We start from the raw sequence: 103,793 nt of genomic DNA, 5'->3' as shown, positions 1-103,793 counted from the left end.
TGTGGTAGTTTATCACGGGAGGTGCAGTTTCATATATGTAGTGTATATATCAACATATAGAATCTGCTGTGTCTGCGCTGTCTTTGAAAGCTGGAGGAAGGTGATAAAAGAGCAAGAAAATATTTATAGCTGCATGAAAAAAACTATTTTTCTGGCATTTTTTTGTTTAAATGTCACCTCTCCCTGTCTCTCTCTCTCTCTCTCTCTCTCTCTCAATTTCCCTTTTACCTTCAAACTATTAACTCATTCATTCCCCTGCCTTTTTCTCTTTCCCTATATCAATCCCTCAGTTTTTTCATTCACTCTATTTTTTTTATTTGCTGATTTGGGTCACTGGCTGACTAAGAGACAACTCACAGCTGGCCTATAAACAACCTTCCCCCTTTCAGCAGCATTAACTCATACTCACACACACACACACACACACACACCTCTCACTCCAGCACTCAGAGGCACAAATCTCTCTCATCATTTGCCACCGTTTGTTTACTAGGCCTTTTGAAACAAGCTTTATGAACCACGCTCTTATCCTCTGTTAATGTCAAGAAAATTGTATTATTTCCATGCTGTTTTGCCTTAAGTGTGCTGTGGTGAAGTCCCACTACATCAAGATTTTAGCTGGCTGAGGCGGCCAGACATGGATCAGATTTCTGACACTCGCAGTATAAGGATTGTAGGTGGTTTAAAAAAGTTTCTAAATGTTTTCTTTTGTGATTTCTTCTTCTGTTTTAGGTTTGCAATACTTTTATTATTATTTTTTTATTATTATTACTTGAATATTTTATAAAATGTGATTTTATACAATTTTGCATACAGTATTTAATAATTTAAATATTTTATTCAGAATTATACCATTTTAGACAATTTTATAAATATAAAATACATTTTTTATTGCATATTTTCCTTTTATTCCATTATAACCTTCCATTTTTACCTTTCCAAAAATATAGAAACATGTTTTAATTGATCATTATACAATAATTCAATTCATCACATTACACTTATCATTACTGTGATAACTAGTCTTTATCATCCAGCTGTGTTTGTGTGCTATTTTTTCAGCCCTTTGCACGTATTTCTTTGATTCATCATTTTGTCGGAATAGACTGCGAAGAGCAGTCTGCTATGTTTGTTTATGAAATGGGAGTGATGCGTCAGTAATGCGATGATAACACGTTTTGAAGGGTACATATGCGCATATGCGTGCCCGTGGGGACGCGGATCCGGGCTAATTTAAACTTTTCGCATATTCCATGTGAACGAGCTAGAGAGAGAGCGGTCTGCTCTAAGAGTCATTCAGAAGTTGAATTACGAGAGCTCCATGTCGAAATCCAATAATGCGGCAGATAACGAACATACAGTGTTCATAATCCCATAATCCTCTAAAATTGCTAATGACATCACTATGCTCATGGGCAACAGCGGCGAGACGGCTGGGACGGGTCCGAGCCGAGGGTAGGGGCGTGTCCTAAACTTGCTACCCTGGGTGTGGAAGCCACATTGAATATTCAGTTTCAGTTTATGTGCACATCATTTTAATTAGTTCGCGCTCACCAGGCACAGATTTGGTGTGGTAACAATCTCAGCTCACTCAACCCAATTGACACCATATGCCTTCAGTCGTATCTCAAGGGCTCTGTTTGAGTCTTGAGGAGGCGGTATTATTTTGAGAAACAGATTAAAGTGTGTGTAGGTGTCAGAGAAAGAGAATGCTTGAGGTTTGTCTCTGGTGGTTTGTACAAAGTGATTGTGCATAATTTAAACCTCACTTCCTGCATTGTCGGTACAAGCAGCATGCTTTAAAAAGGCATATATAGGTGATAGTGAATATAAATGACCATCACAGTATGAGTGCACTTATCTGCCAGTCCCTTTCTCTTGTGAATATGTATTATTATTGCCGCCTGCCCGTTCAAGCCCAGCCGCGACAGATGCTCACCGGGCCGAGGCCACCTGCTGCTGTGGCCACAGGGGAGGGGTTAGTGGGTGAGCAGAGAGGACAGCAGGGTTGTGTGTGAGGGAGGGAAGGGGTCCGCCGGATGTGAGCAATTACAGATCAACAGCAGTGGTGAGACACAATTACAAACCCCTCTTCTTGATGGAACGTACCCCCTACTCTTGCTGTTCCCATGGTAACTCATGGAATAGCTATGGCCTTGTAGCTTACAGCTTACCTGAATGTGTAAGTGTGTGCATGTGTGCTAAGGGCCCCCAGGTGTGCTCTGTGAAGTGTGCACCCCTGTAATCCGCAGGCTGGATTTTTGGGGATTACAAATCAGACCATTAGAGCTCTCACTCTTTCACTTCTCTCTTTTCATCTTACAACCTACATCCATAAAGACCGTATAGAATAGACCGTCTTTTTAGTCTTGTGCAGACAGGCGTCTTATTAATAATTTTGTGCAAAGCTATATTTAGTGTCAACGTTGATGCAGGCATAAATAAAACAAGACTGCGCTTGATATTAAAGTCCTTCAAAACTGAACATGGTTCTTGTGGTTTTGGACCACAGAAATGCATGCAACTCTTCCCCCCCCCCCCCCCTCACACTTTAAATTCCAATTTCGAAATCCACAGAAACCAGCACCTGTGAGACTGAAGTGATGGATCTCAGCAGTAAGCAGCACACCAACTGAGCCTAGGACATAGAGCGCTGTCTGCGGTTCTTAACAGATCAGGTGTTGCACTCATTTTTTTAATGGTTCAGGGATTTTTTTCAGGTAATTTTTTGGGTTCTACACTGTTGCATTCACATTTTATTCAGATTGCAAATTTGTTAGTGATGTAGAGATTTTTTCAATTGTTTTTATAGTTATATTTAATCCAATTAGATATTCATCAGATCACTGCATTTAAGCTTTTTGGCTGCAGTTTAGATTAGGGAACACTTTTCACTATCAACTTGCTTATGCATTTCATATTGGCTGTTTATTAGTACTTATAAAGAACATATTAATTCATTATTCTGCATGATCATACTCTAGATCCCTTAACCCATATCCAATACCTAAACAATGCTACAAATAACTACTGTACCTTACTTATTATCAATAAGCATCAAGTTAGAAGTTTATTGAGGGAAACGTTTGTTCCCTATTCTAAAGTGTTACCAGTTTTTTTTAAAGGATAATTTCTTTGTCTTTATTGCATTAACATTAGATTTACATACACATCAGATCAGTACTCTAATTTGTAAATGCTTTTAGTACTTTTAATGTTTGTTGCATTCACTTTTTTCCCCAAAACAGATCCCAATATAGATCATGCCTAATAATAATTAATTTGTAACTGGTTTAGATATTTTTTTAAATGTGCATGATTTCATATAGGTCTTGACTTAGTTGCATTCACATTTGATCTAGCATATTTCTGCTGTAGACACTGGTGTTAAATGTTTTAATTTTAAGTGTTTTGATTTTGTTGCACTCCCATTAGATCCATTTATGCATTTGGCAGATGCTCAAAAGTGACTTACAATGCAAACATTTAATGGTAATCGGACCTTGCTGTTGCTGGAGTCATGCTCTACTGTTTAAATATAAATCCTTATAAAAATTGTGAAAAAAAGTCTTATCATCATTCACCAGTGTAGGCATTGGGAAATGAGCAGAAATGTAGGCCATATATGTTTTCATGACATGCAAGAATTTGAATTATGGTCTCTACTTTATTTGAGGGAATGATGAGTAAATGTGATAGCTCTTCCCAGAGGCTGTTTGGCGAACTGGTAAATCGCAGGCGGTCTGATCGGAGTTACCCGGCAGTCTATCAGTCAGGTTTCACAGAAGAAGCTCTCAGTTATGGGAATTCCTCTCCTCCTTACTTAATGTGATTTAGGGCTGCCGTGACTGTGTGCTATAATACCATCAAGCGTCTAGACACGCACAAGTAAACCCGCAGCACTAAAGACTAGACATGAATCTCATCCTCCACAGTCAACGAGGAAAAATCGCAAATCATTTTTTTTTTTTTTGCTTAGACATCCCTGGTAGCTCCACACAGAAAGCACAAGCCCTTTACCACAGTCAGCTCTGCTCAGCTGACTAGAGCACGAGAACAGTGGGGCGCAAGGGGCAGCTTATCGAGAGAGAGAGAGAGAGAGAGAGCGAGAGCGCACAGTATAATTGAGCTGTATGAATTTTTCAACATCCGTGGATTCGTTCCAACCGTGTCAGTGGCAGGCAGACTGCGAGACAAAGATTGGATTTTGTAACGCGCAAGTCTATTTCTGACTAAGCGTGGATTTCACATCCGCCATGCGGGGCTGTGACACGCGCCTCCGAAATTCACCCTCAAGCAGGGTGATTTAAAACAGGAGAAAAATCATAGTTAAAAATGTCTCCGTGTCAAACAGTGATTTCAAAATTAGACCATGTCTACTGAGTGGGAAATAAAGCTGGCAGAAGAAAGAAAAGGTGATATGAATTCAATGCAATGAATAATAACAATAATAATAATATTAAAAACACCTCAGAAAACCGTTCAGTGAATAAGACATGACGTCACAGGTGGACACCGACTGATTGTTGCAGCTACACACAAAACCACCACCCTCCCCCAAACCCTCACTGACGTTAATATGTTGGGTTTTTTTTCGCACAACAAAAATAAAGAATATGCTGTACTTCACGTTTGTTGATTAAATGTTTTATCATGTGGTTAATCATATATCTAAAACAGAATAAAATAAATGGTATGGAAATGCTTAAATTTACCTTACCATGTGCTGGAGGAGATTATAATATATTTAACTGCACATTACATGACATTTTGCTATAAAATAGGCTTACTAAAAATGTAAATAAAAATATGAGTGGTTGTATTCATGTTTTGTTCATTTTTTATTGCATTACATTAGTTCAATATATGTGTTACACAGAAGCTGTTTTTATCAAGTTATCTTAGCCACTGTTCATGTAAAAGTCAATAATGATAAACTTTGATAACGTGGCCTTCTGTTACAGGTGTTTATGGAAGATATTAGTAAGATACAACGCAATGCAAGAATGTATTAACATTATTTGAATGAAATGTATGGATTTATTGATTATTAAATATAAATTATTTTCCATTTCCATGTTTCACATTTAATAAATTTAATGCTATTGTTTTCACTTTGATATTTATAGGTTGTAGGCTAGTAGCTCCTCAGCGGTGGACATGAGGAAACAGCCTTGCGCACACTGGTACGAACCATTCCCGTCTCAGAGAGAGAGATAGAGAGTGAGCGAGAGAGAGGAGAGAAAGAAAGAAGCGAGAGGGGGAGGAGTGAGGGTAGCACCGGGTTCGCTGTGAGCCATGTTGGATGTGAATGAGAGATGCTGCGCTCGTGCCGCTGCTAGCCGTAGCTCTACCAAACACCGAGAGTAGATGCGAGCTTCCCGGGATCACCGAGCGACCGGGGAGCACGGTGGAAGGAGTCGGGCGGTGGGGGTTGAGCTGGCCACTTAGCCGGCGTTTGGAGAGAGAAAGAGAGACACCTGGGTTCAGAGAGAGGGGAGAAAGGAGAGAGGAGGAGAAAGGATTTCACCAGACTAATGGCTGCACTGCTACTGGACTTGGGCTCGCTTTCGCCGCTGTTGTTTTTCCTTCTCCTCAGCTCTTTGTTCACTGTTATCCCGGGGAGTGCAGCGGGGCCGTTCTGCCGCTCCCTGTGCACCCACCCAGCCCCCGGAGACGCTAAAATCACCAGACTACCCGACGGAACGGTAACGGGGGATTTGGCTGGGGGCGATTGGAAGATCCACCCTGAACGGTCGCGCGGACGGGAATCGCTGTGCTCACGGTCCTGTGCAGTTGGAACCCTTTTGAGTCCGGATTACCGGAATTCTAGTGCATGGATATCAGAACACACCGGACGCTGTCATCACCAGCCTGTTTGGAGTAAGGGTGGCAGTGGAGAGAAGGGCGTTGTTTCTCGTGTTCTTTCCTGTCCGGTTCAGTATGGCAAAAAGAGGACTATACAAAGGACTAGAACGCACTCGTGGCCACAGACGCGCCTCGACACGGACAGAGTCATTGCACAAAGCGTGCTGGATTGCTATAGAGCCGTGGATAGCCAACTGAGGCCCAACCTCTGCCCATGTTACCCAAAACGGGAGTTTGCCGCCAAGACACCAACTCGGCCGTTATTAAAAGCCTATTCTTATTTTAATGTGGTCTCGGACGCCAACAAATTGTGCAAAGCAACAGCGGACCGTCCCCTCTCAGGCGCCCTGAATGTTATCGATCTCACCAGAGAGGGCTGGAACGGGTCAGGCATTAGGAATACCCGCGGGTACTTAGAACCGTGTGCGTGGCAGCCCTCTCTAGGGCTTGGAAGCGAAGCAAGCAGCTGTCTCGAGTCACACCGGATCACAGGTTGTTCTGAAAGGCATCCAGACTGGCACAGCAGTAACTGGCACCGGTTCAACATCTCTCTGAGGCGCTACTCTGTTTGTGGAAGAAAGACAAGAGAAAATACAAACAGCACATCTTCAAATAAAAACTCAGAAGTAGAATTTGTGCGTGCAAAGTGTGATCGGAATAGTTCACAAAAGTTTTCTAGTGTGCTCAAACGGACTGATGCTCTGGATTTAATGCCACAGGCTGCCTGGGTCAGGACTGAGACTCGCTTTGATGACAGAAAGGCTCATTATAATGGATCAACTGGAATCGGAGCTACTCAGTTGTATATCAGCGATGTACACAACTCTGACTCATCTGCTACTGGCTCTCCCAGGGGTCATAATGCATCACACGCCTACCTCGTAGTCGAGCTTAACTTTCCTAAACGTTTCCGTGACTCTCACATTCACACGCGAGTAAATTCAGCACCTGCTCAGTGGACAGCGCCAGTCTCCGTGCGTGAGCTCGCTCACTCGAAAGACTTTACTGAAAGTTTGTTCCTGAGGAATTGGAACAGTAACAATAACAACAACTGCGCCAAGAATCGTAATGATAACCACAACAACAGCAGTCCTGATGATCAAAATGCAAATGAAACTCAAAATGCTCCTGACAATGAAGAGCGCGACTTTGTTAGAGGGGAAAGCGCACGTTATCCTTGCTCCAGTACGCGTGCAGAGTGTGGCGACTACGACAGCTTAACCGCCGATGGGGGAGCCACGCGGCCGCAATTAAAATCCGGTAAACGGGTGTCATTACAAGCTGAGGGTGTCAGTCAGCAAGAGGAGCAGCTGGAAGCCGCGACTGAGTGCGGTAGGAGGGAGGGACAGATAGAGGGCGGGGTGAAAGGGGAGGGAACGGGGGAGGGTGACAGACAGCCTGTAGAGGGAGAAAGGGAGGAAAGCATGGAGTGGGTGATTGCAGAAGACACAAAGGAAGAGGTAGTGTTAGAAGAGACAAATTTACTGAGAGAAAAAGAAAAAGGTCAAGGCAATGGCAACTCTCAGTCAGACAGAAAAAGTGTTGAAAACAAAGAGGGAATGTGGACCGAACAGAATGAGCTTGAACAGAGTCTAGATGGGGTGAAAAACACACAAAAAGCTCTGTACGCTGAGAAACAAAAAGCAAGAGAGAGCAATGAAGTTCAGAGAGGAGAAGAGAAAGATTACAGCAAAGAGCAGACAGGTGTCCCTCCTGTTGGGCGGTCCCGTAGAGCTGCTAATAGGCACCCCCATTTCCCCCAGTATAACTACCAGGTTCAGGTTGCTGAGAACCAGCCTCCTGGTACCTCAGTCATAACTATGACAGCTGAGGACCCTGATGCTGGCGAGGCAGGCAGACTCATTTACAGCGTGGCCCCTTTAATGAACAGCAGGTCCATGGATTACTTCCAAATTGACCCAATTACTGGCCTTCTCACCACCACACACATTCTGGATCGAGAACACATGGATCTGCACTACTTCCGAGTTACAGCCACAGACCATGGCTCACCACGCCTTTCTGGAACAACTATGGTGACCATCACTGTGGCTGATCGTAACGATCACTCTCCTGTGTTTGAGCAAACAGAATACCGTGAGACCATTCGAGAGAATGTGGAAGAGGGATATCCTATCCTGCAGCTGCGAGCAACAGATCTCGACTCACCAGCAAATGCTAACATACGCTACAGATTTATTGGAGAAAGTGCGGCCGTTGCACGCGCTGCATTTGAGATCGAACCTCGATCAGGCTTGATCACAACACGAGGTACTGTTGACAGAGAAGCCAATGAACGTTATACATTGTTGGTGGAAGCAAGCGACCAGGGAAGAGAGCCGGGCCCACGGTCGGTTACCGTTAGCGTCCATATCACTGTGTTGGATGAGAATGACAATGTTCCACAGTTCAGTCAAAAGCGGTATGTGGTTGCAGTTAGAGAGGATGTTCGACCATATTCTGAAATCCTCAGAGTCAGTGCTTCGGACCAGGATAAAGATGGGAATGCTGCTGTGCACTACAACATAATCAGTGGGAACAGCCGAGGACAGTTTGCGATTGACAGTGTTACTGGAGAAATCCAGGTGGTAGCGCCACTGGACTATGAGACAGAACGGGAGTACACGCTACGGTTGAGGGCTCAGGACAACGGCCGTCCACCTCTCTCCAACAACACTGGAATTGTGAGTGTGCAGGTCACTGATGTCAATGATAATCCACCAATCTTTGTATCCACACCTTTCCAGGCTACAGTGCTGGAGAGCGCTCCTATCGGTCACTCCATTCTTCACATACAAGCTATTGATACCGATAATGGGGACAATGCACGCCTGGAATACCGTTTAACAGGAACCGGCACCGATACACCATTTGTTATCAATGCTGCCACTGGTTGGGTCACAGTGAGCTCAGAACTTGACCGTGAATCAGTAGAGCATTACTTCTTTGGTGTTGAAGCTCGAGATTATGGTGCCCCACCTCTTTCTGCCACAGCTAGTGTTACAATCACAGTTATGGATGTTAATGATAACCGACCAGAGTTTCTACAAAAAGAGTATTACGCCAGACTAAATGAAGATGCAGCTGTTGGAACAAGTGTGGTCAGCGTAACCGCTGTTGACCGTGATGTAAATAGTGCTGTCACATATCAGATCACAGGTGGAAACACACGTAATCGCTTTGCCATTAGCACAGCTGGTGGAGCAGGACTTGTCTCTCTAGCACTGCCTTTGGACTACAAACAGGAGCGTCGTTATGTGTTAACAGTCACTGCCTCTGACAGAACTCTCCACGATACCTGTCAGGTGCACATCAACATCACAGATGCCAACACACACCGTCCTGTGTTCCAGAGTGCTCATTATTCAGTAAATGTGAATGAGGACCGGCCTCCTGGTAGCACAGTGGTGGTCATAAGTGCAACAGATGATGATGTTGGAGAAAACGCTCGCATCACTTACTACCTGGAAGACAATATTCCACAGTTTCGCATCGATCCTGCAAGCGGAGCGATCACACTTCAAGCAGAACTAGACTACGAAGACCAAATGACTTACACGCTTGCCATCACTGCTCGTGACAATGGAATACCTCAGAAATCTGACACCACTTATGTGGAGGTCAATGTTAATGATGTAAATGACAACGCACCTCAGTTCCTAAGCCCCAGGTATCAGGGTGGAGTTAGTGAGGATGCTCCACCTTTCACTAGTGTGCTACAAATCTCCGCTACTGACCGTGATGCTCATGCCAATGGCCGTGTTCAGTATACGTTCCAGAATGGAGAAGACGGTGATGGTGATTTCACCATAGAACCAACCTCGGGAATAGTCCGGACCGTCAGGAGACTTGATCGTGAAAGTGTTCCCTTCTACGAGCTGACTGCATTTGCTGTGGATCGCGGTGTTCCACCTCAGCGTACACCTGTACACATTCAAGTCAGTGTCATGGATGTCAATGACAATGCTCCAGTGTTTCCTGCTGATGATTTTGAGGTTCTAGTGAAGGAGAACAGTGCTGTTGGGTCCGTCGTAGCTCAAATTACAGCGACTGATCCAGATGAGGGCCCAAATGCTCAGATAATGTATCAGATTGTGGAAGGAAATATTCCAGAAATCTTCCAAATGGACATTTTTTCAGGAGAACTCACTTCTTTAATTGACCTTGACTACGAAACACGGAATGAGTATGTAATTGTTGTCCAGGCCACATCGGCTCCACTTGTCAGTCGTGCCACGGTGCGCATGCGACTGGTTGACCAGAATGATAATGGGCCCCAAATGCAAGACTTTCAAATCATCTTTAACAACTTTGTATCCAATCGTTCCAACACCTTCCCAAGTGGGGTTATTGGACGAGTTCCAGCCCATGACCCAGATGTTTCGGATCATCTCTACTACACCATAGACCGCGGGAATGAGCTCCACCTGCTGCTGTTGAACCACACGAGCGGGGAAATCCGCCTCAGCCGGAAACTGGACAACAACCGACCACTGTTGGCCCCGATGCTTGTCACCGTGACTGGTAAGACCAAGAGGGGGAGGGTTAGGGGAAGGGAGAGAGGGAGGACGAAATGGGTAAATGAGGTAAGTGCTGTTAAGGTCATAAGGTTGAAATCAAATCAGGCCAAATTGGTTTTGCTAACTCTTTTCTGCCGTGCTCTATTATGAAATATTGCTGAAGGCAATGTGTCAGTACAGAGAGTGCATTTTAGAGGATAAATAGAAAGAATAGAAAATATCTTCAGAGAAAGACTCTTGACTTGCATTTTTCTCTGTAGCAGACATTTAACGATCAATGTAAATTACTTTATGGTGGAATGATTTCTACTGGCATTAGCAGGTACTGTAACAGGAGTCTTGGTGGTAACTTGAGAGAGCGTAAGTGGTGAGGAGAGCAGTGCTTGGCCGCATTGCTTGATGTTGTTCATTGCATTGCTTGAAAGTGTAGATAATTGTGGCTTTTGAAAGATTATAAATGGTGATTTGTTATTTACAGAAAAGATGATTAAAAGGGTCAATTTAACATGATGTTTGGGGTTTTGTGACTTCTTTGTGTTTATCACTTAGAAAAAAAAATCCTGCTCGACTTGAACAATACTGCTGATTTTGTTCTGTGTTTTTACCTTAATTGGCAGTTTGTGTGTGTATGTGTGTGTAAGGAATATAGGTTGGGGAGTTTGTGAGACTGCAGTTAGACAGCTCAGTTGCCCTCTGGTAAAATTCTCTCTCTCTCCTCTGAGGAAAGCACACTTCCGTTTCCATCCCCCCTTTTATCTTTATTTCTCATTCATTTTGCCTTCTTGCTTTTCTGTCTATCTTTTTCTCTCGCTATTTTCCTTTTACAAAAATTTTTTCTGTTGGGTTAAATTGTCTAAATATATTTCTAAATAAGCTGAGCTGCTTTCATCAACACTGTACAATTTAATCATTAAGTTTTGATGTCCCGAGGGAAATTGAAGGTTAAGTTGAAGGAATTAATAAATAAATAATTCCTTTGTATTTCGCTTCACCCAAAGAAACAGCAGTTACAGTTTTCTAATGAGCACAGCCCATTGACTGTAAGATGAAATGACATAGTTTGGAACTCAGTGTCGCTTTTATCTTGTTATTCTCCAAACAAGGCAGATATGCTTATAGTTATGTGATTAGTTTGTTTTGCTATTCCCTCTATGATGTGTTGTACACAATGCACATTTTAGGTGTAGTTAAAATCGTATTGGACTTAGAAATAATTCATGTATACCAGAATGAAATTGTGTATACATACTGGTAAATGTAGTTTAATAGAGGATTACAGACAGCCCTCTCATCTTGCATGCTTTCTCTTGCATTCTCTCTCTCTCCCTCTCTCTCTCTCTCTTTCTCTCTCTCTCTCTGTTCTACTTTGAGTGTAATAGGACGTCCTTAAGGGGAGCCTGGCTTTGGAAACAAACGGAGCACAGTAATCAGGTGTTAAACCAGTGCCCAAGAGTTTGTGTTGTTCATGCAAGCATCTACTATGTTTATGCCTACATCTGGATTTGTTTGAGCATATATTAAGTTTGTGTGTTTATACACGTGTGTTTTTGTGCGTGTGTGTGTGTAACTGTCTGTAGTTTAGTGCTTCTTGGCTGATGGCGGTAGAAATTTATTTCCAGGTGACTAATTTCAGCTATGAAGGACAAATACAGTACAGACCAAAAGTTTGGACACACCTTCTCATTCAAAGAGTTTTCTTTATTTTCATGACTATGAAAATTGTAGAGTCACACTGAAGGCATCAAGGGCTATTTGACCAAGAAGGAGAGTGATGGGGTGCTGCGCCAGATGACCTGGCCTCCACAGTCACCGGACCTGAACCCAATCGAGATGGTTTAGGGGTGAGCTGGACCGCAGACAGAAGGCAAAAGGGCCAACAAGTGCTAAGCATCTCTCGGGGAACTCCTTCAAGACTGTTGGAAGACCATTTCAGGTGACTACCTCTTGAAGCTCATCAAGAGAATGCCAAGAGTGTGCAAAGCAGTAATCAAAGCAAAAGGTGGCTACTTTGAAGAACCTAGAATATGACATATTTTCAGTTGTTTCACGCTTTTTTTGTTATGTATATAATTCCATATATAATTTTACATGTGTTAATTCATCGTTTTGATGCCTTCAGTGTGAATCTACAATTTTCATAGTCATGAAAATAAAGAAAACTCTTTGAATGAGAAGGTGGGTCCAAACCTTTGGTCTGTACTGTATGTCTAAGTATTTCACTCTCTTTTTATATGCAAAAACAAACAAACAGAGGCCCTTGAGACCTAGAGTCTGTTTTGGTCATGCTAGATTTGTAATTTCAATGTTTACAAGCGTATTAAATGTGCGAGCTGCTGTTGTGGAATTTGTGAGCATGAGCGTGTATCAGGTTTGTTGTGCCAGGTAGAGAAAGCAGAAAAACCTATACTGTAGGGACCTCTGAGATCTATTTGTTTATTTCAGGTTTTTGTGAGCTGGTAGAAGCTATTTGTATGTTTTCCTGCCACCCCAGCAAGAACTGCTTCAAACACTCAGTTTTTTCCTAACAACCTCCCTCTGCAAAACAAGCCTTAAATAAAGTTCACTTTAGAGTGGGTAAGTGAGCTAGATTATAAAAGATTAAAAGGGTCTGAGAGAGGAATAGAAAGAGATACAATGAAGAAAGAATGGGCTTAGGAAATGTGTAGAGGAAGAAAAAGAAGAAAACAGAGTGAGAAAGCGAAAATAACAAAACACTCAAGTGGAAAAGAGAAATGGAGGGTGGCGAATGACAGGCGAGTGATTGAACAGGAGGAATAGAAAGAAGAAAAACTCGCTGAGTTCGGGTCTTGGTTTGAATGGTTAAAAGGAAAATTATTCCAGATGAAAGAAATGGAAAATTGCCCTCTTTGAAACATACCATACAGCTCTTAATATGCTTTTAAATGAAAGACTGTGTATATGTATATGCAATGAGTCTTGTATTTGTGCTTGCACTTAAAAATCTTCATAAGTAGTATTTTGATCTTGTTTTCCAATAAAATAATGAAACATCTTTATAAACAAGATAAGTACTTAACATATAAATGTAAAAGAAAATAATATTTTAGGAAATTTTGTTTTCATTTATTTATTTATTGCTTGTTTTAAACATATATTTAATACATTTTGATATATTTATTCCCAAAACAAGCATAAAATATTTGTCATTGGCATTATAAAATAAGTTTTACAATTCATAATATGTTCTCTAAAACAAGTCTCGAAATCTTGGTTTATCAAATAAATTTAAAGGATATTTTGAAATAAAATATAAAACCATGCAATACTATTGTGAAATACGATCTGAGTTAAAAATAATTGTTTTCTATTTTAAAGTTTAAACTCCAAATGTATTCCTATTATGCACATTTGAATTTTTAGCAGCCGTTACTCCAGTCACATCCTTCACAAATAATTTGAATATGCTGATTTAGTGTTCAAGAATGAATGATATGATTTATGTAGAAAACATCTGTGCTCCTAACAGAAATCTTTTGTGACTTTATAAATATCTTTACTGTCATTCTAATTTTTCATATTCCACTCCTTCCACTGATTGCTAATGTCAGACATCATAGACACAAATATTAAACATACAGCAAAGAAACACACACTCACACACACACACACACACACACACACACACACACTGGTGATTTGACTTATCCTCTGTGGGAGCCCGAATGTGTTGATTTAATCAGTATGCCTAATAATATTTTCTGCTGTAAGCTACATTAATCATTTAAATCAATGTTTTGTTTAGTTTTATTTAGATGTTGAGTAACCACTATTTGTGGCTGTTTACAGTAATTAAGATCATAACTTGTCATTTTGCTGTAATTGCTATTATGTGTTAGGCCTCAGTGATTATTGGAATATGACAGCAAATCATATGCAAGATATTGCTGATTTGCTTCCATTGTGTTTTGCAACATATGTTTTCTAGTTTAATGGCTTTGTGTGTTAGAGAGAAGCAGGGACTGTTTTGGGAGGTCAATAGGGAGCCACTGCCTGATAATCCTGTAATCAAACCAGCTGCCTCGTCGCACCCTTCCCCCACTTCTCCTGTACCTCCAAACCGCCCCCCCCCCCCCCCCCCTTTCTATCTGTCCTTTCCTCGTCCTAGTCTTTCCCACAAACACACTTTCCCGGATCTCTTGTCTGCTTGATATTGCCTTCATCTTTCTGGCATCTATGTAAACGCTGTTGCTTCCCTGCCTCCACCCTTCCTCCTCTAACCCCTTTCGCTCTTTCCATTACACTCTCTCTCTCGCACAGGGTGGCATTTCATCAAAGAAGGATATAATCTCCTTAGACACTGAGACATCCAGTGACATTAAAAACTTCAAGCCGCGGCTGTCGTCCTCTTGTAGACACTCACACGTTGTGCTTGACTTTATTTCTCCATGTTATAACAGCACAACTTGAGTCAAACACTTCAGTACTGTGGAAAACTGTTTAAATATTTTGAGCTAAACTGTAATTTACAAACAGTACATGCAAACAGTGTTTGCAGGATTACGGAATTTACTTGTTTAATCGCTAACTATTTATCCTCCAGTGAGCTGTAAACTGTTGCAACCATCATTATTTAGTCAGTGAAATTAACTTGAGAATTGCTTCACACCAATTTGTGAGTGAATGATTTAGACCGGTTTTGTGACCTGGACCAACTGATAAATTGAATAGATCTGATTTATAAAAAAAATTATTCATTCATGAAATGTCAAGATTTTCAATGAATAAAAATTATGAAATTTATTGAAAAAATTAAATGTTATTGAAAAAAAAGCTATATTATATATATATATATTATTTGGCAAATACCTGTTTATTAGTTAAAAGTAAGCTGTAAAAATTGTTTATCATGACATTATGTGTAATTTTACTGTTATATATATACTGTGTGTTTTTTTGCAAGTAAAATTATCAATTACCATATAATTTACAATAAAAACTGTACAATAATGTACATTTAAGTTTGTGTTAAATTGGATGTTATGTAATTAACACATTATTTTAGTGTTGTGGCTGTTACCCTGATGGTGTTTTGTCTTTGTATGTATGACTCTGTGCATCATCTATACATTATTTTCCATGTATTTAGACAATATTTGAGCAGTGTCTTTGTTTTTATGGACAGGCTACTTAAGATGAAAATCATATGGTTTTCTATTTTGCCTCCTTTATTATTATGGTGATTATCAGAACACTTTAAGGTGAAAAGGAGATTTTGGTATAGTTTAAATATATAAAGAATGCAGCATGTAATATATTGTTATAAGTTATAAAATGGACAAACACCAATGCACCACCAGGGAAAACCTGAATCATTCTCGCCTGAATTTTTACAGTGAATGTAATAAAATGGCAGGTGTAGTTGAGTCTAAATAATGTCTCTGTGTGTGTGTGTGTGTGAGTAAGAGAGACAGAAGTGGGGGATGGATGGTATATTTTATAAGAAATGTTTATCAGCATGAAAGGTATGACTTATAAGGGGATGACATTATGATCTAACGTCTCTCTCTCCCCTCCCCCATTCATTTTATCTTCTTTTATTTTTTCCCATTCCTGACTCCTCCTTACCAACCTCCAGCAGCCTCACCGCTCACCCCATCTCTCTCTCCGGCTCACCCTCTGCTGAATCATTTCCTCTTCTCTGTGTAATTTTCTTTCACTCAATTTAAATCGACTTCAGAGTGACTTGCTGCCAAGACTGTTTTCATGCAATTTAGCCAAAACCTTTTTAATACATGCAGGAAAAAATCATTTAGAAAATGGAAAGGCAACTGTGAAAATGTCATCAATGTTGTACAAACAGGATAGACTGAATAACATGATTCAGAATTGCTTGGATTGGTGTTGGTGGTACTGGAGTATTAAAGATATTCCAACAGAAACACTTTAATGATAATAGTGCAATGGTGTGTATTTTTGGACTCACAGCCCAAAAAGTGGAAACTGGTTCAATTTCACAGCCAGTGGCTGTAATATTTAAACCCAAACAAATATGAATGTGTACAGCTGGATGTCAGGAGGCTAGTCAAGAACTTGTCTGGGTCATAATTTTCCCCCTTGAAGTAAATATTTTATCCTCTCAAAGGAAAGGCAAGGCCAGTTTTAGAACTATTCAGATTCCTTGCCAATTACATTTTATTTCAATATAACTTATGCATCATAATAGTGTCTGGCTTAAATGTATGCTTATTTAAATGTAAAAATATATTACAGTAATTAAGTAAGTATTTAAGTCCAAAAAAAAAATGTATATATATATATATATATATATATATATATATATATATATATATATATATATATATATATATATATATACAGTACAGACCAAAAGTTTGGAAATTTTTTACTATTTTTAATGTTTTTGAAAGAAGTTTCTTCTGCTCATCAAGCCTGCATTTATTTGATCAAAAATACAGGAAAAAATGTAATATTGTGATATATTATTACAAATTTAAACAATTGTTTTTAAATTTATTATACTTTAAATTATCATTTATTTCTGTGATGCAATCTGAATTTTTAGGATCATTATCACATGATCCTTTAGAAATTATTCTAATTTGATTCATTATCAAAGTTGGAAACAGTTCTGCTGCTTAATATTTTTTCAGAACATGTGATACTTTTTTAGGATACTTTGATGAATAAAAAGTAAAAAAAAAAAAAAAGAAGCAATGTTTTTAAAATATAAATATTTTGTAATAACAATATACACTACTGGTCAGTAATTTGGGGTCAGTAATTTTTTTTTCTTTCTTTTTTGTTTTTAAATAAAATCAATACTTTTATTCAGCAAGGATGTGTTAAATTGATAAAAAGTGATAGTAAAGAAAATATATTATTAGAATATATATTATTAGATTTTTTTTTTTGAATAAATGCAGTTCTTTTTAACCTTTTATTCATCAAATATATTAGACAGCAGAACTGTTTCCGACACTCATAATAAATCAGAATATTAGAATGATTTCTAAATGATCATGTGATAGACTGGATGTTACATGTGACACTGAAGGCTGGAGTAATGATGTTGAAAATTCAGCTTTGCATCACAGGAATACATTTTTTTTTAAAGTATATTCAAATAGAAAACTATTATTTTAAGTTGTAATAATATTTCACAATATTACTGTTTTTTCTGTATTTTTGATCAAATAAATGCAGGCTTGATGAGCAGAAGAAACTTCTTTCAAAAACATTGAAAATAGTAATGTTTGCAAACTTTTGGTCTGTACTGTATATATATATATATATATATATATATGTGTGTGTGTGTGTGTGTGTGTGTGTGTGTGTGTCATCATTTACTTACCCTCATGGTGTCCCAAAGTTATGTCCATTTTCGTCTTTTGCACATTCTTTCAATCACATGGATTCCTATCGAAAATACTACAGATTTTGCCTGTGAAATTTCATTGTGCAACATTAAATGTGAATGTATCTTTACATTAATAAGCATTTTAAGGATCACCATTTAGAAATAATGCTCGCAAAGCAAAAGGTCTGATCAGTAGGTAGTTTGTTTGTTCGTAACATCATGAAAATAACAATGTTTAAAAAAAAGTTCTAAAACAACTTAATTTTCTGTAGTATACAAAAACTAATGTCTTCTTTTGATTTTGTGGTGAAATGTAACATGGGCATGTTTTCATTAGGTTCACTTACATAATATATGTTTCTTTATCCCTCTGTTTTTCCAGCATGCTCTGTTTTCAGCTCTAAACTTTCCTAAGTTGTATGTACTGTTTTGTGTGTGTATGCGCATGAAGTATGTGTGCATTTGATGTACACACGCTTGAATCACTCTGCAGCATGTTGCTAATTTCACAGTCAGTGAGCTGTAGATGATATCACAGGCTGCACTGACACCAACCTGACTCACTTCACATGTTCAGATGGACCTCTGGAGGAGTACAGCTCGCACAGATACTATTTAAGTATTTCAGATTGCAGCAGATTAAAACATACAGTAGGCTATATGGCAGAAGTTGAAGTTATGTTGTGACTGAGTTGTCAGACATGTTCTTAAAATAATTTGATGTACGGTGATACAGGGCAAGACCTGTAGTTTTCAAGTTTATTTTTCAAGTTTGTTCTCAAACTCACTTCATTTTCCTTTGTCTCTGTCTGTTTCTCAGATGGCATTCACAGCGTCAGCGCTCAGTGTGTGTTGCGGGTTCTCATCATTACGGAGGAGATGCTCAGCAGCAGCATCACTGTGCGACTCCAGAACATGTCCCAGGAGCACTTCCTGTCCCCGCTGCTCACTCACTTCCTGGAAGGGGTGTCAGCCGTGCTTTCAGTCTCTCCTGATGATGTGTTTGTGTTCAACGTGCAGCCGGATGCAGATGCAGGAAAGGTGCTCAACGTCAGTTTCTCCGCTGCATTGCCGGGAGGGCAGTTTTTCCCATCGGAGGCTCTGGAGGAGCAGCTGTACCTCAGCAGACCTAGACTCAATGCCCTTGCACATATGGAGGTAAAACACGTATACACACACTCAGTTGCCTTGTGATATCATTAGTTACAGTAAGAATATATCAAATCTAATGGAAATGTCAAATATCGATTGTTTGTTTTGATGTTTAGTTAGATAAAATAATGGCATTCATACATTCTAAAATGTCGTTTAAGTGTTTTTAAGCATGACGAGAACCATTAAAATGAAAAAAAAATCAATCAATCATTATCTAAATATTTAAAAAGTAATAATTGAAATGAATAAATCAATAAACTTATGCTAGCGTTCAAAGTTTTGGGTCAGTGAGATTTTATTTTTTTAAGATGTTTTTGAAAGGAGACTCTTATGCTGGCCAAAGCTGCATTTATTTGGTCAAAAATACAGTAAAACAGTAATATTGTGCAAAAACTATTGGAGTTCAAAATAGCTGTCTTCAGCTGTCAAAGCTGAATTTCCAGCAGTCATTTTTCCAGTCTTTTTATATCACATGATCCTTCAGAAATCAGTCTAACATGCTGATTTGCTACTCAAGTAACATTTCTCATTATTATCAATGTTGAAAACAGTTGTGCAGCATAATATTTTTTGTGGAAACCATAATATGTTTTCTTGCAGGATTATTTGGTTAATAGAAAGCTGAAAATCAATCTTTTGTAACATTATAAATGTTCTTATAAATGTAAAAAAAAAAACTTGCTAACCCCAAATAACCCTAATAAACTCGAACTTGAATAAAAATGAATATCCTTCTCAAATGGAGAAATAAAAAGATGTATTTAATGCTATTTATTCAATTTACATTTAAAATGTTTATTGAAGGAAATAATAAATTAGAAATTATTAAAACATGTAATTTTATAAGTGCATTTATAATCAGAAAAACACAGCTTGACTGAAATGTTCAATGTATCTATTGAATAAAAGCAGTCTCTGGTCCTCCGTGCTTTTTATGATGAGAGCACACAAACATACAGACACACTCACACTTCTCTGACGCTGTATTTTGTATTCTGGCAGGTTCTCCCATTTGATGATAATGTGTGTTTACGTGAGCCATGTCAGAACTACATGAAGTGCATCAGCGTTCTCCGCTTCAACAGCTCCGCTCCCTTTATCGCCTCCCCATCCACACTGTTCCGGCCCATCCATCCCATCACAGGGCTGCGCTGCCGCTGCCCTGCCGGATTTACGGGAGATTACTGTGAGATTGAAATTAACCTGTGTTACTCAAACCCCTGCATGAATGGAGGAGTGTGCGCTCGCAGAGAGGGAGGCTACACCTGCATCTGCCGAGAGGATTACACAGGTGAGAGTGTGATTGTGTATTTTAGGAATAGACGTGTTATTGTATTGTGTCTTCTAGATGATGGGAAGTCTTGCAAGGACTTGAAAAAGAACGTCTGGTGCACTTTGCATTTTATTCTGGCCAAGAATCGCCCACTTATGGCTGGTTCACACTGCCAAAACAAACAACAACATTTCAATGTGTACTAAAGTCGGCTGTTGGATGTACAGTAGAATGATGAGAATAAAAACTGTCATGTTCATAGTGCCCAACACACAGAAACGAACAAACCCAAAAACCCTTGGCATTTGATGATTGTTATGAGTGGTTAGATAGAAAAGCACAGAATACCTTTTGAAGATTTGATGCTAGGATTTAAACTGGCTATAGATACAGATTCCCAATTCAGTTAGATTCTAATTCACAAACTGTCCATTCCATTCAAAATTTGATTTGATTGGATTCATTTCTGATTCCTTTTTGAATGTCTCTCTTTTTCTCATTTTTTAAAATCTCTCAGCTAATGCTATATATTATTTAAGCATCCCTTTTGCTGGGTACATTACAAAAATGTGAATTTATGTAATAATTTTTGTCAAACTGTCAAACATAAAAAGCTATAAACAAAAACTGCTCTGTGGATACCAACTGTGGATATTAACTTAAAATTGTGTTTCTTATGAATTTTTTTTTTATAACAATGTGTAAAATTGAGTGGCACATGGGTTGTTCTTAAGCCAGAGTCAAAATTTGGTTTGTTGCCCCCATGATTGAACTGCCAAATGTTTTTTTTTTTACTTGATTGGCAAATAGATAAAGAAAAGCATTTGACCAAACGACAAAGAAAAACAAACAACAAAGAAAACCAAATGGCTGTAAATGTGTCCATTTTTTTCAATTTAAAAATGCTTTATTAATTTAATATTTATCTACATTTTAAAGTATTTCATTTCTTTCATGTTTAAATAATTAATTTCTTGTTTCGTAATATCTAAATTATCGCTCTTAGTCCTCCATGCATTTGGACTGCAAATATGGGTAAAATAGACTCGCTAAAAAAATAAATAGTCTTGCTCTGAACAATCAGTTTTGGGATTTTTAGACTCCGTTTTGAGATAGTTCAAAGGAATATCACAAGTAATGGGAAAATCAATATTTTAACCTAGCTCTGGCCATAAGCGTCTTCTGTGTCTCCAAATCCAGTTCTAGTTCTTCCAAAAAAGCACTTGAAAATTATGCAGCATCCTGCCAATCAAACGATGCCAGTTTTCTGTGCAATATGCATCAGATGGCCAATGAAGGAGCTGTGAGCGATCTGTGGGTGCACCATCTGATGCTGAAAGTAGATGATGGCTACTGGTGGTGCAATGCAACTGCTAACCGGATTGTTTTTCAGTGTGTAATTATGTGTGGCCATGTGAGTAAAACAGAACTAAACTCTCAGCAGTGAAGTCAGTCTGAAGTTAAATGAGCAACTCTCAGTAATACAAACACTGCAGTATGAGAGCAAGTGAAAGAGAGAGAAAAAATCCAACGGAAGGAAGAAAGCAGGGGCAGATGCAGGATCCCCCGAGGGCCGTACCATGTGTGTGGTGGGGGTTGGGTAGAGAGGGTGGTTTAGCCCAAGAGGAGAAGAATAGCTTTGATGAATTAAACATCATTTGAACGAAGGGGAGAGAATAGATTACCAAATATTCTGAGGGGATGGAGTGGATAGGTACCGGAGAGGAGAGTGAAACGGAAAAGAGTGGAAGAAAGAGGGAAAAGTGCTCTTAACAGTAAGTCAGGAAGTGAACAGCTGGAAAAGAGAAAGAGCGAGCACCTGACACAAATATAAAAGTACAAAAGTATCTAGAGACCGAAGATAGAGAGACTAAAGATGGAGAGATATTTGCAGAGAGCTTTTTAAAGCCTTTCCCTGCTGGATTTTAAGTGAGTCAACTGAGAATCAATGGAGATTTGTTTAAGTGTGTAAGTGTGTGTATTTGAGAGCATGCACGTACCTAAAAGCTCATCTTTTGTCCATGTAGAGATAACTGAGCTTGAATGCTTATGTAGGTGAACATCTCTGTGTGCCATCACTTGTCTTTGTTGTGGATATGTGAAGACAGTTCTGTTTTTCTTAGTTTGTTTTTGGACTTTTATAGCTCATTGAACACAGAGGGGCTGTTTGTATTTTTGAGTTTCAGCATGCTGTGCTTGTGTTCGTGTTGTTTGTGTGTGTTTGTGTGTTTCTGGCAGTTCTGGTTGAGGAGTTTAAAGAAATTGCTGTAGGTCTCTAAATGTGTGTCAGTAAGAGCACCGGTGGGAAATGTTTTCTCAGAATTGCTTGTGTTCATGTCAGACAGTTCATATGGTTTAAAAAGGGCCAGGGGCATACAAACGGATTATGAGACATGTTAAATAACAATAAAACCTCCTTAAAGCAATTTTATTAAATTCAAATGATACATCTTGCAAATTGGAACACCATTATACAGTCAGCACCACTACTGACAAGAAACCATGTCATTATGCAGAATATACATACATTCAGACCCCCCCCCACACAAATTTTGTATAGATCTATAGATAAGTGTAAACACGAGAATATTCAGTTGCTGTGGAATGTTGGATGGTTGTTAGCAATGTACATTTTGACAGCTAATTTTGATTTAATTTAGATTTAGACTTAAATGCCATTTAGTTTATCACATTTAAGTAATCTGAATTGTTTTAGTTTAGTTTTAGTTGACTAAATGTAATCAGATTTTAGTCAAATAAATCTTTAGTAGATCTACAGTCTAATGGGTTTAGTCAAATTTAACTCGATTCAACTGCACTGAATTTAACTTAACCCATTAGATTGTAGATTTATTTTTGTAAATTAACTTTAATTAGAATGCAGTAATATCTGTCTTTTGTTCAAGATAGTCAAATAGTTTGATACCTCCTTACAAATTTTTAGCAAATCAATTTATCAAAGGAATTAGTTATTCCTTATGAAGAAAGTCGTTTAATTTATGATTTTAGTTAGAAAAAAATCAGTTCACTTGGTATTCAGTGGCCTGTGACCTGCTTATATATATATATATATATATACAGTACAGACCAAAAGTTTGGAAACATTACTATTTTTTATGTTTTTGAAAGAAGTTTCTTCTGCTCATCAAGCCTGCAATATTTGATCAAAAATACAGAAAAAACATTAATATTGTGAAATATTATTACAACTTAAAATAATAGTTTTCTATTTGAATATACTTTAAAAACAATAATTTATTCCTGTGATGCAAAGCTGAATTTTCAGCATCATTACTCCAGCCTTCAGTGTCACATGTAACATCCAGTCTATCACATGATCATTTATTTAAAATAACAATAAAAATTCGAATATATATTCTAATAATATATTTTCTTTACTATCACTTTTTATCAATTTAACACATCCTTGCTGAATAACAGTATTGATTTTATTTAAAAAAAAGAAAGAAAAAAAATTACTGACCCCAAATTACTTACCACTAGTGTATATTGTTATTACAAAATATTTATATTTTAAAAACACAGCTTCTTTTTTTTTTTTTTTTTACTTTTTATTCATCAAAGTATCCTAAAAAAGTATCACATGTTCTGAAAAAATATTAAGCAGCAGAACTGTTTCCAACTTTGATAATGAATCAAATTAGAATAATTTCTAAAGGATCATGTGATAATGATCCTAAAAATTCAGCTTTGCATCACAGAAATAAATGATAATTTAAAGTATAATAAATTTAAAAACAATTGTTTAAATTTGTAATAATATATCACAATATTACATTTTTTCTATATTTTTGATCAAATAAATGCAGGCTTGATGAGCAGAAGAAACTTCTTTCAAAAATATTAAAAATAGTAATGTTTCCAAACTTTTGGTCTGTACTGTATATATATATTTTTTTTGTTCCAGGCACAGCAACTTACTATATATGGCTTTTGAATATTCAGTCTGGTGCTGTCAAGAAGAAAATCCTTTTCCCTTTGCAGGCGATATGCTTGTGAGCTATGATGAATATGCTAATACCTCTCATTGAATATGGAAATAATTCTCAGTCTAAGTATCCAGTAGGATAAAGGCTGGTGTGTTGGTGTGTGTGTGTGTGTGCGTGTGTGTGTGTGCGTGTGTGTGTGTGTGTGTGTGTGTATGTGTGTGTGTGTGCGTGTGTGTGTGAGTGTGTGTGTGTGTGTGTGTGTGTATCTGTGGCTGGTTTGCCGTGAGCAGTTACTATTGTGTAAACATTAATGGTTTGTTTGCCTGTGGTGTGTGTCTGTTCACATGTGTATCCTAAGGCATTTGGTTATGTGTGTATACAGTATATGTATTTCTATGGTGGTGGGTCAAAGTTTGAAGTGCTTTTAAAGGCAGTATTTTCACACTCCCACTAAAAGGAGATGGAGATGTCTACATGTGTGTCTGTGCCAGAGGTTTGTACATGCATGCACATTAATGTGCTTTATTTAACCGTTGCCAGAGGCTCACCAACACAATGCTGGAACATCACAGAACCAGAATCTGGCTCACATTTGGCTCAGCATCATAAAATGTTTCAAAACCCCAACAAAGCTGCTTCATGTGTGTGTGTGTGTGTGTGTGTGTGTGTGTGTGTCTGTTATTGGTCCACTGGGACATTCCCGTCTACAGGTTTTTACAGAGCTTCTACCCATCGCTAACAAAGTATGCGTGTGCATAATCTAGACCCCCAATGGTAAAATTTTTATCCAAATGTTACTGATTAAATTAGTCATTAATGTTCAGCTCTTCATATTCTACACAAAGCTGTGTGAAATGATTCTTGGATCAAGTAAAAATAGAACTTAGAAAAAAACTGTGTGGTTTGGTCCCATTCACTCTCTATTCCCAACATGCACTAGGGCATTAATAATTATTAGGTTTGCATTTTAGAATGTTTGCTAGTTTTATGTAAATTATTGTTGCTGGTTTTGTTGTCATTTGGTAACTGCTATTTCTCAACCTGTAAAATAGTTTGATTGAGGTCTGAATAAAAATAATATCTGACTGTGAGCTTGCATTGTGAGAAAGGGGTTTAAGCAAAGAAGTCCAAGATCAGAGGATTCCATAGATTTCAGTTTCATGCCGACTTTAACGGCTGAACTTTATAAATCATTTAAAATTGAATCAAAATAAGAAATTGTTAACAATTATTATCTTTAAAAATATCAGCACCTCATGCAGTGCGGTACAATTTTTACCTTTAATGGAGTACGATTGAATTGAAGTGTATATCAACATGTGCATGTGCATTTGTTTTGTCATGTGTATGTGTGTTTTATGTATTTTAAATGTCCTGTTTTCTCTGCCTGTCTCAGGCGAGCGGTGTGAATTCGACCGGCGTGGTGGCCGGTGTGTGGCAGGGGTTTGTCACAACGGTGGTACATGTCGTGAGCTCTCCGGAGGGGGATTCAGGTGTGAGTGTCCAGCAGGAGGTTATGAGAAACCATATTGCTCTGTCACCACCAGATCCTTCCCGCCAAAATCATTCATGATGTTCAGGGGGCTCCGTCAACGGTTCCACCTCTCCATCTCTCTCTCGTGAGTACACACCTGTCATCTGATCTTATTCTTAGATCATGTCAAGGCTAAAATTATGACAGAGACGACCATTTAGGATTAGATTTAGGATTTTAAGAGGTTTTTTTCTCTCTTTCTCTCAGGTAGTAGAAATGATTTTAAAATGGTAATAATGTGAAATATTAACCACTCTTACTCACACTTTGAAATATTTTATAATGTGTAAATATCATAATGTTCTCCTCTGTGATCTGTTTCTTATATTCTCTCCTCTTCCTTTCATGATCTCTCATGAGAAACTCCTTAGCACTCTCTTTCTCTTTCTCTCTCATCCTGTTATGTTTTTTTTCCACTTCCCCTTGTGAGTGCTGTTTTCTGGTCATGTGTTTGATGCGATTGGTCAGGGTTTGGTTGCGGTGGCACAGAGGTAATATAATGGTTGTTTGTTGTAATCTCTAGGGCGACTAAAACGGAGCTATTTTATTTATTAACATGGTCAAATATCAACATATCCAGAAAGGGCACAACATTCTCTCATCTCCCTAGACACGCTAGAATATTAAATCCTTCTCTTTCTCTCGGTTAAAGTCTTGCCTCTCTGCACCAAAAGATAACCATTGTGCTACAGTGTGCAGATTACAGATTGACCATGTCCTATAAAAAACTATTTTACATCTAAAAGTCTTTGCTCAGTGGAGCGTAAACAAGGTCCATCTCTCTCACAGCTCGGGCCTTTTGTAAATGTTTTGTCAGGACCAAACTAAAAGATGTTTTAAAGTCAGTCTCCAGAGAGGACATCCAGAGGCATGCCAGCTATAAATTTATGTTGCAAAAAGAAAGATTGTTATTCCGGCTTTCATCTTGTATGCACCTTAAGAGAATGCTTTGCTGCTAAAATGTGGAAAGTTCATAATTTAATGAAAGATTTACATGAGTAATAACTTACAGAAATGTGGAGTACACTTATAAGAACCTATCAATATTATTATGAGTGTGCATACTTTTTGACTTTTTGAAGTTTTTATGGATACTGTTTGCTGAACCCTTCTTAGGATGACTGGAATCGAGTGGAATTACTTTAGAGATCATTTGATGCTAAGTGTACTCTTGTTCTCGGTTTGCGGACATCGCATTACGCTCTAACTCTAAATGGGCCTGTTCTGAGACATTCCAGATCTTTGATGAGAGCTAAATGTGTTTTGTAGGTTTGCCACTTTGGAAAGTAATGGTTTGCTCTTCTACAACGGTCGGTTTAATGAGAAGCATGACTTCCTTGCTTTGGAGATACTGAACGGACAAATGGTTCTTAAATACTCCACAGGTAAAAAAAAAAAAAAAAAAAGAGTGAATTTGTCTGTTCATAAAGTTGAAATAAATCTCTACAATGTATGGGATAATACAGTTTTTGTTGTGGTGTAAATTTTGTCTCTGTAATATCAACTTCTGATCTCTGTGTGACCTTTGCACAGGTGAGTTGTCTACTCAGGTGAGTCCATACCTGCCTGGCGGAGTAAGTGATGGCAACTGGCACACCGTTCACATCCATTACTACAACAAGGTGATCAAGTCCTCTAAAGAAGCAGTTTGCATCCTAATTTGCTAACAGTTGTTTTCATGTATTCAGAATGTAGTCTTGTGCTTTGTGTTTGTGTACTTATGAGGAACTCATTTGTGCTTGTATCTAGCCAAAGCGCAGTGTAAGTGGTGACGTTCAGGGTCCGTCTGATGAGAAGGTCGCAGTCTTGAGCGTAGATGATTGTGACACAGCTGTTTCGCTGAGGTTTGGCATTCAGCTCGGCAACTACAGCTGTGCTGCCCAGGGAAGACAGACCAGTAGCAAAAAGTGAGCATCCACCACCTAATATCTGGACCTTTATATGTTCACGTATATGTGAAAAGTGTTGGTTTTGCTCAGGACAACAAATTTTGTCAGTCATTCCTTCTGTATTGTTTTCTCACAGGTCTCTGGATCTGACAGGCCCATTGTTTTTGGGTGGAGTTCCTAACCTGCCTGAGAACTTCCCGTTTACTACGAGAGAATTTATTGGCTGCATGAAAGACCTGCATATTGATAACAGACCAGTGGACATGGCGGGATTCATCGCTAATAATGGCACTTTACCTGGTGTGTGTGATTGTTTACAGTGTGATGATAGTCACGCCCTGAATTTGTGATTGACTCTGATGATTTTAACAAATACTGCCATTCAAAAGTTTGGAAGTCTGAAAGAAATTAATAAAAAATCATTAATCAAAAGTGACATGGAATGATCATTATGGAATGATGATCTTTCTAACTTCCCATCTATCCTAGAATAACAGTTTCCTCAAAAATATTAAGCAGAACAACTGTTTTAAACATTTATATTAAAAAAGAAGAAATATTTCATGAGCAGCAAATCAGCTTATTAGAATGATTTCTGAAGGATCATGTGGCACTAAAGAAAATTCAGCTTTGCCATTACAGGAATAAATTCTATTTTAAAATATGGTTGTGCTCGTAAATTTACATACCCTTGCAGATTATGCAAATATGTTAATAATTTTGACAAAACAAGAGAGTTCATGAACGTTGCATGTTATTTTTTATTTAGTACTGTCCTTAACATAACAGATGTTTATATATATTCCATAAGAAAAAATAAGAACTGAATTTACAATTCGTTCAAAAGTTTACATACCCTTGAACCTTAATACTGTGTAATTTCCTGGATGATCCACGCCGTTTTTTAGTTTTGTGATGTTGTTAATTAGTTGTGCATTGGTCCTGAGCAGTTCAACTGCCTGCAGTTCTTCAGAAAAGTCCCCCAGCTCCTGCACATTCTTTGGTTTTCCAGCATCTTCTGCATAGTTGAACCTTTTTCAAAAGTGACTGTATGATTTTGACATCCATATTTTCACATTGAGAACAACCTTTAGTACTGCTCTTCAGAGCAATTTTTGCATGTTTTTTTCCTTCTAGAGCATCAGTGAGCATTCGAACCTTCTGTAATAGTTGCACATGAGTCCCTAAGTTGTCCTCAGTGTGAAAAGATGGATCTCAAAATCATAGTGACTTTTGGAAAAGGTTTAAATATGCAGAAGATGCTGGAAAACCAAAGAATGTGAAGGAGCTGGGAGATTTTTCATGAGCTCTCTTATTTTGTTAAAATTATAAATGTATTTGCATATTCTCCAATATGTAAACTTATGAGCACAACTGTATATATATTTTAAATGGTTAAAATAGATCACAATTTTACCATTTTTACTGTATTTTTAATTACATAAATGGTGAGCGGAAGAGAGCATGGGAGTTTTTTAAAAAGTCTTACCGACTCCAAACTTTTAAATGGTAGTGCATTGTATACTAACTTTAATAGCATTTGTGGTTAATCTTGGCCTATTATTAGGGATTGTGATGTTTCTGTGATTGACTGCAGCAGTTATGAGTTAATGCCCTGCATGTGTCCGTATTAGGTTGCAGTGCCAAACTGCCTTTCTGTAAATCAAACCCGTGCCAGAATGGCGGCACATGTAGAGTGAGCTGGGAGACGTTTTCCTGTGACTGCCCTGTTGGATTTGGAGGGAAGGACTGCAGTTTAGGTGAAACCCACATAAAAATACAAAACTCATAAATTCATCAAATATTTCTCTGTTGATCTTTAAGTGAATATTAAATCAGAATGCCAGTATCAACCAAGAACTATTACTAAATGTTACTGTCATGATGACATCACTGATGACGGTATTATTGGAATGATTCTGTCACAGTGATGTCCCACCCCCATCGTTTCCTTGGAAACAGTGCACTGTGGTGGGACCTGAAGAATGATGTTACCATCACTACACCCTGGTACATGGGACTGGTGTTCCGAACCAGATCAAAAGAGGGGGTTCTCCTGCAGGCTCAAGCTGGACAGTACACCAACTTGATCTTTCAGGTACACACACTTACAAACACAATGAGTTACCCAGCAATACACACAGAAAGGAAAAGAAATCACTAGAAAAAAGTTCAGCCCTTTCATATTTGTAGTCTGTGTTTCATCTGATTACTAATAAAAATTAATTGAAATGGACATTTTGAATTATTTGACTTACTTTATTGTACTGATGTGTTTATTTGTTTGTTTGTTTATTTATTTATTTATTTTCTGGAAACAATGAGGTGAAATGTTTGGCCAGCAAAGCAAAATTAATTTAGATCATTTTTACATTTATGTTTACATTTACATAAGGTTTCAGTTTGATTAAATTTTATTTACATTTTAAAATAATGTCAGGATTTACTGATTTTTTAAAATGTTTTACTAGATAATCTAAATTGTGGGAAGAGGAAGTTATTTAATTTTTAAAATAATTTTAATTACTGTTGTTTCAGTAAATTTTTCATAACTATTTGATTTTTATTTAAATAAAACATGACATAAATTTTCATTAAAGCCAAGTAGAATCAAAGGATTGAAATCTCATAAATTATAAACCAAGTTTTTTTCTCCTGTGTAAAAGCTGTGCTGTTCTAATGCTCTCTGGCATTAAGGATAAACCTGAGGTTGTTGCCTTCATATATTCCAATAAATGTTTTAAATCATTAAGAGCCTGATGAAAGGAAAACATGATCTCTTTTGGAGTAGAATACAAACATTTTCACTAGAAGCACAGTGTAAAATAAATAAAACTAGCTTGAATTCCCATAGCACTTTGAAGTAGACAATACTGCGCTGAACTCCTGATGCTTAAATGATCAAGTTTAGCTTTCATATCCAATGCAAACATTGAGAAATGGTTAATAATTAAAAACTCTGGTGTGTATGTTTCTGATTCCAGGTGGTTTCGGGTCAGTTGGTGTTTTCTGTGGCACGGGGTTCGACTCGGCCGGTCAGGTTGAGACTGGATCAGGTTCAGGTGTGTGATGGACGCTGGCATGACCTACAGCTCGAGCTCCGCGATGTCAGGAGTGACAGAGAGACTCGATATATTGCTACAGTCCGACTGGACTTTGGACTGTATCAGGTACACACAAACACATAAGTGGTCCTCTAACCCCTATTATGTCGCTGACTAACTGTTATAATCTTTAATCTGGAATATTGGACTATCATATCCTAATCTTTCTGTATTAAACTACAAATCAGATACAGATCACTGGTTTAGTGATTAAAAACTGACTTTCATGCAGTATAACATAAACCGACTAATATACATATACCCTCACTTTCTCTCACATTTCTGTCTCTGCCTCTCTTCAAATCTCTCTCTATCACAGGGAACAGTTATTGTTGGGAATGAGATTAATGGTGTAAAGGTGAAGCACCTACATGTAGGTGGAGTTTTAGGGTCAGGAGAGGTGCAAAATGGGATACGTGGCTGCATTCAGGTGCGTCTTTGTAACTTTCAGTAATTTTTCGTGTTCTCTTTTTATAATAACCTGATATGATCTCAACTGTGCTCACCACACTTCTGCCTCTGCAGCCTTCTGTAATATATGAATTATTGGTAGTTTTGAATTCCTAATGGTGTCATTAGTTTTTAACAAGCAGACAATTAGTTAAATAATTAATGAGAACTTAGAGACCAGACATAATATAAAAGTTTCTTCAAAGGTGCAGTCAGCAAAGCATTTATCAACTAAATTCCCATTTATAGTGGTTTTTAGAATTTCCATTTAATTTATTAGAACAAATAGACATTTATTTTTATCAATAGTATTACAATGTTAATTTTAATATTATTAATTTTCTTTGTCAAAATATATTTTTTAATGTTTTAAAAAAAACTTCTGTGATGCTCAGCAAGGCTTTTAATCAAATTTATTTGATAAAATTTTATTTTAATTATTTTTATTTTTGGAATTGTGTTATTATTTGGGATGCATGTGTCATTAATTGGATGCATACTTATATCTGTGTACTGTATGTATCCTCAGGGGGTGCGTCTGGGGGTGCGTCCTGATTCCCCCTCATTGCCCCGCCCTTCTAGAACCATCAAGGTGGAGACTGGCTGTAATGTTGGCAACCCATGTAACTCCTCCCCTTGTCCCGCCCACAGCCAATGCACCGATGAATGGGATCGACACACCTGTGTTTGTGCACCAGGTAAGATGTGAATTATGATTGTTGGATACAAAATGTAAAGAATTCAAATGTTTCACATACATACAATGTGTCTTCATTTTATATTACAATTTGTATTATCAGCATAAGAATTTAAATGAAAAGTTGAACTGAAAATTTCACTATTACTGGCTATTATTTGGCTTTAATGACAACAGCACATGAGCTGCATGAACTACCTCGTGTTCTCCAGCATAATTTGAGAAAAATCCTAAGAGCAGCTTGTGCCTCAGTGGAAGAAGAACGTCTAACCATCAACACAAAGGAGTTCACATGATCAGTCACAAATTTCCTTTTTTTTGATTAGAATTAGAAGCACAAAACTGTACTTTCTTCCTTGTTTTTATTTTAAAATAGTCAGTATACTAAAGTTTTACTTATAAATTAGTTATTGAATCCCACATATATTTTTTCAGTTTTCAGTGTGGTGTCAGACGTCTGTACAGTCTATACTGTGTATTAATAATACATAGAGCATGTCAGTGGTTTCTGTTAACAGCCTGACAGTTTACCCACACAGAGTACATGATATACATTTAAAAGTGCTTGTGTTGGTAGGAGCTCCCATCACGTCTAAATGAAGATACAAACTCGTTCACTTCATTATCATGCCGTTAAAGTTGCATCAGCCCAGTGTTATTAATAGTGCTGTGCAGAAAGAGAAATCAAAGCCTTTCCTCATAAACACTGAATTAATTTCTCAGACCTCCTCCTGGTAGAGTAAACCCATAGACACAACATCCCCCCCCCCTCTCTCTCTCTCTCTCTCTCTCTCTGACACTCAACACACTCAACACACAAACAAACAAACACACACACACACACACACACACACACACACACACACACACACACACACACACACACACACACACACACACACACACACACACACACACAGAGAGAGTGCTAAGAGTGCCTACATTTAAAAACAGAAATATCTCTCTCCTTTTTGCTCTGTTGTTGGTTAGATTCCCATACATAATTTAACAGTTTTAATAAGTCTCAGTACTGCAGCATTCTAGTTGAATGTGTGCTGAATAAAGTTTCTTTTTCTGAGGACTTTATTGTAATCCTATAGTGACTTCTACAGCATTCAAAGCAGTGGAAGGCTTCATCAGAAGAGCATATGGTTGTATTGTTGCATTCCATTTCTGATTTTCTTCATTCATCTTAATAGGGTTTGCACACCCTTTTGAACAGTAGTTCAAATATCTCCCTGCTAACAGAGAGAGGGAGAGAGAGAGAGAGCGAGAGAAAGGGGGTTATTGTGTCTTTTGATCACTTGTCGTGCAGATGGAGGATTTTCTATATGACTCTGGTGAAGGAGAGATCAAGGCTATGCTGTTTTGTTGGTTGTTTTATGTAGCGAGTGAAATACTTTCAGTTCATTCAGTTCCTGTGTTTTATGCCTTAAATTCAATACATATCTATGTGAGGTGTGTGATGTTTTTCTCTTTTGAAGTGAATTTCATTGTTGATCACAGAAAACTTGATTTTTCATGACACTTTTAAAGTCTTTCGGGTTTACAAACAGCTCCCTGAACACTCCCTGCATCTGCCATTGGTCGCTCAAACAGATAGCCCCGCCCCAAACTCACATCATTGGTTGAGCCTACTCTGTGATAGCAGTCACAGTTATATTTTTCACTGAAATTAACCTAAGAATGGCTGAGAAAACACTTTAACATTGAAAAATATTGTGTTGTAACAGTACATTTTTCGTTTACAGGATTCTACGGTAAAAGCTGTATGGATGCATGTCAGCTGAACCCATGTGAAAATCAAGCAAAGTGCCACAGGAAGCCCAGCTCCTCGCATGGATATATTTGTGACTGTGAGGACAATCACTATGGACAGTACTGCCAACACAGGTATACATTAATACACACCACATGTATGCACACTTACATGAGCACAAATGAACACACACATAACTACTCAATCATTACATGTGCTGAAAATTGTATATATATATATATATATATATATATATATATATATATATATAGTAAATATTGTTTTTGTCCTGCTCAGTGGCAATGTCTAAACAGTTAAAAGAAGATACATTTATGAAAAATAGTATTTTTTTTCTTTTTCCTTTTTCTTTTTATTTCATATTTATATTTTTTCCAATATTTTCCCCATTGTTTTGATCAGAAATCTAACTAAATTTAGTCAGGTTTATACCACCTGACAAAAAAAATCTAGTCTGTTACAAAAATAATTAACTTCAAGTTATATTCTCAGAAAAAAAAGTGATTTTATCTTAAACAATTTTGCTTTTCAAAAAAAAAAAACAGTTATAAGGCTGTTTTGCTGGGAAGCAAGACAAAAATACAGGGAAGAAAAGGATTTTCACCGCATACCTTATCTGAATATTAGCCAAGTTACTTTTATTCGGACTATAATCTCTAATAAGTTGACAAGCAAAATGTACGAGCAAGATAATCAGTGAGAGATGGACAAAGACTTTATTGATGCATTCAGATTTACGGCTGAATTTGTGTGCATGTGTAAGAGTTTTCTATCACATTAATCCAGTGTTCAAAGCTTATCCGAAAGACTGGATGTGTATGGCGAATAAGTTTGTGTTCATGTTAATGATGCATTTGTTCCGCTTAGTCGCATGTATGCGTGTGTGCTTAAGGTTTGCTGGCTTTGAACGGATGAAAGTAGACTTAAGTTTACCGACAGACTGTGACTCATGCAACCCTAATTCAACCCCTACCTCAAACTCACACACGCTCAGCCAAATCCTTCACAACAGCGGCAATCTCATCTGCTCTCTTTTATCTGTTGGCTCCATCTCTCTCTCTCTGTGTGTCACGCTGTCTCGCTCTCCATGTCAGATCTGCCCTAGATACATAGGTATTTGATCAAATCTAACTGTGTGTGTGTGTGTGTGTGTGTGTGTGTGTGTTTGTAGGGTTGAGCAGCAATGTCCTCGTGGCTGGTGGGGCAGCCCGACATGTGGACCCTGCCACTGTGAAGCCAGTAAAGGCTTTGACACCGACTGCAATAAGACCACTGGCCACTGCCACTGCAAGGTACATGTATACTTTTATACTGTATGTTAAATGAGTAGGACATCACAAAAAAGAATTTAAATTAATAAAATCACAGATTCACATCAGACATGTGCACTTCCATTTAAAGGTTTGGGATTGGGATCTCTTATGCTCAGCAATGCTGCATTTATTTGATCAAAAACAGTATTACAATTACAATTATATGTATTCCAATTTAATTAGTTTTCTATTTTAATGATGACAAAGATGAATTTTCATCTGACATTACTCTGTATCTGGGAAGTGTTAATTGGTTTGTGTGTGTGTGTGTGTGTGTGTGTTTAAGTGTAATTAAGAGATTAGAGAAATGTGTTCCTCACTGTGGGGTGCTATAATAAAGCTTTACTCACCCTCACACTGAACATCAGGCTTTTGATTATCTGTATATTACTCTCCGATCTCAGATGAAAACATGAACACAAAATCTTATCAGGCTTTTGAAATATATGAAGGAATTTTGTTTATTATTCTAGCTATTCTGCTATAATCACTATGCTTTGTGATTTTTATCAGTTTGTGTTGTAAATGCATGTGTTAATATGGATGTTTCTGTGTGTGTCAGGAGTTTCATTACCGGCGGCGGGGCACTGATGTCTGCCTGCCATGTGATTGCTATCCAGTGGGCTCCTTCTCAAGGTCATGTGACCCCGAGAACGGCCAGTGCCAGTGCCGACCTGGAGTGATTGGCAGACAGTGTAACATGTGTGACAGTCCATTTGCTGAGGTCACACAAACAGGCTGTGAAGGTACAGTAAATACCCCTTCATCCAACCGTTAATCTTCCCATGTTCAATCCACAATTGTTAATCATTTCCTCACCCGCTTTTCTTAGTAATCTATGATGGCTGTCCGAAGACCATAACATCAGCAATCTGGTGGCCCAGAACAAAGTTCAACTTGCCTGCTGCTGTCCCCTGTCCCAAAGGATCAGTAGGTGAGTGAGTGAGTGAGTGAGTGTGTACATTCACATCTGTGTCTTTTTTGAAGTCCATCTAATGCATTCGTTCATCTCTTGTTCCAAGGAACTGCGATTCGGCACTGTGATGGAGAGAGAGGATGGCTCGACCCTGATCTGTACAACTGCACCTCTCCTCCTTTTGTGGAGCTGAACACAGCCGTGAGAAACTATTTACTATAACGAGGCCTATTGCACACATTTTTTGCAGAAACTATTTCTTGGTTCCTACACTGAAGATATTGCATGGATGAAATAAAAATTCTGTACAATTGGCAATATTTATTTTCCTGTTAAAGCTCTATAACATAGAATTGGTTGTAAGATAAATAACCAAGAAATAATATATTAACAAATAGATAATGCTTTTTATAGTGGATATGTATATATATAATATTATTAAAGTGCAATTTTAAAGTGAATTTTGGCATTTCAACATTAAAATGTGCTGTATAAAAAATGCATATTCATTTTGATTTCATTTTAGATCTTAATTATTATTATTATTTAATTTAATTTAATTTGAGTATGATGTGTTGTTACAGTTATGTAAATATAGCAGAAACGAGATCCAGAACTTTCACACATTGTTAGAGCTGCTTTTCTATATTACATAACCACTTTTTCAATGTGTGTGTTTGTGTGTAGCTGGAGGCTTTAGAAAGAAATGAGACAGAACTCAACACCGTCATTGAGAAAAAACTGGCCCATCAGCTTTGTGATGTCACAGAGGCAACAACCCGTCTCTATGGCAATGACCTTCAGATAGCCGAGCGGCTGCTGTCTCGCCTCTTGACCTTTGAGAGCCTCCAGTCAGGCTTCGGTTTGACAGCTACTCAGGATGCACATTTCAATGAGGTGTGTTTTACCTTAGGGAACTGATGAATAGCTGGAAATTTGGCAAGACTAGTTGATTAAGGTCTTGCTTTGGTCTGTCTCTCTCGGCAGAATGTGTTGCGGGGCTGTAGTGTTTTGTTTGGTCCGGGCAGCTCTGCGTTGTGGAGGGGCCAAAGTTCAGGTCATACTGGAGCGGCGGGATTGGCCGATCTGTTGGAGCAGTACGCCCGCATACTCGCCCAGAACATGAAACAGACCTACCTCAATCCTGTGGCACTCGTCGCCCCAAACATCGGTCAGCATTAATACAAAACAAACACATACTGTTTCAAATAAATGCTGTTCTTTATCAAAGAAAATACAGATCACAATAGGAAGTGTTACTCATGCAGCAAATAAGCATCAGCATTTTAGAATGATTTCTGCTGGGTTTTGAGGGAGTGAAAAGAGCAATGTTAGCCTCAAATGAACTTGACCGACCTCTGAAAATTTATTTCAGATAAATTGCTTTTCATTGTCTTTGATGCATTTCTGTTGATTGATTTATATTTTGTTCGTGAAAGATATTTAAATATCAATCCTCACTTTAATAGTTTTTTTTTATTTAATCATTAAATGATTTTTAATGATTTAATGTTTTTACTGTGATGGGCATAATAATTATATTAGTTCTAATATATTACTTGTATTTGATATATTTTTGTGTATTAGATTTTTTTATGTTTCTTAATAAAATAATGTGTGGCATTTTTAGTTCATTCAATCCGGTAAAAAAAAGCAGAGAGCGTCTTTGTCAGCTGATGGTGGGAAAAAGTAAATATTGGAAATAACCTGTCATGTGCAGTGTGAAGTGAAGTTGAGAAAGATCAATGTGAGACTGAGACCTGCAGTGCGCACCTCCAGCAGGATCAGCAAGAAAAACTGCAGCACTATAGAGAGCAGATCTATTAAAATATTCCTGTTGTTCACACAGTGTGCGTGTTTGTATTTTGCAGTCATGACTCTGGATCGCGTTGACAACCACACACACGTGCGGCGACGATTTCCACGGTATCACAGTACTCTGTTTCGAGGTCAAGCACTTTGGGACACTCACACACATGTTGTGCTGCCACCTACTACACTAGTGTCACAGCGCAACTTCTGTAAGTATCACATATGTACACTCTTTAAATCCATTTACAAAGCTTAAAAGCATTGAGCAATAAATCTGTGTTTAGTTTCAGCTCCATCTCCTGCTGGCCCTGTGAACCTGTTGGCCAATCAGACGCTAGAAGCAACAGCAGCGCGGCGTTCTTTGTCACTGCAAGAGTCGCCGGTCTCCATTGTCATCCTCTTTATTTATCGAAGCCTAGGGGCTGCACTTCCACCTAAATACCACACAGACCGTCGCGGCATCAGGTTAGAAAGAGATAAACAACACGCAGATAACTGTGATCTGTGAACGTGATTGTTTTCTAACAATGTGTGTGCATCTCTGCAGGTTACCCAGACACCCTGTGTTGAACTCGCCTGTAGTGAGCGTTTCTGTGTACAATAACCAGACATTTGTGGAGGGTTTTCTGGACACTCCGGTCCTGCTGGAGTTCCGTCTTCTGGAGACCAGCAACCGCAGCAAACCACTGTGTGTGCAGTGGAATCACAGCAGCCCGTAAGTCTTTGTTTGCTCAAATTCATGTCTCAAGGACAAACAAAAACACTATTAAAGGAATAGTTCACCTCAAAAATGAAAAATTTGTCAACATTTACTCACCCTTATGTCATTCCAAACCTGTGCAAGTTTCTTCCTTATCTTGAACACAAATGAAGGTTTCACTGTCAGTTGTTGGTCCCCACTGACTTTCATAGTAAGGTAAGAAATACTATGGAAGTCAATGGGGACCATCAATTGTTTGAGTATCAGCATTCTTCAAAATATGTTCTTTTATGTTCAACATAAAAAGAAACTTAAACAGGTTTGGAATGATATGAGGGTGAGTAAATGATGACAAAATTTTCATTTTTGTGTTAACTATCCCTTTAAAGCACCATCAGTTGACCAAACCATTACATTACACTGCTGGTCAAAAGTTTGGAATAATGACCATGATACATTAATAATAATTCATCTGTCATGGTTTCCAAGAAAATATTAAACTTAATTTTGCACTGAATCAGAATATTTAAATTAATTATGAAGGATCATAAAGACTGCTGTAATGACTGCCGGAAATTCAGCTTTGTCATTACAGGAATAAATTATATTTTGAAATATATTCAAATAGAAAACTGTTATTTTAAATTGTAAAAATATTTCACAATATTACTGTTTTATATTTGATCAAATCATGCAGCTTTGTTGAGTGTGTTTGACTTCTTTCAAAAACATAAAATAAATCTTACGTCTGTATTCTTCTTGTAAGGAATAAGCAGTAAATGCTGGAAATGTGTGTGTTCAGTGTATCAGCAGGAGGCTGCTGGACGGTGAGGGACTGTAGTGTGGTCTATAGGAACACGTCACATGTTCGCTGTCAGTGCCACAGACTGGGGACGTTTGGAGTCCTTATGGACAGCTCACAGAGAGAGGTGATGTGCATGCACACACACACATACACACACACACACACACACACACACACACACACACACAGAACAAAGAACCATCAAGGCCATCACTGAAAAGCTATTCTTTACAAGAAATATTCACATTTATCATCAATCTAATACTACATAGCAACAGGATGTTCCACAGTGACATCTCCTTCAGCACAAGCAGCGTTGCTGATATCGTTTCCCTTCTCTCTCTCTCTCTCTCTCTCTTTCTCTCTCTCTCTCTGTTTGCTAAGCAGCAGTTAGAGGGTGACCTGGAGACCCTCGCCATAGTAACGTACTCCTCACTCTCAGTTTCCATGGCGGCGTTGTTGCTAACAGTGGTGGTTTTATTGAGCCTGAGGGGACTGAAATCAAACACACGCAGCATTCATTCCAACATGGCTGCCGCTACGCTCCTCTCCCACCTCACATACCTGCTGGGCATCAACCAGACGGAACAACAGGTCAGAGAAGAGAGATGTCAGTGTGTGTCTGAATCTAAATCTGGGTTAGTGAGACAGACAAAGAACTTTTGGGTGGGCTCGGAGACAAAAACACTGTAAGAGACAAACACAATCTCTGTAGTTTCCTTTGTGCTGAACGTACATTGTTATTTGTAGATTGTCCAAAATATAATAAATAGGTACAGCACATCAATTTTTTTATAATAAATAAATCTGAATTAAATTGATCAAAAGAAACATTAAACTACATTTATAATTTTAAAGTTTTTTTTTTTTTTTAAATCAAATAAATGCTGTTCTTTTGAACTTTTCTATTTATTAAGAATCCTGAATGAAAATGTATCATGGTTTACAAAAAAAGATTAAGCGGCACAACTGTATATATATATATATATATATATAGTAAAAAATGTACAATATTAAATATTTTAAATTTAAATACTGTATGTAATGTTAAATATAATAATATTAAATTTAAACAGTAAATATTACACACACACAGAGATATATAAAGTACATTAAATTCATCATATGATCAGTTATTTTTCTTTGTTTTAGAACCTAATGCTTTGTTTATTTTCCATTTTGAATAAAAAAAAAGTCCCAGATTTTTAAAGTGTCAGACGTTTAGAGCCCACTTTATATTTTAAAGCTTTTATAAAAGCAAGTGTAACAGCAGGTATTAAAGATCATGAATAGTTCAGTTGAAAGCCAGCTGACTCTCAGGATAAAGCACTTGGCAGCTTGAATATGATTTGTCATTCAGAAACTGACATTTCAGCCATTAGTGCAATATGGTACAAAAGCCACTTATACTATGCTGTGAGCTGGGAACCAGATGTTATTACACACTTTTCTTGACAGACTGTCTTTGTATCTATCTCGTCCTCAGACAGACACTCACACATTAGTCCTCTTTCTAAGGGGGTTAACAACATTTTTAACAGACGTTATTCTCAGGAGTGCAAACCACTCACACTAAAAGCCTGTTACTGCTGAGTTCATTCAGTTCAACCGCTGTACTGGGGTGTGGGTGTGCATGTGATCGAGTATGTGTTCATTGATACTTCATCTTCTCTCTCGAACATTGACTTTGCTGGCGTGTATTGATTTTAGACCTTAGATTCTGTTTTTTTGGCCATGAACTGCAGATAGCATTCAGGAAGTGGTGTTAATGAGATCGCGAAATGGTTTAAGCTGGATTTGAACTCAAAACATCCAAGTGAGCACTAAATCTCAATAAGTCAGAACACATGTGCAAACAACAAAGCCACAGCATCTCCCACTTTTATCAGGCCAAGAACAAAATAGAAAGAAATATTCTTTTAATGTAGTTAAAGTAATGTATGCTGTTATTGTCTATTCTCTGGTCTAATTGGTTCATTCTGTCTAATTCTCTTTGATTGGTGCAGTTCCTGTGTACGGTGGTTGCGATTCTGCTCCATTACTTCTTTATGTCGGCATTTGCGTGGCTGTTTGTGGAAGCTCTTCATATTTACCGTATGCAAACAGAAGCGAGAAACATCAACTATGGAGCAATGAGATTCTACTATGCTACTGGCTGGGGAGTCCCTGCTATCATTACAGGTGTGTAAACACACACACACACACACGTGTACTTTCTGGCAGATATGCTCTGTGACATATATGTGTGTTGCAGGCTTGGCAGTTGGGTTGGATCCAGAGGGGTATGGCAACCCAGATTTCTGCTGGATCTCCATGTACGATAAGCTGATGTGGAGCTTTGCAGGACCAGTTAGCGTCGTCATCCTGGTATTTTGCCCCTCAGTTTGTGTTGTTTGCGCCATTTATGTGTTTTTGTAATTTTCTATCTGGGTGTGTGAACGTGAAGTACTGTAATTATTATCTAAACTGACAAATCTCTCTCTGTTTACAGATGAATAGTGGGATGTTTTCAATGGTTCTGCGTATGACATGTAACCCCACTCAGAAGGAGATAAAGAAGTTGCCTGTGATGTGAGTACAACATGCATGTGTTCAGGAACAAATCAATTTGTAAAGTGGGAGGGGAAACTTATAAATTTATCATCATGAACATTATTTAGGTGACCCCAAAAAAAGAAAATTCTGTCATCATTTACTCACCTTCGAATTGTTCCAAACCTCTATGAATTTCTTTCTAATGCCAAAAAAAAAAGATGTTTTAAAACAAAGTGAGCATTTTCTCTTTACACCCCAATGAAAAATTATATTATATTATATTATATTATATTATATTATATTATATTATATTATATTATATTATATTATATTATATTATATTATATTATATTATATTATATTATATTATATTATATTATATTATATTAATTATATTATATTATATTATATTACAAAGAAGTTATACCTTCCCTGCATCTGTTTCTAGTGTCAAATTGTGTCAAATTTTCAGCACAGAATTTATGATTTTTTGCTCCTTTATTCTACATTAATTCCTTTTATTCTATTTCTCTCTCTCTCTCTCTCTCTCTCTCTCTCTCTCTATCTCTCTATCTCTCAGTTCTACTATCCGCAGTGCCTTCCTCCTGTTATTATTGAGTACATGTGTTTGGTTGTTTGGTCTTATGGCTGTTAATAACAGTGTCCTGGCGTTCCACTACCTGTTCATTGTCCTTTGTTGCATACAGGTAAGTGTGCACTGGGTTTATTTTGAGTTTGTTTGTGTGCTTGAGTTTGTCATTGTCATTTTTTGCATTTTTACCCTGCACACTTTGATAATTGTGTTCTACATAATGTAGTGTCATATTATTCTCCTACTCACGTGTCTCAGGGATTGGCTGTACTGTTGGTTTTTACTATCCTGAACTCTGAGGTGCAGGAGGCCTGGAAACTGGCCTGTCTGGGCAAGAAAAGCCCCAGTGAAGAACCTCCCAGACCTCCGCAGATTACAGTTAGTGAACACAGACGTACATATTATCATATGACCCTGACACATGCACAGGTTTACACACACATCTTTAACACAAACCCGTATTTGACCTCATGGAGTGGAAATAAGCATGTGGATTTGTAACCTGCTGTATGTGTGCAGGGCCAAAATCCATACAACAGCGCCTCCCTGCTGGAGCAGAGCGGATTACACCGGATCACACTCGGAGCTTCAACCATCTCATCCGTCAGCAGTGCCAGGTCTGCCAACACATCAGTTTCAGATTCACAATTCTTACAATTATGTATACCTAAAAATAAGCATATTTGTAAAATAAATTAGGTATAATATGCATAGGAAAAATAAGGGATACATTTTAAAATAAGGTGTAATGAACCAACAATGAACTACGTATTTTACTGTATTTTTTTCTATGCTATGTTATTATTAAAATATATTAATTGTAAATAAATGTTATAAATATGTTCATTCATAAAGAATTGTGCCATTTAAATTTATGTAAAGTATTATAGCTGTATTATACTATGACACACTTCACTCAAAATTTTATGCTTATAATATACACTACTGTTTTGGGTTAGTGAGATTTGTTTATTTATACTTTTTTTATTCATTTTTTTATTCATTTATACTATTATATTATTTAAATTGATCAAAAGTAACAGTAAAGACTTCCGCTAGAAATCTGTTTCAAATAAATGGTTCCACCAAGGATTCCACCAGAGACCACATACTTTTGAGCATTGTATTTTGTAATAAAACAAATGCAAAATACGAGATAAACAACTGTAGACTGTATATCACTTTCTTATTTTCATATTGTACATACACTATTTGTAAACTGAACTGTGAAAATGTGTAAAAATTTGTAGGCAATTTTGTTGACTACCTACTGTATGTATCCATATGTAGCAAACTGAAAGCCTGAAAGTTGACGTATATGTTTTTAGGGAGAATCTCTTGGCACGGCAGACTCTAGAACACACTCTTGGTCACACGGGGGCCACTGACCTGGACGTGGCAATGTTTCACCGCAACGGAGGTACACTAACACACAATAACCTGCGTGCATGTAGGCTATGTATTCCCACTTACACACACTCCTTAACTGCTCTCTGGTCATTCTTTACTTGTTAATGACTATGTCACGTCAGAATTAGTGTCATTTAGTTTACCTATTCATTCTGACCGTCTGTCAGGTGAGGACTCAGACTCAGATTCTGATCTCTCACTGGAAGAGGAGCGGAGTCTGTCCATCCCATCATCAGAGAGCGAGGACAATGTGCGCCTGCGTGGACGCATCCAGCGGCGCTTCAAACGGACTGGTCACAGCGAACGTCTACTCACAGAGCCCACACACAATGGTGGAAAAGGTACCAGAATTATTGTAGCAGTTGTCTATGTCACTGTTATTGAAACCAGAGGAGTGCAGAAAGTTAGTTTCATTCTTAGTTTTGTGATACCAAACTGTTAGTGTATGGAATTGTTTATGTGTCAGATCTGGTGGGCAATGACCTGCTCTCCTATTGGCCAGCACTGGAAGGCTGCGAGGCACACTCACTGCAGAAATGGGGCTCAGAGCGCCGCCTAGGGGGCGACTTCAGCAAGGACGCAGCTAATAACAACCAGACAGACGCAGCGCTGACCAGCGGAGATGAGAACGGACTCACACACAGACACCGCAAGGGTGAGGCACACATTCATTCAAAATGTTATCCAATATTGGCCAATAATTGTGCATGTTTATTCCTTCTGTTTTTGCATTTAGATGCTGTCATCTAATGCTCACATAATCTGTAAAAACTAATTAAACAATACTACACTATATCGGCTATTGGCTGATATCTGGGTTATTATTGATATTATTATAGTTAACTAAAACTACATTTATAGCAAGTGATGAAAAAAAACATAAACTTAACTGAAAAAAAATATTTAAAAACATTACACTAATTTTTCAGCTAGTTTCCTACGCAACATTTATAATTTTCATTAGTATAACTCAATGTATTAAAATGACTAAAACTGCTATAAATATTAATAAAACTATTAATATTAATAATAAATAAATACACAGAAATACATAACTCCAGTAACTAAAACTTTAAAATTATAATAAAAACAGGAAATATAAAAATAAAACCAATTTAAAATATTAATAAAAGTTATAACGCTATCTCGATGATACTAAAATAACACTGGCCAATATTAAATATTTATTACTTAATAATTTATCGACTTATTTCCCTTATTTTTAGATTACTTTTCCATCATCTAACACTTACTTAAAGTTAGTATTTCAAATTTTATGACACCTTTAAAACTTTTAGTTTTAAATGTAAGTGTATTTTTAATTGATTTAGAAATATTTGTAATTTCATAAAATGTTTATTGGAAAATATTTTTTAAATAAAATATTAATAAAATGGTGTAAATTATATAAATTCTGTCTTAATTCATAATTTTTTGGTTAACTTATTTACATCAAAATAGCTGTTGGCTTATTGCTATTTTCATGTAATGACATAATTTTAATATCGATGCATAGAAAGCCGTACTAAACCCCTCTACATCCAATTTCCCAGGAATCCTGAAGAATCGTCTGGGATGCCCTCCTGCTCTGCAGGGCCTGTCTGCTGTGGGTCGCGCTCCCAGTGAGATGTCTTGGTACAGGACCTCAACATTGGGTCACAGAGGTGTCCCAGCTGCCTCCTACGGTCGTATGTACTCTGGCACTGGCTCACTGTCCCAACCTGCTTCCCGATACTCTTCCCGTGAACATTTGGATTCGCTTGCACGACGCCAGCGTTCTCGGGACAACCTCGACCTGTTGCCGAGACGACGCGAGCTTGATTTCGAACACCTGGGTGGGTCCAGAGAGAGGCTGGGTCCCATTCAGAGTATCCATGCCTCCAGAGAGGATCTGGTGGGCAGGGGTGGCATGGTGGGTTTAATGGGGGCAGAGGGTTCATTAAGCAGTTCCAGAACGCAGCTTAACACTCTAACAAGGCAACATGCCTCTCGGGAGCACCTCGGAGGGGCTCTTATGAGCAGTCGGTCCCGGGAGCAGTTGGAATCTAACGGCGGAGCGCAGCCCTGCAGGGAGTGGCTGAGAACCCTGCCGCCCCGACAGCTCTCACACCCTGAGCCACACCCACCCTCCTCACCCCCTCCACCAATCACAGAGGAACCCCAGGAAACCCTGCCCTCTCACCGCGGTCGCCTAGACTCCGCCCCCCCATGTAGGTACCCGCCATCTACAGCTGCACCTGGAGCTCCATCCAGTCGCCCGCCCTCTAGTGAACACCTGGATATCCTCTCCTCCATACTCGCCTCCTTCAGCTCCTCTGTCTTAACCCCGCCCCCTAACCCTGTCTCTGCCTTGGCAGGCCCCTCCCCTTCCCCGCCTCCTCTTTCTGCAGCCTCTCAGAGCATCTCTGAAGTGTCACCTGACTCTGAGTAAGTCCAACACCTGTTTTGTCTCCTTTTGAATTCCTCATTTGTTTCATGGTCATCCTTGGTCCAGTTCGGTTACAAAATGTCAAAGCTGCCCTTTTCCATACAGAAAAATGCATGGTGATTTACTTTGTAGCGCTCTAATTTATTATTATTTTTTTTTCATTTACAAGTGAAAAACATGAAAATTTCTATTAAAAATAATAAATGATTTTGGCCACCAAGATATAAATATGTAATACAAATAGCACTAAATTATGTACAGGATGACATTATTGACAATTTTCCTCTTCCTTCTTTTTCTTTTTTCTCTTTGTAGAGTTAACAGAAGTGATGGACAATCTTGATGATTCCTTCGCAGTCCCATGATGCACCTCTGCAGATGGGTTTAAAGAATCACAGAACATAGCCAACCGAAGCGTTCAGGACTCCTACTTCACCCTGGGAAAAGAATAGGACATGAGAGTGAAGTCGTTCATCAAGGGCTTGAAATATCACCCTCCTGAAAACAGGCAGGAAATCAAACCAGAGGTGATGGTTTCTATGATTTTCAATGAATCCAAACTACAAACCTCAGATTTCAGACCAACAGCTGAGAGGACTGGTTAGAGACAAAGAGATAGAGGAGAAAACTATACAGAACATTTTTATACTTTTTGTATCTTTTTCATCAAAGATCAAAGAAGAAAAATCTCTAGTGATGTTTTTGAAGATTGTGTGGATATGTTTAAGTGGGTAGGATCGAAATAAACATTTTCAAACCCATTCCAGGCCAAAACAGTCCCAAACATTCCCAGTCTTTCCACTCCGATATGTGTTTATGCAACAAGCCACGCCCACTGATAGACCGGAGGGAGTCTATGAAGAAAAGGATTGGTCCGTGGAAATGCAGAACTTATTAGCCCAAACATGAGATTGGTTGGAAACTCCAGAGACCGTGATTGTAATTATTAAGAATTATGAAACAGAAGATATGTTTGGACCGTAATTATTGTCAGTCAATGGATTGTTTTCAGACAGGTGACTTGATTGGAAGATTTTAGCTTAATCTAAATACATTTCTTCAACAAACCCCAACATACTCATGCTTGTATTAAATGCCTATCCAGTTTCTGGAATATTTTTGGCCAAACAGCTCTGAAATAATATTGAAGCATATGTTGAGGTTTATTGCAGCTGTGTGAAGAGACCTTTTAATCATTCATGTAACTAGCCTAAAAGACTTCGTAGCATAATTAATGCCTCTTTCATATCCAGGAGTATCACAATTCAAACATGGCTTAAGGAAATATTACTCAAAGATCCCAAATCAGCTATTCAGGAGAAGATATTAAACCTATCTTTGATTTCTTTTCTAACAAAGAGATCATATCTAAATATCAGCCATTATTGTCTCTGTGGAGTATTGAACAATCCTAGTGCTTCAGAGGAAGGAAGATTTTAAAATGAGCTAAATACAACCATTAAGTTTCAAAATATCAAGCTCCTGTTTAAAAGGGAAAACATGCTTCATCATATGACTTTATCTTTTTAGTCATTTGCAGTATTATCGTGAGTTTTGCCAAAAAGAGTGCCCTATATCATCCCTTTTATACCTCTTACTTGTCATAAAGTGCTCCAGTACTTTTTCTATTCATGTTATTTTATTTATGCATAACTTTATCTTGTACAGACATTAAATTAATTTATTTTATTTATTAATATTTATTGAAATTCATTTCTCTACCATAATCGTTGCTGGAGTGTTTATAAAGAAGTGCGTATGGTAGTTTTGTTTTTTTATAAGAGTGAGATTTCATCTGTTTCAAATGTTTTATGTGTGAAAACTTTTGTACATGTATCGTCTGATATATGTCCCCCCTTCTCTTCTGTTCACAATGCATTCTGGGAAATGTCCTCTGTCCATCAGAGAGAGAGAGAGAGAGAGCGCGGTAGAAGACAATGATTGGGTGGGAGAGAGAAAAGGGGAATGTATAATGGCTCAACGTGTTTAATGTGGGACATGTTGTATCACTTTTACTTATGGGGTTTTTCAGAAAAAAAATCTGCTATCAATGGGAGATGAAAGTGAGACCCGTTGGGGCATCAATAAAAGAGATATTGCTACCACGCTTCTGTATGTCTTTTTATATTCAAGACAAACACTTCTATGGTTAAAAAAGTAACTTGTTTATCACATTACACATTTTTCTGAATTTCAGGTAAATGAAATTACATCTAAATTTAAATTTTACATCTGCTTTTACAGTGGAAGGTTCTCACTAGTTTAATTCAGTCTAACATTCTTTTTCACTGGTTAACACACTACATTTCCAGTCTACTGTTGTAACATTCCTTAAAAGACAGTTCATCTAAAATGAAAGTACTGTTTACTCACCCTCATGCTTTTCCAAACCTGTATGACTTTATTTCATACAACATGGAACCAAAGTTTGGAACATAATGAGGGAAAGAAAATTATGAAAGAATTTCCATTTGATACCTTTACGATTTTCATATTTTGAAAAAAAAAAACGAGGTGCTCTGTTCCCAAACACTATATACTAAGACAAGTAAATCAACAACACTGAACTAATTTCAAGCTCTCGTCACTTTAAGAGAAGCGCTTATTTACCTGAAAAAACCTGCATAGTATAAAAGAGCTACAGTGAACTGAATCTATAGGTTGGTCCTGAAGACGTGTGTCCGATGAGTTGTACCAAGGATAGATTATGGACTGGCAATGACCCCTTAAACTTCTTCAACACATGGCTGTTGCAATGTTGTATCTTCTGTATGTTTTGTCACCTCATATTTGTAGTGTTATTTCTTACCACAGTAATTTTTAATGTTTGTAATGTAATGCATATAGCATCAAACAGGGGCCTTGGAGAACCTTAATCAGTCCTTGGTTTGATCCACAAGCATTAAATTAAAATGCTATGTAGTAACATCAGAAATCTAATTTCAGTTCATTTCCTCTTCTCATCAAGCACAAGTATCAGGACTAAACGTCTCCTCACTGCTCAGTTCTGGCCTGACTGGGCGAGGGTTTTGGGCTGCACAAAGAACATGTTTTTGCATTCCACTGCGCTGCTTTTCCATTGTTAACATGCACTAGATGGATGTGTTCAACTATTGCACTCCAATTTCCAATCTCCCATTTGGAACACTTCCCTAACATTAGATTTTCGGTTGTTTTTGTTATATGATATCACTTAAACACGAGACCCAGAGAGACAGTGCATGATAATCATTCACTCTTTTAAGCAAATTCAATTTATTAACAGGTCAAAGTATTTACATTATAATAAAACCTTGCAGGCTTGTAAAAAATGGTAAATTAGCTTTTATCTTGATAATTTTTATCATGTTAAACAAATGCTGGGAAAATTGGATGCTAAAAGGCTTCTTTGTTGACAATTGCGACGCTAACATTAGCATTACGATTTGATTCTTTATATGTCATAATCTACCTTCTGTTGTCGTTTACTTCTCATGTCTCTCCAAACATATATGACTTACTTTTGTTCGGCAGAACACAAAAGATATTTGAGAAATATTTCAACTGTTTTCAACAACACTGGACCCATTTACTTCTATTGTATGGACAAAATAACTAAGTCACTAAGAAACTAAGTCACACAGTTTGGAGCAATATGAGGGTGAGTAAATAATGAATTTAAATTTTTAGGTGAATTATCCCTTTAACTATCCCACTTTTGACTGAATGGAATGCAGCATTAGTGTTGATGAGAGAGAGTATGAAAGGAAATCAGATTTGTATTGGCTATTGGAACAAAGCCTGCTCGAGTGAATTCCCCCCTCCATATGATACACATGGTACATTCCTAAACACCAATTACATTTAGTCCACAATAAAAAACATACTGTTTTGTAAATAAACAGCACTGCTACAATAAAAAATGACTTTCAAAAAAAGAAAGCAAACATAGCTAAGATGCCATAAACATCTGAATTCAAGTCTGTAGATATTCGTTATCCTCGCTGTCACTACTGGACGGTGGAGGATCTGTGGCGAACTTCCGTAGTTTGGCTTGATAATATCTCTTCTTGGCCCGCGCCGCCTTCTCCTTTTGTCTCACTGCTTTCCTCTTCTCCTCCCACACACACTGCTGCAGCAGTAACAGACTCATCGTCTGCTGATGCTCCAGCTCAAACAGTTCCTGTCGACGTGCCTCCCATTTCGGGTTTGAGGTACAAGAGTCCATTGGCGGTAATGAATTCTCAACTGCTCCTCCGGCAGGAGCACGTGGCATCACAAGCTCTCTGTGTGGGGTATCAAAGTTTGAACCCCTAGTCCCTGATCCCAGCCCTGAGGTGCTTCCTGCATGGGTTTGGTAGATGAGGGAGGGACGGCTGGACCTGGAAGAGACTGAATGAGAGTGGAGAGGAGAGGAAGCAGTGCCAGGAGGAATCCCAGAGTTAACAGGTGGGTGAGTCTGAGAGACCAATCCAAGTTCAATGGCTAAGTTCTCCTTGCTGTCTACTTCCTGTAAAAAGGGAAGTTTAATAGCATCATAATTGCTGTACATTTATGTAATAAGGCTCAAAGTTGCATGCTATATTGAGAGTATACATGCATGCATTGTACATGCAGTAAACACAGGAAATATGCAATGAATGCAACACTGGTGAAAATGTACATGCCTAGTGTATGGAACACAGAATGTGACAAAAATGACCCCTTTAAAAAAATTATTTATATATCTTCTTTTAATATAAAATTGTTCATATATAGTATATATCAGTTTTATAATAAAAAGCTAAATTAATTGTTTTATTTAATAAGATTTTTAAAATGTTTTTAAAGTCCCTTATGTTCACCAAAGCTGCATTTATTTGAGCAAAAATAAAGTAAAACTCTTTTAACAGTTTACAATGTGATTTATTACTGTGATGCCAAATCTGAGTTTTCTGTGTCACATTTTCTGTCAAACAAACTTTTTAATATGCTGCTCAAGAAACATTTCTTGTTAGTATCAATGTTAAAAACAGTTGTCAGCTATTTTTGTGGAAACGGTTACATTTTATTTTAGGATTCTTTGATGAATAGAAAGTTCATCAAAACCACATTTATTTATAATAAATATTTAAACTGTCAATTTCTTTAAAAAAAAATCTTACCCACAACATATGGATGGTAGTGTATTTTCGGTATAGAATTATAAATTAATATTTCTATTTATAAATGAATAAATACATTTATATTACATTTTCTCCACATTTCCTGTTTACCGCATGTAAAATGTTAACACTTTAACACACACACACACACACACACACACACACACAAAAAATTGGTGCAAGCAAGTACACTTTCCATGCCATAAGACATATAAAATTTGCAATATAAAAGAAAACGTTTAGCTTAAGAGGTACTTCAGTAATCCTTTCAAGACTTTCAAGACTGATTTCAGTCTTACATCATTTTGACTGTGGTCAGCATCTTCGTGCTCACTCCCATTAGTGCCTGAAAGCCCCATCACTACAAGAGAGAGAATGACTCAATTATTCACCTTCCTTGTATAATTACAGAGCTGACAGCTGGGAAGAGTGGTAGTATTTCATCCTGTAATAGACATGACATGACATGACTATTAAATACCTGCTCCAGGTGAGCTACCCCTAACCGAGACATAGCTGCTATCTCCGTCTACCTCCTCCAGACAGGAGATGAGGTTCGGTACCAGGGCAATCACTTCTCTCTGCACCTGACAAGAACCACACACAACCACACTGTGTGTTACTAGAATTTCCAATTCATATAACTGAATTAACGTAAGACTTCAGTTTACCTGAGAGAGGGCAGACACAGGAAACCCAGCTGCCTGCTGTTCCTGTCGCTTCTGCAGCGCAACACGACATTCCACCTTCAGCCGTTTCCACAGCGTCTTCAGAGAGCCGATGCTGCTGGGGGGTCGACTAGGGAACGCCGCATTGAAGGCCTGGGCCAGCTCTGCCCATACAGCGTTCCGGTGCACAGTAGTGTTGGTGTCTTTCCGAAAGTCCTGGACTGTGTCCACCACCGCATGAATTCTCCGAAGCAGGAAAAGCTTCTGCTCCAGAGTGAAGTTTGGCATGCGGTACGTCATGGTGGTCAGCATGAGTGTATTTGTGTGTAACTGGGTAAGAAGGCTTATATTGAGGTATTATGTGTTACTTCACTTGTAGAAAATGTATCGCACTAGTATTATTTTCAACAATCTAGTTTGAAAAACTTTTTACATGGTAACATTTGCAGTATCACAGTGTTAGTTTCTGAGTATTACACTCCAGCATTACAGGAAGGTGAGGTTGGTTTGGTGCCGTCATGTGCAGTACACTTCCTGAGTTTTAGCTGCAGTGAGATGTTAAACTCTGGATGCCACAGGTAAACTGCTTCAGAGTTCAACAGAAATGCATCCGGGGGGATCCACCTCATGCGCAAGGGGTCACCAGGTACACATGTGGATACTGTAATTCAGCAGACAGGAAACAAAATGAAGGGAATAATCTTAATGAATAATCTTTTGAATCTTAATATCTGCTCCTACTCTTGGAAGGAATAATGAAACATTTGATCTTTGTGTGTATGTCTATGTGTGTGTGTGTGTGTGGGGGGGGGGGGGGGTCTAATGTGCTCCACGAATTGATTCCTGAGAATCGGTTCTTTTGAACAGTTCGTTTCAAAGAACAGGTTGATAAAAACAGTCCAGCAATTATTCTACATGGTGACGTCGTCGTTTTGTTGATAAAAACGTTTATTGTAATTTCATTTGTCTCATAATTCATAATTTAAATAAAATGTGTATTTAAATTGTTATTACATTCGTTTACATCTCTTGGCTGAAAAGGTTTTGCACTTGATAAATTATATTTATTAAAACTAACTGTTAAAATACATTTCCAATTAATAACAATTCATCTATTTAGTTAAAATTAATTAAAATGTTAGGTTCACTCCAAATGTTTTCATTAGCAACTCACTCATCGATTCTTGACTCATTCAGGTTGTTTCAGAAAACGAATCGTTCGGTCCGTTTTTGTGAACTAACGTTACTTTAACCGACTCATTGCAACGGTCAGACTCAACAATCCGTTCAGAATTCGCATCGCTATTAAATGCAAGAATGAAAAAAGTAGAAACGAGCCTTCAAAATTACAGATTCGCCATTTAATTCAGGTGAAGGAGGAACAGACTGCATTTGATGATTATTACTATTATTATGGATCCGCTGGTCTCGTTAGCCACAGCGCTAAACCCGAGCATCGCACTACAGAAGTGAAGCTGAGCTGCGATTTAAGACTACAGCTCGAGCTCTATATTCTTAACCAATCTCTCAAGCATTTACAGCTTATGACAAAATGATATTATATTATTATAATGACCCTACTTACATGCAATCATCAGTCTGACGATTTTATTCCGAAAATATTACACTTTGTCCCCACCCCCTGGGTTTAAGCGGTCCATAAGAAATTTAAACAACAGACTGGAGACACATGCGCAAAATGACGCTCCGGGCGTCAAAAAAAAAGACAGTTCAGTGGTTTGTGCATTTTATATGATTTGTATACCATTCTCTTGAGAGGCACTAAATGCATATGATTTGTTCATCAGGCAAATGCACAAATCTACGCGTTTTTAACAACAGGAAGCGCAGGACTCGTTTCATCCAATTGACGGCGAGCTTGGTGCGGTCTGTGCAGTATTGAAGAGCGCGATTGGACGCTGCGCGATGTCAACGAGGAAGCGAGAACGCATGCACGCAGCAGCACATAACATGTTGGAACCAGTATGAGAGAGAATACATACCTTTTCCATTTCACCTCCGCGATTAATAAAGATACCGTCTCTACAGAGGAAGCGTAAGTCTAACTGAACTTGACAGGGTTGTTATTACCATGACGAACATGCAGAATCAGACAGATCCCTGCTAGAAAATTAATTTTAAGGTAACGTTAACATAACGTTGACTGTCCTGTTGACAGACGACGACTGATGTTCATTCTTTCAATTAATGGGTAGATCCTCCGTCGATCCTTTGTAAAAAAAAAAAAAAAAAAGAAAACACACACACACACACACACTTTATAGTAGTTGTCCTTTGAAAAGTGTTAGCTGGAATTTTCAATAGTATTTAGAGCAGGTAAAATGAAGGGGCATTTTATAATTGTAATTAATCAGAAAAGTTAGGAACCAGACTGTTATGTTCCACAGTTTAATATACATTGTCCAATAGGGTGATGTAAGCCGGGTCTAAATTATAACATTAATGTTGTTTGACCTAAAATATTTATTTTAAGTTTATATTTTTATATACCCAGACATTGATAAGTGTATGGTTCTCTGATATAAGTTAATTCAAAGTACATGCTGGTAAACATAAAAAATGTTATCTTTTTTTAGTCAAGGTTTAATTATTATTTTTATTGTTGTATTTAATCCCTCGACCTTCATCGAAAAATTTTTTATTGAAATATTTATATAATATATATAAATGTCATACTTCTATAAATACTTTTTAAGTATATTAAATTCAATTCTAGTTTATTTGTATAGTGGCTTTTACAATACAAATCATTACAAAGCAACTTTACAGAAAATTAATATGTTTCTACAATAAAAAAAGTGACTGTCAGTTTGTGCGCGTATGACAGGATTTTTCTGAAAAATTAATACAAGACGTAGTCAGCCTGACGATGAACATTATTAACAGCAATTATTATATGATGCAATCACAATTGTAGCAATATTTGCTAGTTCTGTTTGTTGATTCAGGGTTAGCATCATATGAGGTCCTCTCTGAGGGGTCAGCATCATCTCTTCTCAGGTGTTCTGGATCCAGACTGGAGCTTGTGTAAATCCTAGTTACCCGTGGCAAAACATAGAAACAAATAGAGACATCATTAGCATAGCTGCTGTTCCAACAAAGTAAAATTAATTAGTTTAACCCAAGCTAAAGAATAAGAATGCACATTTGATCAGATACAACTGCAGTCACAATTTAAGAGATACATTATTTGAATGCTTGGCGAAATATATATTGTAATCAAATACCATTCTAATGTTTTCAAGTTTAAGTAGTGTGTGGGATTATTTTTCTATTTTCATCCCACAGATATACGAATGATTCAGGTGTGCACAACATTAGATATATTTATTAGGATGTTTTTAATAATGTTTATAATGTTTAATAATTAACTAATAACTCACAACCTTTGTGAAAATTAGGAGGATGTTTAAAAGTGTAAAAGCATTAACAAAATACTTTCAACAACACAAATACCCACAAAAGCTATTAAAAGCAATTCTTTCTGCGTCAATATAACCAAGATGCTAATCACTTCGGTAATATCTGTATATATTATGTGCAACATTCACATTAACATTGAGTGATAATATTTCAAAGTTATTTCCATATTTTTGATAGCTTACAAATATTGGATTTACCTACTTTAGTAATATTATAGGATAGACTCTTAATTTGTGATTAGAAGTAAAATGGGGACACAATTACATTTTGAACCATCCATTTGAAAACAAACCTGGAAAGAGACATTTTTTTGTGCATTCCAGTGAATTATTCATTATAATTCCTATTAAAAATAATTTGGGAGAATCTTTTTTTTCATGTTGTAATGGCAGAATGGAAAGGGGGAAATAAAGAAATTATACGGAGATGAATGCATTGGGCTGAAAAGAGCTCTTGCCATAGATGTTGTTGTACTATCCATGTCACATTAAAATACCAAGTGTTATGGTATTCTCCTTCAGTCTGAAAATAAAACATAAAGAAACATGTACAGCTCATTCAGTCAAGCTAATGGATAAGAATTATTTTGCACAGCTTTATGATTAATTTCAGTCTTTTTAAATGGAACTTATTAGGAAAAAGTGGATGGTAAAAGCCATTGCAAACAATATGCATTTAATTTATTTTCATTTACTTGACAATAGTGAATAATGCTGTAATGTTTACGTTGTGCTCCAGAAGTCTTCAGCCTGCTGTTCAGACCGCTTGAAATGGCATGTCCTGTAGAGTCTGCTGTGATGAAGAGCACTGTGCTTGTTGCTCCAGTGACTGCACTGGAATTCATGGGGGAGGATTTCCTGCTGACAGGTGACTGACATTCATTCATTTAATGAACAGGTAGCAAAACATCAAACTAAAAATCCATGTTGGAATAAAGTATGCAGACCATGACTCGTGGGCCATTTTGGAGGTTTTTTTTCTGCTGAGTTTTGTATCTTGGCAAAGACTATCTAAGTTTACTTCCTCTGGTAAATTTTCTTCTTGTACTAATAGGAACATGTGCTTGGGAAATGCTCAAATGTCTCTCAATATCCATAATGTGCATTTGTCTATTTATCTTAATGAAAATATTCATATTCATTTGATCAATTCTTTCCTGTTAATTGTGTCATTTTGTAGGTGAGGGACCAGTCCTCTCTGTGTACAGCCTTCAGGCATCTCCTAAAGAATATGCATCCTTAAATGTTCTTCATAATTACCGTATCCATGGTATACGACCTAGTAGAAAGCATCAGTTTGGAGAGAGACTGTTCAACAATGTAATTTCATCAGAAAGTTCTGTTTTGGCCAACAACAAGGAGGACATCATTGTTTTTGGAGGAAAAGGAGTTCGGCTTGTCAGCTTCAATACTGAAGGACGATGCCTAAAGCTCATTGGTCCTGTCTTGGAGCTTCAAGACTGGATTCTGGACATTCATTGGCTTAAAACACAACCACACCCACTGTTAGGCATATCCTTGGCTCACAATGCTGTGTTGCTTTTAGATGCAGAATCTGGTAATGTTCTTTCCTTCTACTCTTGCGTAGAGACATGTCTTCTTTACTCAGCACTTATGATTGGTCCAAATTGGGATTCTTTAGTGCTGGTAGGTGGGACTGTTTTCAATCAGCTTGTGCTGTGGAGGCCCACAGGGACCAAACCTGATGGCAAGTCCCAGGTAGAGAGACGCCTGTTGGGCCACACTGGAGTTATTTTTAGCCTTTGCTACCTTCAGAAATCTGGGTGGCTGGCATCTGCCTCCGATGACCGAAGTGTCCGTTTGTGGAGTGTTGGCACATTGGGTGGAGATGCAGGCTGTGGAGAGGAATCACCAACATGTCTTTGTGTGCTTTTTGGGCACCAGGCACGGGTCTTCTGTGTCAGGCTTGCATCAAACCGTGTGTTCAGTGCAGGAGAAGATGGAGCTTGCCTGCTCTGGAAATGGGGAGGTGAAGGAAAGGTGGGACGTACATTTAGAGGGCATAGGTCAGGTGGAGTGAGGGCTCTGGCTGTCAGCGAGGGAAGTATAGGCTGTAAGGAGGGATGGATGGCTACCGGAGGTGCAGATGGTGGGGTAAGAATATGGAGAGTGGCAGAGGAGAAGAAAGACTGTGATGAAACTCATGCAGAGACTCAGTTGGATCTGGGGTTTAAAGGGCAGGGTTGTCCCAAAGTGGTCCGATTTGTGGGAGAGGGTGAATTGAATACAATTCTGGTCTGTACTGATCAAGGAGAGGTGTACCTTAGTCAGGGTGACTCCTGGGATGTCATTTGGCAAGGGGGAGCAGAATTCCAGTCCTATTGTGTGATGGATATCACAAGCATCCAAGTCCAGAATTCAGATTGCATTGTGTGGGTGTGTGCAGTGGGTAATCTAAACGGAGGTGTCCAGGTGTTCCTTGTAGGGCAGCCAGGTGTTGGAGCCTTGCTAAGAGCTGGCGAGGGTAAAGTTCACTCTGTACTTTGGGCCAAAGGATTGTTTGAAGGGTCCTGGAGTTGGTGTCTTCTTGCATCAGGCTCAGAGGGACTGGTTTACCGATGGACAATAACAGTGACAGAGGATGAATCAGGCTTGCATATGCAAGAGGAAACTCTTCTTCCATTCCTGCTGCCACCCTGTGCCAAACGCTGGCTGACTGCTGCAGTTACCTTGTCCAAGAGAAAGAGGTTGTATCTTTGTGGTGACCGGAGAGGGTCACTACTGCTCTACAATGATACAGAAGAGAATGTCAGAAGAAATGAAGGAAGAACAGACTTAGAAAAGAAAGAAACTGAAAACAAGCAATCAGACCATGGTAGTCCTCTGTCTCCCATCAGTACCCTTTATGGAGTGCATGGAAAGCAAGGTGTGACTTCTGTGTGTGAGTATCAAGAATTATGTTACAGTACAGGTCGAGATGGATCTGTAAGAATACTAACTGTTGAAGAAAGTGTCCTGAAGGTACGCAGAGTTCAACGGGCCTGCAGAGGCATGGAGTGGATAGAGAAAGTTCTGTTTCTGGGCTCGGATGGACCTGAGGTACAGGAAAAGTTGCTGAACGAGGAAATCGAGAAGAGGAAGATCGATCTAGGGAGTGCAAGCGTAGCCGAAACTCGGTTTGTAATGGTTGGCTTCCATTCGGTTCACTTCATTATATGGGACCCACACAGACAAGAGAAGCTTTTATCAGTTGCCTGCGGAGGTGGCCATCGATCCTGGGCCTATAAACACCCGATATACGCCGTCACAGATCCTCAAGCAGATACACTTGGACAAGGTACCCTTGTGTTCATCAAGCATGGAGCTGTCATGGCATCACGCTCATTAGCATCCACAGAAACCGATGTGAATGGACTCACAGTGAAAGAGGGGCTACATGGACGAGGCATCAGCTGTATTTGCCATCTTGGTAGTCTCACCAAGACTGGACAATTTTCAGAACTTTGGGAAGTTTTTGTTACTGGAGGGGAGGATACAACAGTAGGTGTACTCGCCATCAGTGCAAAGAGTGGAACTGTTAAAGTGCTCTCAGTTCTAACGGATCATATCTCAAATGTTCGTGCGCTGGCTGCAATCAGAAGAAGAGAAACTAATGAAAAAGGGGGAGATGACGATACCACCTCGGTCTGTTCTTTGGTGTTTTCTGCGGGTGGCCGGGCCCAGCTGCAGTGTTATCGGCTCTTGATTCGTTTGGATGAGCAGCAGGGTCAGCCAGTCTGTCAGGTCACTCAGATAGCTGGCCATCGATTGGATGAACAGTGGGAACGGAAGCGGAACCGACACAAGACTGTCAAAATGGATCCAGAGACAAGGTGCATGTGTGTTTGTAAATGTATATGTTAAAATACTCTCTCCTTTCCAAATTTGGATCTAAAGTTCAAATAATGCTTAAATGGATAATTCACCCAAAAATAAAAATTCTGTCATCATTTACTCACCTTGATGATGTTCCAAATCTGTATAACTTTCTTCTGTAGAACACAGAAGATGATAATTTGAAAAAAATGTTTCAGTATTGTTTTCTTTCCTATAGGATGAAAATCATTTGGGTCCAATGTTTTTTGATTGTTGGTTGCAGCTAAAGATTTCTAACCGCCAGATGGCGGACAATACAATGTACAGGGGGGTTATTGTGAGAGATTAAATTATGATCTTATTTGTGCTAATGTTTTCTCACGTTTGCAGGTACATGTCCATGTCTGTTGTGCATAATGGGACTGAATGTGTCCTGCTGGCTATGGGCTGTAGTGATGGTGCAGTAAGGTAACTTGAATAAAGATTATGAACATATTGCATGAAACCCTTTTAAATTCATATGTTTAAACATTCAATAATTAATCTTTTGAGACTGTGTGTTTTCATTTGTAGGCTTTTCAGTGTGACTGAGAGCAGTAGTAGTGTTGACATGCTTTGGGAGTGTTTTTACCATCAGAGGTGTGTGCTCAGCGTCGCCACCTACAAGCTGGAGGATTGCCTGGACAGAAGGTAAGGACATGATGTGCATTTATCAAACACTTATTCCATATTTGAACATTTCTTAAACTTATTTTCCTTTGTCCTCTTTCTGTCTCAGGCTTTTGTTGCTGTTCAGTGCCACTACAGATGGTTGTATATCTGTGTGGGATTTAACAGCAGTTTTGAACAGTAAGGCTAGTGTCAGCTGGCAGGGTGAGTCATACATACACCAGAACATAAACACTTAATAACGTGCTGATTTTTTTAATGTATGAATAACTCTGTCCTAGTTATGCTGTAGTTAAGAAGAACTTAAATGACTTATGTTATTTGTTTGCATTTATTATATATGTTAAATGGGTATGTTCAGTCAGAAATAAAATACAAAAATGTATTGTAAGTCTTTATGTACTTACATTGTTCCAGACCTTTCCCCAAAAAACACGCTCAATAGTGTTATTATTATTTTATTTAAGAATCTTGCAGTTGTTTCTCATACAACAACATCTCATTGAGACCACAGTTATTAAGGTCTAAAAAAATGACAGTGCCTTTGCTCTGGGAGTATGTTTATCTGTATAAAATTTATCAAATAATTTTTCATTTATTACAAGTCTAAGCATAAAAAACTGACTGAATCAGTGCTATGTCCCACAGTTTCGGATGCCATCTGGTTATAGAACTCTAAATTGTGTATATGTTAATAACAATTACCATTTCTGTCCTTCAGGTCCATCAGCCCCGTTCTTTTCCATTCCTGTCCATCAAAGTGGAGTCAATGCGCTTACCATTTCACCTAGGAGAGAAATGAGGCAAATGGAGGAGAATGTTATCTCATTGGCCACAGGTGGAGATGATGGACAACTGTCTCTAATGCACATTAAGATAGATCAGAAAAAGCAAGAAAATGGAGGCATGTCTCTACAGCTGCTTGCCCATTGGTCAGTGCCCTTGGCACACTCTTCCCCTCTCACAGGGTTATGCTTACTAAGCCCCACACTACTGGTGACCACCTCACCGGACCAGCGCTTGTGTTTGTGGAGTATGAACAGTGACGGAATCCACCCACTGAAGGTGCTGTTCTCACACACTGCTGATGCAGCTGGGTTGTGGGCGTGGTTTGGACAAGAGGGAGGAGCCTGGGTGGTTGTTTGTGGGAAGGGCTTACAGTTGTTTCAGTTGACAGAAAGAAAAATGGATGAACTGCATGTTAACAGGAAAATAAAGGAAGAGGAGAGAAAGAAAGTGATATTTCCACATCATGTTTCAAGGACAAAACACTGACTTTGTGATTTATAAGTTAGGATTCTAAAGATTTTCTAAGTTGTTAAGTTTGAGATTTTCAAATAAAGAACTTTTTATTTTAATATGTGACAATTTTTTTTCTGTTGGGTTAAAGTAAATTGTGAGGACATTTTTATTTTCACTAAGGCGGAACAATGAAAGTCAATACAGATCTAAAGAACCAATCAAAAGTAGTTTGAACATTTTTGAACATAATAAAAAAATATTCAAAATATTAATAAATATGATAGCAGTAAATAATCCTAAAATAACACTGAGGCTTGTGCTTGAAATGCTAAAAATGAATCAAATAAGTAAAATAAATCATGTTTGTATGTAATTTTTAGATAATTTTTTTTATGTTTGGCAAAAGATGCACATTTCAATTTGTGTTAGTTCATATTTTAATGTCTTTACTGTTATTATATAATGTGAAAAATACTAATAGTATAAAATTAGGAGGTGTGTCCAAACTTTTAAAAGGTTCCAAATATAATTTTTATGCAGCTGTTTATGCGTGCAAGTGTGTGAGCGGCTCATGGCTTGATCGTAAAGTCATGATCGTATAATGTATCAGTGTTTTCCTGGGCTACAGTCCAGCAGGTGTATGCGGCTGGGTGAGAGAGAGAGAGAGAGAGAGAGAGAGAGGGTACACAGTGTGTTGGGGGGCTTTGGCTGTGCAACTAAGTATAAATATTTTACCCCGTTCTCCAGTTTCCTTTTGTTCATCATCATAGTAGCTTGATGGCCAACCCCTTTTAATCCACAGCACAACGAATGAAAGCAAGAGAAGAAAGGAAGAGCATGTGAAGGAGAGACTGATATTAACGAAGACAGATCAGCCCCATTAAGGTTTGCAGAATGTGAAAGGAATGAGAATATGTTCTTTTAAAAATCATCTTATGTAACGTAAATAGGAGACAAAATGTGAAAAAGAAGAGGATGAAAAATTAATGTGAGTATAAAAAAACTGTCCTGCAATAGTAAAAGTGTGAATTTGTGTGTTGTGGGGCTAATATTGTCTTTTGTTTGAAATGAATCACAGCGTGTGTTTCCTGATCTTGACAAAAAAGATGTCACGTTTCAGGGAAGCTCTTAAAGAGAATGAATCTGGAAAGAAGAACCCTAAGATGCCTCAAAAACAAAAAGAGGCTAAACATAAGGTATCGCTGTTCCACAAAAATTACAGTAAATGGATTGAATATACAAGAGAATATGCAGGAAAGAATAGAATATATTGTTTAAACAGTCATAATTATGTGTGTGGTTTCACTACAGGACAATGCAGTGATATCGAAGGATAGGCTCCCACTGATTGGTTCATCAAGAAATAAATCAGCAGGTACAATTATTGTCTATATGGAATCAATAGTGCATTGTTAAATGAGAAGTTGTTGTCAGATATTAGCTGATTTAACTAGAAATCAGATGTTTTCATAAACCAGACTCATTATATGTGAAGTAATGTGATGTGTGACATATAAACTGTGTGTTTACATTGCTCTTTGTTCCTCCTGTCTACACAGTGTTACCTGAGCTCATCAGTAGACAATAGAAATTTAAGAGGTGCTAAATTAATTAACTGCTATTGTCCAAACATTCATCTTTGTAATGTGACTTGTTAGGCGAGATGATAATGGAAACTGAACATGTGTGTAAGATGAAGTTAATTACAGGGGGGATTTAGAAATAATAAAACCGGAACTGATTGTGTTTATAAAAGTTGCAATTGTGAGAAATGTTTGCAAATATGAGATATAAAAATCACTATATTGTATCTTTATCTAATAGCTGCAATTATGAGACATAACATCACAAATACAAAATAAAGAAATAGTTATTAGATATTATATTAGAGATATTAGATCACAATGAAAAGAAATAGTTGCAATTATGAGATTGTAAAGTTACAGTTACGGAAATAAAATCACAGTAATAAAATATTGGGCCGCATTAAAATAGACACAGTTTAGATATGTAGTCAAAATTACATAAAAAAAAACATGAATTTTAACGAGAATTAAAGTTTTTTTTTCAGGTCTCAAAACAATTCAGATTCTTATATTTTTTATCTCTTCTGTTTTTAGCGAGGCCCTCTCTATCCACTCCTCAGGCCGAACCGAGGAAACGCAGCCATCCTCCCGTTTCATCTGTGGCCCCTGACATCATGACACCCTGGGAAGGCTCCTCCCACTCCGAGTCATCCTTTACCAGTTTTCCCCCTCCAGTTTCACCCCTGCCTCTTGCCCACTCGAAGCCAATCACAGCACCAGATCCTAAGCCTCCACCACCCCCTCCTCAAATCACAAACACCGAACCTGAGAATAGTCTGAGTGCCCGGGTAAAACGCAAGCCGCTCCCACCAAGGCACCCCTCTAGACCTCCCCGTTTGCCCCCTCTGAGGCAAGTCACAAATCTTAGCTTTTCTCGTAGCTTCACATTTTCATTTTTTGAGCTGCCGGTTCACCAGTCTGCACGGAGCAGAGCGGAGCGCCTCAGAGATCTCACTGTGCTGCTGAGGCAGTTTCATTACTAAAGAAAAACATGGTGCTGAGAGTTCACATCTAGGGCAGAAATGCATCATGTGGAAAAACAATGTAAGCACATGTACATAAACACATGATTGTTTATGACTTCACATCAGTGTTTCATGTATATAATTAATTTTAATTAATTTCTATTTGTACTGACCAATGAAGTAATGGAAGTTCCCCAACTTGTGTTTGTTGTTTTTGTTACTTTTTTTAAGGCTGTTAAATGTATATTTAGTGTGTGTGGGTGTGATGCTGTGCAACCTTTTTTGCCTTCTGATATTAAACACTGTCAACACTTATATAAACCAGTGGAACAGAGTTGGAGAGAATAACCCTGGTGTTTATTTTGTAGGATGGAGACAGCATTTGAGATGAATTTTATATGATGTAACGTTATAAATCTGACCTTTAAACAACAGAAAGCAATTAAAATATTTAAGGAGAGAAATTCAGCTGAGAAACGTCCCACATGCGCCCTGCGGTTTTGTTGAGCTATTTAAGTCGTGCACAGGGATAATAAAGTGGTTTCCTCTGGACGCGCAGAACAGTTTTTGGTGAAATCTCTACACAAGGTAAGATAACTAATTGATGATAAGCTTATTTCCAGTTTTACTGCACACGCACCTGTGCAGTCACCTGTCCTCACGTGTGCTCCTATCAGAGAGTGCTAAAAGACACAGATGAGCATTGATGTGTTATCAGTTTTGGCTGCTGATGTCATTTAACACTTAAGAAACTGAATCCTTTAGGTTTGATTAGGGCTGGGTATCGATTCAAATGTTCCAGATCGATTTGATTTCGATTCACAAGCTCTTAAATCGTTTCTATTCTCGATTTGATTTTCAATTATGATTCTCGATTCGATTTTCTATACTCGATTCTCGATTCAACTCAATTAATATAGATATAATACAAATACTATATTTATTTAAAAAAATTAAGAGCCACAAACCTGTGTATTAAAATCTTATTTTAGGTCAACTTGGGTACATTAAAACAGAACCCATCTCTAATTTTCAAATGCATACAATTATGTTAAATAAATACAATAGAATTTTGATGCAAGATGAAAAACGTATGCTGAAAAAAGTCAGAACAGTCGCATTCCTTGATGAAACAGGATCAAGTTATTTCATTTTTAAGATAAAATAATCATTAAAATCATTTTTACCCAGCCCTAGGTTTGATCAGATGTTTTACATGCTTTATTTAGTGCATTCCTACCAAATGCTGTACTTGGTATAGTTTTAACCTGTGTACTACTGTGTATTAGATAATTTATCCCCTTTATATTTAAATTAGCTTCAAAAATGCTGGAAAACACATTGTGGTGTTTTGCCATCTGCTTGTGTTGAGTTCTATTCATGTACAGATAAACATATAAATAAATAATGTCTTCTATAACTTCAGCTTGTTCTATATGGGGTCAAAGGTCAGTTTCTAGTATTATTTGTTGTAAAGCAGCGCATCTTCTCATTGGATAAAACAGCCTTGCCTCTTGTAAGAAAGTCGCATAATTGCATAATCATTATCTGGTGATCATTATTAAAGTACTGCAGTAAAAATAGACACAGGTCTGTTCAGTACAAGCTGTCTCTCATGTGATGTTGTGCAATCTGATCTCTGTTCTCAGGAGTGGTAGATTAAAGTCTTCTAACCTTTGGTCAGAGCGAAGACAATGACAGACTTCCTTCACTGATCCAACGATAAATGTTGTTAGTGAACATCTGAGACATTAAATAACCCTTTAGTAGCCTGTCAGAGGAAAAGTGGATAACGACTCTGTCTCCATCCAATTATAAATGTCCAGTTTAATTGGTTTAACTACTGTGAAAAGATAATATAAGGTATGCTCCGAGTTCAAAGCCAAATAACAACAACCTCACATTTGGGAAGCAAAATCATTTCATACACTTGTTCCTGTTTAAGCCACTTTTTCGCCTGTTTTACAGATGGACGATCAAAGATGTTCAGAGAGTGAGAATTTCAATCCCAATCCTGTTTATGGTTTGAATGAAGCACAGCTAGATATCCTGGGACAGCGCAGATTGAAGGCGCGTCGAACAATTTGGGCAAAGCTGAAGGAGGAGCGCTGGTGAGTGTGGGAGCTTATTTAAGAAGCATAATTGTGATCGTAAAATGAACACTGTCAATGCTAAATATACATGCCGACCCCCCCCCCCGTATTTCTCTGTTGTTGTGCTACAGGTGTTCAGGTGCAAGGCTGAAGAGCTGCTTCCTGTCTATTGCACCTCTCTTGTCATGGCTGCCACAGTACTCCCTCAGGAAAAATGCTATTGGAGATTTGATATCAGGAATCAGTGTGGGGATCATGCATCTCCCACAAGGTTTAAGACACACACTCTTCTGTGTTATTTGAGCTACAGACTGTTATGTGACAACTGTATTCTAAAATATAAAGAATTTATGTTGATACAGGTCTCGACATCTATCGAAATAGATTTTTAGGGTTCTCTGAGAGTGTAGACACTTGAAGTGTCTGTGATGTGAGAGGTCGATTATGATTTTCATCATCTTAGACACCTACAGATCTGTATTATCAGCTGGCAGCTGATAATTTTCTTCACAATGCACTGTGATTCAAACCAGACTGATGAAGTGGATAATGACTAATTCTATTGAACAGAACTGCATACAATCTTCTGCACACAAATTACTAAATTTTTGACGTTTTGCTTCCCATAGGGATGGCTAATGCTTTGTTGGTTGCAGTTCCTCCAGTGTTTGGTCTGTATTCATCTTTCTACCCTGTTCTCATCTACTTCATGTTTGGAACATCCAGACACATCTCTGTGGGTAGGTACACACACAACATACACAATGCCACTTTGTAAGAAAAATCTTTGTCTTTGAGTCTTTGTAAATAATTAAAAAATAAATTCAGATGAACTGTTGAGTGAAAATAAAATATATAATAACAATAAATAAAAAGTAAATAAATATCATTAAAAAAGATTAAATAAAATAATGAAATAATTGAGTCTACTATATATATATATATTTAATGCTTCATTTGGTTTTATATAATAAAATATAAAACAAAATGAAGTATAAAATAAATAGTATACACAATTATACAGTAAATCTAAAATAAAGTATAAAATATATAATAAAATAAAATGCATGTAAAATTGGGTATAATTATATAATTGTATAATAAAAAGTGTATAATTATAAAATAAAATCTACAATTATGCAAAATAGTGGGAAGTCGTGGCCTAATGGTTAGAGAGTCGGACTCCCAATCGAAAGGTTGTGAGTTCGAGTCCCGGGCCGGCAGGAATTGTGGGTGGGGGGAGTGCATGTACAGTTCTCTCTCCACCTTCAATACCACGACTTAGGTGCCCTTGAGCAAGGCATCGAACCCCCAACTGCTCCCCGGGCGCCGCAGCATAAATGGCTGCCCACTGCTCCGGGTGTGTGTTCACAGTGTGTGTGTGTGTGTGTGTGTGTTCACTGCTCTGTGTTTGTGCACTTCGGATGGGTTAAATGCAGAGCACAAATTCTGAGTATGGGTCACCATACTTGGCTGAATGTCACTTCACTTTTACACTTTCACTTTCACTTAAATCTAAAATAAAGTAAAAACTATAGATAAATATATAATTAAAATATATATAAAATAACAATAAATGAAAGAAATCATTAAAATAAAATGAAGTATGAAATATATAATAAAACATATTAAACGTTATCTATTATATGATAATGGCTTTGTCTTTATTTGATTTGACCTTTAGATCTATCTGATTGGCTGATGATCTTTCTGATCCACAGGTACTTTTTCTGTCCTTTCCATCATGGTCGGTACGGTGGCAGGTGATGTTGTGTTGGCAGGCAGCGGAGCAGAGAGTGATGAGATTGAGGCTGAAAGTGCTAGAGTTTCCTTTGCAGCTCTGTTGACCATTCTGTGTGGACTGATACAGGTAAAGCACACAGAAGCTGTATTAATCCTGTATTGGTGTGTGTGTGTGTTTGTGTATAAATCTCTCTCCCTATAGATTGTGCTGTACGTGCTGCGTTGTGGAGGGGTGTGTCGGTGGTTGTCTCAGCCGTTGGTCAGTGGATACACTATCGCAGCTGCTGTCCATGTGACTGTTCACCAGCTTCCTTTACTGATGGGCATCTCCATAGTCAGACACAGAGGCGTCTTTGCTGTGTTCTGGGTGAGAATGAGCACCGTGTGTTTTATCTCTTGTGTTCATCTCAGATGTTAAATGTACGTGTCTGTGTCCGCCAGGTGTTTTCAAACATTGTGACTGGAATCAGGAGAGTGTTACTGGCGACACTAGTAGTGTCCCTTGTCTCCCTGGTGATACTTGTTGGTGGAAAGATGGTGAATTCACGTTGGAGCTCTCGATTTCCCATTCCATGGGAGTTGGTACTGGTGCGGAAAGGTTTTTTTTTTTTTTTTTATTTAGCTTTATTTATGTGTTTACATTCCTCAGTTTATTGTGGAATACATTACATTTAATACAGGCAGGTCAAAAACTAACATTTGTGGGTGTTTATATTTGATTTCTTTAAGCAATTGTTTAAAAATGTAATCTAGTTTAGCTTTGCCGGTTGCATTAGTTGACTTATAAAGCATGGTTTCAGTATTTTAAAGATATTTCTGTGCAACAGTAATAAATTGTTCATGTTTGTAGATTATCTTTGCCACTGTGTCGTCAGTGCTGTTTGATCTGTCCGGTCAGTATGGAATACAGATTGTTGGACCCATACCAACCGGGTCAGCAGAGTGTTGGATTTTCTTTAAAAAAACAATTAGTAGGAAGTATTTAGGTGCTAAAGCTAATTCTTTCTTTGTTTAACTCTAAGTCTCTCACCTCCCTCGCTTCCATCAGTTTTCTGTCTCTCAGGAGCTGTTATTGACAGCTCTTGCGTTGGCAGTGGTGGGCTATGGTTTCCAAGCTTCATTGGGCATGATGTTTGCTCATAAACATGGGTACCCCTTTCACAGCAACCAGGTAACAAGTAATTTGTGTAACTTTAACCATATGTTCTCAATAAATACACATTTTGCAGCATTCCCTTCATCTGATCTGGTGCTGTCAAATGATTAAATGCGAATCGCATCTAAAATAAACGTTTTTTTAATTGTTTTTTTTACATAATATGTGTGTGTACTGTGTGTACTTATAATGTATATATAAATACACACTTTATATATTTAGAAAATATTAACCTGTGTATACATTTATATATTTATATTCTTATATTTTATATTGTATATAAATATGTTAAATATATAAACAGCATATTTTTCTTAAATATATAAATGCATGTGTTTGTATTTATATATACATAGTAAATGCACACAGTACACACACATGTATTATGTAAACAAAAACTTCTATTTCAGATGATATTAATCGTTTGACAGCACTATATGAATGGGCTCTCTTTCCTGTAGGAGCTGTTGGCTATGGGTCTGTGTAACTCCATAGGTGGGATGTTCCATTGCTTTCCAGTAAGCGGATCCATGTCTCGCAGCGCAGTACAGGAGAGTACAGGCGGACAAACTCAGGTGTGAACACCTGGTATTTTTTGTTAATAAAACAACCTCATGTTACAGTTACATTTACAGTACAACCCGAATTCCGGAAAAGTTGGGACGTTTTTTACATTTTAATAAAATGAAAACTAAAAGACTTTCAAATCACATGAGCCAATATTTTATTCACAATAGAACATAGATAACATAGCAAATGTTTAAACTGAGAAAGTTTACAATTTTATGCACAAAATGAGCTCATTTCAATTTTGATTTCTGCTACAGGTCTCAAAATAGTTGGGACGGGGCATGTTTACCATGGTGTAGCATCTCCTTTTCTTTTCAAAACAGTTTGAAGACGTCTTGGCATTGAGGCTATGAGTTGCTGGAGTTTTGCTGTTGGAATTTGGTCCCATTCTTGCCTTATATAGATTTCCAGCTGCTGAAGAGTTCGTGGTCGTCTTTGACATATTTTTCATTTAATGATGCGCCAAATGTTCTCTATAGGTGAAAGATCTGGACTGCAGGCAGGCCAGGTTGGCACCCGGACTCTTCTACGACGAAGCCATGCTGTTGTTATAGCTGCAGTATGTGGTTTTGCATTGTCCTGCTGAAATAAACAAGGCCTTCCCTGAAATAGACGTTGTTTGGAGGGAAGCATATGTTGCTCTAAAACCTTTATATACCTTTCAGCATTCACAGAGCCTTCCAAAACATGCAAGCTGCCCATACCGTATGCACTTATGCACCCCCATACCATCAGAGATGCTGGCTTTTGAACTGAACGCTGATAACATGCTGGAAGGTCTCCCTCCTCTTTAGCCCGGAGGACACGGCGTCAGTGATTTCCAACAAGAATGTCAAATTTGGACTCGTCTGACCATAAAACACTATTCCACTTTGAAATAGTCCATTTTAAATGAGCCTTGGCCCACAGGACACGACGGCGCTTCTGGACCATGTTCACATATGGCTTCCTTTTTGCATGATAGAGCTTTAGTTGGCATCTGCTGATGGCACGGCGGATTGTGTTATTGTGGTTTCTGAAAGTATTCCTGGGCCCATTTAGTAATGTCATTGACACAATCATGCCGATGAGTGATGCAGTGTCGTCTGAGAGCCCGAAGACCACGGGCATCCAATAAAGGTCTCCGGCCTTGTCCCTTACGCACAGAGATTTCTCCATGATGTTATGCACTGTAGATGATGAGATTTGCAAAGCCTTTGCAATTTGACGTTGAGGAACATTGTTTTTAAAGTTTTCCACAATTTTTTTACGCAGTCTTTCACAGATTGGAGAGCCTCTGCCCATCTTTACTTCTGAGAGACTCTGCTTCTCTAAGACAAAGCTTTTATAGCTAATCATGTTACAGACCTGATATCAATTAACTTAATTAATCACTAGATGTTCTCCCAGCTGAATCTTTTCAAAACTGCTTGCTTTTTTAGCCATTTGTTGCCCCCGTGCCAACTTTTTTGAGACCTGTAGCAGGCATTAAATTTTAAATGAGCTAATTAAGTGGATAAAAGTGTAAAATTTCTCAGTTTAAACATTTGCTACGTTATCTATGTTCTATTGTGAATAAAATATTGGCTCATGTGATTTGAAATTCCTTTAGTTTTCATTTTATTAAAATTTAAAAAATGTCCCAACTTTTCCGGAATTCGGGTTGTACATGCGCAACTTGTGGTACATGCATAACAGTTCAATCCCTGTTTACATGTGAGAGAATTACACTGAATGTTTTCTCAGAAAATAATTACACTGTTAATCAGGCAGTGGCCACAAGAAGTGAAGACATTTAACTAAAATATTTTCATGTACAATGTACATGTACAAACTTATTAATTATTTTAAATAAAACAGCTAACTGTATTGTGCTGTAAGAACATGCCACATGTGACTATTATTAAGGCACAGGCCATTAACATCTTTGTTATTCTTATCATAAAAGTGATAAAGCATTCTGATAAAATGCAAACCACATGCACAAAAGAAAGTTACTTTTCAAAATCGTGTGTTTCGGTGTGGAAGTACTGCAGTTTTAACTCCATGAACATGACCTCTCTCTTTCTCCCAGGTTTCTTCTCTGGTGTCTGCTCTGATAATTCTTTTAATCTTGTTAAAATTTGGCCCCCTTTTTCAGCAGTTACCAAAGGTCCCTATACCATCTTCAATAACAAAGTACATTTTATATGGATATAGCATAATACTGTGGTTTTATAAAGTGCATTTTTGTGTTTCAGACAGTTTTGGCTGTCATTATTTTAGTGAATCTGCAAGGGGTTTTTGCACAAGTCAGAGATGTGCCTAAACTTTGGAATACAGACCGCTTGGACCTGGTAAGGGCCAATTTCATCCAAAATCCAGTTCCATGTAGGCCTCTCATCCAGGGGTGTTTCCTGTGTGTGTTTCCCACTGAGACTGCAGGTAGTGTGGGTAGTGACACTGTTCAGTGCCTTGGTGTTTAATCTGGACCTGGGGCTTGGCATTGCAATTGTTTTCTCTCTGTTTACCATCGTCTTCAGGACACAGAAGTGAGTAATCTGCATTGTCGAATAGTTATCTACAGCGTCTCTCTCTATTTTCTTTCAATTTTTCCTCTTTCTCATACTAACTCTCATTCTTCCTCTTTCTAAATTTCTCAGGCCCAGATTTGCTGTTCTTGGACATATTGCTGGCACAGACTGTTACAGGGATCTGGAGAAATACTCAGAGGTAATATTTGCACACAATGCAGCTAGAAACCAGCCTAAGCTACGTTTTGAAATGTGGTAAATCATCTTAAGCATTAGCTTAACCAAAGTCTCTTAAGTTCACCAAGGCTATATTTATTTGATCAAAAAAACAGTGAAAAAGTGAAATATGCTCATTTAAAACAACTGTTTTTTTTAAATGTAACATATTTTTAAATGTAATTTATTCCTGAATTTGTTGGTTCAGGCACACCAGATCCCTGGAGTGACTGTGTTTTCCTGTTTTAATCCACTTTACTATGCCAATGCAGACCAGACCTTCACATCACTCAAACAGGTACATCCTATATTACAGCTCCCTGCTTTCCATTCATTGACTAAATTGAATTATTATTTTTGTGTATGCAGACAATTAGCAATGACATTAATGAGAATCCTGAAGTAAGACCTCCAGACCAGCAGGGGGCTCAGAGTGCACAGCATTGCGTTATTTTGGAGCTCAGTGGAGTAACCTTCATGGACTCAGTGGCCATAGGCTCATTCAAATCAGTTAGTGGCACAGAACACACGTAACACTTGTACCCACACGTAGAGGTGTTGATATTTTACCAAGGACGGACAGAAATAGATGACCTGTTTCTGGCTCTCATTAACTCCTAACCAATAAATCTCAGTTAAAATTCTGCTTGTCACCGTGATCGTGTTTAAAATCAAATGTCTTACCACTCTCTCTGTGTCACAGGTGCTTCAGGATTTTAAGAACACGCAGACCTTGTTTTTCTGTGCTTCATGTCCAGGTTACGCATCTAACATGTACAGCCACAGCCTCAAATATAGTGTCATGATCTGGGGCATTTGGCTTTATAATAATATGTAATGTGACATTTAAAGAGATGGTTCATCCTCAAGAACTGGTATTTAATACAATTAATGCAGTCATTTATTTACTCTATTTTGTGTGTGTTTGTCTGTAGATGGTCTACTGTCTCAGATGAAGAATCATGGTTTTGTTCCAGATTTTCTGTCTCTTTCTTCATTATTTCCTTCAGTTCATCATGCAGTCCTGCACTACCAGGGGCTACAGGTGTGTGTATGTGCTATTTTTGCTTTGTGTTTGTGTGGTGTTGAGTTCACTGCAATTCAATAGCCTTTTCTGTTCTGATTCAATTGTGCATCTATTTACAGAACACAGGCACAGATGTTACAGAGCTATGACCTTTAATGACCTCCCTTCCTGAACGATGAACTCAGCAAATACATGAACCTGCTAAACTCAAAAAATCCCTAACTACTGAGCTTTAGAAGGGACACTTCTAGAAAGACTGGAAAAGGAATACAAGAAGATTTAAGGTGATGTGCGGCGACAGATGCTTGTTTATAAGATATTGAATGTTAAATTAAAAACCGTAGTCCGAATTTTCTTATGCCAATGACTTGTGTCAGCTTTTACCTCTGTATTTTGCTTTTTTATTTTCTTGGTTGTTGATTTGTTCTGCTTTGCATTCTACTTTTAGATTAGATGGATGTTTAAAATAGTAAAAAAAAAAATGCTCAAATATAAAGTCTCTTCACAACATTGTAATGCAGGCCTGTGCATATGAAATCTCCTACATTCTTAACATATAATTCATGTTACAGACCAATTTTGTTTGCTGATATTGTAAAATAAAATATGTAGTAAAATAAATAAGACTGTAAAATAAAATATTTACAAATAACAACATAGAAACATGTATGGAAAATAATTGTTAACACACTGGTCAACACAAACAACAGAATTGAACAGAATCACAATAATATCTGCACCAACTCGGTACAATTCGGTAAGTATACATGAAGTCCAAACGTGCATTGCTGAAATGTTCTTGCATCCCCAGTGAATTGAACCATAAATGTTATTAGAAGAGACTTTGTTCTCTGGGCAGGTGTTGGGGAGAGGCCACATTAATATTTAATAAGCTCATTTCTCTCACACGTTTACTGAAGACATAGTATATGCTTCTATTTTATAAAGCTAAACATAATGACAGACTAACCCTAACTCTACAGAAACAGAAGCATTCTGGGTATTTTCGGTTAAATAAAATTGTTTTCCAATTGAGGACATCCCAAATTTCACCAAAGGAATGTTTTGTCAGTATTAGAAGTCTCCGTATTCTCAGATGAAGATGTCTCTACTGGATCAAAACAAACGCCTCTTATAGCAGAGATGTGATTTCAAAGATCAACTGTACACAATACACTCATTCAAAAGCACATGGTTTTGCAGAATGAACATGTTTTCTATCTAATCAGGCCGAGATAAGGTGGTGTAGGGCTCTATTGTGAACGTTTCCAACTTTGACTAAGTAGAACCCCTACCCCTCCTCTCTCTTTCTCTCTCTCTCTTTCTGTCTCTCTCTCTCTTTTTGGGACTTTGCTCCCCATATGGACACATTAGAATTCTATCAGTGAGTATGTGAATGGATCAGACGGGTATCAGAAATGGCAGGATACACATTAACACAAACTGTGGTAGAAGAGCAGGGCCAGGGACATTAATCAATCCATTGCTGTCCAGAGCTTCACTACACGAGCAGCAGACCTGTGGAGCTCTCATTACAAATCTGGAGACTGGAGAACAGCATTCAGAATTGTTCTGGGTCTGTTTGCATGGACATTAAAAATTTATTTGTCGCTGTGAGGACATACGTTTTGGGATCTATGCACTGGGTGTGATCTGGACAGTGAATGTGAGAAGAAACATTTTCAGGATCACATTTAAGATAGAGAGGATTCAAAATGGAAGAAGAGATGAAAGTCAAAGATCTCAGGAAAAGGGTGCCATATCACATTCAGAGAGATGTACTGGATGAGCTCGGTGTTGACCAAGTTGCTGAGAAATCGGATTTTAAAATTTCAGCAAAAGAAAAACTCAGAGATGCTGTCAGGTTTGTGGCCTTGATTTGAATTGAGTCTTTTATTTATTTATTTTGCCATTTGTATGTGTTTAAGAGAAAAGTTATTTGAAAAATAAAATCTGTATTTAGTTTGCCTTCTTTTTTTTTTTTTTAATCGTAGCAGTACTGATGCTATAGTTGAAAAAAATAAGGAATTACTAATTTGTTTCTGGCTTGTAAATTACATTTACATTTACATTACATTTAATCATTTAGCAGACGCTTTTATTCAAAGCGACTTACAAATGAGAACAATAGAAGCAGTCAGGTCAACAAGAGAACAACAACAGTATACAAGTGCCATGACAAGTCTCAGTTAATCTAGTATAGAACGCATAGCCAGGTTTTTTTTTTTTTTTAATTAAAAGACAAGAAAAGGAAAAGTGCTAGTGTTAGTTGGTTAAGTGCAGGCGAAAAAGATGAGTCTTTAGCTGTTTCTTGAAAATGAGTAAAGACTCAGCTGTACGAATTGAGATTGGGAAATTTTACTAACAATTACAAAGAAATGGCAAATAAACCTAAATTAAATGTGGAATTATAGAATTCTTAAGAATTTTCTTGTAAAACATACTCCTATTACCTTGAACTTAAAAACACGAACTCCACAATTTTGTGTCAAATCTAATAATCAAATCACTGCTGTCCAGCTGAATTGAGAAAGATCCAAATGACATTTTGTGCTTTAACGATGCAATAACATCTCAGAGAAGGCTCAGGCTTAAAAAAATGTAGAATTAATTATTAAAGCAGTTATCTTGTTCTTCTCTGTGTCTCATAATTTTCTCTTTTTCTTTGTTCATCAGGTGTACAGGCCCAAGGTTTAAGAGCTGTTTCCTATCATTTGTTCCTCTCCTGGCTTGGCTGCCACGATACCCTTTTCGAGAAAACGCTATTGGAGATCTAATATCAGGAATCAGTGTGGGAATCATGCACCTGCCGCAAGGTCCAACACAAGCACATACTCACCTGTATTACCAAAGCACATTTATTACTTAAGACTAAACATAAACACAAACAAACACACACATGTAACATGCAGTGTGTTTTGTGTCTCTAGGTATGGCATATGCTTTGCTGGCAGCAGTCCCTCCTGTTTTTGGTCTGTATTCCTCCTTCTACCCCATTCTCATCTACTTCATATTTGGAACATCTAAACACATTTCTGTGGGTAAGTACACACACCTCCCTTTTATAAGAGGGAGGCATAGTTCGGGACAGTTCACTGAAAAAAATGACAATTCTGTCCTCATTTCCACACCCTCATTTCATTCTAAATCTGTATGCCGTTTCCTTGGAACACAAAAAATATATTCACATCAATCTTTTCTATACAACAGCAGATTATGCTCCAAAAAGCACCATAAAAATAGTCTCATGACTCTTGAGCAATTTATATATTTTTAAAAATGCATACGGAATGACATGCAGTTGAGTAAATTATGAAAGGATTTTAATTTTTTGGTGGACTTTCCATTTGAATCAAATATGGCACTTATGGTACAAGTTTAATATCATTTCGATGCTTCAAACTAAATAGTCATATTTTCTACAGGTACATATGCAGTTATGAGCGTTATGATTGGCAGCGTGACAGAGCGCTTGGCTCCAGACTCAGACTTTGTGATACCAGGCAATGATACCAACAGCACCATCTTGGACATTGTCAGCCGTGATGCAGAGAGGGTCAAGATTGCGGCCACTGTGACTTTCTTATCTGGCATTTTCCAGGTAGTCTCGTTTGTAAGTGTAGGCTATGTGGTTTTGCAGTTGTGTATGTGACTAAGTGTTTGGTATCTGTGTGTAGTTGCTCCTCGGCTTGGTTCGGTTTGGTTTTGTGGTAACTTATCTCTCAGAGCCATTGGTGAGAGCTTATACAACAGCGGCGGCCATTCACGTTATCATCTCCCAGCTCAAATATTCCTTTGGCATCAATCCACAGCGGTATAGTGGACCTTTGTCTCTTATATATGTGAGTATAAACACACACACAGTCCCGAACACTTACTGTAATTAAGGACTTTCCATAACTGATATGCAAAAGCCCACAGACAAAGACAAATAAACACATTTATGTGTAATTTGTGTTTAGTGCCCCCTAGCGGTCGGGGTTATGATTTGCACTCAGCAAGCTCCATATGATTTAATACTGATTTCTCTATATATTTATTTTTCTTTCTCTTTCCAGACAGTCATAGAGGTTTGTGCATTGCTTGGACAGACTAATATTGGTACTCTGGTAGTTAGCATTGTAACCATCATAGGTCTGGTTGCTGCAAAGGAACTTAGTGCCTTGGCGGCGCGTAAAATCCCTATTCCGATTCCTGTTGAGCTGATCACTGTGAGTTACATCATACAGTGAAACACACACATGCACATACACATTTACTTAGCTAACTGTGGACATACATAGACTTATTTATATTCTCTTTTTTTTTTTACAGTAAAATGTATATTTTTTTATTTATCAAAAACATCATCATTTTTGCTTGCTCTTTGAGATGTAATATAGCATATTCCTTCCTAAAACTTTCATCTTGTTTGTGTGTATAGATTGTTATTGCTACTGTGGTGTCATGGCAGATGAATTTGAAGACTAAATATGGTGTTGAAGTGGTTGGAAAAATCCCATCAGGGTGAGTCCAACCCACAACTATGCAGCACAAATTCACCTGTTCAACATAGTATGTGTATAGTATGGTTACAGCTATAAAATAAAACCGCAGCATTATTGTATATCATCTACAAGCTCAAATACTCATCTCCATCTCTTCTTCACATTGTAGTCTGCAGGCTCCTGTGGCACCCGCGGTCTCACTGTTGGGTTCAATGGTCGGAGATGCTTTTGCACTGGCTGTTGTTGGTTATGGAATTGCTATCTCACTGGGTAGAATTTTTGCCCTCAAATATGCCTACAAAGTCGACAGTAACCAGGTAATAGACTTTGTCTGTAAAAGATTGTTTTTATTAAATGTGTATATATATTTAGATAAACACAAATTTATATTCACACATTAAATTGATCAACAGTGATACTTCTAGCCCCTTCCACACAGTAATACAAGTAAACATGCAACAGTGTTTCGTCTTTTTAGCGGTAAAGCACAGTTTCAAAATACCGGTAAGTTCTGTAACATCATTAACCAGAAATTACCTCTAAATGGGTTTGCCTCCCTGTATTGTGTTTTAGATACGGAGAGGTATATTGGTCAATGTTTTTGTTGATGTTTTCATTTTTGTATTAGATATATTTAGACTATTCTTTGACTTCCAAAAAACAGCATGGAGTAAATGCGTCATCTGCATCAGAATGTTAGGATTGGCCCACAGTATACATTTTATGTCCGCATGTCCTAAACTTATATGTGCTGCTTGTACCGTTAATCTTGTTCTGCATTCTTACAGAAATAATAATAATTTACTGGTCATGTTACAACTTCCTATTTTTTTTTTTTTAAGTTCCTGTTCACACATGGTCTCTTAACGGTAATTTAGCGGTAATTTACCAGTAAAGACTGTATATATGAAAGGGGCTATTGTTACACTTTTACAAAAATTATTTCAAATGAATGGCATTCTTTAAATTCATCAAAGAATCCTAAAAAAAAATCATAATTTCCAAAAAATATTAAGCAGCACAAATGTACCATGTTAGAATTATTTCTAAAGGAGCATGCAACATATATAATATATTTTTCAAATTTAGTGTCAACATAAAACAAACTGCATATTAAATCTGCACTTAAAATATATGGTTAAAGGTTTACAATATTTTCTTTTAATTTATACATTTAAGCCCATAATTTTTCCATCCAGGCATATTTGACGTCTTTTATTGTGTTTTTGTTTTTTTTGCTGAAAGTCATTGATCTATATCAAAAGCGTTCAAATGGCAAAAACTTTGAAAAACATTTTTGTTTGAACATCTTGTGTTTTTCTCCTATTATCTGTTCTCTGATTCAGGAACTCATAGCGTTGGGTCTGTCTAACTCCATTGGAGGCTTATTCAATTGTTTTGCTATCAGCTGCTCTATGTCTCGCAGCATGGTGCAGGTCAGCACAGGGGGAAAGTCACAGGTGAGAACTTCAGCAAACTGCAGTCTGACATACATAACTACATATATCTTTGACTTGCTAGTTCTGGAGAGATGGATGGTACGTTCTTTAGATGACTGTTTTTTGGGTGAAAGTTCAACTTGAAACCTGTCTCTGTCATTCTCTCAGGTGGCTGGAGCGATTTCTGCTCTGGTAATTCTGGTGATCCTGTTAAAGATTGGTGAACTATTTGAGGAGCTGCCAAAGGTCAGTACCTAGAATCAGCCCTTGTGTGGGCCTAGCATTAATATTCAAACTTATCTATGCTTAAAGAATTAGTTCACCCAAAAAGTTTCATTTTCTCACCTTCATGTCATTCCAAACACAAAAGAAGAGATTTTGAAAAATGTTGATAAACCAAACAGTTGTTGGTCCCTATTGACTTCCATAGTAGGGAAAAAATACTCTTGAAGTCAATGGGGACCATCAACTGTTTGATCACCAGCATTCTTCAAAATATATTATTTTATGTTCAACATAAGAAAGAAACTCGTACAGGATTGGAATTTATATGAAGGTGAGTAAATTATGACAAAATGTTCATATTTGGTAAACTATCCCTTTATTTCAAGAATATGATCATGTGTCCATTTATAAGGATATAGACATATTGTACATGTCTATGCTGGTTTCTTTAGGCTGTGCTGGCTGCTATAATCTATGTAAACCTGCAAGGCATGATGAAGCAGTTTGGAGACATCAGCTCTCTCTGGAGGACCAATAAAGTGGATATGGTGAGAGAGATCGAGAAGGAGGGGGTTTCACGAGAAAGCAAAGCTTATGCAACAAGTTAAAAATAGACAAAATATGAAAGATCTGAATACACAGTTTAGCTGTTATTTACTCTGTTGTTTGTGTGTTTAGGTGGTGTGGGTGATGACTTTGATCTTGACACTGTTGTTTAATCCTGATATGGGACTTGCTGCATCTATTGCCTTCTCCATCCTCACTGTCGTCTTCAGAACTCAACTGTGAGTGACATAAACCACATACAGAAAGCTAAATAATCCACAAATTCACATTAAACTGTGACATAGTCTTGAGCCCTTAATGATATTCACATACATGTAACTGTTTATATACTTAAATGAGAATGGAAAACTGGTTCTGCATGCGGTCTCCTGTTTTACTTTACACTGCTGATGAATATCAGATGTGAGCTCTCTTAGACTGGCCATATGTACAACTGGCTTAGTAGCTAAAATTCCTGTTCTTGAAAGCATCATAAACAGTTTGCATAAGAATTCACCATCTGTCCCTCTGTGTGTTGACTCCTTTCTTCTTCTCTACATGTTTTTTTCTCTTTACAACAGACCAAAATACTCTATTCTTGGCCAGGTTCCTGGCACTGACATCTACAAACCAATAGAGGACTACAATCAGGTGACCATGACCACCATTATAGTGATTTTTGTGAATTACAGTGTACTGAAACTAGGTCTTTTTTTTTTTAGATTTCGTTGAAAAATGTAATTGGCCACAACACAGTATTTGACCTTTGACCTTTTTTTAATGACGGTGTTCAAGATGTATAAAAATGATTTAAATGATGAACAGTCAGTTAATAAACAAATTTGATAAATTGAAATTTGGTTCATATTTTCAGGATTTGTCTTCTAGGGCATTAGTCAAAACACATTACATTTAATTTGATTAATCTGTTTTTGCATTTTTAAATAACTTTGAGCATTGAGAAAACTGTAATTTTCAAAATAATTGCACAAATATTGTAAAGCAATATTGGCAAAGTATTTAGAAATTCTTGATTTCATCATACAAATTATTATTACTACTTTCTGTTATTTTGAGTATAATCTCTCTGTATTTTTTACACACTTACAGGTGAAGGAGATTCCTGGTATAGTGATTTTCCATTCATCTGCAACATTGTACTTTGCCAATGCTGAAATGTATATTGATGCACTCTATGAAAAGGTAGACACACACAAACACCATACACACATACAGTATACTCTCAAGCATATTCATTCACACACAATCACATAAAGAGCAATTACAAGACACTACTCGCAACAGGCAATTATCCCAAACATAGCTCGAACATAAACATTCACTGTGTGATTAGCCCAAACAAGCTACATACAGCACGTGCACAGGTCAGGACATTCACGCAGTAAAAATAAATGTTTGTGTGCAGACCGGGGTAGATGTGGCTAAACTTCTCTCACACAAGAAAAAACTGGAAGCGAAGAGACTCAGAAAAGAAAAGAAAGCTGCAAAGAAAGCTAAGAAAGAGGCCAAGAAAAGAGCTAAAGAAGCTGTTAAAGCTGCTAAGGTTTGCTTTTGAAGACACTGTGCGTATGCATGGAAAGAAGTGAGAAAATAAGTGTTTGTGTTTTCTGACTGAGTCAGCGGTCTCTGCTTTTGACCAGGGGGAGGAACCACAATTTTCAGACACAGATGACAGTGGGGAAGAAGCAGAGGCAAACGGAGATGTGCATAAATTGTCAGTCAAAGAACCAAAGGATGTGGCTGCTGTGGAAGCGGGGCCTGACCCTGACACTGACACCACGCTGCCAAGGGCAATTATTCTTGACCTGAGCCCTGTCAACTTCCTGGATACAGTTGGCGTGAAGACTTTACGCAATGTGAGACACAATCCGTATTGTACATTAGCGACTTATTAAATATGTAATGTTTTAACCTTGTTAAAACCCTTTGTTCAATCCAGATCTATAAGGATTATGGAGAGGCTGGTGTACAGGTGTACTTCTGTGGCTGCCAGAGTAAGTGACCAGTACAAACCAGTAGTTTCACCAGGGTGTTTTTGCAGTGATTCTGGTATAGAAGGACCATTCTGGGTGTCCTAAAGAATCTCTTTATGAACAGTTCCTAAAATAACCTTAATCTCTTCATGTGAAAAAAACATTTTAATGATCTAAAGAAACTTTTTCCCACTATAAAGAATGGAATGGAGAAGTTGCATGGATGTTAAAGGTTCTTCATGGAACCATCAATGTCACATTTTCTTTTTGTTGTCTAGAAAGATGACATTTGGAATTCCATTTGAGAGTGCAGTCAAGACGGACCTGTGTGTCATTATTATTTGTAATCTCTCTTTCAGGAGGTGTTGTAGAGAGTATGGAGAAAGGCGATTTCTTTAACGAGAAAGTAACTAAATCGATTCTCTTCTCATCTGTACATGATGCTGTTCTTTACTGTCAACAAGGAAACAGTGAGGAGGTACAGTACATTCTTATATCATATACACATACATAAACGCATGTCAGAGATTTCCTAATCTTATTTAGAAATGTGTTGAGTGTTGGTGGCCAAGACACTATTTCGAAACAAACATGACTGAATAAACCTCATTTCTTGCCTTCTACTTTTACAGGTTATGCAGGGAACACATTTGTAAATCCAAACACCAAACATGATACGGAACACAGAGCTGGATTGTTATTTATTGTGTATTTCATCATGGGGAAGAATAAATTAAGGAGGTGATTTGATGAATAATTTCCTTTTTTTGTTTGTTTGTTTGAATAATAAACAGACACTCTTTTGAATGTGAAATATCTTAAAATTGATCTGCCATATAATGTTATTGTGTAAGACAAGTCAACTGTAAAAAAATTCACTTAGTTGTGAAACATCTAAGAAATATGTTATTCCAGGTTGTGACACTGTAGAGTTCCAGTTTTCACTGTATAATCAGACTCTTGCAAAGTTCCCATTTTACCAATATACAATACTGTTCAAAAGTTTGGGATCAGTATTTATTTTTTAAAGGGTACATAACATCTCACCTAATCTCATGTTAATCTTGAGTACCTATAGAGTAGTACTGCATCCTTCATATATCCAAAAAGTCTTTAGTTTTATCATTTAGTTTTATCTAACCCTAACCCTAACCCTATTTATAAAAGAAAAATACAGCTTTCCGATTCTTTCCGGAAAAAGCCGAGCTCCTGGAGGTGAGCGGTGGGCGGAGCTATAATACTGATGTTTCGTGTTGTTTCCATTAACATATCTTCACTTATGTGCTGATTTCCAACAAAATACAGAAATCTGCTGCAATTGTACTTACATGAATGGGGTCTTTTACGGCTCCATGTTTTAATAGCAAACGATGAGCAAATCCAGCGTCGACTTGGGCCTTGTTTATAAAACATTCGTCACTCAAATGACTAGAACACACAAACGCACTTGATACACTCCGTTGCTGCCCAGGAAAAACAAACTGCATCCACTGTTCATGTAACGCTGGGTTCTTGGGGAAGCTGAACATGGTAAACTTTCCCTCACATCCAAAAACGCAGTTATTTGGAGGCATTCTCGAACAAATCCTATGCAGCGCTGCCGACGATTTTGAAGCGCGTTGATGTGTGCGGTCTCGCTCTCCTCTGGTCAATTGTGTGTGCGTGGGCGCGCTTTTCCAGGAGAAATGCTCATATAAGGAGTTCCGTTCTCGTCTACGTCATTAGATCCACAATAAATAAAAACCGTCCGAAACTTGTAACAACCCTGAAGTAAGATTTTCGGCATAGAAATTCTCAGTCATTCTTCTAAATTATTTTTTTAAACTTTGGCCATGTTTAGCATGAGAATCCATCTCTTTAACACTGAACAACTCTGAATACATGAAGCACCATTGTACCCCCCCCCCTTTAATTGATCAAAAGTGTCAGGAAAGACGTTTAAAATGTTACAAAATATTTTTGTGAAATAAAAGCTATTGTTTTGAAAATTCTATTCTTTATAGACTCTTAAAAATGTGAATCATGGTTTCTACAAAATATTAAGCTGCACCACTTTTTCAACATTAATAATGTTTGTTTTTTGTTTTTTTACCATCAAATCAGCATATTATTATTTCTGTTGGATTATGGGACACTGAAGACTGGAGTAATGGTTGATGAGAATTCAGCTTTGCATCACATGAATAAATTGATTGGAATTAATTTGGGGGAGAAATAGCAACAGTTATTTTAAAATGTAATATTTCACAATATTACTGTATTTGTCATAAAAAATGCAATTGGCAAACATAAGAGACTTTTCAAAAACATAAAAAAAAAAATTAATGACCCCAAACTTTTGAATGGTAGTGTAATTACCATTGAAAAATAAAAATCAATTTATGTTTTTTACTATAAGCTATGTATGCTGTTTGTTAACTTTATATGCTTGTGTATTTAGAATAATTCTAACTTAAATAAACAGTAATTTTCTTATTCTTGTGGTGGAATTGTTAGGAAATTATCTACCATGCTAGATTACCGGTTATCTGTGAACATATTCAACCCTGAAAAAACAGGATTGGAGTTCTTAAACTGCTCTTTGTTTATGTTCAGTCTGAAGTGCTAAGTATCTTAGTGATGTTTAAAAATAAACTAAGAAGTTCTTTTTCATTTGATGGGTGCTGTTTTTCCTGTTTGTAAATTGTCTTCAACAAGTTTCAGAGAAACTGGTCTTTCAGGCATATCCCAAAATGAAAAGATCATCTAGAACCTGTCCATACTTTACCTGCGTATTGTTTCAGAACAGATGATATAGCCTACCTGTGACTAAAGCACTGTGCAAGAGGTGAATAAATAGCCTTAACGACATTTCATCATCTGTATATCATACACAGACTAGAAAACAACTCAAGTAGCTTAATGCAAGAGAACAGCATTATAGTCTCATACCTTAAGCTTAGCTTTTAGTCTAACTGAAAGAGTTGACATAGCTACTAAGATTACTGAGTTTAATAAATCTCATTTAGCTGTAATGAAAGTTAAAGAACCGAGAGAAGAGAGAAAGAGAGAGAGAGAGAGAGAGAGAGAGAGAGAGAGAGAGAGAGAGAGAGAGAGAGAGAGAGAGAGAGAGAGTTTCATGTGTGCGTGCGTGCGTGCTGGCGGTTTCTCACACGGCTCCCCTTTCAATCTTCCTCCACCCATCAGGCGGCCGCTCAGCATCTGTGTGTGAGCGGATCAGAGTTGAACCCATTGCGGGAAACCGCTGTCAACGAACGGCTCCTGCAGTACCGGACTACTGACTCCAAAATTTGACTTGATTTCTGTCTCCAGTATTCAGTCTGTAGCAGATTCAGGTAGGTGGTTGGTTGGATTTATTTATTTATTGTTGGTTAATTTGTAGTAAATGTGATATTTGCGAGTCACCTTTGCGAAGCACTATTTAGACATAATCTAAGCCAGACACGCGCATCGAGTTGAGGGAATTCACATTCCTTTAAGAGCTGCGAGTATACATTTTAGGAATAAAAAACTGATTTATTTTATGTCAATAAATAGTTCTCCAAGCTTTAAGGTATGACTATTAATCTTTGCTATGCATACACATATAGCCTAATCAAAACTATAATGAACTGGGCACTTAAAAAGTAGACAACGATCATAGAGGACAATCGACTTGAATTTTTTTAGGGTTACTGACAGTCAGCTGAAAATGCATAGGATTTTGAAAAATAAGTAAAAAAAAAAAAACTACCATTCTCGTTGCATAGAAAACATGCCAGTAATAATCAGTATAGGCTAAATATCATTAATAGACTGTTGACTTTAATTTTAAATTAATGATGAAAACAAACGTGTATCCTGTCATTCAGTGTTTCTCCGGGTTGATAGAATGGATCGCTTAACTGTGGCTGTGACAATCTAAATAAACCAGTCTGTGCTGGCCTCGATTCTCTATCGACCCAGATAAATAGATTGGACTGAAATTAATTGGCAGGTCGATGCTTTGGAAGCTTTTCTCACTGTCTCCCTCTTGGCACGCTGTCGGTCACAGCAGTCCCGCAGTGCACGCACTGTTTTTCTTTCTTTCTGCCTACACTACACTACAGGAAACTGCTCAGTGCGAGAGATGATGACAACAGACTCTCTTTGAATCGTTAGTCCATTTAAAAACGCGCGTGCTTGTGTAAATGCTCCGGACAGTCCTGTGTTACCGCTCCGGTGCTCCTTACGTAAGGGACTGGACTGTCATTGAAAATATTCTGGCGGTCGCTGTACGCTGCGCTGCACCAGATGAATGAAAACCCCCGGAATGCATACGCTAGCCACCTGCCTGTTAGTCGCTGCTGTTTCATACTGGTACAGCAGCGAGCTTCTGACAGCGCTCCGTCTGTTTATTTCAGACTCAGCCCTCGGCGGGGACATGCCGGAACCCGAGGGGAATCGTCGGTCACCGCAAGGTGTCCCATACACCGACCTGTCGCACATCGTCAACGCCGACGGACTGCATTTGTTCTGCCGTTACTGGGAGCCGGACAGTCCTCCGAAGTAAGTGCGAGACATTCATATACAAAACAGATATAGATTAGGTCAGGCCTCTTGGGATAAAGCAATAGATTACAGACTCCGGTAAAGCAGGACGAGAGGCTGATAAGCGTTTACGGATGTTTCCTTACGGAGCTTATTTTTAGCCCACTTTCAAGAGTCTGCCCTTTACTTTCCAGCACCTCATCGGGTACTTTTAAAACGTGACACGCATTCAAAACTACAAACAGGCTATAACAGAGAAGATTCATTTGGCAGTAAACGTTAACAGTGGTTGATCTGCGGTCTTCCGCGAGGTTCTCTTTTGCCATTTTTGCAAACTGCCCATCACATGATGCCTAAACTGGTGAGTGAGGAAATAGACAAGGGAGGTTTCTTGTTCTAAATCCTGTATTTAAAGGTGCAGTTAGGAATTTATAAATGTACTGCTAAAAAAACGAGTTAACACATAAACTTACTGAAGAATTCATTCATTACAATAAAAATAATAAAAAAAAATAAAATAAAGCTGTTTCAAATGCATATCAAATGAATGAGTAATGTTTCTAATTTAAGTTTCACGAACAATAAATTTAACAAACACTGAAAGTAATGATAACTTGTAATGGGTAGAAGAAATGATTAAGTGAATTCAGTGGAGGATTCAAACTGATAACTCCAGCTCTGCTAAAGCTGTATCTGAAATCGCTTCACTGCCATTTACAACTTCTCTCCTGTGGCCTCATATGATATTAAAGTGTCCGTCTTGGGATCTTTTCGGAAGTAGTAGGTCATCCAAGCACTTTTTGCTTCTTTTTTTTTTAGAATAATTGTGAAATGCTCTTGTAGGCCTACTGTTTTTCATCCTACTGAATAGCATATTTGGATGCATGATGAGTCTTTTTGTTCATAATTCACACTGGACAGGCTGTATAACGCTGACACATTACGCTGGAAACACTGAAAAATGAACAATTCTTTTGAGAAAACAACATTATAGTAATACAAACAGTTTCTAAAAAAACATTTTCTTTTACATGGAGCCGGTCAGCTCCTCATGGGTGTCACCCTGTTGACATCACAAGCCGTGCAAATTAACTGACTTATTAACCACTTCAGCTGTTATTTTGATTTTTTGAGAATTAGGCATATGCAATATTGGACCCACCGGTGGGTCCCCAGAGTTGATGTGGTTAATAATAATAGGTTTACTTTACAGGGAATTTATGTATTACAGGCAGTGCCTGCTTTCACTCACAATGTTTTTTTTATAATCCAGTTTCTTATAAACGTTATCTTGTTAAATGACTATACCATCCTGAATTACTCATCTGGTTAAAGTGAATGAGAAAGTGGCCCACTCAGGTTCTATACAGTAAAAGCAGAAGGCAATGTCTTGGTTTCCATGAGTTGAAAGTCCCTGCTCATGGCCCTTTTATGACCACTTGTAGTCACACACACACTCACACAGTACAGATCTGCTACACTTTTCTAGCGTCATCTTCTGTGGTTCTTCTGAGTAATTATAAAAATAGGTCATATACGGCAGTGTTTGTGTGGATGTCATGATTACGTCAAACAGGTCAAACTCTATGCCTTACTGTTGCAGAGCTGTTTTTTTGCCATTAGCTGTTCACCCTGAAGTGGCCATGTTGCGGCCCAGGGGAGCATGCCGTTACCATAGTTACCACCTCTTCCCCTCTCTCAGACTAATTTGATCTCTAATGCTTGTCAGCAACAGTGTATATGACAAGAGTGTGTGTGTATCTGTACATGTTCACTGGCATATATAATAAGAGTATATTGATAAACCACAAAACCATGTGATCTTCAGTGAAATGTTATTAAACCACAAATATTTTGTTTTGGGATGTGGAACGTAGCTTTTCCCATGACTGAAGGGGAAAGATTCAGAGCAGCTAATGTAACTAATGCAGGCATCAGAGATGTTTACATCAGACATCTGAAGGAATGCTACCAGGATCCCCTCTGCTGCACTGTCATTCTGTTTATGGTAAAATATTTAGCTTGTGGTTGATCGCTTGAAGGTTCTGTGTCTGTTTACTAGCTGATTAGAAACATATCAGCTTAGGGTGGGACATGGAAATTACTGAATGCTTTGCGTCATGCTATAATAAACTGATCCAAAACATTTTTATTTTTTTTTTGTAATACATAACATCATCTGAATGAGGCCAAATAAATCAATTTCGAATCCCACATTTTACACATTTAGTGTAGACATTTTATACTGTAGGCTAAATCTGGGGTTTTAAAAAATTATCTTTTTCATCCTAAAATAAAATGGCATCTATATATTTTATGTATGAAAAAAGCTGAAAATATGAATATATTAAATAATCCAAAAGTATTATTACTAATAAATGTGATATTATAATACAACAAAATGAAACAATTGTTACAAAAAAGTAAAAACCTTTTTTGAAAAAAATATTTTCTTGCCATTGAACTAAATGTAATATTGCCATTGTAAATGCAATGTAATATATAAAAAAATTTGGTAGCACTTTATTTTACAGTCCTGTTCCTCATGTACATACTATGTACTTATTATAGTAATTACATTAACTATGTATTAACTAGGTACTACCCCTAAACCTAACCCTAACCCATGTACTTACTTTGTATTACTAGAACTTTCTTAGAGAAATACACTGTAAGTACACTATAAGTACATGTAAGTACACATACTGTAAAATAAAGTGCAACCAAACATTTTATGTTAACATTGGTTTTGAGATGGTTTTCTGTCTTAAAACTAGATTCATAACTTTTTCTTATTCTTATATATTTTCTTTTTATACATGTCAGTAAAATAAAATTCATCTTCATAATCTCAGTCTTTTTAAAAGCTGAAGGAAATAGTAATGAAAGCAAATTTGGTAAATGTGATTGTACAAAAAATCTTAACATATTTCATTAATATCTTAAGTGAATCTTAAGTGAACATGTTACCATGTTAGTATGTTTTGAAAAATCTTTTTTACTCTCAAATTGGTGGTGAACCTCCTAGCACTCACTCGCACACAGGTGACATCTACACCAAACCAACCTTTGAAAGTAAACATGAACGTAGTAAGGTGGTCTGTTGGAAGTTAAAGTTGACCGATATGAGTAGCTGAAGTGGCAAACTGTTTACATTGAGTTTACCACTTCACTGCTTGGGTTAACATTTAACAGAACTACTCAGCTTACAGCCCAGACATCATCTCACAATGTCCCTGTACAGTCGCTTACATGGACATGTCCAGTGCTGATGCCAGGAAGTGTGTGAAAGTTGAAAAGACCACAGTAGCCCACTGTATGACCCCAATAATGATTGACAGATCGCTCAATAGATAACCTGGGCACTGAACCAATGCAAAGTAAAACAGTCATACACAGTCCAACAAATTGGGTCATGCCGGTCAGTGTGGTCTATCTTCTTCTGTCTAACAGCATTTGGAGAAGAATTCCTCTACCAAACATGGTTATTTAAACAGTTGTTATAGCAGTGCCAAATTACACACAAAAAAATTGGCCCTCACAAGTATAGCCAAAACTGTACAGGCGCACTGAATTTCATTCTGTTTATCTCTGCTCTGCCCTTGATGATTGTTACTTTGTAGTGTAACTACTTTAGAACTATTTTGGAATTTCTAAAGACATGCACACACACACTTTAGCAAGCTCACACAGTAGTCTCTCTGTCTGCCTCACAAACTGCATTCCCAGGGTTCAAGGAGAAAAGCGTTTTGATCTAAGGATGATCATAACCGCAAACACTTCCATTTTATCTTACACCAAGTTACCAGCTCGTAGATTGAGGCTGAGAGGCTTTATTTTTAGTAAATACATTTCTTAGTATGAAGAATTGCAGTTTCTCCAAATTGAAGTAAAGATGCCAATTTTCAGTCCTCTGAGACCATGTGAGTCCATTATACATTTACAAAGACTCTTTTTGTTACTGATTAGAGGCTGCATTGAGGTCATAGCAAATCTGCACAAGTTTGGACGTAATAAAAGCTATTCCCATTCTCTCTACTCTCTCTCTCTTCTCCTTCCTCTCTTTCTGCCTTATTTTTTCTGGGTTTTTAGTGTGTATGCTGCTAATGAGCATATCTTGTTATTCTGGTGTGAGACTAGGATGTGGGATGTGTCTGTTTTTCTCTTGTGTTGGGAAACTGAAAAATGGTTCTTAATAATACCGGTATAAATATACCAGAACCAAATGACTTTCGCTTCTGTTAACGGTTATCGCGCGTACAGTTTCCAGTGCATACTGAAAACCTTTTGACCGAGTATCCTGCACTAGCTGTCTTGAGAAATCAAGTCCCCTATTAGGATTTCAGGCAATCCCGTTGGTTCCAAAATTTTTAATGGGTACTCTCTTTAGTGCCTGATTACAATTCCTACCACATCACAATATAATATGTAATTTAAACTACATTACAATGTCTGCAAATGTCTGTTTTGGTCAGCTTATGAAGAAGCATACAGATACCCAATTAGTGTAGCATGATACCTTTAGATCAATTACAGAAGGAATAAGTCACACTTTAAGGTCTGATTCTTGCTATTAACAAACGATTAACTATGAATTTTGCTTGAAACTACTAATTTGCTGCTTATTAATAGTTAGTGAGGTAGTTGTTAACTTTAAGTATTTAGGGATTATGGATGTAAAATATGGTCATTAAGAATATGTGCTTTATAAGTATTAATAAACAGCCAATATGTTAATAATATGCTAATGAGCAACTAGTTGAATTGAGAATTGGTCCTTGTGGTTTCAGAAATAAGTCTAGTAAGTTGTTTCTTTTTAGTGAATCAGAAATATTCAGGAAAACCAATGTAGTAAAACCAAAAAAAAAAAAAAAAAGACTGTGAAATGTCTAAGAACTAAATTGTCTTAGAAGTCTTAGAACTAAATTGTTGTAAATGTATGTATTATTGAAATGATTTCCTTACAAGTAATAAAATAATTGTTAATGAAACTGGAAATGGAATTGGAAATGTTAAAAGGAATCAGAGCCAGCTTTGTTAAATTCTTTTGAATTCCCTTCCCAAATCAATAATGTGTGTTTTCATCCATCAGGGCTCTGGTGTTTGTTGCCCATGGAGCAGGAGAGCACTGTGGGGGATATGCTGACATTGCTCACAGCCTGACCCAGCATGGCATTCTGGTGTTCGCCCATGATCACGGTGAGTGGCAGACTCCTAATCAAAAGGCTAAAATTCCCAACACACAGATTTGTTGGTTAGCAACAGTGCAGCAGTGTTTTGGGTCGTGTAGGAGGGCGTGCTCTTTATGAGAATGTGACAAGAATGGGGTGAAAACTATTTTACGCCCACATTTGATTCCTTGTAATTCATCCACCCAGTTTTCCTGTCATTTGGGCATGGACATCCTGGGTGTAGAGTGGGGGATGGAGTTGAGAAATGAAAGAAAAATGAAATGAAACAGAAAATAGCAGGTGCTATGTGTACAGAATGTTTAAGCTGTTTTGTGGCAGTACCATGGTAACTAATGATTCACACAGAGAGACAGCAAGCCACCTTGTGATGAGCAGTTGGGGTTGTGTGAGTGTGTGATTTGACTGTCTGGTGTCTCGGTGTGAGTAATTGGTTCAACTGAAATACAACAAACAGAAACCATTGCAGTCAGTTTCTGTTTGTTTCTTACTCTCTTTTTGTCTCTCTCCTCCTCTTACATGGAGTCTCAGTATGTCTGTATACCACATACTTTTTGGAGTTTCTATTCTATTCTATTCTATTCTGTTCTATTCTATTGTTCCATTATTAATGTTATGTTAATCTGCTTGACTAAATGTCATGTCATTTAGATGCCAAAATTTCCTGAGCTCTTCTTTGTGAGCCATTAGCATTGCGCTGTGAGTGACAGCCCTATTTATCTCCTGTTTCAAAGAAAAGCTGATATACAAAGACACGGGCGAATGGAAGCATATGTTACATCATTAATTCTCTTTCTCAGTTGGTCATGGCCAGAGTGAAGGTGAGAGAATGGATATCAAAAACTTCCAGATTTACATCAGAGACGTCCTCCAGCACATTGACATTATGAAGGGCCGGTACCCCAAGCTGCCAGCCTTCATCATTGGACACTCAATGGTAGGACATATTTTGAAGCCAGTTCCCCATGTCTTTTCATAAGCAAACATAGGTCAAATGCTTTCTATAGACCTTTCTGTTCTTTGTGTTCACACCTAACATGATAACTGTAAAGATAACTATATTTGTAGCGGAACTATATTAGTGTTCACACCAGTGATAATGTTCTGTTTATTAAAAGCACATGCTGCAGTTTTCTGATTGGCTGCCAGTGTTTTATTTTTTATCAGACTGAAAAATCGTTCTGAAAGTTATGGTGTGGGCTCCACTATTCTCATAGAATTAAAATGGTTATTAATACTTTATAGAATTGTTATCGTTATAGACAAATAACTCTACATTTTCATTGTAAAAGCTATGGCTGTGAGTGAGAGTGAATATAGATTAATGTAAGAGAAAGAGTAGACCACATTGTGTGTCCCTAACCTGCATAAACATTTTGCATAGTTAGGCGTGTTTTCGAAATTTTGGTGCATTGGAACATTTTATTTTACATATTGATTTGTATTATATTGTAATCATGCTTTAATACAGTGCTAATTTTGGCAGACAGGTGCGCAAATGTCTCATTCGTATTTATATGTTTCCTACATTTATATTAAAATCTTTTCTGAGGAGCAGACATGTCACAAAAAAAAGATGTAAATATTTTTGGAGGGGAAATTTCTATGGTAACATTTCACTCTATGTTTAAAAACCATTCAAAGCCAACCACAACTGTTGAAAAAGATGAAGTACACTATTTTGAACTGTCTGTAGTTTCACGTAGCCAGACCTTCAGACTCATGGCAGAAGGTCTGGGAACCTTGGCTGTTTTGAATGGCAAGGACCGCCCAAGAGGCCATATGACTGACAGATAAAGCAACCAATAACTTTTCGGTTTGTGACACATCATGTTTAGGGGCGTGGAAATGTCCCCACAATAACAGACCGTGTGTAAAACTTTTGGACGTGTTTTAAAGATTCTATGCCGTGAATTTTAAATATTTCACATAATACTTAAAAAAAACTGCATTTAGTTGAACCTAATAAGCGCTCATTATAACAGTTGTAAACACGACAACATACTTCTAACATGAGGGGGTTTGGCGTCACAGCATATTTGTTTCCAGGCGGAATGTTAAAGAGATAGTTCACACAAAAATAAAAAAATTAAAACTCGTATAATGTAAGTGGATGGGAATCACGGCTAAAACATAATAAGACAAAAAAAAAACATAAACAAACAAAACCAAATTGAACCCTTTGGCTTGTGACGATACATTGATGTGTAAAGAAATGAAATGAATGGTCTGTGCAAGAAACGGAAAGTATTTATAACACGGCGGTAATGCACTTTTAAGTCTTTGATCCAACATAAAGCAAGCAAGAAGAAGATGCCTCATGCACCTGCTGCTGAGAACACGCTCAGAAAAAACGATATAAATACTGTTCAGTTTACTGCACAGACTGATCGTTTTGTGTCTTTACACATCAATGTATCGTCACGAGCCGCAGGGTTTTATTTGGTTTTGTTTGTGTATGTTTTTTAAAATGTTTTAGCCGTGATTCCCATCCACTGACATTATAAGACTGATAGACTGCTAAGGTTTCAGTTAAAAATCTTGGTTTGTGTTCTACTGAAGAAACAAAGTCACCTACATCTTGGATGCCCTGGGGGTAAGCAGATAAACATCCAATTTTCATTTTTGGGTGAACTATCCCTTTAAAGATCGAAACATACATATTTCCCAGAAATCCTGTATAATTCAACTAATCCGATGATGACTTCAAAACTCCCAAAGTGTTTCCAATTTTATGTGCCGTATGCATCAGATGTTCAGCAAATGACAGTGTTGCCAAGTCTACATTTTACCCACAGAATTGGACTACTTCAACACTGTTTTTCATGTCTGTGGGTTGAAGTGACTCCAACAACATGATAGTTATTCCCTGGAATGCAAATTTTAGCAGGGGAACCCCACCAAAAAATGTGTATTTTACTCCTCGGAACGCGGAGTGTTTTCTTGTGAAAACCTGGCAACCCTGACCAACGGTCCGTTGACGTGACGTCTGAGGCTGTGTCTAAACTGACTCATGGGGTGGAGGCTACAGGAAGACCTTTTGATTTTGCTTTGTTACATTTTCCATGTTCAGCATGTGTTAAATCCAAACTGTGCATGACTGAACTTAACAAAAAATCCAGCTGGAAGCTCTTTACCTTTGTTTTTGCTCAACAGTTCTTATTAATAAAACAGACCAGCTGCATACTCAAGAAGCTTCATGAGCCCTGTAGACTAGAAATGTTTCTGGATGTATGTATCAATGTATTTCTGTGCAACATCACTATCACAAAATCATAATTATTTCTGGGATAGTTATATGATATAAATATCCCACTACATGAGTGTCCTGGTAAAGAAATCCTAAAGTTAGTCCCCATAATGCACCTCTCTCCTGCTCCTTCAGTGCCGATTCTAACTCTAAATAATGAATAGTGTTTCTGCTGCTCTCAAATCTCTTTAGTTTTCCCCCTCATTTACTCACTAATCTAGTATCTTATGTAATACCAGGCTGTTTGATACTTATATAATCACAGTCTTTAATAAGAAATTTGTAAAATGAAATGATTTTAAACATGCTTCCTGAAAAGAAATGTGCAATTAGGTGTGTATTGTTACTTCCAGTCATGGGACTATATGTCCTTGTACTTTTCACTTCCTGAGACCTGAGGATCTGAAGCTACTGGCTGAATAAACATTTGCTTTCCTATCACATGTTTACAGATGAAAATGAACCGTGTCATATAATAATGTGCATGTGTGTGTGTGTGTGTGTGTGTGTGTGTGTGTGTGTTTTTGTGTGTTTGTAAAGGAAGTGCACATACAGATGCAGCTGTGAGTGTAATTATCTGTGTGTAGGGTGTGCGTTTGAAACTTCCAGTTCCTCCCAGGAATTCAAAAATTCAAAATTAAAATGCAGTTAACTTTATAATCAAATCAAAACAAACCACCTATTTTCTCGATGAAGGTTTAAGTGTGAGTGTGCATTTGTAGTGTGTCTAAACTAAGTGTGTGTTTGGGTTTGTAAGTCTAGACTAAAAGCTTTTGTGTGAGTGCGTAACTTAAAACAGCCCATTACTGGAGTCTCTTAGAAATGTGGTGGGAACTGTTCTTTAATCTCTCCAACTCTTTTGAATCCTGGCCTCTACTCATGAATATTCATAGATAGGATCATAATAGAAACAAGTTGAAGAAAGCAGAGCAGAGCATCAGAAAATTACTAATTAGGGGCTTTTCACTTAGATTTACCCATGTGAGAATGGAAAACGTTTATTGTCGAATTAAGAGTACATCTTTTTCAAGCAGTGTATAACCAACAGAATATTAATACAGTTTTTTAACTTTCTAATTGCAAGGACCTCAAAATATGGTGTTCAGTTTGTGATGGATGTCCTTCCTAAAATACAAAGACAGCTATATACTTTAAAGTGTACAAAACCCCCAAATTAAGCATGTTATTATAAAACAACATGCTGTTTACGAAATAAAATAAAAATAATCACAATCTTATTATTTATAATTTGTTTTTACAGAATATATTCTTGGACCAGTTTGAAAAACCTTGTGTTAAAAGAAAATAACCAGTAATGGAATTTTTTTTTTTTAAACTGTGGAATATACATGTATATGCGAGGAATCAAAATCACTTTACAAGTAAACTACTAGATATTGCTGTTTTCAATCACATAACTGGGTTTGTTTTACTACAGGGAGGGGCCATTTCCATTCTGACCACCTGTGAGAGGCCGCAGGATTTTGCAGGTGTGGTTCTCATAGGCCCCATGGTTCAAATGAATGCTGAATCTGCTACACCCTTCAAGGTAAAAAGTCAATGAACATGCTATAGTGACAGTCAATTCTTCTTTCTCCCCATTTTTTTTGCATTTAATAACCAACACAATTGAAACATGAGGCTGTAAATTAGATATGCTGCCCCCTGCAGTCAGACTGTTAAAGTAATTAAATAACAATAGCTGTCAAAAAACAGCAGTGGGGCTTTCAGCGTGTGGCAGGCAGCAGAGATTTCTCTATTCAGGCAGTCTCTGCCTCTCATCATATGTCAACTATGAACATGTTCCAATTTAATTTAACAACTAGAAAGTATCAAAATAGCCTTTTAGATAGGATTTAGAGTATCTATTGTTTAATCATTTAAAAAAATATATATTTTTAAATAATGCATTTTTTTAATTGCTTTTTTAAAATAATGCATAATGCCGTTTTTTTGTATCAGTATTTTAATAACATTCATACACTTTCGGTGTGGATTAAGTCCAGGGCCGTTGTCTGTTTATTCAATATGTGAACATTTAAAAAAAAAATTGTTATCTGCTTAATTTGTAAATTTGTGAATGTTTCTATTAAGTTTTTCATATATGTAAATGTGTAAATATGTAAATTCAGTCATTCAGTATTTGGAGTGACAGAAATGTTCACTTCTCTGTAGTAAATTGTCAGTATCTGTGGCTTTTTGGATTCTTTGCAGGTTTTCGTGGCAAAAATTCTAAACCGCTTGACTCCCAATCTCTCTCTTGGTTCGATCGAGTCAAAATGGGTCTCACGGGATCCCAAACAGGTACAGGAATCTATGTCAAAGGTTTTCTGTAGAAGTAGGGCAATGCATATGTGCGTAAATTTCACAATGACAGTTAGTGTGTGAATAGGCCTAAGTAGACAATCTGGCAGCATTGTTTATAATGTTTGCTGGTAAAACAGTATTTACATAGTAAACCTACTCTTTTAGATTGAGGTTTATACATAGTGACAACATATGAATGTGATTTTCTTCATAGCTTGGGACTGGAATACTCTTACGTCAACAAAAACAGCTGGTTCCATTTATTCAGCCATAATACACAACATATACATTATACAGTTGCCTAGATTTCACTGTAATTGTTTAAATCTCAGTTTTACTGAGTGTAGTCTTGAGCATAAATTTACTGTTATATTAGGATCATGTCTGTAATCCCACATAATCTCCACTTGTCCATTAGGTGGAGGCATATGACACAGATAAACTGAATTATCACGGAGGCCTGCGCATTGCATTCGGAATGCAGCTGATGGAAGCAGCAGCTCAAATTGAGAGAGAATTACCCAACATCACATGGCCCTTCTTCATTCTCCATGGCGACGCCGACAAGCTTTGTGACATCAGAGGTGCTCATCTAATGTATAATGAGGCCAAGAGCACTGATAAAAAACTGAAGGTGAATCAAACATGCATAAACATGGACCAAAAAATGCAAAAATTAACATTCTCTCAACATTTGCTAATCCTTTGTAGAACACAAAAGAATATATTTCGAAAAATGTTTCAGAGTTAGTTTTTTCAGGTCCATGCAATAGAAGTAATTGGGGTCCAAAGTCGGTTTGGACCCTGTCGACTTTCAGTATATTAACAAAAATTGTTGAAACATTTTTTCAAAATATATTCTTCTGCAAAAGAAAGGAAGTCATACAGGTTTGAAAGAATTTTGAAAGAATTAAATTATTTTATTTTGGGGTGAGCTATGCCTCTGCAGAACTCGAGGGTTGACTTGTGAATATGATCTGAGCTGATGTTGTGCCAGTATATGTCTTGAATATCTCAGTATAACCTGATCCAGATGTACATTCATGCAGTACTCTGAATAAAAACACATATCATAGACCTACACCAAGATTCATGCAAAGACTGTTAAAAAAAATCATAAATATAATTTATACAGGACAAACCACAGCTGTGGTTGCTGGAATAATTCTGTAAAAATACTGTAAAAATGTTAGCATATTTATGGAACAAACTGCAGTTTAAACCCATAAATAAATAAAAAATCCAATAGCCATTTTCTTTTTGATTAGAAAGGCCATGCTGCTACTAAAATGTTATACTGACAAACACCTTTTTATACTTCCAAAATGTTTTAGCATTTTACTGTAAAATTACATGAAATGTAAGGTTACATTTATATTACTGTTTTTCCCTGTGTATTGTAGGGAAACTTATTTACTGTTTTTTTACGGTGTTCTTTTACAGTTAAAATGACAATTTTGTACAGTTTATGCCTTCCTAACCCACAGATCTATTTGTGTTTTTGTGACCAACAGGTATATGAAGAAGCCTACCATGCCCTACATCATGACTTACCTGAAACTATTGAGTCTGTCTTAAAGGAGGTGAGCACCTGGATCCTGGAGAGACTTCCCGCCCCTCATGTGTCTTAGCTGTCAATCACCGCATGCACACTTGCCTAAGCCCCGCCCCTGACTGAATCTTTCATCTGTTCATCTATACTGACAAAGAGATGTCTGATTGCACTACATGCCAACAACACCACCTTCACTTTAATCTACCTAGGTGATAACATAGATATGTCTAGGTAGATGCGCTAGAAGCGGCTGTATCTATGGGCCGTCCTCCATATATAAGCCTGTATGTCTGAAACAGTAGTTATACGCATTTATGAAAATCTATATCTACAATAGACTTCAGCAGACAGTTTTGCTAAACTAACCCAATACAACAAGCCAAAGCCGACATTTAAAATGGTAATATAGTTTAAAAAACTGTAATGTTGAGTGCATACAAACCAACACATTCTTACATGTGAAAGTTTATCCAGTTTCTTTAGGAATTTAAATTTAAATTTCGGTGGTTTTTATATCTAGAGGATGCTTAATGAAACTTCACCATTCCAGGATGGCAGAGGCATCTACTTGTTTTGAGTGGTCGAACGTGGTGTATACCTTTATATATCTATTGGTAATAAGAGGTCATTATTAAATGACCTTTGACCTAGAGATCCAATTAAGCTTTAATATGGCCAGTAAGGGTTCTGTGGGAGTTTATATTCCCTGTTATACCTTCAAAGGCATCAGTACTGCGCGGTATGGCTTGTGCATTAACCTAGCAATCATCATGAGTAAATAATGCACCCGGTTGCCCTCAGTGCTGAGCTCTCTTTTGAGTAGTCAGAGTAATAGAACAGCTGCAGTTTGCGCTTTGTGATGTCCACTGCTCATAAGAGATGTAGTACTGCCCCCGCTGGACAACAGCAGTACTGCATTCTGCTGTGAGCGCAGTTACCAAGGCAACTCAACCTTATATTGCTTGTGGCTTGGCAGAGAAACAAACTGTACCTACAGAATGAGAATATGGTAATTCTTTGAGACATTCAGAGAGCAAAATGTCTGCTGGGCAAATGTAACAGTGCACTCGAAGAGATCAATTAGATGATCTCTACAGACACATCTATGCAGGAGATCCCACAGATTCCCATATATACACAATATATATCCACAAGTTTTTTTTTGTTTTTTTTTAAATCTGTTCTAAATTTCTTTTTGTGGTTTGACTGTTTCAAACACCTCAGACTGTTCCATTCCTTGGAGTAAGTGGGGAAGTAGCTGTTCTGCAGCTTGATTGATTTAATATGATTCTTTCTTATGGGCTTTGGAATTGTAATACCTTATTCCTTTATTTTTCCAAACATTTAGTTACTTTGACTACTTTATTATTAATAAATATGTTACTGTTGAAATTATAAGATGTTCACATTAGCTTTTGACCTCATTGTAGACCTCAGGGTGCGCATGGGGTTTGTAGCTCAAAAATAACAGGAAATTGTAAAAGGTCAGTCGTTCACACCAGCTTAACATTTAACGTGACTGTTTTGATTCAGAGATTTGTCTGTAATCCTCAAAGGCATTTTATCAATGAATGTAGATCAATGAAGGTTTTACTGAATGTGGCACGTGGCAATGGAAGCAACAAGCAAAAACGTTATCTATCTTACATGTTTTATTACTAACTGATCTAAATCAATCAATCAAAAAAATAAACAAAATAAAACTGCTATCTGTGGTGTGAGCAGAAATGAAATGTTCAGCACAAGATTGTGAATAGTGTGCATGTTTGTTAAGAGATTATGTAGAGAGAAACTATAGTCTGGATGTTTGTTTCACACATTGAGCATTTTATTAAGTATATTGTCTCTCAATCATTTGAAATGGATAACTTGTACATGAAATGTATGTTTACACTTCTTATATATTTGTAGAATAACTAAATCTTTATAAGTGATAATCCTCTGTGACTTTGACTGTTTCTGTAACTGTTATAAAATCTTCCTAAAGCAGAAGTACTAGGAGCACTGCGATTGGAGGAGAGGTTAATATTCTCAAGGACAATATATTTACATTGGGCAATAATGCATGATTCATTTGGATTAAAATTTTCCATCTGAGTTGCTTGCTTTTATTACGGCATCTAAAATCCTCTCCTACAGTTGCCCTGTCCTAGTAAATGGCACATTTAATATTAAAAGAGTTCTGAATTCTTGCATAAAAACTGTAATTAAACAGAGAAATTAAAGCGATAATGTGATTTCAATAATTTTCAGTATGGCCAGTTAATAGTCTGTGAATTGTAAAGTCTGTAAAATAATAAATTTGAAATGGTAAATGAGAAGTAGTTTCTGTGTTTTTTTTATTCTTCAGACTGATCCCAATACAATGGATTTGAGCTTTGCTCTACTGTCTAAAGAAATTCCTTTTATCTGAATAGTTGAATTTTATTTTAGAGTGAGTCAGTGAGTGATTTTGTGCCTTTAACTTGGATATTAATGTGTCGGACATTAATGTGTGTGTGTGTGTGTGTGTGCGTATAAGCTACCATCCAATGCGATAGAGATTTGTGGTTTAGTCTTGATATAAGAGCCAGAATTAATTATGCCTGGAAAATTAGTTTATATAGTCTCCAGTGAAAATTCATTATAAGGATCTTTTTTAGTAACCAGATAGTGAAAAAACTAAATTACACTCTGATTTGTTCTAGAAAACGGAAGTCACACATCTATTATTCCAGTGGGCATGTTTCCCTTGGTGCACCCCGTCCCAGTTTCTCCAAGGCAACAGGCTTGTGCTTTTATTGTCAGTCTTTAAACTGTCAGGGAGGCCGTAACTGACATATTCACCCAAACTATATGTATATGTATAGTATACGTATAATAATTAAAAATATATAAAATTGTGAACAGTGAAAGTCTTTAAAGGGTTAGTTCACCCAATAATCAAAATTATGTCATTAATAACTTACCCTCATGTCGCTCCAAACCCGTAAGACCTCAATTTATCTTTGGAACACAGTTTAAGATATTTTAGATTTAGTCCGATAGCTCAGTCCCTCCATTGAAACTGTGTGTATGGTATACTGTCCATGTTCATAAAGGTAAGAAAAACATCATCGAAGTAGTCCATGTGTCATCAGAGGGTCAGTTAGAATTTTTTGAAGCATCGAAAATACATTTTGGTCCAAAAATAGCAAAAACTACGACTTTATTCATCATTGTCTTCTCTTCTGTGTCTGTTGTGAGAGAGTTCAAAAATCTGCAGTGCAGTGATATCCGGTTCGCCAACGAATCATTCGACGTAACCGGATCTTCTTCAACCAGTTCACCAAATCGAACTGAATCGTTTAAAACGGTTCACGACTCCAATACACATTAATCCACAAATGACTTAAACTGCTAACTTTTTTAATGTGGCTGACACTCCCTCTGAGGTAAAACAAACCAATATCCCGGAGTAATTCATTTACTCAAACAGTACACTGACTGAACTGCTGTGAAGAGAGAACTGAAGATGAACACCGAGCCAAGCCAGATAATGACTCGTTCACGAGTCAAGAACCGGTTGCATCGGTTTTCGGATCACCAGTAGTTCTTTCGGACAGTTCGATTCAATAAACCAGTTGAAGAAAACGTGAAAAAAAAGTTAACAGCTTAAGTCATTTGCGGATTAATGCTTATTGGAGACGTGAACCGTTTTAAACGATTTAGTTCGATTTGGTGAACTGGGACCGGATTCACGAAGCATTCTTAAGAAAAAAAATTCTTCTTAAATGCCAATTTCTTCTTATTTTCTAACTTAAGAAAAAAGATAAGAATTTTTTGTATTCCCCAAAAAATCTTCTTAAGAATGTTCATATCTTTTTTCTTAAGATTTTTCTTAAGACAAAACCTAAGAAGAATTCAAATTCTTGAAGAGAATCTTCTTAAAAAATCATCATAAATCGCTTCTTAAATTTAGGACAGACCCAGACTTTTCTTAAATCCCAAACAATAATAATTATTTAATGAATTTATTGGGTTATTTCAAATTAATTGTTATATTTAGGCATTACAACAACAGCTACATGTAATACACAGGAGGACTAGGGATGTGCACGAGTTTTCTGAAGGGTCAGCGATGACTGTTAATGTAAACATGATCGCTCATTGACCTGTGTGTGATGCTGCTTTTTGCTGACTTCAAAACTCATTAGCAGCAGTAAAACGAGTCAGATAGGGAGCTCTAATTGAAAGTGTTAATTTGAGCTTATAAATACATAATCTTTGGCAGTAATCGCCGCATATGAATGCGCAGGACGCATTTGCTGTAGAAGCGCAGACTCAAATACCGGAAGCGTTCACTCAGATGAGAGCGCAAAAACACAACACAAAAATGAATGAAACATATCGATGCAGCTTGAGACAGGCTATTTTAAAAGTATTTGTTCAAAAACAGGCCGCATTAAAAACGTGAAGCTGAGCTCCAGTCAAAGTCGCGACAAAAATATACAGTCTATGGTGCGTGCTTATTATGATTATTAGGTTAATCTACCAGAAGCGCAAGGAGACAATAGTGTGAGTTTAGCAGCGCGTCATGTATTCATTCAAATAACGGCTGTTATTTTCTTCTTAAGAAAAAAATTAAGCTGTTCTTAAGAATATATTTGAGAACTTATTAAGAAATTTTCAAGAACTTCGTGGAATTTATCTTAAGAAACTTCTTAATTTATTTCTTAAGAAGATTTTCGTGAATCCGGCCCCTGGTTCAAGAAGATCCGGTTACATCGAGTGATTCATTTGCAAGCCGGATATGACAAACTGCTTTGTTTTGAACTCTCCCACAACAGACACGGAAGAGAAGACAATGCTGAATAAAGTCATAGTTTTTGCTATTTTTGGACCAAAACTTATTTTTGATGCTTCAAAAAATTCTAACTGACCCTCTGATGTCACATGGATTACTTTGATGATGTTTTTCTTACCTTTATGAACATGGACAGTATACCGTACACACAGTTTCAATGGAGGGACTGAGCTATCGGACTAAATCTAAAATATCTTAAACTGTTTTCCGAAGATAAATGGAGGTCTTACTGGTTTGGAACGACATGAGGGTGAGTTATTAATGATATAATTTTGATTATTGGGTGAACTAACCCTTTAATGTTTATTGGAGGCATGCCGAAATTGGACAAAATATTGAATAATCAATAACCATCTATGAGAATAACCATAAAAAGAATGTGTAGATTTTTGTGGATGACAAAAATACATATTTTCTGTGAACTTGACTGATCATTATGAAGAGAATTATGAATAAAAATATGGTAAAAGGAAAGTCACCATTCCCTTACATCTTTCCTACATACAATAAAGTTAAAAGGTGACTAACATCTCCTTTTGTGATTCAGAGAAGAAGAAGAAAAAAGGTTGAAACAACTTGGTGATTAAAGGG

At 37.4% G+C, this 103,793-nt stretch overlaps 6 protein-coding genes and 1 pseudogene across 10 annotated transcripts; 6 read left to right on the top strand and 1 right to left on the bottom strand.

Annotated features, from left to right (window-relative positions):
* The first annotated feature begins 5,286 nt into the window (after positions 1-5,286).
* Positions 5,287-48,172, top strand: celsr3 (cadherin, EGF LAG seven-pass G-type receptor 3). 2 transcript variants are annotated; one of them, XM_059503596.1, is made up of 36 exons: positions 5,287-10,392; positions 18,548-18,885; positions 19,885-20,173; positions 25,502-25,724; positions 26,909-27,024; positions 27,173-27,261; positions 27,389-27,546; positions 27,665-27,828; positions 29,163-29,288; positions 29,457-29,626; positions 30,513-30,698; positions 30,952-31,062; positions 31,612-31,780; positions 33,531-33,672; positions 34,728-34,848; positions 35,432-35,615; positions 35,702-35,803; positions 35,892-35,986; positions 36,473-36,682; positions 36,773-36,956; positions 37,657-37,806; positions 37,882-38,062; positions 38,145-38,312; positions 39,100-39,226; positions 39,490-39,696; positions 41,109-41,283; positions 41,357-41,469; positions 41,594-41,673; positions 42,218-42,344; positions 42,488-42,607; positions 42,749-42,846; positions 43,558-43,649; positions 43,807-43,980; positions 44,142-44,294; positions 45,193-46,066; positions 46,383-48,172. In XM_059503596.1, exons 1-36 carry the CDS (start codon positions 5,538-5,540, stop codon positions 46,408-46,410), a joined length of 10,899 nt encoding a protein of 3,632 aa, XP_059359579.1. In that variant the 5' UTR covers positions 5,287-5,537; the 3' UTR covers positions 46,411-48,172. The 2 variants fall into 2 exon arrangements, with proteins under 2 accessions (XP_059359579.1, XP_059359578.1); XM_059503595.1 differs by having other exon boundaries at positions 44,106-44,294.
* Positions 48,173-49,677: 1,505 nt separating this feature from the next.
* Positions 49,678-53,575, bottom strand: LOC132097709 (uncharacterized). Its single transcript, XM_059503592.1, has 5 exons — positions 53,444-53,575; positions 51,862-52,519; positions 51,672-51,777; positions 51,490-51,551; positions 49,678-50,556 (listed from the first exon to the last, which is right to left on the bottom strand). Exons 2-5 carry the CDS (start codon positions 52,168-52,170, stop codon positions 50,023-50,025), a joined length of 1,011 nt encoding a protein of 336 aa, XP_059359575.1. The 5' UTR covers positions 52,171-52,519; positions 53,444-53,575; the 3' UTR covers positions 49,678-50,022.
* On the top strand, positions 53,110-61,144 carry wdr6 (WD repeat domain 6). 3 transcript variants are annotated; one of them, XM_059503590.1, is made up of 7 exons: positions 53,110-53,228; positions 56,041-56,169; positions 56,482-59,134; positions 59,508-59,585; positions 59,691-59,807; positions 59,896-59,990; positions 60,508-61,144. In XM_059503590.1, the coding sequence occupies exons 2-7, from the start codon at positions 56,073-56,075 to the stop codon at positions 61,059-61,061; spliced, it is 3,594 nt and encodes a 1,197-aa protein (XP_059359573.1). In that variant the 5' UTR covers positions 53,110-53,228; positions 56,041-56,072; the 3' UTR covers positions 61,062-61,144. The 3 variants fall into 3 exon arrangements, with proteins under 3 accessions (XP_059359573.1, XP_059359572.1, XP_059359571.1); XM_059503589.1 differs by lacking the exon at positions 53,110-53,228 and adding an exon at positions 53,781-53,914 and having other exon boundaries at positions 56,044-56,169; XM_059503588.1 differs by lacking the exon at positions 53,110-53,228 and adding an exon at positions 53,784-53,914.
* Positions 61,145-61,839: 695 nt separating this feature from the next.
* On the top strand, positions 61,840-63,736 carry LOC132097710 (uncharacterized). The gene is made up of 4 exons (XM_059503594.1): positions 61,840-62,016; positions 62,107-62,224; positions 62,340-62,403; positions 63,149-63,736. Exons 2-4 carry the CDS (start codon positions 62,135-62,137, stop codon positions 63,595-63,597), a joined length of 603 nt encoding a protein of 200 aa, XP_059359577.1. The 5' UTR covers positions 61,840-62,016; positions 62,107-62,134; the 3' UTR covers positions 63,598-63,736.
* Positions 63,737-65,063: 1,327 nt separating this feature from the next.
* Positions 65,064-73,460, top strand: LOC132097711 (solute carrier family 26 member 6-like; annotated as a pseudogene).
* An 802-nt stretch (positions 73,461-74,262) lies between these two features.
* Positions 74,263-82,458, top strand: LOC132097708 (solute carrier family 26 member 6). The gene is made up of 19 exons (XM_059503591.1): positions 74,263-74,740; positions 75,553-75,692; positions 75,807-75,917; positions 76,302-76,477; positions 76,554-76,718; positions 76,935-77,087; positions 77,300-77,382; positions 77,533-77,680; positions 78,710-78,823; positions 78,971-79,048; positions 79,480-79,575; positions 79,706-79,812; positions 80,155-80,224; positions 80,684-80,776; positions 81,000-81,137; positions 81,235-81,450; positions 81,534-81,588; positions 81,927-82,045; positions 82,200-82,458. Exons 1-19 carry the CDS (start codon positions 74,592-74,594, stop codon positions 82,221-82,223), a joined length of 2,235 nt encoding a protein of 744 aa, XP_059359574.1. The 5' UTR covers positions 74,263-74,591; the 3' UTR covers positions 82,224-82,458.
* A 2,375-nt stretch (positions 82,459-84,833) lies between these two features.
* On the top strand, positions 84,834-99,905 carry mgll (monoglyceride lipase). 2 transcript variants are annotated; one of them, XM_059503587.1, is made up of 8 exons: positions 84,834-84,902; positions 85,950-86,094; positions 91,169-91,275; positions 92,066-92,202; positions 95,954-96,064; positions 96,730-96,819; positions 97,241-97,456; positions 98,337-99,905. In XM_059503587.1, the coding sequence occupies exons 2-8, from the start codon at positions 85,970-85,972 to the stop codon at positions 98,451-98,453; spliced, it is 903 nt and encodes a 300-aa protein (XP_059359570.1). In that variant the 5' UTR covers positions 84,834-84,902; positions 85,950-85,969; the 3' UTR covers positions 98,454-99,905. The 2 variants fall into 2 exon arrangements, with proteins under 2 accessions (XP_059359570.1, XP_059359569.1); XM_059503586.1 differs by lacking the exon at positions 84,834-84,902 and having other exon boundaries at positions 85,587-86,094.
* The last annotated feature ends 3,888 nt before the right edge of the window (positions 99,906-103,793 follow it).

The sequence above is a fragment of the Carassius carassius genome, chromosome 21, assembly GCF_963082965.1.
Source record: "Carassius carassius chromosome 21, fCarCar2.1, whole genome shotgun sequence".
In the NCBI taxonomy this organism is placed as follows: domain Eukaryota; kingdom Metazoa; phylum Chordata; class Actinopteri; order Cypriniformes; family Cyprinidae; genus Carassius; species Carassius carassius.
This window is presented reverse-complemented; position numbering and strand designations above follow the sequence as displayed.

Coding starts and splice junctions, on each gene's coding strand:
- celsr3 (XM_059503595.1), top strand. CDS start 5,538: ATGGCTGCACTGCTACTGGACTTGGGCTCGCTTTCGCCGCTGTTGTTT. Junction 27,547..27,664: donor AGACAGACCAGTAGCAAAAA/GTGAGCATCCAC, acceptor GTTTTCTCACAG/GTCTCTGGATCTGACAGGCC. Junction 35,987..36,472: donor TTGTGGAGCTGAACACAGCC/GTGAGAAACTAT, acceptor GTTTGTGTGTAG/CTGGAGGCTTTAGAAAGAAA.
- LOC132097709 (XM_059503592.1), bottom strand. CDS start 52,170: ATGCTGACCACCATGACGTACCGCATGCCAAACTTCACTCTGGAGCAG. Junction 51,552..51,671: donor GGGTAGCTCACCTGGAGCAG/GTATTTAATAGT, acceptor TCTCTCTTGTAG/TGATGGGGCTTTCAGGCACT. Junction 50,557..51,489: donor CTGACCACAGTCAAAATGAT/GTAAGACTGAAA, acceptor CCCTTTTTACAG/GAAGTAGACAGCAAGGAGAA.
- wdr6 (XM_059503590.1), top strand. CDS start 56,073: ATGGCATGTCCTGTAGAGTCTGCTGTGATGAAGAGCACTGTGCTTGTT. Junction 59,135..59,507: donor AAAATGGATCCAGAGACAAG/GTGCATGTGTGT, acceptor TCACGTTTGCAG/GTACATGTCCATGTCTGTTG. Junction 59,808..59,895: donor GAGGATTGCCTGGACAGAAG/GTAAGGACATGA, acceptor TTTCTGTCTCAG/GCTTTTGTTGCTGTTCAGTG.
- LOC132097710 (XM_059503594.1), top strand. CDS start 62,135: ATGTCACGTTTCAGGGAAGCTCTTAAAGAGAATGAATCTGGAAAGAAG. Junction 62,225..62,339: donor AAAAAGAGGCTAAACATAAG/GTATCGCTGTTC, acceptor GTTTCACTACAG/GACAATGCAGTGATATCGAA. Junction 62,404..63,148: donor ATCAAGAAATAAATCAGCAG/GTACAATTATTG, acceptor TTCTGTTTTTAG/CGAGGCCCTCTCTATCCACT.
- LOC132097708 (XM_059503591.1), top strand. CDS start 74,592: ATGGAAGAAGAGATGAAAGTCAAAGATCTCAGGAAAAGGGTGCCATAT. Junction 79,049..79,479: donor TATTTGAGGAGCTGCCAAAG/GTCAGTACCTAG, acceptor TGGTTTCTTTAG/GCTGTGCTGGCTGCTATAAT. Junction 81,138..81,234: donor AAGCTGTTAAAGCTGCTAAG/GTTTGCTTTTGA, acceptor GCTTTTGACCAG/GGGGAGGAACCACAATTTTC.
- mgll (XM_059503586.1), top strand. CDS start 85,844: ATGAAAACCCCCGGAATGCATACGCTAGCCACCTGCCTGTTAGTCGCT. Junction 91,276..92,065: donor GGTGTTCGCCCATGATCACG/GTGAGTGGCAGA, acceptor TCTCTTTCTCAG/TTGGTCATGGCCAGAGTGAA. Junction 97,457..98,336: donor GCACTGATAAAAAACTGAAG/GTGAATCAAACA, acceptor TGTGACCAACAG/GTATATGAAGAAGCCTACCA.